The sequence below is a fragment of the Melopsittacus undulatus genome, chromosome 2 (assembly GCF_012275295.1).
Source record: "Melopsittacus undulatus isolate bMelUnd1 chromosome 2, bMelUnd1.mat.Z, whole genome shotgun sequence".
In the NCBI taxonomy this organism is placed as follows: Eukaryota; Metazoa; Chordata; class Aves; order Psittaciformes; family Psittaculidae; genus Melopsittacus; species Melopsittacus undulatus.
The window spans coordinates 16,977,219-17,094,332 of record NC_047528.1 but is presented as its reverse complement, the minus strand read 5'-3'; the positions used below and the strand labels follow the sequence as shown (position 1 = coordinate 17,094,332).

Genomic DNA, 117,114 nt, shown 5'->3' with positions numbered 1-117,114 from the left:
GCCAGGTGGGAGGGGAGTCCGGGAGGAAGGAGAGACAGGACACCTGACCCAGGCTAGTCAATGAGGTATTCCATACCATAGCACGTGATGCCCAGGATGCATACTGGGAAAGAGAAAGCTGGAGGGGGGAGCTCTGGAGAAAAATGGAGGAGGGAGCACATGGTGCTCGGCCAGGCAGGGTGGAGTGAGTTATGGGTCGGTGGCTGGTGGGGTGTTGTATTCTCTTCACTTGCTGTTTGCTGTATCATTATTATTTGTAGTAGTAAATGGCAGTAGGGGTTTTGTGTTATGCCTTAGCAATTAAAACGTTCTTATCTCAATCCGTGGGGGCTACATTCTTTGGATTCTCCTTCCTAACTCTCAGGGAGTTGGGGGACTTGGTTTAAACCACGACATTTTTTAGCGCCCAACGTGGGGCCCGAGGGATTGAGATAAGAACAGATCTGAGCGGATTTATGGTCTCTTGTCACAATGCTGATTTATTGGCTCTTAGAGGTTTTTCTCTGGATCTCGGTGTTTCGGGATTTTACCGGGTACTTGGTGTATGGATTGGATGTGTTTGTGTTTGTGTCGGAGGCTTGTAATACGGTGGGGCTCCGGCAGCAGGGGGGGATGGACGTGGCCGTGGACTTGAACTTGTACCAGGCCGTCCCTCTGCTCTTCGCCGTCCTTGTCCTTATCCTCGTCGTCGTCTGTGTGGAGCTGCGTGAAGCCGGGAAGGAGCGGCCCCGGGAGCTGCCGGCAGCTGAGGCTGCCAGGGAGAGCGGCACGGGGAGCCAAACGGCTGTGGCAGAGCAGCGGGAGCAGGCGGGGGAGGAGCGGAGCAGGGCGGTAGTTGAGCAGGGGGATCAGGCTGTGGGGAGGGTGAGTCCTGCGGCCGTTCCCGACCCTCCGACGGCCGAGAGTGTCCCCCGGAAGTCGCCCGCCGACTCCCAGCAGGATGCAGGAGACTACGCAGCACTTCCCAGCAAGGCAGAGGAGGAACCGAGTCCCGCCGCCGTTCTGAACCCCGCAGCATCCGAGAATATTCCCCGGAAGTCACCCGCCGAGCCCCAGCAGGATACAGGAGACCAGGCAGCACTTCCCAGCAAGGCAGAGGAGGAAGATCTGGACTCGGGAGAAAAGAAGCTGATAGTGGGAGAGCTGGCAAGCACGGCAGCTACATCAGCCCCAGTGACAAGTGCAGCAGCATCATCTGAGAGTTCTGACGGTTATGAATGGCTTTTGCGTGCCCTTGGGACCTGCCTGCTGATTGTGATGGTTTTCGGCATGGTGGCACACACACAGAGTGCGTTCCATCCACAACCATTTTGTCTGATCCCAAAAGTTAAGCAGAGTCAGGTTTGGGTCTTGTCTAAGTTTAGACAAGTACATAGGAGCACCAGGAGACTGTTCCCAAGGCTGGACAGTCATGAGTGGCAGGGCATGTGGGACAGTATAGCCGGGTATCTGATCCACTGGGCCCCTCCAGTGCTTTGGAAGCATTGGAGGTGGAAGGCAGCTGTATGGAGTCCCCAGCAGCAAGCTGTAGAACTGCTGAAGGGGACGGTGAATGATTTTGGTGGGCCCAGATACTTCAGGCTATCAGTCCAGAGATGCAACTTAGAGATGTCTCATGATCGAGGGGTGGACTTAAGAATGATGGTGTATTGAAAATGTGGGATCTGGGCATGACGTGAATGGTATGGAATAAGGGGTGGATAATGTCATGGTTTGAGCATGTTTTGAGGGTGTTTTTTGTTCAAGGTTTTTTTTTTCCAGCCAGGTGGGAGGGGAGTCCGGGAGGAAGGAGAGACAGGACACCTGACCCAGGCTAGTCAATGAGGTATTCCATACCATAGCACGTGATGCCCAGGATGCAACTGGGAAAGAGAAAGCTGGAGGGGGGAGCTCTGGAGAAAAATGGAGGAGGGAGCACATGGTGCTCGGCCAGGCAGGGTGGAGTGAGTTATGGGTCGGTGGCTGGTGGGGTGTTGTATTCTCTTCACTTGCTGTTTGCTGTATCATTATTATTTGTAGTAGTAAATGGCAGTAGGGGTTTTGTGTTATGCCTTAGCAATTAAAACGTTCTTATCTCAATCCGTGGGGGCTACATTCTTTGGATTCTCCTTCCTAACTCTCAGGGAGTTGGGGGACTTGGTTTAAACCACGACAGAAGGATATAAAAATATTAGAATATGCCCAAAGGAGGGCAACAAAGATGCCGAAGGGACTAGAGGGCATGACTTATGAGGAGGTGCTGAGGATAATAGGTTTGTTCAGCTTAGAGGAGACTGAGGGATGACCTCACTTCTGTCTACAACTTCCTCATGATGGGGATCAGAGAGTGAGGTACTGATCTCTGTGGTGTCTGGTGATAGGACGTATGGCTTAAAGCTGTGTCACGGTAAGTTCAGGTTGAATGTTAGAAGAAAGCTCTTCACTAAGAGGGTGATCAAGTACTGGAACAAGATCCCCAGGGAAGTGCTCATAGTCCCAAGCCTGTTGGTATTCAAGAAGACTTTTGACATTGTTCTTAGCTGTGTGGTTTAACTTGCAGGTTTGCCTTTTGTGGAGTCAGAAGTTGGACACAATGATCTTTGTGGTCACTTCCAATTAAGTAATTCTATGATTCTATGATTCTTTTGACACCCATCACTGGCAGCTTCACAAACATTAGACCATTTATCCCAATTTTTTACACAGAGAACTAAGGTACAATTATATTAGTGTCAAAAATATGTGTTATGTTTGCCTGTTTTGGATGTCTATGTCAAGGATAAAGCATTTACTTTTACACTTCATTTGGCAATTACATCTGGCATCAACTTTGCTTGCAGCTGAGAAGTCTCCAGAGCATGAGTCTGGGTATCTACAAGATGTATCTCTCTCATTGCCTACTCCAAATCTGAATTAAATGAGTTTCAGCCTCACTCAGAATTCATTGAAATGAGACAACGAGAGAATCAAGTTGTTCAGGAGATACGCTTCTGTCCAAACCACACAACCAACTTTTTCTTCTTGAAATCTTCTGCCTCAGTCACTGCATTGTGTAGCTTTTGTACTAGATGTGGAAAAGGTCATACAAACAACAGACCACTTGCTGACTTCATACTCTGAACACTAAGTGTCCTGTATACTAAGCGAAGGAATACCCTGTGGTAAAAATAGTATGTGATCTCATTAATAAAAAACTATATCATAGTATATACATTTTAGCAGCTTGAATTGAGTTTTCACGAGCACTTTGAGTTCAAGTGCTCTCTACTTTTTGAATGTTTTAGTCTCTGTAATCCTAACTCTCCAAATTACTCTTAGGAAGTAACTTCCTAAAAGGCAATCTAGAAAAACAGCCTCAATATTCTATATTGTTGAAGCAAATTTACATCCCTGGGGCTCATCCAAAAAGTTCAAAACTCAGGAGTTTATAGAACAACTTATGGCTACATAAGCTAATTACTACCTGCCCTGCAGCCTATGTTTTGATCTTTCAAGTCTTCTTTTCCTCACGTATGTCCAAAATTCTAGTCTGAAGATGCACATCCTGGTACATCTGAGGCTTATATTCTAGTCCCCTTTCTCTTTGAAACCTTGTTCCAGCTACATCCTTTCCTTATCTCAGTAATCATTTAATCCTCTCAAGCATATCTTCTCACATTTCTATATTCCAGCACCACTTCCTTGCTCTCAAGCTCTTGGCATTAGAGCAGCCTGTTCAGGAACAATTACACGTTTGCACCTCTGACTGGAGTGTGTCAGTATGGATGGAATCTAGGAATTTATCAATCACAAGCTAACTTGTGCTAACAGAGAATTTTCAAGCTCACAGGAATGTAGAAACATAAAAGTCAAACCAAAGATCTGTTTAGCCCAGGATCCCATCTCTCTCAGTGGCCAATGGTAGACATCTCAAGAACAGCAGAAGACAGCAATAGAGTGATACCTTCCCAAATATTCTCTCAGCTTCTAGCTTGTATCTTTGTGAATGTAGGTTAGGGAACAGAAGTCAGGAAGGAAACAGGTGGGAAACAAGTTGCATAGATTACCATGGATCATAGCTGTTAAACACATAGGTTTCAAGGTTTTTTTTTGGAGCAAGCAGGAGATACTTATGGATTTCTGTGGGCTGTGCCCCATGGCTTTTGATTAACATAGTTACCCTTATGTCTCATTTTAAAGATTAAGGATTTCAAGATAACCTAACATTGACCATATTATCAAAACAACCCCAACCAGCCCAACATCAATGGCATATTTTAGAGAAACTTTTGCTTTAACTTCTATTAAAAAAGTAAGAGATGAGAAGCCACTTTCCACTGTATACAGGAATAGCACATAACACAATGTGATCCAGTAAGACATTCATAAAATGTAATTTGGGGTTTTCCTGGTTTTCTGACTATAAACCAGTTAATTAATACAGTTAAGCTGTAAAGGCATGTCATTCACATAGAATGGTATAATCACTTAGTAAGAGAGTGTAAGGAACAAATAAGCATTTTAATATTTCTACATGCAAGTTCATCAGCAAGGAAGAAATTTTACCATCTTCAGGAGTCCAGGTGCTCTATCCTGAACAGTGCTAACTGTCACAGTGGAATATGATCCTTCAGCACTGTCTTGTAGGCAGGAGGACTACTATAATCCTTGAATGTATAAAGCACAAAATATTAAGAGATTGTAGCAAAGTTATATTACAACTGTATGTGGCAATGTTGTGGACCAGTACTGAAGTACATAATCCAAAACACAAAAAATGAAAAAACAAATGAGAAAATTAACAAGAATAACTAGGAGAGTGAAAAAAGGGACTTAAAATGTGGGTTTCATCTCACAAAACTGCACTACACTGTAGATGGTACAGGTTTTCTGCAGGTACTTCTCTCTCACCATTGTTTAGGGTAGCCTTGATGCTTACTTACTCTAAATGGCCAACTTTTAGGATGTCTGAAGAAAGCAAAGCAGTGAGAGATACCATTGTGTGAAGAAGCTGAGGTGACTTTAGCTCTGTACAAATCCTAACTTTATTTAAGATTTCTCCCATGGGAAGCCTATATTTGGTAGTACTAGAGCTCTTCTTTTATAGCCTAGATGTTGAAGTCAGACATAATAGAACAATAAAAAGGCACAGGCTGCACTGGAATTATTTATCAAGCTTTGGTATGGATTTTTCATCATTATAAATGTTTTAATCACAGTTACTTTTTTTTTTTTCCTCTCCCTAGAAATTATAATATACCTCATGTAGGAATTAATTTTGAGTAAGTCTTTTGTTCTATGATGATTAGGCAGCCAAGAGTCTACTCTAGAATTAATCAGGAGGGGGAATACAACAGCCCTTCCTGGCTTTTTGGTCAGTGAAGCCATCCTGGATATACTTATGTCATTAATAGGCCCAGGTAGTTTAACTAGAATCAAGGATCAGGAAAAAAAATGGAAAAATGTTCTGTGACACTTAAGCGACATGTGGTGTTATCAGTTTGTCAGAGGAAGACTGAAGAGTTTCATGTTACTATTTATTCAGATGTGATTATATATAAGTAGATGGTACATCAAGGAACTGGAGAGAGGAATTCAGAATGTCGAGCTGCTAGAGAAGTGTTACCATCATTTTCTTGTTCTTCTGCTATAAAAGAAAGATTAAATTGCTTTAATCTTTGGTATTGTATTCTCCACTAAATAGCTGTTTGTTGGTGGTTTGTTGGGTTTTTTTTGTTTGTTTGTAGGAATTATTCATTTTGGTAAGACATCTTCTAAAAGGTGATTAAATTCTAAAATAAGCATAGCAGGAAGAACTTGTGGTTTATTTATAAAGAACAGTTAATTGCGCAGTTATTCTTCCTGAATTGCATTGCATTTCTTAATTCTATGCAACAAATAGCAAGGGGCTTAATTTTCATCACATTTATCTAGATGCAACCTCAGAGAGATATTTTAAATTCATAATTACATTGTTGTCAACTTAAATATTTGCTAGAGAAAATAATCTGATTCAGTCATTTTTGTGTGGATTAGTGGCTGCACTCAGAATTTGTTGCAGTTCTATATCAAGTTTGTCACTGCTGGTAATATCATCATAACAGTAAATGTATAAATCCAAAATGATGCTTTCAGAATTAAAATTAAGCTATTTTTGTAGAAGCAGTGAGGTAAACGGGAATTTGGGCAGTACAAATGAAATTAAAAGCAAACCCCTCATGTGCATATTGTAAGATGTGCACTTTTATGGTAAACATTTCTCAGTATATGGAGTAAAAAGTCAGAAGTGTTTTAATTTTCTTTCTTTCACTTACTCAGAGGAGGGTTCAGAAGCTTCACAGAATTCCTACCTCTCCCAATTCCCTCAATTCTAGAATTTTAAAGCAAGTGCTTTGGGGGGATTTATCACTTTTAAATTTCAGACTGATCATGAATCATATAAATTAAAAAATATAAAGGTACTTAAGCATTTTCCTGTTTTAGTGTTTTCTTTTTCTAGTTTTCACTTAGAATTTGATGTATTGAATATTCCTGAGTATATACCAGTGGAGATATTGGTTGTCTTGTACATTTGGCATTGGCCCAGGGAACCATGATTACGCTTCTTTGCTATGGAATGAAGGAATCATACTATTTGATAAAAAGTGATTGAGAAATAGTCAACTGTGTTCATCATTAAAAAAACAAAAAAAAACAAACAACCAACTCCAGATAAAAGCAGAATTTGCTAACCTTTCAGAAAAAAATCACTATGAATTTTTCTGCATGGGACAGGACTTCTAAACACAGGGACTCAATAGTGCTTCAATATGGAACAAAGCTAATGCAATATATAGAATCATAGAATCACAGAGTAGTTAGGGTTGGAAAGGATCTTAAGTTCATTTAGTTCCAACCCCCCTGCCATGGGCAGGGACACCTCACACTAAACCATGGCACCCAAGGCTCTGTCCAACCTGGCCTTGAACACTGCCAGGGATGGAGCATTCACAACCTCCCTGAGCAACCCATTCCAGTACCTCACCACCCCTACAGTAAAGACCTTCTTCCTTATATCCAATCTAAACCTCCCCTGTTTAAGTTTTAACCCATTACCCCTTGTCCTGTCACTACAGTCCCTAATGAAGTGTCCCTGCCCAGCATCCCTATAGGCCCCCTTCAGTTACTGGAAGGCTGCTATGAGGTGGAGTGATTCAGAAGAGTTCAGCATGTGACACTATGCCACAACTCTTTTCAGAACATCAGACTAATACTTTGGTGCTTTTCAGGTACCACATGGAGAATGAATAATTAATTCCATTTCACATACTGTGCTGTATCTTTAGGTGCAAAAGATGTCTAAAATAGTCTTAAGTAAAGAACCAGAAATAGTGAAATTAGTTAAGGCCCATGAACAAGAATTCCCTGAACAGACCATAAGTGACAGTGGCTCAGTTCACATATGAAGAGTTCCAGCTGCTTTTCAAGGAAATGGTATCAAAGTGACACATCAGCTTCTTACCCTCCTGCCATGAATGGATGAGTGAAATGATTCATTCAGCTGTTTGAGAAAGCAATCTGTACTCCATTCCTGCACGGCATTAAGTTAGCTAGGCTCAAGCTAGTTAACAACACAATAATCTGTCTATGGAAAAACACTCTAGCACTACTGTTTATAGGACTTAATTTAAGACCTCACCAGGATGTCCTAATCCTTAATCTACAGAAGGATACTGAAAATAAATATTATGACTGAAGAGTCACAGCTAAAATCATCTGAGCAAACAGTTTTAATATTTAAAAAAAGAAAGATATTTCTGGGGCAATTTGGAAAGGTGCAGTAGTTAAAACAAAGACTGATCCTCTACTTCACTAGGCTGAAATCTCATAGAACTAATTAGGTTGTGCAGAAAACATGGAATGCTTAGACTGAAAGGAATCTCAGCTCACAGAATCATAGAATAGTTAGGATTGGAAAGGACCTCAAGATCATCTAGTTCCAATCCCCCTGCCATGGGCAGGGACACCTCACACTAAACCATATCATCCAAGGCTTCGTCCAAATTGGTCTTGAACACTGCCAGGGATGGAGCATTCACCACCTCCCTGGGCAACACATTCCAGTACCTCACCACCCTAACAGTAAAGAATTTCTTCCTTATATCCAGTCTAAACCTCTGCTGTTTAAGTTTCAACCCATTACCCCTTGTCCTGTCACTACAGTCCCTAATGAATAGTCCCTCACCAGCATCCCTATAGGCCCCCTTCAGATACTGGAAGGCTGCTATGAGGTCTCCACACAGCCTTCTCTTCTCCAGGCTGAACAGCCCCAATTTTCTCAACCTGTCTTCATATGGGAGGTGCTCCAGTCCCCTGATCATCCTCATTGCCCTCCTCTGGACTTGTTCTAACAGTACCATGTCCTTTTTACGTTGAGGACACCAGAACTGCACACAATACTCCAAGTGAGGTCTCATGAGAGCAGAGTAGAGGGGCAGGATCATCACTTTATCCCAGTGCAAAATGAATTATATCTTTGTCATTCCTGACTTGCTCTTTAAAACTTTAGTTAGCTTGTTTTTAAACAACCTCTACAACCTCTTGAATTTTATTCCAACACTTCAACACCTTAAACATTCAAAAGTTTTTCCTAACATCCAATGTGAATCTTTCTTCCATTTTCTGAACAAGTATACCCAAACTACATTCCTAATTTCTTTCAGACTGTATTTTCTACAGCTTTAGTTATCCTTTTGGTTTTCTCTGGATACCTGCTAGTCGATGCACAACTTTGCTGAGTGTCCAGAACTGAATACAGTATTACAGTTGAAAAGTCTCCAGTACTATATAATGTGGGACTATTTTCTATGTCTTGTAGACTGTATTCCTGTTTATCCACCCCACTGTCTTTTTGTAACATCATTGTATGTTGGCAATACACCAGGAGTCCCACATCCTTTTTTGTAGAACATTCAGCTGAGCACTTCATTGTTCTCCATTCTACATTTCATTATTTGTGCCCAAAGGTGGCACTGGAACAGGTTGCCTAGAAAAACTGTGGATGCCCCATCCACAGAAGTGTTGAAGACCAGGTTGGATGGGGCTTTGAGCAACCTGCTGTACAGGAGGAGGGTTGGAACTAGATGATCTTTAAGGTCCCTTCCAACCCATTCTATCAGTCCATGATCTTTCAGTTTTCCCTATTGAGTTATATGCTTTTTTTCCTCCAGGCGATTTCTTTGAATTACTCTTTGAATTCTAATCCTGACTAAACATAGTTAAAATCTCTCCCATGTTTTTGTGTCATCTGCAAAGTTGCACTTTCTATTTAACTACTCAGGTAACTTTTGAAACAGTGAACAATGCAGGACCCTGCCCCTACAGGATTCCAGTAAATACACTCTCTGCTCTTCCACTTGGATGCAAAACAATCAATAACAACTCTATTAGTACAGTTTTGCATTACTGCAGTTTGCATTGCTGCAGTTTCATCTAGCTCATGTTTCTACAGGATATTAGACTTTCTCATCGAGGAATATCAAAACCATTGCTGAAGTCAGCATTGAAAATATTGACTGGTTCTTTCTCTGTAAGACCCATTAACCTAACATAGAAAACAATAACTAACTTGCTTTGATTTGCTACTTTGTTTTTTTCTGATTCTCTGATTTCTCTTTTCTCTCTTTTTAAGTACCCTGTTTCCTCTTTTCTACTCTCTCATTACTTTTCACAGTTTGTCGAAGATGCTGCTAACTACTAAGTGCTTTAAGTATCCTATATTGAAGTTCCTCAGGTTCAGACATTTGAAAGTACACAATTGAAAGCATTTTCTTATCTGTTCTTTCTTATTCTGGGCTGAGTACTTACTCCTTTAACTGTAGCACTGTGCTACAATCTGATCAGGACTGATCATGGAGTGAAAGCTGATGCAGAAAAGGCATTAAACTCTATGACCTGCTAACTTTCTTGCATATTGATCAGTGGGCAAATTATTTTCTTGATATTTGTGTTACTGCTAATGTAGTTAAATATATATGTCCTATTCCTTGATAGTCTTAGCTCACTACCCCCTTTCTCTGTTTCCTTGTTATTTAAGAAGAATGAAAACCCCTTGGTTTAACCTGGTTGGCATCCTTGGACATTTACTGTGTTTCCTACACAATGAAACATTCACATGTGTGTTCATAAATTATTTCTTTCAGGCACTGACAGCTTGTGTCCGATTTCTGCTTGCTCTTTTTTTCCTATAGATCTTAAATTCCTATTTCTTAGTCTCTCCTCCTTAGGTGTTCTCCTAACTTTCCATTCCCAACCAGTTTCTTGGTTAAAAATGTATATTGTAGAAGCTTCCTTCAAGGTGCTTTCCCCTGCTGTATCAAAAAATTTTCATCAGATGATTGCATGTCTTTATTGCATAGTCTATGTCCCACTGTGTTATTTTCCTAACAAATAATAAGCCTAATTAAATATATAAATTACTATCAAAAAGTTGCTCTGGATTTACTTTCGCACAAGTAATTACAACTTTGGCTTTGCTGATCTGTAACAGGTTCCCACAGTGGTAACACCCATACATATTTTGTTTATTCTTTGTCCAAAGATCTTCAGCAGAAGATGTCCCTTCAGTGAGAGATGCAGATATACCATCTGCAGTTCACTGCAAAGGTAAGTCTTTGCTTATTTCATTATCTGTCCTTCTACAACAGGTTTTACTCCATTAATATTCCAGTTCCTCCTGAAATTTTTGATTAACTAATCTGATCATAACTTGAACAATGTATTAAGACTTAAAGATATTTTAAACACAGTCATTTAGAATAGTTGTATTTAAGTGGATTGGTGAGGCAAGGGGGTGTTCCTCTTATAAGCATAAGGTGAAGACTGAAGATTCATGAATGCATATACTAACTATAAAGGTGAAAGGCTTCTGGTTATTTTAAGATATTCTCATCATCCTGGAAGTTCCTATACTGCAGAGACTCAGAGGCTTCCCTACTCCTTTTTATTCTACAGTGTGTATCAGCAAGTTCTCAGCCTCAAAGACCTTTCTGACAAATCCCAAATCCATACATTTTTTTTAGCATTTTCTGGTAGCCCCTGAAGTAGACTATGGACTCAGGTATGGGCCAGACTGTTATCTACTCCCAGAACGGCCTCAGGGGATGACTCCTCTTAGGAACAATGAAGTGACTACAGGAATCCCTATCTCCCTGCAGAGAAAAATCAGGTGCAGGAAGAGGTATGCAGAGATAGTACTTGAAGTAGCCAAGATATGCATGTCTCAGTGTGAAAGAAGCCATCTGTGACTTCCTTTGTCTGTTCACAGAGTTCTTCACAATGTGGTATTTGCCACTCACACTTCTTACTTATGTAGGCTAGAAGATTAAACATCCTCAATCAATCCTACCTAATTTATGACTGCAGTATTTCCTCCACAACCAGTAAACTAGGAATTTGATTTTTAATTTTTAAATACAAGTCATAGATTTTTATTTAAGTACATTCTTCCAGGAGGTAGACAGCAGGCTCAGGGATATAATATCTATGCTTTAATCCTATCCTAAATAGTTAGCTATCAATGTCCTAGAGAAGCTCCAGAATGCATTATTCAGATCAAGTAGGTTTTCTATCATGTTATTTGGTAGGCTAAGAATGGGATAGTAAGATAGATATTGAATACGCAACTGTATTTTCAGAAATGAGACCTGATAGTTCCTAACAGGTAGCTGTTGATTGCTATTGCCCCAAATCAAACTATGTATTTAGAAAATGAAACATGAGCAGAAGATACTAGTTTTAGATCTCCATTAGAAAACCAACACATTTTTAAGGATCTATAATGTAACTGTACAATCAGTTTACAGCACACCAAAAAATGTCTCCTGCACAATGAAATTAAACAACGGACTTTCTATGTGACACATTCTATTGTGAGAATGAAAATTTACTTGAAACTGTCACTATTTAAGTGATTTCCACACTGTGCTAGCTCAGAAATATTGTTAATAATCTTTATGCAGTGCAGCTGGAATTGTGCTCAGGTGCTTTAATAAATAAAATAATAAATCCTGTAGTTGTTTTCTGAAGACATGCTTCTTCTGCTTGATTGATAGGAACAGACTATAAGGCCATAGTTTCACAAGGCTGTCAACCTCTTCTAGGATATCTAGTAGTATTGGATCAAAAACATTACAGCCACATGATGCAAAGTCCTGAGCTCATACAAACTCACCATGTAACTTCAAGTGTATGTAAAAAATTAGGTTAACTCAGCCCTAGAGGATGTACTATTGGATCAGGTATTATCTCACCAAGGTACTTTGGACTTCTTGCTGAATCAAGCATCTTTTGTCCTCCTATGACAGTATGAAAAAGGATAGCCACCATTAAAAGAGGCATAAACACTGTATGAAGTGTATCACACTGGTAGTGTGATGGAAATACAGTGCTGTATTCATTCTTGATCTAGATTAAATCTGTACTGAATGGTGATCCAGCATGTACAAATTTGGAACCAGATCCTGAGGCTTCTCCTGATCAGGAGAGGTATTCCACTAAATGTCCAGGATGCTTATTGCACTTATCATTCCATATAGTTTTACTTAATTACAAGCTCTGTTCAAGTAAAACATCCCACTCATTCTTTTTCCAGGAGTTTTAAGAGTGAAAGGCAAGGTAAGATAGAAATAGATCCTTTTGAGCTAGTAGATATTGAGATCCAGACTCTACAAGGTATTTGTCTATCAGATTATAGTAGTTATAGTTCTATGTAACTCAAATATTTTGGGTTAAAGCTATTTTAAAACACATGTCAATGTTGCACAGCACCAGGATTTTTTTTCTCTGTCATCTGGAATTCAGAGCTAGTCTGTCAAACTCTTCAAGTAAAACAAATTTAATAAAATAAAACAATAAAGGACTAAAGCCAGAATTTAGATGGAAGCTTAATTATGCTGACAACAGTTCTACAACTGTACCAGTACCATTTCTATAGGTAAGATTGAACTAATCAAGTTGCATATTTAACCTCAGTAAACCCCAATGTATTCTAGTGAAATAATAAACAGGAAATGGGGAGCCATGTCCCAGCTTCAACTGAGTATATGGAGATTTAATATTCTACCATTTAACAGTCAGTTAAGTAACCACAGTTATTTAATTCCATCAGGCTCTAGGAGGTGAGTAGAAATTTATCTGTAACAGTAACTGAGAATAAATGTGTAACTTTGAAAACCACATTGTCTGGAACACTAGGTATTTGGGATACTAGGTAGTATACGAGACTGTCTTTGTGGGTAGATAGCTTTGTGACTAGTTCTCAAGTGGATTCATGCAAACCTTTAAACTTGCTTTTAACCTGCTAAATAGAGACAAATGCAAAGGCAGGACACATACTCCCATAAAAATGTCATTTGGCAGCAGCTCTGGTTTCCAAGAGCAGCAGTTAAGTGGGCTGATGGATATTCTTCTTCATCATTATTTCACTGTGTCGCACAACTGACTGTGTAGTGATGATCTCTGAACCACCTTTCATTTTAATCCCTGTCATTCTACATCAAATAACTTTGCATATCAAGAAGACCTATGTAATCTGTGAAGGTTTCTTCACTGAGACTGCATTCAAACTTGATGTCTTTGCGCTATTCATCCATTCATTTAGGCTACCTGGAGAGCAAGTTTTGCAGTTCTCTCTTTCCACAAGTTCAGAAAAAGAAAAGTAGTTGCCTTTGATGGCTTTACTGAACTCTTTGTATAATATGAGCCTTTTCCTGACTTCTACAATGTGCTTTGTTTTCCTTTTTGTACTGTTTCTTCCTCAGATCCTCAAACATTTGTTGGAAGTAAGAGATTTATACCAGAATATGGCATATATATTTTTAATTCTTGATTAACCAAAACTTTTATCACACTCTCAAAACAATTTGCATCTGAGGATGCTGGGGTAGTCTTCCCTGAAGTGATTTTGAAATACACAAAGAATGGTTTATAACAGTAAACACAGTGCTTCTCACAGGCAGCTCTTCTCTAGGTTAAACATTTGCACTGTCTGGATGGACCTCACTCTGTGTTCACAGATTTATGTGTGTTTTTCAAATACAGTATCACCCATTTTGCACAGTATGGTCTTCTGAAAGTTCACTTGGCAAGGAACAGTTCTTGCTAAGTATAAAGTGTGAAATCTGGCAATAAAATTTTAAATTAAACGCAGCACTTTCCACCCTACATTCTGGCAACTGCTGTCTTTCTAAAAAGTAGCAATTTCTAACCAGTATTATGTGTAGTGGTGTAAGGGGGTGTAACTGAATGCTCATATTTCTGCATTGAGTAATACAAAATACTATTTAGTAAGTTATAAGATCTTATAATGCAATCTTCAGTACTGGTATTTTTTATATATAATTCCAATGGTATAATGATTTACGTAACGTAATGGTTTACATTGCATATCACTCAATATTTTCACTTAGTCCTACTGTCTCAATGACTTCATAAACATCTTAATACCTGTTCCAAACTATTTACATTTTAAGACAGTTCAGTTAAACTTTATTCAGTCTCTTAATGTACTAATTACTATTGGGCTTAAAATGAGTTTCATGACATCAATCTATATCTACTGTAAAATATATTGTAATTACTATTTTAAATTATATATAGAAAGTGTATAAAAGAGTGTATATTCACATAACATTTGATTAGACTTCAGAAAGAAGCAATTAGTTGAGGATATATATATCCTGAGGATATATATAAGGATATAGGAAAGCTAAGGCCCAACTGGAGCTAAACTTGGCAAGGGATGTTAACGATAACAGAAAGGGATTTTATAGGTATGTAGTGGCTAAAAAACAGACTAAGGACAATATAGGTCCCCTCCAGAAGCTTTTGGGAGAACAGGCTGCACAGGACTTGGAGAAGGCTGAGGTTCTGAATGGCTTCTTTGCCTCGGTCTTCACTGGCAAAGGCTCTGACTGCACTACCCAAGTCTTGGAAGGCGGACACGGGGACTGTGAAAACCTAGACCTTGGGCCCACTGTATGAGAGGATTTGGTTCGAGACCATCTTAAGAACCTGAATGTACACAAGTCCATGGGACCTGATGAAATCCATCCGCGGGTCCTGAAGGAGATGGCGAATGAAGTTGCAAAGCCACTGACCATCATATTTGAAAAATAATGGCAGTCAGGTGAAGTTCCTGACAACTGGAAAAATGGAAATATAACCCCTACTTTCAAGAAGGGGAAATGGATGACACAGGGAATTACAGACCAGTCAGTCTCACCTCTGTGCCTGGCAAAATCTGGGAGCAGATTCTCTTGGAAGTCATGCTGGGGCACATGAAAAACAACAAGGTGCTTGGTGACAGCCAGCATGGCTTCAATAGGGGGAAATCCTGCCTGACCAATTTGGTGGCCTTCTATGACGGGGCTACAAAAGTGATGGACAGGGGTGGAGCAGTTGACGTCATCTACCTGGACTTGGCAAAGCGTTTGACACTGTCCCACATGACATCCTTGTCTCTAAATTGGAGTGTCATCAATTTGATAGGTGGACCACTCGGTGGATAAAGAACTGGCTGGATGGTCGCATTCAAAGAGCTGTGGTCAACAGTTCAATGTCCAGCTGGAGACCAGTAACAAGTGGTGTCCCTCAGGGATCGGTGTTGGGACCGGTCTTGTTCAACATCTTTGTCAGTGACATTTGACAGTGGGATTGAGTGCACCCTCAGCAAATTTGCAGATGACACCAAGCTGTTGATATGCTAGAGGGAAGTAATGCCATTCAGAGGGACCTTGACACGCTTGTGAGGTGGGCTGATTCCAACCTCATGAAGTTTACCCATGCCAAGTGCAAGGTCCTACACCTGGGTTGGAGCAATCCCAGGCACAGCTACAGGTTGGGCAAAAAGGAAATTAATGGCAGTCCTGCGGAGAAGGACTTGGGGGTGTTAGTCAGTGTGAAAATGAACATGAGCCAGCAGTGTGCACTTACAGCCCCGAAAGCCAACCGTATTCTGGGCTGCATCAAAAGAAGTGTGACCAGCAGATCAAAGGAGGTGATCCTGCCCCTCTACTCTGCTCTCGTGAGACATCGCTTGGAGTGTTGTGTGCAGTTCTGGTGCCCTCAACGTAAAAAGGACATGGAAGTGTTAGAACAAGTCCAGAGGAGGGCCACAAGGATGATCAGGGGACTGGAGCACCTCCCATATGAAGACAGGCTGAGAAAGATGGGACTGTTCGGCCTGGAGAAGAGAAAGCTATGTGGAGACCTCATAGCAGCCTTCCAGTATCTGAAGGGGGCCTATAGGGATGGTGGTGAGGGACTATTCATTAGGGACTGTAGTGACAGGACAAGGGGTAATGGGTTGAAACTTAAACAGCAGAGGTTTAGACTGGATATAAGGAAGAAATTCTTTACTGTTAGGGTGGTGAGGTACTGGAATGTGTTGCCCAGGGAGGTGGTGAATGCTCCATCCCTGGCAGTGTTCAAGACCAATTTGGACGAAGCCTTGGATGATATGGTTTAGTGTGAGGTGTCCCTGCCCATGGCAGGGGGATTGGAACTAGATGATCTTGAGGTCCTTTCCAATCCTAACTATTCTATGAGTCTATATACACCTGATGGTGTGTGTGTCTATATATATATATATAAATATATATATACACACATACCTAAGGATATATATATACCTGAGGGTATATAACTACCCAAAACATTTCACTTAGCTTTCTAGCATACACACTTCTTTTCTCCTCTGCTCTCAGAATTACCTTCAAGCAATCTTAAAAAAAAAACCAACCCAATAGCATAAAGTTCTCATTCACTATTTGGATAAATATTTCTATAGAACATTTAATGTATTTCTTTTCAGGCTATTTAAAAAATCAGTTTGTTCTATAATAATTTTTAAAGATAGGTTGTATTTTTGTATCTATCACCCAATGTATCTATTCATCCAAATAGTCTCAATAGCTAAAAACTATTTAAGCGGTGAACATCTAGCACATCACAACTCATACTGTCTTTGGAACTTTAGAAATATGAATAGCTTGTATTATCTTCTACTTTTAAAATTGTGGTACAATTTATGCAAGTATTTTGACAAATAAGGCTACAAACACAAGCCATTCTGTTGGGTCACATTAGTAAGTGGAACCTAAAAACTAATAGCTGAAGGTCCAAACTGCAAGTGCCTTTATTGATTATAAACTTGATAATACGTTTTCCTTTGTAAGTTGTTCTGATGAGTTTCACTTTAAAAAAAGAATCAACAGGGTACTTCCAAGAGGTATCATTAAATTAATAAACCCAAATTACTTGCTTAATCCTTCCACCAGGCACCTGGCCTTACAGCCACCTCCACCACCTCTTCTTCAAAGCAACATACTCACAGCCACTGAGGTACCAGGTATGACAAGACAACCACGGATGGGTGAGTTTGCAACACCTCTGTTGAGGGTACGTTGAATGTTCCCTGTAATAAAAGTTAAATTGAAAAAGAAACAGATGACACTGCCTGCCAAATGTATTGGCCATTAGAGAAAGATCTTGTAAGAGTAAATACACGTTGTGACATCCCAGCCAAGACACCATGAAGGTAAGTGATAATCAGTCCTGTGGGCAGAGGGGATCCCATATGGGGAGGCAGCCCTCAGCCCTGATGTGTCCAGCCAGGAACAGATGTATCAGTGCAGAGTTAACTTCCTTACCATATATGTAAAACCAAACTAAACTTCTGAAGATTTGAGTGCTCTCTTCTTGAATATCGATGACTCTGTAGCCTAGAAGTTAAAACAGATTGTAGCTAAAGTTTTCTATTCTGTGTACAGACTTATTCTCCTAATTTTTGTCCTCCTATGGAAACAAGGCAGATGTTTACACTTCCTGCACTGTTGAGACCTACCGGGACCCCCAGAATAGCATCCCTGCAGTGTTAACTCGGGGCTGTTCTTTGTTGAGCATCATTTATTTTCCTGTATTCCCAAACGCAAAGGCTCACCCTCTGTGAAGGCTGCGGCCGCCAGGCACGCCACAACCAGTGCCCTCTTTAAAAATGGCGGACAGTGCACAGAGCTCTCAAGAGGAACGACACCGCCATCGCCCCCAGGGCTGCCATTTTGAGCGTGGCGGCGGCTTTGTGGCCAGCGTGGCGGACGGGCCTTCTGGGGCGGCCAGAGCCGTGAGGCGGTATGCTCAGCCACCGACAGAAACCGGCTGAGAAGTGGCTGAAAAAACCGCACCGGCCCCACTGGGAAGAATGGGAGGTGCTGACACTGTGGAAAAGATCAATTATTCATGAGGTTCCTCATAGACGGCGCTATGTGCCAGCCTCTGCTGAATGCTGTCTGCAGTTATAGGGGGGAAAAAGTAATAATTAAAAAAGAAATTTGATCATCAGTGCTAAATAAGCATTTTTAAAGACAGATAATCTATGGTAGGACAGTTACTAAAAGGATGGTAAGAGATTAGAGTAAGAAACATGCAATGCTATGCAAAGGTACATGGATGTAGACTAAAGGAGAGAATTACCATATACATAACAAAAAGTGTGTGTGTTTGTAGTACACAGAGTACTGCATGTAAGCAATTCACACTTCAAAAACCAAACTAGTCCCTTATAACAGTGCTGCTAGATCTATTGCCGTTTGCCTAGCCCAGCTCCATCTCCAAGCCCACTCTGCTGCCCACACTAATGGCACATCCAATTTTTGTGCTGATTGCAGCATATTTTCCTTTAACACTGTTAATCCTTCTGTTTTTTTATGGCAACGTTCACTGCTTTCTGGGGTGGCAGGTACTAGTGTACAGCCCATGCCAGAGATAGTAGCTTCAGTCCTCAGTGTATTTTGGTATTTTGAGTGTCTCCTTATCCTTCAAGTACTCTGTCTTCACCATCTCCCAGTAGCAGCAGAAACAGAGAAGTGAGGGTGATGTTGCCATACTGTTAGATGAAGACTTTTCATCCTTTCAGTGCACTTGGTCTGCTGGTTGATACCTGTTGGTTTCCTGCATTGGTCATGCACCTTCTTTATTCTTTCCTTCCACATCAGGGCAGATTACATTGCATTTGGTTCTCTGTCATTCATGTTCTAGACTTGGCCTTATCTGTGTTCTCCAGTTATATGCCTTTGGTTCTGGATTTTGTCCCTACTAGTGACCTGTATCTATGGCTTCCTCCAATGATTCATAATGACAATGCAGCTTGGAAAGATGACTTTTTACACTCTTCAGTGTAACAAAGTGATGGTTTGACTCACCGAATGCTTAATTGTGTGTAATAACGTCAGGTCTTTGTCTCTGATTATAGCAGAGAGTCTCCTTTGACTTATCTTCTTTTAATTCAAATGTCTTCATGTTTCTTTTGCTGTCTTATTGAATATAGAGAATCCATTCTCTAGTCAATCCAGTGGTTACCAAATCAAAGCTAATGCTTAGTCCCTGAAAGGATGCATCTTGATAGTTCAAAATGCCCTAACAGTGCTCCAGTTCCCTGCTTAGCTTTTGATATGCAGTTTTGCAGCTGTCTTTATGGACAATTTTGCCTGTTCTGAAATTCTGTTCAGTGCAAAATCATTTAAATTCTGCTGCAGTGCATGGTAGTACCTTGCCCAAGTGTGGCCACTAGCCAGGTTTAAGGCTTTACTGAAGCCTGACATGTCTTAGAAGGTGTGTGCACATGTCTGAGGAATCTTTACTCACTGTGTTTTGCATCCCATTACACACAGCATAGCATGTCAGGATGGGGCTAGTTTGAGAAAAAGTATCTCCAGTGTTCTGGTCACAGTTCTTCCTTGAGTATTCACTACATAAATCCATCTCCAAAAAGCTGAATTAGTGACTTTTTGTGACTTTATAGTTTCACTTTATTTTGACTATGTCCAAAGGAATTGGGCACAGGACTTTGAAAGTTCCAGGACCCTGGAATGTCACTGGGCTCCAGGTGCTTCTGCATCATCACTTTTTTTTCAAAGCTGAGGCTTTTTCCCATACACACTTTAACCAAGGCATTAATTCCTAGCCTGCAGGCATGTACCCTTAGCTATGCTAAAGCAAGTGTGTGTCCCACACTACAAAAACTGCTGGTTGTTGGTTTTGCATGTGGGCTGCTCTGTACAGCAGGATGCCACTTTGTGAGACATGAGGTGATCACATGAGCTGATTTGCAGAGGTGAAGTAGGAGTATCTGGCACCTGGGTTTTTTGGTGCTTTTATTTATTTTTTTAATTTATTTTATTTTTTATTTTTTTTCCAGTCCTGTTCCTACAAGCAGTACACTTGTCCTTTGCCTGGTAAAAAAAATGACCACAGTGTCCCAATTTGTCTCAGAACTGGAACACCTAATGAACATGTCTTGCTTTGGGGATTTGTCCTGATCACATTTTTGCCATAGGATAAGTGGGATTCTGTGTGTGATAATATGCCATTAATCTTTGGAATTTATACTTGAAGAGTTCCTTTTATTTGAGGATTCATAGTGTTTAAAAGTTAATTCATATTACATTACATTACCCTTGTGAGACAAGTAAACATTTCCTCCAGTGCAGAAATTGAGATATTAAGAGGATAAAGACTTTGTAGAATGTATATCCCATAGTACCTCTATAAAAATGGCCTTGTTTCTGAAGATAGTAAGTACTTACAGCTTCCACTGATTTTAGCATCTAGCTTTTGTCACCTGCTTTTTAAAAATACTGACTTAAATAAATGGGCCTGGGTCACAGAGTGATGTGTTACATGTGTTCACGTGAAGTATCTGCCTTGGCTTGGTCTGACATTCAAACAGAAACCCTACTGTAGTTCCCTTTACAGTCTTTAATATTAGGAAAAACATAACAGTCTTATCTAGAAGCTGGCAAGATGCAATGTTGTATATTAGATAAATTTCTATATGAGACAGTACAATTCCTAATGGATTTCTTCATTGCTGGGCAACAAAACAATCTTGCAATGATGCTACAGATTTAACTAGTGACTTGCAGCAACTGTCATACAGTGTAAATAGCGCCATAAGGACATGCAGGAGCAGTTTAATCTGCCCTATAACTAATAAATCACTGATGCAAGGAAGTGCTCAGGGAAATAGTTCCCTGCTACTGGGATTAAATGGGATCCCAACAGAAGTAGGATCTGGCTGGCTACGTGAGGGTTCTCTTTAAGTGTAAGAGGCTTTTTTTGAGACCAGGCTATCACTGCAAGGCTGCCTGACCTGCAGGCATGTAGAACAGTTCATTGTAGTTGTTGAATGAGCTAAACTGCCCTTTCATTTATTCTGGGATTAAAGCTTGCTCGAGGGATTAACTGGGGAGCCTGTGACCTTCTTTATTCTGTTCTGAAAAGAGATAAAATGGACTATATACTGGACTATTACATGGACTATAACTTTGGGGGGAAAAAGTGGGTCTATATTTAACGTTTTCACTAGGCTAAAAGTTTATGGTAATTTTACTATCACGATTCAGTGTGTTACATGCCTGCCTGGTAGCTGAGCTGCGTCCTTGCCAAGGTAACTTTACCTTAATCTCAAGAAGAGCTGGGAGTAAGAAATAATGTGCTCATGTCTCATTTACTCCAGTTCAGCCTACTATTTTAGCTCAAGTTCACTTTGATGAGCAGTGTACCAGAAAGCTGGCAAGACTTTGAAGAGAGATGGCTGCCACAGGGATAGAAAAATTTTAAACTGCAGCAAGATCTGCTAGGTTCCTCCTCAAATTTCTCAGATGTGGTTATTACAGAGACAAACTCTTTGTCATGATCACAGATGGATACCTCCAAATTCCATATATCAAAGGAAACAGTACTTTAGAGAGTGTTTCTTCCCTCCCCTCAGGGAAGATGAAGCTTATAACAGATGCTCTTTGAGACCAGGATGAAATGTGATACCACATTTACCAGTGCTTGTTTAAAAAACCCTTCACTTGCTCTTCTGCTCCTGTATTCTTTTAGCTGGATTAATTTGGTCATCCTGCAGCTGAGTAATGTGTTAAAAAAAAACCCTGCAGTAAGAAATAAGACAGGGACAGTAAGAAATGTCAAGGGAAAGAATGGAGCAGAGGTTCTGCATACCAGTGTAAGCGGTGCTGCCTGGCATAGCCACACTCACATGAATTCCCAGAGTTTTGTAAAACTAATAAAAATACATCAAACATTTGAAATCAGATCTGTGTGTGGTATAATTGTAGACATGCACCTGAATTAACAACTCTTGAATAGCAACTGTAGCAAGTTGAAAACAGCTTAATGCCACATTACATAACGTGAAATGAAACCATTTTCTGATATTGATTGTAATTTAGCAACTTTAAGATTACACAACTTGGTTTTGTTTTTTTTTTTTTTTTTCTTACAGTAAAACTGCGCACCTGCTACCTATATCTACTTTCTAGACAGGTCAGCATGGTTCTCTTAAACATTTGACATCAACTACCTGCCAAAGACAGTACAATGAAATAGTCTTCAAGGTTTCTATTATGGCAGTTCCTGAATTTCTGTGTGCTACAGTACAGACATAGAATCATAGAACAGAATCATAGAATAGTTAGGGTTGGAAAGGACCTTAAGATCATCTAGTTCCAAATCTCCTGCCATGGGCAGGGACACCTCACACTAAACCATATCACCCAAGGCTTCGTCCAACCTGGACTTGAACACTGCCAGGGATGCAGCATTCACAGCCTCCCTGGGCAGCCCATTCCAGTGCCTCACCACCCTAACAGTAAAGAATTTCTTCCTTATATCCAGTCCAAACCTCTGCTGTTTAAGTTTTAACCCATTACCCCTTGTCCTGTCACTACAGTCCCTAATGAATAGTCCCTCACCAGCATCCCTATAGGCCCCCTTCAGATACTGGAAGGCTGCTATGAGGTCTCCACACAGCCTTCTCTTCTCCAGGCTGAACAGCCCCAACTTTCTCAGCCTGTCTTCATATGGGAGGTGCTGCAGGCATCATCCTCGTGGCCCTCCTCTGGACTTGTTCCAACACTTCCATGTCCTTTTTATGTTGAGGGCACCAGAACTGCACACAATACTCCAAGTGAGGTCTTACGAGAGCGGAGCAGAGAGGCAGGATCACCTCCTTTGATCTGCTGGTCACACTTCTTTTGATGCAGCCCAGAATATGGTTGGCTTTCTGGGCTGTGAGTGCACAAGGAAGCCAGCTCATATTCATTTTCTCATCGACCATACCACATCCTACTTTAAAAATAATTAAATAAAAATCGAAATTAAAGATTTAAATAAGTCTCAAAACGATGTTTCAATTGACCCAGTTTGTTAATTGTTTAATAATTTTGATTAGGTAAAATTTTGAAGTTATTCAGTTTTCAGGTTGGTAAAATATTTTGACCTGTAGAAAATGCTTAAAGATTATAAATATTATTTCTTGTCTAGCTGTAAGAGTAATTGACAGATATGAGTGAAATCAAAGAGGTTTAGGTAAAAGTATTAGATAAACTACTGAAAATTGAGTCCACACATACCGAATTCTGTTTAAACTCCTTCCCTTGCCAAACACAAAAACAAATCCTACACCTGGAAAGCAAAAATACAGACTAAGGAGAAATGTCTCATACTTTTCTAGATCATAGTCTATTGCAAGAGTTCTTAAATTGTTCAGATTATAGAATATTTTCAGCCGCAGTGGCATTGTGGAAGAGTAAGTAAATTCACAGAGAAATAGCCTTATGCCCCAATCTGAGAGGAAAATCAAAAGAAGAAATTCCTGTACAAAGATAAATCAGGTAAGAATATTCACAAACAACATTCGCCTGATCAGAGAAGATACAAATAGTCAAGTGCAAGAAATATATTTCCCTACAGATTGTAAAAGAGATAATTTGGAGTAAAAGACAACCACCCATTGGCCATCTATCGCAGCCTACTGGGCATCAAGTGAATTGTCCCTCGAATCCTTTAAAAGCCAGAATTCTCTGTAGTGGCTCTTTAGTATTTTAAATTATCCTGTTAAAAGCCTTTAATGGAATAGGTAGATTTTTTCATCTCTTCCACAATGGGTGAATATTGATAAGTTATAAGTATTTGTAAATTTCACTTCAGGTTTTATGAGTTAAAACCAGTATTCTACTGCACTTGTTTTAGTAAGATGCTTAGCCTTAGCAGAGAATATCTGATTTGTATAACACAAACTCTTCCACTTATGTATTTCACAATGAAAATCTCTGCTTTAGAGGCAGGGTTAAATATGTGCTCTTTTGAATTTTGTCATACTAGTAGGTTTGCATGAAAAATATATGGCTACCAAAACTATATAGGTCACTTTAGTTCTATGGGTGCATGTTTAGGCAACCAAACTCTTAACAAGGGCTTAGTTATGCAACCCTGTAGGAGGCAATGATACATGGAATAAATATTTTAAGCCATGTACAATTACTTATATAGAATTATTTTTCAAGGTTTCTCTGTCTAGATTCTCTTACAAGAGTCAAGATGTCAGTATAATAACCTAGAACATTCTAGATATTGGAGCTTTTTGGGAATTGTGTGAATGGTATCTGTCAATGGAGTTTCAGAGGTCAAGGCTCTCTGATAAGGGAGAGGTAGACTGAAGAAGTTGAGTTTGGTGTTACATTTGAACTAGAAATCTCTATCTCTTAGATAGGTTTGGACCTGGTTTAGATAACATCAATAATGATTTTAAAATACAGTATTGTTGCCAAATAATTGTCGTACAAAAATATATTTTCTTAATTATCCTCAAATTCAAAAAGCATCACTATGGAGAGGTCATAAACAAAGAAACTCTTAGGTATGCTTGAAAGGGTTTCTTCACCCAATGACACTGCCCTGGTTTCCAGGTGATATCTAGGCATTCTTGTCCCCTGCTCTGGCAGGATACAAGCCTTCCTTGGTACCATAGCTTTCAGCCTCCACTGCTCATTCTAAACCAAAGATGACAAAAGGTGAAGTTCTGTAATGGCTGAAACTGAGACATCAACTCTGATGTCATTCGCCTTCTCCCTGCTGTTGGCCACTTACACACTGCTCACCCTTGTGTTGGATCAGCTGCTCATCAGACCCCTTTTTGAGCTGATTAAATTCACCAACCCAGAAGAAAATTAGTTCAGTAGAAAAGTGTAGTTTTCTGTTGGTTAGTGAGCTAACTGGATTATGGAAAGGTCTGCTGAGTAAGGAAGCCAGCACAGTGAGAGGGACACTTTACGGCCAAGGCTAAGAGGAAAGTAAGGAAGAAGCAGTAGAGGACAGAAGGGAGCATGTTTACCCATTTTGGTGACAATGAACTATTAGATCAGCTTAGTTGCTTGTGCACCCTATGTGCAGACTATGAATCTATCACTTTAATATGGGAAACAATTCACAGGAAATTCATTCAAACTTCAGCTTCTTTCTTGCCTGCTAATGCAGTGGAATGTCTTGCTCAAAATCAGTACAATAGAGAATTGAAAAGCACTGTCCACTAGAGAAGCAATAGAGAAGAAGAATAGAGAAGCAACATAGAAGCATTAAAAAGAATTGCCCACTATCTCCCAAAAAATCTTCACAAAAAGAAACTGAGATAGCCAGTGTTTGGAATTCCATTACCTCCATATCAGTGGTCCAATTGCCAGGCATGTCTCCTGTTTATCTAGAACTCAAGAATTAGATGTTAACAGCATCTTCAGCCTGTTTCACACATTTACTGTGATACTTATCTTTTGGACCAAAGGCTGTTTATCACATCTTGTTAGTGTGATGACACAGCCTTCTCCTGCTTCCTGAATCTACAGTCCAGATGTGGTAGGTTAGCACTTCCCCACTCCCTCTACACAAATTTACAATGTAGCAGAGGAGAGGTGTCAGCTCTGCATTAGGATCTGTGCTCTTTTAATAGTTTGTCCTCAACAGTTGGTAGCCTGCTCATCTTCCAACCTGTGCTCTTCCCTTACTCATGTGATCCCAACAACAAATTCTTCCTGCATCATGGTGGCACTAGTACTGAGGAAGAAAATACCTGATGGGTGTAGGGTTAAGTACTTTGAAGTCTCTAGCACTGTATTGATGGCATGGCTCAATTCAGAGTGATTGCACTGCAAAGATAGTTTCCCTGACCTTAGTGTGTGGTTATTTGGATGGCAGCTGCTGTGTAGAGGCCATAACCACAAAGAGACTCGTGGCAGATCATTTTCATGGTGTGGAAAAATGTAATGAAGAATAGCGGGTGGTTCTGTGATTTTGTAGTGCAGTTTTTATCAGCTCATATCAGTTTTAAAGCATCAGAGACTGGTTAGAGTTTGTTCACATGCCATGTGTAACATCAGGACTTTAGAGGAAGAGAGAGGCTTCCTGGGGCTAGAGAAAGACAAGTACACCCAATGAATACTGCAAATGAGAAGGCCTGTGGGTCTTGTGGGCTATTTTGGTTGGGCTAATTGTCCAGCTTGGTGGCAAACTGCAACTGCAAACTGAATGTGTGTTAAACTGCTTGGAAGAAAATTGCCTGAATAAAACATGTTTGTGGCACTACTTTCTTTCAGGGCTAGGAGCTCAGCCCTTGTGGGTCTCTTCCAGTCACTTTAACTGTTCTGCACAAACTGCTGCTTCTTCCCAACCTAATCCCAGGCTGTAACTGCCTGTCAGGAAGCCCTACTGTCTGATGTGCTGACAGTACACAAAAGGGTTGTTTGGAGATAAATTAAGGGCTGAATATATTTGGGGAATGCTTCCTTAAGGCTTTAACTTCCAGCCTGCCTTAGTAGTTAACAGTCACTCTCTTAAAGAACAGGCAAAGACAGTATGCCAAAAAATATTAAAAATTAAGTGTATTGTATGCATCGGTTATATCTGTGGGGAAAGTAATTTTGGAAAAGTTAGGTTAACTTTTGTCAAGCCTAAATGCCCATCTGACAAGTATACTTTCACAAATACATTCCCATATGTTTTCAGTCCTTGTTTCCTTGAGATCAATGTTGTTTTAAAGAACACTGACTTCTCATACTCAGTTAATAAAATAAAAAAATCTATACCAGGCATGTAGGTGAATGTATATTAGGTTAGGTTTTACAAATACTTTTATAAATGTGATTCATATACATTTCTCTCAATGTAAAAGCAATGACTCTGTCTTGTTGGATTATGCTAATATTGAGGAGACTAGAGAAAAGAACCTTGCCCACCAGGTTTAAAAATAGAAAATCTAAGTCATTCTGTCCATCTGGGACCAGAGAGATAATTTTATTGTAGGTTTTCCATCTTTATTTTCACTCGGTTTATTCTATTACATTCCAGTGATAATTCTAGTATTTGTCAGCAGATGGCACTGCAATGACATTATCTTGTTACCACTCTTAATGCCCAAGTAGTAGCATAATGAGGTCATCCTCCGACAATGACAAACTATGCATCACTGCTTCAGATTGCATTAAGCATCTCCTCCACACTGTGATGTCTATACAGTCAGGCTTGCTGGCACAACTATGACAGCTAGTGCTTTGAATACTCTTTGCCAATTTTACCTTGTAAGAAAAGCTCAGTAGTAGAGACCAAAACCTATTCCAAATTTAATTTGTCCAGACATTGCCATTAGTAATACTGCCAGCAAATGCTGTCTTTAATGTCAGGAGATGAAGAACAGTAGCAGCTCCAGCCTGTGTCAGATCCTGCACAGAGTTGTGCCTCAGTTCCCTGGCTTTGCATTTCTTAATAGGATCCCAGCCTCAGGCCATCAACCACTGCCTACATTCCCTTTTTCAGTGAGGAATTTCATGCTTTCCCATATTGCAATTCTCATCCCAAATGGAACATTCCACTCCATCCCCTAACTTAATGCTTGGTTCTAGTGCTTCCTGGCAATCTGTCATGATCTACCATTGTAGCTTGAGTTACAAGTACTGATCCTAACTGTGATTCGTTGCAGATTCTAGTGAGTAAAGGTAAATAAACCTGGGAGCCCAAAGATGCGTTGAGCAGTAAACTACAATTGCCTATGCTGAGAAGCTGACTTCAGCACTAATACAGCTGTCACCCTGGGAGTGCTGTTACCCAGGCAATCACTTTGAAGTTGCTCAAGGGTAAGCACAAATAGTTCGGGATTTTTATATGCAGATCAAGATGTGTACTTTTTACAAGTTTGATGCACAAAAAAGCTGTCATGACTTTCTTTTAGAGGTTTGCAGCCTCCCTGATTTTAAGCAGCATCCTGTTATTTGGTATGGAAGTAATACCGTGATACAGAAAATAACTAGAGCATTTGCTTCTGACTGTGTCTCATAGGGCACAAGGCTGGGTCATGTATGTTTTGGAAGTACACACAAATCTCTTGGTAGTGCTAGCACTTCAGCATACACCAAACAGAACCTTTCTCTGTAGCTGATAAAAATGAAAAATACTAGTGTCTTTCACAGTTCTGCTCCTCTTTTCTGCCACTAAAGTGTTCTTGTCCTTAAGAGAATAGTGATTGTACTACAGACAATCATGCATGTGCAGAATATTATATTTATGAATATTGTATTTAAAGACACCACCACTTGCAAGATCACTAATCCAAGGCTACATGAGTCAAAAAAGGGAGTCTAGTAACACATATGATGGTGGTATACTGCTAATACAAGAAGCTGTGATCTCTTTAAGGTCTTAAAATTAATTCCAGGCCAAACCAGACTTTGTTAGTACAAAATTAGGGTTGTCTGCTGTGGCCTTTTGAATGCCAAGTTTAATAAATTCAGGCTTCCAAAGAAAAACCTTCAATAATTACAGAGTAAAACCAAATCACTATGTGATCATAACTATTATTCCCCCAGTCTTATGAAATGGCTTTCATGTAGCTCAACTGCAAACAAAATATTAAATATAATACTACTAAACCTATGGAGAATGGCTGGAACAGTCTAGCAGAACTCTTACCATGATATGTTGCAATTATTAAGTGATAAAAATTTAAGTGCATGTTTATAACAGAAGGAAAATATTGGAACAAGAACTTCAAGGAGCCCATTTTGTCTCCTTTCAAAATGTTTGTTACCTGGTGTCAGTGGCAAGCTGTAGCAATCATCAAGCCACTAAGACTCCCAGCAGTTAGGTAGGAGATGAATTGTCTTGTGGTGTTCTGATGAATGGGTAAAATGTGAAATGATATATTGTAAATGGAGGTGAGGAAGTGATTTAGGATAGCAGATATTAGGGATTTTTGTACATTACCCTAAAATGTTTTACTATGGGGCATGTGCAAATAGCTTCTGCTCAACAAAGTTTAAAACCAGGGCAAGTATGTGCATTATAGTTATATTGTGGGTATAACTAACGAAGGTAAGCTATGGATGCGTAAGCATACAGAATATTTTATTTTCTTCATGTGAAATACGAATTCACTCCTCTAAACAAGATAACAAGGTTTTATTGAGGGACAAACTCAATAGCAAAAGCAAACAGCGCTAGGCGCATGTCTGTAGCCAGAGGTGCGAATGATTAGTATTTTTACAGGTTTATATACTTTTGCAATTCCATTAGTCACATACATATTTATAATTCCTGTGTATAGGCAGGGAACATTATAACTAAGTCCAGTAATTTATTATCAGAAGTCTCCTCCTCTTGGCGTCTGCACACCGCTCTTCAATGATTGTGGGCAGGGGTCTTCAAGATGAAGTTAGCAGTCTTCCTCACAGTGTACTTTTCACCTTTGGCACAGTTGAACGCCCCAGTAATCACACAACTAGCTAAAACCAGCCATATCTGTAATTATTCTGATAACTAGCAAACATTTAAAGCAGTGTGACCTTCCTGCAAAATTTATAGCAGGACGGGCAGACAAGGAGTATCCCAAGCTAGCAGATGTTTGGGAGGTTCTGCCTCTAAACTAACTGATAAATAGAAGGATGGTGTGAAATATCTCATTCATGTTTAGTGAGGTCACTAAATCTTGTTATCTCACCACAGACTTACAACACAAACGTTCTTTAAAACTAAAGATACTTTAGAGGACTAGTGTGAAACAATTAACTCACATTTAGTGGGGCCACTAAATTCCACAGGCTAACAACATAAACATTGTTCTCTTTCTACAACCTAAGTTAAGCTAAAAAGTACTTTATATTTTACAGGCACTAGCTTTTCTTATATCAAGCATGCAAACCCCCCCCTCTTCTCTTTACAGATTTTTCTATGTGACTCCGTTTTGCTCATCTTGTGTCTTTATCAAGCTTTGTTTTTGTTACTATAAACTTGTATAGTTATAACCACATAACCACACCTATAATTTGCAAAAGTCAATACATTTATGTGTTTATCACATTCAGGTATAGTAAGAATTTTCTCATTTCTGGAAGTTGGAATTTTATTGATCTCTTTTACTGGACTAATATTTACTACTGAGATGCTGCTACAACAAAGGTAAGAACAATATGGAATTTGTAAACACTCCTTGCTCTTCCTATTGATTTTTTTATAGTACACAGGAAATCATGGTTGTATATTTAAATGGTTGTAGCTTTTATTTCTAACCTGATTTAAACTGTGTCTGAAAATCATTGCAATTTTATTACACAGCACTGGCAATAAATTAACAAGCAGACTACTATTGATCTCCTTTTTCCCATCTACTGAGCTTTCACTCTATAGTGTATAGTCACATGATTTCTAACATATATTGCACTCCAGTTACACACTTGCCAGTTTAAAAAAGCTATTGTTTTGCTGTAAATTGGTTCATTTTTTTGTCTGTTGTTGAATCTTAAGTATTAAAATCATAGCTCTTGGACAGTTGAGGTGATTAAGCTTTAGGGGTTTCATACTGCTACTGTAGTACCTCTCTCGTGTTCCTGCATTGCCTGAATTCCTGCCTTTGCTGGGAGTAAATACCCCTCTGCTACCAGCTGTATTTTCTGATTTTCAGTGGTTTAAATCTGGGTTTAGTTTGATGCCTTACACCCAGGTGTGTGCTGAGAAAGGGATGGGCTGATTAATTAATGCTGTCTGGGAACTTACGTTTTCTTTATTCTGGTACAAGCTCAGAATTAGGACAAAAGGGACTGAGATCTTTCTTGTGCCTCAGATGGAAAAACAAGACAGAAAGACAGAGTAACTTAAAATACTCCCTGATGGACAAGGAAATCCCTGAGCAGTGGATTCACCCCTGTTGTAGAAATAACCTTTTCCTGAGAAACCAAGAGAGTGGGCTTTTTCAGTGTTTTACTTGTATTAACAAAACAATACAGTAAATTTCTCCTGAAGCCTTGCTCTATTGTCCAGAAGTTCCCCTGTGTGATGCAAAGCTACATGGGCACCTTAGGCCCTCAGTCTACTACGGCAATAAGAAACCAACCGATTATCCATTTTCCTCCCCCTCCTCCCCCCCCCCCACCCGAGGAAGGAGGGATTCTATGAGGCCTCAGGCAGACTGATGAGCTTTGTCTGAGAAACCATGTGGCAGTTGAATTGCTGTTGAAGCATAGAGATCAAAACAACGAACTGGGCATCTAGCAGGCAAGAAAAAGAGAAAACGTAATGCTGCAGATAAGACATGTGGTCCAACATACAAGAAGGGGTGCCCAAGGAAGGAAATGTATGACTTTGCACCTCTCAGAAGAAAGTCATCACCTTCATAGTGAAAGCTGTTGGCGTGTAAGAAATTGTTCTGTGAGCAGCAGATGTAACAAAGTCTCTCTCCACTCAGCTTTGTCTCCACACCTCGATGAACGATTTCCCCGTTCTGCCTGTAGGGCCTTCCTCCACTCCCGTGCCATGCCGCAGAGCTCGAGCTTTCACTTCCCCATCCGCCCTCCAGCAGCCGCCTCAGCCGACCAGGGACTCGCCAGGTCGCACCGCCTAGGGACGAACTGTGGCAAAACTTGCGGAACCCGAACACTTTCGAGACCTCTAATATAGTATAGCTGCGGGAGGGCCAAGCACCGAGGGAGTCGAGCTACCAGGGTGCAGCAGGGGATTTTCTGGGCGGGTTATCCGCTCAGGCAGTGCAGCTCACTGGTACGCGACAGATAGACCGATCTCTCTCGGCTTGAAGCAGGGCCGCCTCTATGCCGGAGCCAAAAGGGAACACCACCTGAACGACGCCTCTCGCCATGGGAAGCCACTACAGCCCCACAGCCGCACAGAACAACACATGCACACACCCCTCCCCACACCAGCAACGAGCCGTGGAGAGGAGAGCAACGCGCACGGTGGTGGGCGGGGCGTGCCTCAGGGACGTTACAACTCGCCGAGGTTGGCGGCGGCGCCATTTTGAACTGGCTGAGGGTCGGGGTCGGTGGTGGCTGGAGGAAGCTTTGCGTTCTCCGAGAAAGCCAGTGAAGAGGGAGCGAGTTCTGAATATGGCAGCGAATAGGAACTTGAAGCAAGTGCGGATCGAGAATAGCTCCCCAGCGGCGCCGCTGGGTATGGTGGGGGGCGGTGGTGGCGGCAGCGGCAACCTGAAGGGATTGCGGGGCCTAGAAACAGAGAGTGAGCCAGCGGCGGCCATGGCGCTAGTGCCGAGCAAAGAAGGTGGAGATGAAGAGCAGGAGGTTGGGTTCACCATCGATATTAAAAGCTTCCTCAAACCTGGCGAGAAGAGCTACACACAACGCTGCAGGCTGTTCGTGGGGAATCTGCCTACCGATATCACAGAGGAAGATTTCAAGCGCCTCTTTGAGCGCTATGGGGAGCCTAGCGAGGTCTTCATCAACCGGGACCGTGGCTTTGGCTTCATTCGCCTGGTGAGGATTCGCGCGAGCCCCTGTGGCTTCCCTGTAACCGAGGGGTTGCCTTTGCAAGTGGAAGAATTCTGCCCGTTATTCCCCTTCCTACACCCCTCAACCACTCCTCGCCTTCCCTTGGCGGGCGGCTTTTAAAAAAAGAAAAAAAAAATGCAAGTGTCCTTCATTCTCTTTCTGCTTGCTGCTAGAGCCGTTTCCTCGCTTCCTCTTCCTTCTCTCCCTCCCCTATTTGCCTCCGTATATCCAAGCTTGAGGCCTGTATTGTGAGCAGCCTTCCCAGCCCATCGCGTTCGGTCCCCACCTCACTGCGTGGTACCCGGCTGGTTTAAGGCCTCCTTCGCCGGTTACCGTTTACGTGCTGCTACGCGGATACTCACTCCTGCAGCCTGTGCTTCTCTAGTGAATGGAAGATGCGGCTGCGCGATCTGCTTTAGTCTTGTAATACCTGTATAAAGACTTTCCTAATTTAACTGGGAGAACTTACCATACTTTCGAACTAGGGAAAAGAAAAAAAAATCGTTCTTTATGCAGAAGCAAATTTCAGCCTGTACAGTTCATTATGAATGTAGGTTTTGTCTATGAAAACAGTTAATTTAAAAGACTGGACAGAACTGTTTCGAAATAACCACTGCTCGCGCATCATGAAATCAGAACATGTAATCTCAGAATTGCAAAGAAAGGGGACCTTGAGTTGTTTAAATTACTTGGTCCAGATAAGATTTTTTTAAGGGTAATAAAATGTTTAATTGCTGTGTGCAAGCATGCAGAAAAGTAATCGTGAAAAGCTTATGTTACTGTATTTAAGTGTCAGTTTAGTGTGCAAGATTAGTTTTCCTGTCTGCTGTGTCTAGAATGGACTGATTTACATAATTCTGGGAATAGCTTTAAAGTGTTTTGGGTGTCTACTTATGATTTTTCGGTATATTTTACTGGTTAGGATATTTCTTCTCCTTGGTCATCTGAAAGATAAGTGCTTGTGGAGTTCTGCCATACGTCTTTTGCACTAAGAATCCCCCATCCTGAAATAGTTTTCTGGAGGAAGTGTGATATATTTACATGTCGCTACTCACTTTTGCGTGTAATATAGGGTAGTTACAGCTTTTATAGACTCAGCTTTTCCGTTGTGTTTAGGGAATATGCTATTTTACAGCAGTTTAGTCAGTTGATTCGTGGAGAAAATGGGTAGGATCTAAAGAATAATTTAAATGTAAGGAGTTGCAAGTTCAAGCTATGTGCACATCTCATTTTGAAATGAGAAAAAAGGCAGTTACTGATGCAGACTGTATCTTGTATGTGGGCGCAGAAAACCTATAAATGTGAGAATAATGAATACATGAGCAAAGGTCATTTCATCATTTGTTGATGAAATTCGAAATTGGACATCCATTGAGAGTTCATCTGACAGTTTTAATAAGCAAGTGTGATATTTTTGTTCTTTAAAAACAAAACAAAAACCCAAACAAAAAACACCTTAGATCCTGTAATCTGATATTTAAAAATGTTGTTTTCTACTGTGTGGAGGCAGGGATGCAGAATATCAACATTTGAGTAAATATGAAAAATCAGCAGGCTTTCAACTCTACTGAAAGCCTTTACGGAACAGCATAAACGTATCCATCTTAATGAGAATTTAAGCCTAACACACTAATGTTAGAACAATTTGTGCTTATGATATGTATTTTTTTTTTCCTAAAGAATAAATCATAGGGACTTTTTTTAACATCAGTGGACAGCGACTCTGTCTTTCTCTTGGTGGGTGGGGGAAGTTGAATGACCCTGATGTTAGTTAAGGAAAAAAATCCCTACTTTTCGGATGTGGGGGATGGGTCACTGACACAAAAGCGTTATCTGTTTTTTTAGAAAATACTTGATGTATTTTATTTTCAATCTTGAAAAAGGAATCTAGGACACTGGCTGAAATAGCAAAGGCGGAACTTGACGGTACTATTTTGAAGAGCAGACCACTTCGAATTCGATTTGCTACACATGGAGCTGCCCTAACAGTCAAGAATCTGTCACCTGTGGTTTCTAATGAGCTGCTGGAACAAGCATTCTCTCAATTTGGGCCAGTGGAAAGAGCTGTTGTTGTAGTAGATGATCGTGGCAGAGCTACAGGAAAAGGTTTCGTAGAGTTTGCAGCAAAACCTCCAGCTCGAAAAGCTCTAGAAAGATGCAGTGATGGGGCATTCTTGCTAACGACGTAAGTTTACAGGCTTTTATTTGAATTTGTGTATTTCTGATGTGAAAGAAAACTGCATTCATAGCTATCCCCTGGTTCTTAATTTTAAATTATGAAAGCTGTGAGGTGAGAAATTAAGATGTTTTACATGAATATACTAAATGCACCTCTTCTGGGGTTTTTTTGTGGGTGGTTGTGTTTTTTTTTTTTGTAAGGAAAACCGTCTTTTGCTGCTTACTGTTTGTAAGACTTGTAATTATGATATGAGAGTCCGATTGCAAAGTTTTGCTTTTCCTCGATATACAGTATTATTTCTCTGTATACCAGGGCTTTTTCTGGTGAGGCTTATTTTCATTGATTGCACTCTTCCTAATCCCAGTAACTAGCTGCTAAACAGCACACTCACTATGTTGCTGATACTTCCATAAACTCAGGGAGGTGTTCCTGAATTTATTTCTATGTCAATAGTTTTATTTGTGGCTTGAAAGGCAGAAGTACACTGGTGTTTTTTTGTTGTTTTTTTTTTTTTCTTTTAAATAAATGAAGACTTAGATTGAAGTCTTAGATTATGCAGAAGTCTATGGCAGTGATTTCTGGGAAACGTTGTATTTCAAGGGCAAGCGAGCTTCCAATTTATAGCACTTTTCTTGCATCTCTTATTTCTGTGCATGCCAGAGAGAGTTGTTAACTGCTATGCTTTAACACATTCATTTGCGACATTTTTAACTGCTTTCTTAAAGATTGTGTGAAATGATATCCTCAGGATTTAAAAAAGAAAATATTTTCTGATTCTCATTTTGGAAAATAAAGCTGTAGTTTCACAGGATGGGAGCTTGCTGCCATCAAACTAGGGAACTTTTAGTTCATTTCCTTTTCTTGCCCTGGCTGTGCTGTTGATCTGTCAGCCACTTAGAATTCTTTGATACTTCCATAAGCCACTTGTGCTTGCTGAAACAACAGAAAAGTACTCAGCTGTTTTTGTCTTGTTAATTTTTGTATATGAAGGTGCTTGCTAACAAGGGTGCTGTCAGGTCCTGCAGAGGATAAGGGGGGGGGGGGAAATGTTGCCAGGATATCGCAGGTGGGGAGAGTGTCTGAAACTCCTTTCTCATAACCTCATAAATCTTCAGTGTGCCACTGAACTGTCCTGGTGGCTACATGGTAAATTCAGTCTGATATGCCTTTGCTCTTATCAGTAGGTGCCAGCAATCTGTTCTTATCCCCTGGGTTTTCTTGGCATTAGTATTTGTATAGAAGCAAGGTTAGCCAAACAAGGGAACTGATCTAGTTCGGAGTTACATGAATGCTATTCTTGGCATGAGAGATGGGGCAGGGAGAAAGAAGCTAGGGTATGAGGGATGGTATTCTTCTTTTACCAGCTGTATAGATTTCGTGGATTGAAATAACCATCTAACAGTGGCTTGGGTGAACAAAAAGGGCTTGATTTTTCCCTTCCTTAGATGGCTGATGTATACCCGATGGTGCAGTTGCTAAGACTTAGCATGAATCTGCTGCCATGATACTTTGATGTTTTGCTTCAGAATCTAAAACTTTACATTCTTAGCTGAAAGCTCTTTGCCTGATCAGAAGAAAATATTTAAATTCTAAATACGGTCTAAAAATGGTCTAAGTATGTCAAAGCTAGGCATTGGAAACGTTAAGAGATTCAAAATTCTTGTTTTACAGCATAACTCCTTAACACCGCAGTTGAGTTACATTTAAATAACAATTGCCAGCTGTTGCCATGCAGATAACATCAGGAAAAACAGTTGTTGACTTGTGTTCTGTGATTCCAGGTGTCATCTTTTTAATCTGCATGCTATGGCCAAAGTTTTCTTTCTCAGATGTTAATGTTATAAAAACATACTATTTTTTTTCTGCAAAAAGATCTTCAAAGTGAATTAAAGGAGTGGAACACAATAAATAAGCACTGGCATTTTGAAAATAGTGTCTTTAGTTCTTACTGTAGGTCATAAGCTATGCTCCCAAGACTGATGCAGAGATGTTTTACACAATTCAGGATCCTTACACTGCTGTCCTTGGCAGTACTGGTAATACTTGCCTCTGATTTCTACAGATAGTAAGAATTCAAGGAAGGTATTTTCATAGATAAATTAGGTTCTAATTTGTGAATGTATGATTGATCAAAGAATGGGTTTTAAGTAACTTAAACTGAAATACTTTTCTCATTGTTACTGAAATAATAATGCCAGTTTATCAGTCTGTTTTCAGTTGTAGAGGAACTTCGAAATGTCATTTTTAATATTCTGTGGAAATAAGAATAGGTTTTGTTGTTCTGTTCTGGGTTTGTTTGGTGCTTTCCCAACATGATCGTGGCCCATGCGTAGCCTCAGTGATGAAAACAAAAAGGTAGTTCCTTCCTAAATATCTTGTAGTTGTTTGTAGGTGGTTTTGAGATTTTATAAAAATCTTTACTTTGAAGCAAACAGAACTGCAGCAAGTAAATTGTGGTTTCTAGGCAGAAGAGCTGGTTTGGGGCATAGAAACAATCCTTTTAAAAGATCATTCTTAAAATCAGGATAAATTTAAATTCTGTGATTTAAGAATTTGGAAGACAAGAATTGCAGCTAACATATTAGCTTTCTGAAGTGTTTCCTCAAAATATTAAAATAACTAACTTCCTCATTTATGATTCGATTATTAAATTGAAAATGTCTTCCAGAACACCTCGACCTGTTGTTGTAGAACCAATGGAGCAATTTGATGATGAAGATGGACTTCCGGAGAAGCTAATGCAAAAAACACAACAGTATCACAAGTAAGTCGTGTTTAACTTTGTTTTGAAAATGTGATTAATGTATTTAGTTACCATGGTAAACAGATGCTAATTTCTAGTATTGAGTTTGTGTAGCGGGAAGTATGTTGTGCTGTTTTGCATCAAATGATTAAATAGGATTTTGTCAGTGTTTTCTAATAATTCAGACTTGTTGATTTAACATTCTGTGCATTTACTAAAGTAGATGTAATCCCAGCCTACACAGAAATCAGTTGGAGCTTGTCAGCAAAGCAGAAAGTCCTTTATGAATTAGGGCTGTGGTCTGATCGTCCAGAGATTTGTATACGCACAAATTTTCTGTTCTCTGAATAGCCCCTTAACTGTTTGTAGGGTCAGTGGAGCATAAATCCTGGCACTTTCCACAGTTTATCTAAAACTTTTGAGCATGGCATGAAGAAGTGAGTCTAGATCATTGGGTGACTAAACATCCATCTCATGATAATTTTTAATACTGAAGTTTGATTACCATTTAGAAGTTGTGTTGCTTGAAGGTAAAAAGCCTATTTGGTGAGGCTGTAGAATACCACTTAAAAATGGTTGTCACCATTCATTGCAATATTAACGTTAAAATGTGAAATAAAATGTTGGCACCTTTTAATGGTTAGAGATCCTGGCTAATACTCTGAGCTGTCTAGTAAGCTTTTTATAACTGGTTTTGTGAATTAACTGCTTGCTTTAGAACAACAGTTAATCTAGTGTTGCACCTTAGTATTTTATGCTGATGCAGACATGAATTTTTACCTTAAAACTACATAAATTGATCAGAACTTTATTTGGAAAATTCCAGCTGAATTAAGCTTTTTCCTGGTTTAGAATTTAGTCATCTGACAGGTTGATTTAAAGTCAGACCTACACTTGAGGTGACTGTTTATAGATTCTTTGGCTGTTGATCTAAATGTGTCCTTCTGTACATTTTAACTGCAAAATTTTTATTAGGGAAAGAGAACAGCCTCCACGTTTTGCTCAGCCTGGAACATTTGAGTTTGAGTATGCTTCACGGTGGAAGGCTCTTGATGAGATGGAAAAGCAACAGCGTGAACAGGTTGACAGGAACATTAGAGAAGCCAAAGAGAAACTAGAGGCAGAAATGGAAGCAGCTAGACATGAGCATCAGCTAATGCTGATGAGGCAAGGTAAAATCAGATAATCTACTAGTATTAATTTTGCTTTGTCACAGATTTTCTTTGTGTAGTATATGGAGCTGTATGTTAAACTTAGGTATTTTGTCAGATGCTCTTTTGTATTAAATGAATTGAACTGAAAAAAAATTGTATATCTCCTTACTCATATTCCTTGATGATTTGTAGAGATGGGTTAGGAAGCTGAGTAAGAGGTGATTGTCAAGGTCCGTTATTAAATTTATATAGTGTTAAGTAGTTTAAAGAAATTGAATGGTAGTTTCACACCTATCAGTAAAATTACATTTTTGGTGTTGCCAGATAGGACCAAGTATTGTTTATGGGCTATGTGCAGGAAAAAAAATGATAGCTCATACTTTTGGTTCTTCTGTGCATCTTGGGTATAATCTCAAATCTTCCAGTACCTAGTGCTATTCTTTTTCACTTTGAGACCCAGCTGAAAAGTCTGGTGTGTGCATAGTATTATATGTATGTAACAACTTAAAATAGCTCACAGTTGCCATGAATTTTAGTCATTCTTGAAATTTTCAGATCATATATCCCCTCTTTTGTAATTGTTTGGGCATCTTGCCTTCTGCTGGTGTTGTCAGGGAAGAAGTTTTCTGGGAATTGCTTTCAAGCCCTGCCTTTAAGAATGGAGCTGGATGAAGCTTGTGTTTCTTGGGCAGAGTAACAGAGCGAGTATCTGCTCTTTTGTTCTTGTTAACCTTCTACCCAAAGCCCATTTTTTTTCCTAAAATGCTGTGGACATGCAAGCACTGGTTTCCAGTTCAGGAATATGAACTACTACTTGATTTTTAGTTCCCTCTGTAGGATTGCTAAATTGCAAGACTTGAGTGATAAAGTTTAAATACATTGCAGATATATCAGGAAGGATCTCAAGGTTTGTTGCATGAGTGAAACACTGAAGATTTGTGGTATGAAGGGTTTTTTTTTTGTGTGTGTGTTTTTTTTTTAATCTTAATTTAAGGGAGGTCATGACTACTTAAAAAAATCTTGCCCCTAAGTGTTAGATCATAAGACAGGAATTAGCTTGATAGCCTGAATAAAAGTCCCATGTCATTTTGATGGATTTGAACTTGTAGTGGATGCAGTTCAAAACTTAAACCCAGGTAACTCATAAAAGCTGTCTGCTGTAATTATTTGGTTTTAATGCTTACTCTTAAGAAATGACATTTTTGTTGGTAGTATGACTTCCCTCTGTGGGAATGATTTATCTTATTTTTTTCTGCTGACTTGAATGTCATGTTGAAAAACTCAAGGAGTTGGATTAGTGTATTTACTAGGTTGGTGGCATTAAAGTACCTATATGCTTTGATATATTGAATGTCAACACAGTCCTTTAAAATCTCACTTAAAACATTGTCATAACTGGAGAAGAAATGAAAAGGAGGGATTTCTTTTTTCTTTTGTTATATAGTATTTTTAAATCTATGGCAACTTAAAGTTGGTCATGAGGAGAAAGCTTGGTTTTCTAAAACAGGCATGCTTGCTTTTAGTGTGGAAAAAAAAATCCTATGTAAAGATAAAATACAGGGCACAGTAAAATTAAAAACTGTTTTGAAATGCTAAATAGTTACTGCAGCACCTGAAATGGCAACTGTCAAGTTGCTTCTTGGTTTATTTTCCAAGCAAAAAATGTTTATTGGCTTGCATATTAAGGATAGTTACATCTTAGAGGTGGTGAATGTGGATGTTAATGTGATATAACAACAATGCCTATAATACACAGTACAGGACCTCTCCCTTTGAATTTGACACATTTTAAATTTTGTTCATAAGTTTGATACTGGAAAAGATGGTTCAGTGCTGAAAATACAGTCTGGGTATATTTAATGGTAGATAGAAAGTAGGAGATCCTGTGCCAGTGTATTAACCCAAGAAAAAGGGAAAGCTGCATGAATTTGAAAGTACAAAGAACCAGAAAGGAAATGTTTTTTTCCCACAGGGGGAAATATTGAGGATAGAATGGGTCAGTTCTTGATCTCAGTGATACCCTGAGACAGCCTAAAAGTTAATTTTAAAAGAACATAGTGCACTTACACTCTTAATAATCTAAAAGTTACTTGAAAACAAGCAAAACCACCACCATAAAAAATCAAAACAAAGAAAAAACCAACCCAAACAAAAAACACAAAACCAAAAAAACCCACAAACACACACAACCACCACTGAAGCAAACCTGCTTGTTGCACTTGTGTCAGAATAACAGTGGCAAAGCCTTCTGTGACAAGCACAGTTGGAATGAAGCTTCCCTTGGACTTTGTGATTTGAATGAATCTTCAATGTAATCATATTCTGTTGAAGTGTGAAATTCGTTAGTTTTGTAGAAGAGATTCAAAAAAGAAGCCTGCAAAATGTGCCTGAGAAAGGACTTCCAATGGCGCTAGGAGTGCTGTGAGAGTAATCTGATAGTCTTCATTAGTAGAAAAGCAAACAAATTCATGTCATTTTGATGAAATGTACTGGTCATTGTAGTTGTTTCGGGTATTAAAAGCTAAGTTATAATATGTAAGTAATAATATATGCTGATGGAAGTTTGAGGAAAGCAGTCTGCATAGCTATAAAAAGATGGTTTAATTAATACAGTGAAGAAATACATGGAGAAATGAATGAATAATTCAATTGAATAAAGGTATAAAATAGGTGGTATAGGTGAATGTTTCTCTTGGTATCTGTAAATAATGTCATGTGGCCAATATCCTATGAAGATAGAAAAGACAAGCAGCTGCTTTCTAACAAAAGGTACAATTAGTATTCATTAAATAAAACACATATTTCCAGGGTGAAGTCAGTAATGTGGCTGAGCAGAAACCAGTACAGAAAAAGTAATGGCTATTAATTACACACTGCTTTTTATGTGTATTCTAAGTGTTCTTGAATTTTGAAGAGGATACAGCTGTTCCTTTGTGGTAGTGCTAAAAGATTAGTCATTTATGAATTGCTCTCAGCAGTCATGTGACAAATCGGTGCAAGCTTGTATTACATGCACCTGAAGTTCATATAATTTCTTTCTGGTGCATGTCATACAGTGGTCTGCAGTAGGAAGTGGAGAGTGTAAGCCCATATATATTTACTAGTTTTCTTGTTAGTGTGAGTTTAATGGTACACAGCATTGTGAAAAAATTGATTTTTTTGCCCTAGATGTGAAACCAGAATGTAATTAAGAGATTTAAAGTTTTTCTCCTTTCCTTTGAGGACTTCAGATTTCTGTTTCTGCAACCTGTTTTGTAGGCTTTGCCAGTCCTATACCTTTTTGTGTGTTTTTTTCATATACTACTAGAATTAACTTTGTGGGAAAAAACTAGTTGAATGTCTTGAGAAATTGCTTTAAAATGGAATGTTAGAACTGTAATCTGACAGTGATAGCAATTTCTGTGTTTTGCCACATTGTTGATTGACAGCTTTTGTCTTTATTGCATTTTTAATCATGTTAGATCTCATGCGACGTCAAGAAGAATTGAGGCGTTTGGAAGAACTTCGAAATCAAGAACTTCAAAAACGCAAGCAGATCCAATTGAGGTATTTTGTCTTCTGTGCAGAGGTGTGGCATGCAGCTGCTGTAGGCTTGCATGAATTTAGATCCTCTAGCTTGTAGAGCTTGCTTTTGATATCAAATAAAAATGTTTCTCCTGCTAAAAAGCTACTTTTGGAAAGCATAGTACATGATGATTCTTTTAATGTTCTTGAAAAGTGATCACTTTGACTAATATAAAAGAACGGTTTCAAGTATTTCTGAAGTTTTTAATTTATTTCCGCTCTACTAGTTCTGTTGTAAATTTTTGAGCTTTATAAATAGTGACAACCTTGTGATTGAAGCATAGTTATAATAGATACAAACATGCTTCTGAGATTTATGGGCATGTGGAATAGTAGCATTGCAAATTTAAAGTCTGTAATGAGACTTTTTGGGGGTGTATTCACTTGATATGGAATATTAAGGGAACATAACATTCTGGTATGTTGCAAACGATTTTTTCTTCAGGATTGGTTCATACAAATACTCGCTTTCATGCCTCTGCTAAGGTTTAAGAAAATAGGCATAGTATCATCATGTTGATTGAGTTTACATTTTTTATGTTAAATATCACAAGAAATGTAGATGAGAAAAAAGACATGTATTTGCCAATATTCCAGTTAAAAAAGACAAACACTTCAATAGCATTCAAACCGATCAGGTGGAGTAGGCTAGTGCCTTACACTATCTTAAAAAAATAAATGTGCAGTTTTGTTTATATGGTTGATCTTATCTCCCGAGGCCGAGTACAAACCTGAACAGGTCAAGAGTCTAAGTTGACATAGTTTTTAAAAACTGTTCTAGACATGAGGAAGAACATCGACGTCGTGAAGAAGAGATGATGCGGCAGAGAGAACAGGAGGAATTACGACGACAGCAGGAGGGAGGATTCAAACCAAATTTCATGGACAATGTAAGTAAAATTCTATGGCAAGAGTGTGAATTGTTAAAAGAATTTGTAAAACTTGTTAAATTTTTATGTAGTAGCTATTGAGCTCCCACCTTCTTGTTTACTTTTTCCTTCAGTATTCCATTGTTCTCATGAGTGAAGTGCTACAAATTTAGTAATTATTTGTCCTACAAACTGGTAATATAACACTTCCTCACTTGAGTTCACATAATAATTTGCCTTTTTTATTTGAAAAAAGAATTTTTCCAGTAAAATAAATTATTTTTCTAGGTGGAAGTCACGGGAGTAAATGATGTTTCTATGAAGAGGTGCCCTAGTTTGACTGAAGGTTTAAATTTTAAACCAGTTCAGGCTTTTAAGCATAAACCAAAAAAAGTAATTCACACAAACTAACTTAAGAATAGTGTACTTCAGAAACAAAATGGGCAGTGTTAACTTGGTATGGAGCCTAAAATTGCTGTCTCCTAAGATTCTTCAATTGGATGAGTAAAACCTCAAAAGAGACCATTAGATGAGAAATGTGGAGGAAAAAAAACCCACAAAAATTGCCCTCTGCTATAACTTCTACATTATTTATATTAGCATTCTAGGTGTGTTCTGCTTCTGAAGCCTCACCTTGCAGAACTAGCAAAGTGGTGCTGTCAGAGGAGTGAGCTTCCAAATTTTCATGATCTGTTTTGGTCAAGGGTATGATTTTTTTAATCATTCCCCCCTCAACCAAAGCAGTTAAATGAACACAGAAGGTATGCTGTATGCTTTAGTTTCATATGAGAAGAATATCTTTTACTGTTACAGCTATTCTTAGTGAGGAAGCAATAAGTGATCCATGCAATGTTCTCTTATAACAGAGAGCATTGTAGATTGCAGGAGGGAATTTTGCTGCTCCCTTTCACAGGTACAGCTTCATACATAAAAATAAACTGTTGGTTTCTCAGCTACTTTCTAATTTTGTGTTTTATGAAAGAAATACCATCTTTAAATTCTATACCACAACATTTTCTGTAGAGTTGGATTATTTTCTGAGACAGCCTAAGAGTAGTTAAAAAATAAGAGATTTCCTGTTCTCAGCAGGACATCTCCTCCTTGTCCCCCCATTCTCTCCCTTAGTGTTCTTAGTAAAGGTGCGGGAGAGGAATCAAAATTGTTCCTTTGACATTACTAACAGCTATCAGTTGATTTTGCTGAAAACAATATCATTTATTTCTGTATGTGCTCACACTGTAAAAGAAAACTGCTTTCAGTATGTCTTCTCTTGGTGTGATGAAGATCAAAATTTGTCATGTCCTTCAGTGTGTTCCTACATAATTTTTAAACATATTTGGTGAAGTACCATGTAACAGTTGTCTGATGTAAATTACAAATAGCACTTAAGTGGTTGTGGTTTCTCTAGTACCAAATATGAAATTTCATTTCGCTGTAATATCTTCATGTAGCATCTTTTGGGGTGACCTGACTTTGTGACATTATAAGCTACCTGTCAGAAATCTGTGGTTGATCTGCAAGACCCTATGCTACTTGCTACAGAGAGCTGCGGAAAGAGGAAGTGAGGGAGCCAACCCACAGGCTTGAGATGGCAGTAACTCCCTCAGATGCTGTTGCTGTTAGGAGATCATGGCCTCTATTTTGCAGCTTTTGGTGCTGTTGAAAGCTAGATAATGTTGGCCACAGCAGTCTACTGGTTTTCTTCTTGCAGCTGTCTGGAGGTAATGTTACTTAGCCTCTGTGCTTGAATTACATGCCAGAGTTGGCCATCCTTGTGCTAACCTACATCTCTGATTGCTGAACTCCTTGTGAATAGAAACTTGATGGTGATAGGCACGGCAAAAATTCAGTTTAAGGGAAGAGGAATGATTCAAATGGAAAGCACTTCAAACAATATGTATAATTTTTGTGACTTACGTGGTGAAATTCTTTTGGGGAAGGGTGAAGGTGGAAGAATGTTTTGAGAGAATGTAGCTTTCCCACTGAGTTACATTACTGGAATTGTGTGTCACTCTGGAACTAATTAATACACTGCAAAAATACACAGATGTAGCTGTGCAGTGACAACTGTACCAAAATTGTTATAAGTTATATAAGGAAATACAGTAAAGGTGTTTTTTAATGTCACGTGAAGTTGAACTGTAAGTTTCCAATAGTCCTCAGGCTAATCCTTAGTGTTTTGGTCATGTGTTGACTCATATTTTACTTCTCACGTCCTTTGAACTTTCAAAGGGGAAGAATTGAAAACAAAATTGGAACTGATGTATTTACTTCCTTTAGCAACTGTTTCTAATAACGTCCGCTACGTAACTCCAGACATGGCCTATCAATTCATGTTAATTATAATTATATTTAGTTGTATAGTGTGAATGGGAATTGGGAAAGGCTTTGCATATTGCAGCAGAGAATTATAAACCACTTCTGGAAACTGCAAAATGAAACATAGTTATTTTTTCAATTTAGTAGAATTTCTCATACAACTATATGTTTTTTATTTGTTTTCAGTAATACTTGTTTACTGTGAACAGCCTCCATCTGTTAACTACTTCTAGTCTCAGATTACCATTGTACATACACTGAAAAGGGTTCAAAAGTTGCTTCTTGGTGAAAATTGCCTTTTTTTTTCTAATACTGGTGGATAGTTTTTACCATTTCAGGCCTCGATAAACTGTTCTGGCATAATCCGTATAACATGTGACAGTCTTCTGGCAACCATGTATTTAGAAGGAAAATAATAATTGTTTCTAATCCTTGTTTTTGTTTCTTAAAAGCTTTGCAAACTAGGCTTCCTTCACTTATCCTTTTTTACTGTTCAGTTTAAAAGAGGGACATAAATGGTAAGTGCAGCAACAACCAGAACTGGAACTTCTCATATAAGGCTGCAGGGCTTTCCTGTTTAAATTTTCTGCCTGTATCTTTTCTTGTTAAACTTTGATTTTCCAGTATAACTACTTCTGAAAAATGTATTTTAATAATTTAATGCAGTTACCATTTACTTGGTTTAGTTACAGTTGTTGATGTTTTCTGTGTGGGTGTTTCTCTTCCTGAAGCATTCTTGTTCATGGTGATCTTGTACATTAAAAATTTGATTGCACTGATTGCTAATCTAATGGACAGCCCAGTGATACCTGAGCAATTTATTAATCTAGTTGTGTGGTCTCTATTACATAAGTTATTCATAAACACTTTCATATGTGCTAGGGTTTTTCCCTTGCTTTGTAAAAGTCAGTTAGTTGAAATCTGCTGTTACGGCTCAATGTATATATATATATATTCTGATTTCACAGTGGCTTAACTAGGAAACTTATTTTCCTACAATGTTTTGTTGGTTTTTAGTTTGCGTACATACTACTTGCTGAAAGAGGAGCTTGCTAATGGGGAGTGGAAGCAATATTTTATTTTTAAGCTGCTCAAATACTAAAAATGTACTTCTGAGTGCTAGTAATACATTAATAATTCAAACTCTGCAGTGGTTACTGTGTAGTTGTGAATGGCTTACATAGGTTTACATTGTTAAATCTCAGAGCCTTTTTACCACATAATTCCAGCTTCAGGAAAGACTTTTATTCACCTGTATTGAATTTATCTATTCACTTTTATTCGCATACTTTATTATGGCACCAGTTTAGAAGAGTGAAAAGAGTGATTTGGATTTAGTTTATTAAAACAGTTTTCAATATTTTTCATGTATTCATAATGGTTTTCATTACCAAGATGTGTGAGTTTCAGTCTTTGTTTTATGGTGCACAGATTTAATTCTGTAGTAACACTGAAAATAGTGTCAGGTGGATATTTTATTTAATGAAACAGCAGCTGTGATACTGGCATGTAGCTTACAGCTCTTACTGATGGTGTAAAGAGGGAGTTGAGATCTTTGGATATCCTTGTCCTCTTACCTCCCAGGAAACCCCCCTTTTCAAGTGTAATTTGCATATATATGTAAGGAACTGTTCGTTATGAGTTCATCCATTTCAGCTTCTGAATGCTTAATGTTCTTTCATGTTTGACTTTATGAAGTACTTAACTTTTCTATCTCCTAATATTTTAAAGAACTATCTGTAGATGTTGTTCTGGTTTCCTTTAGTTTTTCTTACACAGAAGCACTGCTGCTGAAGTGGATAGTTGTGGAAGTATCAGCATAGTGACAGCCACAAAAGCAGTGGGAATTTCCTCAATAGCAGAGATTGCAGGATCAAAAGCTGTAAGACAGATGAGAACAAGGGACTGAAAAAGCATATCCCAAAACAACTGTGAGTTCATAACTTCAGGAATGCCAGAAACTTGATGTGGGGTGGGGTGGAGTTTTCCTGCCCCCAAACACCAAAACAAAACTGAAAACCCTAGACATGTTTATTCTGTCTTCTAAGAGTTTTGTCCTTTGGAGTACCTCATAAATTAGCTTCCCATTTCTTTATTTATGTGGAGCTTACTGAGGCATATTTTATTCCTCACATCTACATTCACTTGCAAGCTAAGTAATAGATGTTTTTGAAACGACTGTCAGATTTCTGTGGACTTACGTAATTCAGGAATAGTTTTTTGCACTTGAATTTAAGTGACTGGATTGATTTTTTTTTTTTGTTCTGTTTCATTTTCTTGTTCCATGATGCTCACAAGCCCTTGTTCTGTAAGAAGTTTGCATTCTCACTGAGTGCAGAATACCTTACTCAGAACTAAACTAAGCTAAGGCAGATTTTCAACAATAAATTAATAAACATTTCCAAGGATTTTTTCAAATTTGGTCTGCTTTCTAATACTAATAAAAGTTTATTTTAACTTGACAGCCTAGTCAGTGTAGTATGTAATGAAGCTGATTGTGGTGTAATTTTTTTGAGGTTATATGAATAAAGTTTCTGTTGCTTAATAAACTGCTATAAAGCTAAGCTGCTTTATTAAAGCTCTTCTGTAGAGCTTGGATAGGAGAGAGGAATTATCTCCTTATTGCAATCCAGCATGCATACGTGTGGAAGTAGTTCATGTTTGATGCTTTAAAAAGTCTTTTAAGGTAGAGCTAGCTTGCAGAATGGCAGAGCATCAAATGTAGAACTAAAAAAGAAAAATAACCCACAAAACCCACCTGACAGAATGTTCCTACTTTCTTGGCAGTGGCTTTACTTCAGTGATCAAGTTTCTTCCTATTTGTAAAGCAACATAACCTAAGCCTTTGAGCAAGCAGTTTATAAATACACAGTTTGTGGCTTTCTCGGTGGTCCTAGTTTGGCAGTAGCTCTAATGTTTTGTTTTGTTGTTTTTTTTTTTATTTTTGCAGGGTTGCAGTGGTATTTATCAGTAGCCACATACTTAAATCTTGGATTGCTTGTGTTCCTCAGTGTTCTAGATACTAAATTTTGTGCTTTAGGCAAGAATAGCAATTCCTTAATGGGTATTAAAATATTCACGTTGTATTTTCAGAAACTAAATTAATTATTTTTAGCCTTTAATTAAATTGCCACATACAAAAACTATTATAAGTGTCATATGTGCTTTTAGTACGAAAAGACATTGCATAAAAATCAATGCAGAACTTATGCTATCTCTTTGTAGCATATTATGTGTTTGTATATGTAAACCAAAACTTTGTGGAATAAGGTATTTTTGGATTGTAAATATTTATTACCATTTTAGGATTATGTTTTTATATGTATCAAGGATGCTACTTTGGGTAGTTTTTCACTAATAGAAAAAATAATCATGATAAATGTTATATTTATTTTCTAACTTTTATTTTGGTATGTGTGAACTGTGAGTATTTAGGGTAATGTGATGTTTTTCTTATGTTACAGATTTTTAGGAGTCTTTAATATTTTACTCTGCCATCATCTTCTAAATTTTTGCACAAAGTACTTTAGGACGTACTAATATTTCATGTGAACTTGCAAACATAATGAGTGACCATTCATAAGTAATTTTTATCCCTAGTGTGCTGTCAGACATGCATAAATCTCCAGTATGAATTCAGGTGTTGTGCTACTGCTTGTAAGCATTCCCACATTTCTTCTCTTTTACAGTAATTGATAAGGAATTTTTTGTCTGTGTTCCTTACATTATCTGTTTATTTGATAACTTAATTTTCTTCCAGTAAGACTGATAAAAAGGAAAAAGCACTTTTCAGATGCTTCATATGCAAGGGCAAAATGACATCAGTCTTTGCCTTAGTGTTTCAGGAGGCCTCAGACCTAGCAGATGCAGTTTTTGTTCACGTATTAATGGAAAGACTTAAAATGGTGTGCTTGTTTATACAATACTCTGCATACTTAGCTTCTCCCCTTTCATGGGTTTAACATGTAGTAATGAAAAAAATCTATTAAAGAGCAGATTTAACAAGTCTACATTCCATATTTTTAATACAATTTCTGAAAATTGTTACTGCTCCAAGTTAGAAAAAAATCTACTTGCCTAACTTAAGTTCCAAGTTCCTCAAATACTGAGTTTTTCTGGTTTTATCTTCTGACAAGTAAGAATGAGGCTTTTATAAATAATTTAGAAAAATCCTTTGCTAATGTGTTTGATAAATGCCCTACATGTTTTGAAGAAGCTAAAATTGATGTTTGCCTTAATAATTTTTGTTTTTTCTTCCTCAGCTACTGGAGTTGAGTTTGACTTGGAGTTTGTACCTGTATTTACCCAGTCTAAGAAGAAACTTAACTTTCAGTTTCAGTTGTCTACTTGGTACCCATTTTGAACTCACCCACCTGTCTAAATCCTGAGATCTGGTGGCATTGAGACTTGCAGCCAAAATAAGTTCCACTGCTTAGAAGAGCTTGTATTTACTCAGAGGGTCTATGTTTAAAGCAAGAGTAAAACATTAAAGCCTTAGTGTTTCAGGAGGCCTCAGACCTAGCAGATGCAGTTTTTACTTTATTAAACATTAAAACAGCAGTAAGTGTAGATTTCTGTAGAAACAGTATGTTTTGATGTGAGAAAATCTGTTAATGGATTTGTTGCTTAATGTGGGGAAAGCTTATTTATGGATCTGGTTTGTCTCTCAAGAGGCAGTGCCTTCTGAGTAGCTTTTTTTTCTTGGTGTGAGCAGTAAGCCTTTGACCTTTTGCTTCAGTAGCTCTCATGGAGTGGAAAATTTTAATAGTAATAATGCAGTAAACTGTGACATGGAAATTAACTTGTCTTAGTGAGCTTGCCTTTTGATATCAGGCTATATTCTGTTTTTTAATTTAAGTATTTAGGGTTTTTCTCATGAATATTTTGCAAGCCTGCTTTCTGTAGTGTAGCAATCGAGTAGGCTTGTCATAACCAGAAGTAGTGATTTTTTTGATTATTAACTTCTTACATGAGGAATATTTAATTTAAGTCTAAGCTTTCTGTCTTTTCATCAAATCTGACTTTGGGTGGCACTTTTCCAGAGATAGGCTTTATTGTTAGATGAAGTAGTATTTTCAATAAATAGGGTTTATTTGGGAAAAAAAGATGAAGCCAGGTTGGCCAGGAGGGCCTTAAGCAACCTGATGTAGTGGAAGGTGTTCTTCCCTGCCCTTGGAAGGGGGTTGAAACTATATGAACGTAAGGTATATTCCAACCCACACCATTCTATGGTTCCATGAGTTTCCGTAGAGCTGTTCTGTAACTGTTCAGATGGGGAGTTTAATATCTTGGTTAATAGAAACTAACATTTAAAGAGTCAAATATATTTAAGGTTTACCATTTAAAAATGGTTTTCCCAAACAGTATGATGGAATAGTTTGGGAAGGAAACTTCAAAAGTCACCTAGTCCAACCCCCCTGCAACAAGCAGGGAGATTTTGAAGTAGATCAAATTGCTCAGAGCCCTATCTCATCTGCCCTTTGAATGTTTCCAGGGATGGCGCATCTGCTGCCTCTGTGGGCAACCTCTTCCAGGGTTTCACCACCCTCACTGTAAAAAAGTTCTTCCTTATATCTAGTCTGAATCTTCCCTCTTAGTTTAAAACCATTACCTCTTGTCCTATCACAAGAGGCCCTACTAAAAGTTTGTTCCTATTTTTTTCCTGCAGTGGCTAGTGGCTCATTGATTTTGGGTTAGCATTGTATAGGATGAAAGAGTATTTGTATTAGTTTGGTTTTGTATGTGACATGAAGCTTACTGCTTCGAATAGTGTTGCTGAATGGAGTTTTATTGATACACTTGTGACAGGTTAGCGGGTAAGTGTCTCTTCTAAATATGTTAGTACAAAAGATGTGACAAAGGCAATGTAATGTCAAAATTAGGTTCTTCAGGCTTTGTTTCTTTTCTGTATATAGTGCTGATTTTATAATAATTTCAAAATTTATTTTCTTACAGAGTATTTGTTTTTATTTCCTTCCTCTCACATCCCACTGCCCTTTCTGAATTATTAAACTCTTGTTTGTTTATATGGTAGCTTATATGTTCTTTAGGTAAGAACCAGCTATTCTTGTTTGTCCCTCCTCATTGTGATGCCCAGTGTGTCCCTAACATGATTCTGACCCTTGGTTCTATAGTATGTTAAACCAGTAGTTTTTGTTAGATATCTTTTGATGAAAGCAGGTGCTGTAGCTTAAGAGTTACTGTGTGTGGACTTGGGTCAGGGGATTTAACTAGCAGTATTTTTTAATCCTTTTGGATTTGTTCAGATAACCAGTTTCTTAAACTTTGGATTAAAATACTAGATGCCTGGTACAATGTATATTGTTTTCCTCATTCAGAAGTCTGTTTAAAAGATCAGCATCTTTATTCAAGTCTGCCTCATCTTGCTCCAGTTTTACAGTAAATGGCCTCCAGGTTGTATGAAAGTACTAGCTGGAAAATTATGGAGCTGGCTTCATGCTAGGAAGCTTCGTTGATGTCTCTTTGTTCATGTTTTGTATGTTTAAGTGCAGTGTATGTGGGCAGATCAGAACTTTGTTGGGGAAATGTTAAACACTGAACTATTCTGATCATAAGCAATATTCATAACATGTATGAAAGAATGTGTATGTTTGTTAGATGTTTTTCCTACAGAACTTCTTTGTAGCAATGAAAAACTTTGGCTTTCAGCTTCCTTTCGTCAGATACTTGCATATTCTAATTATTTGGCAATTCAGGTCACTTACGGGATAGCAACTGTGGACTTCTATTTTTGTTAAAATTTAGTCAGCATATGTAGTATCTTACTTAGTGAGGAAAAATTGTTAATATAGAAGTCTGACAAAGTCATATTTAGTGCACTGTGACTAGTCCTGCTTTTCAAGTGTTTGAAGTTAATTTTGCAAATCTATATTATACTTTCTAACCAAGTAGTAGTTAGAATTTTGCATGAACACTTCATTGTATAGCTGGTTAATTTTTATTCCAAGTAAATATGCATGACTTCTATCTTGAATCTTGCAGTTGGGGAAGATTGTTTTGAATTGGTCCAGTGTTTACTCTGTTTTAATATTTACTTAGATTTGTTTCCTGTGAAAGAAAACAAAGAAGAACTTAGCATTTGGGAAATCTAAAATGCAGCATTCGTTTATAACATCCAATTTTCAGTTAAATCTTTTAGTCTGTTTCTGCATGATGGTACAGTTAGCCCAGGCTTTGTTACCAGTTAAACAGCCCTTCAACTCCATACCTGTCAGCGTGAATTATGGAGTGCATTTGAAACCAAATTATTCACAACTTGTTCTGTGGAAATAAGGTATCCTCCATGCTCCCGTGAATGCCTGTTCTGATGTTTAATTGTTATAATGCCATTTTTTAGCTAAAGTAAATCCAGAATAATTTGAAGCTGCAGTATAAAATGCCTCTGAAGATGTAAATATGTTGTGAATGTAATCATTATGTCTATAAATAGTGAACTTGGTGAGATGGTGGATATTGCTTTCAGAAAGTAGTTTTGTAGGTAAGTAAATAGTTAAATAACTTAAATTGATTGCAGATTAAAAAGAAGTGTATTACGTTCAGCTGCTGAACTCAGTTTAATTAATTTTAATGTCATTACTGTAATTCAAAAAACAATGGCTCTTGTCTCTAGCAGAATCCAGTTTGATGGCAGAATGCTGTAATGAGGGAGTTGCTATTAAGAGAGTTAATATATAGATACCTTTGGTTTTCTTTTTTATTTTTTTAAAGGATAGCCAGATCTGGTAAAGAAGTTACATTCTCTAAACATCTTTGTCTGTGAAAAATTGTTTCTGATTTTTACATTACAATATTTGAGAAGCAGATTGCATTAATAAGATTTTGTAGCTGCTATAGGTGGCAGTCTTTGAGTACTAATGTGTAGAATGAGATTTATGTCAGTGTTTCATAAAAATGTGTTGCAGTTTCTGGGATCCTCTAGTCTCCTTGATGCTCATAAATTTGAGGGATCTCCAGGTCATCTTTGGCGTTACCTCATTTAGATCAGCTTAGTAGCTCTCTCACATTCCACCCCCAAACCCGCAAAACCCATTAACTTGCATGTTTTGGAAGGTAGAAGCTAGTTTTACCTAAAAAAGAGAAAGATCTTAAATTGTCTTCCATCTTCTAAAGGTCAGAAATGGCTGCTATTAAAATATAAGTGAATTTGAGAGAATATGTAACTTTCCTTTTAAAAACAGCTTTTTCTAAATCTGTGGAAAGTGTTGTGTGTGCATTTTCTTGCACATAAAATTGCAATTCGTATCTACCTTTGCCAGTATTAATGTGTGTTATGCGATGCACTGAGAAGCTTTTCAATGCTTGTTTGTTCCCAAAACAGAAAGCATAGATGTAGTGCATAGAGGTTTTTTCCAAATACACTCCTATACTTTTGCTGTTAATTAGCTTTAAAAGAAATTCCCCTGTTACAATAGCATTGATACTTCCTTTGCAATCTTACTGAAATGAGGAAAGTAGGAAATGCAGCGGACTAAAATCTTTCTCTATAAGGGAAATCAGATTTTTTTTTAACAGCTGTAATTATCCGTGTTTTACTACCATTAGGAATGTTTTTTCCAACTTGTAGCATTTACTGGTATATATGTATCTGCATTTTTTAATGCAATGCTTATTGCTTTTTTTCCTAATGTGCTGGATTTTTTTAATGTTCAGGATTTTAATGGTGTAGCGTAGTTATTTCCATCTACTCTACTCAAGACTTGAGTCACCAAGGAGGAAATGAGCTTTAACTCTCTGCTTTTAGCCATGTTGGAATGTTTTTCTCAAAGATTGAGTCCTGTTGATGGTTATTAAACCTAGTGAAAATTCATTTAATTAGACTTTCTAATTAAAATAGGGCTTTGTAGTTTCCTGTATGCTACATGTTTTATAGCTACATTTACTGTAGTTACCTTGTTTAATGTATTTGCTTGTCTAATTTTGGGTGAGGTAAAAGCTTACTTTTTTTCCCCAAACTCCTGGGTTCATAGAATTCTTGAGTAGTTTCGGCTGGAAGAAATGTAGTATGATGCTCAGCTCAGAGGAGTGATTAGCTCTGGATTTAGGTTGCAGTGCATGTGACTGAATAAACTGAACTGGAATATTGTAACTTTTGGATCCTACAAGAAGATCTTGATGGATATACCAAAGAGGGAAGGGTGACAAGAGGGCTGGATGGAAGGCCTGTGTTGCTTCAACTCTGCAGGCAGTTTGACTTCTAGTGAGCTAATCATTGGAATTAAATAGAATATTCTTAGGAAATGAGAAATAATGCACAATCAGAAGTATCCCATAAATGCTAGTTTCTGCCTGCCAAGCTAGCAATTCTAACCACTTGTATGATTTGTCTTTAAAATACAGGTCTCTTACACAAAATTTCAGTATTGTGCAATGTTTAAAGCCTTATGCCAGTTTCTTCTCTATTCTCTGGAGAAGTCTTTGAAAATTTTCTTTTCTAGGAAGGACTTTATGAAATAAACCACTCTAGAAAGGAGTAATGAATTCTGTGAAGGGTTACAGAAATGTCATACCTGTTTTGAAAATGTTTGTTAGGAAATAGAATGCAGTTTCCATCTTAATGAAAACAGGTGAGCATCAGCAGCACTGTGAATTACATTTTACTCTAAACACACAATCTAGATAAAGTGCTAATTAAGTTACTGATTTTAATGTACAAGTTTAAGTTTATGGGTTAAGTGTACCTTTTCTGATTAGAGAATTTTTGATGCCGTGTCTCGGTGTTAATTTTGGTCACCATTCCTTAGCTGAAAGGTGAGTGAATAGTTCTGTGTTAACTGGGAAGCGAATTTTGTGTCCACAAACACTTTGAAGAAAACTCTGGTCTGTTATCTTCATATTTCTGTTGCTACTTTGCTTTTTGCTGGTCTAGAATATTGCATGACATATATATTCCATGCCATAATTTTCTTGAGAGTTTTTTACCAGGAATGTTGCATCATTTGGAGACATTTTTGTCAGGCTGCTGCAATTGCAAGGCCTGCTTCTGGAAGTACCAAATAGTACTGGTTTGTCAGTTAAAAAATACCAACTTTTATGGCTACTTGTATTTTTATTTTCAGTATGACAAGTGAATTGCATCTGATATACTCTCCTGAATTGGTTCTTAGTTTCATGGGTTTAGAGACTGAATTAAAAAAAAACCCTAATATATTTAGGAAACCCCCATATTTAAAAAAACCTCAACACCCAGCAGAATCATATTGGCAGTTCTCTGTATGCTTAGACTATTGATATCAATAGTGATTGAGGTGTAAGAACAGTGTACATTATATATCTCAGCTGCTCAAGAAATCTTGTTTCTAGTGCTTGTGAAAAAGGTACAATATAGATGTAATTTGAGAACTGTATTTAATGTTTTTATGTAGATTACTTTTTAGAGTTGATGTTAAAATGAATTGAAATTGTAAGGCAATCTAATTTTAATGTAATTAGCAAGTGTAATGCAATAATTGCCATCATAGCAGTTTTTCTAAAAGCAGAGTACTTGAATGAATCAGACCTTCTTGAGGGTTGTTTGCATTAGTGAGTTCTGAAGTATTTGACAAGAATCCTGGACCAGAATTAATTTGGAAAGCTTTCTTTTGATGTGTGTTAGACAATTAGCTTTTTACAAAAGAATCTTATTCTTTATTTGCTTCTGGTTTTTTTTGTTTGTTTGTGAGTTGGGTTTGGTTTTGTTTTTAATCTCTCAGAAGTTAAATTATACTTTGTTACACATTCTTTGTCTTATGGCTTTCTGTTTACCAATGTCTGTATCATCAATTTTTCTTGTTCTCTTTCAGTTTAAGTTGTTTTCCCAGGTACCAGGTGACTTCAGAGCTATTAATTGCCTCCCCATATTTCTCTAGTATGAGTTTAGTCCTCTCTTGCTGCACAGCTTACCCCTGTTATGGTTAGTTATGAATGCCTTCAGAGAAGGGACTGAAACCAGGCTGCTACTCAACAGAAGAATGGGCAGTCGCATATTGAGGAAAAAGAAGCACTGAGAAGATAATGCTATTGTTATCTTCTGCAAAGGGTTTGAGTATCAACCAGCATTGGTTCCACTACTCTGTCCTAACTGTTGGTATTCCTTCCTCTGTCATACTGTGGATAATACCCGTGGAGTAATTGACCTAACCTATCTGCAATAACTTGTTCATGCTCACATAATAGATAGCTATCTACGACATGATTGTGTCATGTCCTAGATAAGGGGGGATTGGACTGAATTTTTGTGGTCATCTGGACTCCTGCAAGTACAGGTTTTGGCAAATTATCTACAGACATGTTCTTATAGTTAATATGTCCAGCATTTAATTAATAATATATGATGTCAACTACCATTTGAAATTGAGTATTTTCTCTGTCAGGCAATATCTTATATTTGTTAATTCCATATTCCCTGTGCTGAAAATTCAAAGAACGTGATAAGTTGTGAATATGCAGCAGTAGGAATAATAGTAATTCTTGCAGGCACATTAATAGATAAAAGGCAGCAGAGACTGTAAGTTGCATTTGTGGATTGTGACTCTATAGCTGATTTTTTTTTGTATGGTAATGATTCAACACCAAAGTTAAAGCTACAAAATAGTGAATAATTACTTTGGGTTTTGTAAAAGGTTTGACTAGACTAAAAAAGTAAAAATTGCAGGTTTTACCCATCACTCTTGCTAAGCCTGCTGTTAATTGAAGATTGGTAACATTTCTGAATGAGAAAAGATCTGGTTTATTGCTTTTTCTAAAAAAGTGTATGTTGCAGCTTGCAAATGCTTCTATCCTTTGCAAAGAAAATGAGTTAAGTTCTAATAACTAGCACAGCTTTATAGCTCTCTACTCGAAATCCTTATCTAGCTGCTATTGTACTTAGCCCTGCCTTATATGGCACCTTTGATACTTAAAAAATGCTCAACAAACTCAGACTTACGGTTGAACCTGAGATGCATCTAGTAAGTTTTATGCAATAATTTAAAATAAGGTACTTTCTCTTGTTGAACAGTATCTCTTAGCTGTTTGTGGCCTGTCCTGTTTTCACATATGCATATGTATGCATGCACAGTCTCAGTGTAAACTAACACCCATGGTGTTTTTCTACTATGTTACACTAGGTTTTGACATTAGAGATGAAACACTACTTTTCATTCTGCGTCTTCGTGTCAGGGCTGAAGTAAAAGCGGACAATGTTGACAAAGTTGTATGCTGATTTTGTGACTTTACTCATTGGTATCAATTTGTGGGTATGATTGATCCTAATAGGGCTCTTGATTTTACTTAAAATGTCTGTTGGCATTAGTGTGAAGAGTCTGACAAAGTTAGTTGCATGTTCATTATTAAAGTTTTACCATGGCTTCTAGAGTCAGAAGAAGAATTCCTTCTTGGTGTTTATCAACAGCCTTTCATAGCTGGACCTTAAAACCTGGTTGTGTCTTTTGGTTACAAAGCCTTATTTTGCTTCACACTAAGCCATACTCTTTTGAAGATAATGTATAATCTTATTGTAAGTACATTTTCTAGGTAAATATTAGTTACCAGAAACAAAGTTACTGATCTGAACCTTACATCATTTATCGTATGAGAATTTCCCATACCAGGATATTTTACAAAGCTGTTGACTCTGTCAAATATTGGTGTCTGCTACTTTAATTGTGTGAAGATAGATACTTTAAGTGTGAGAACGTGACTGACTGAAAAGGAGTTAATGAAACTGTAAAAATACTGTAAATGTGTTTTTATTAATATTTCCATTTAAAGGTTGCTTATACCAAGACTTAAACAGTTGTCTAGTACATGGCATTATTTTCAAAGCACCTCTGAACTACTGATACTCTTAAATCATAAGTGCAGTGATTTTTCAGAATCAGATAACTTTTTTGGATATGCTTATTCTCAGCATACTTGTGTTCACTTGAGTGGAATATACTTTAACATTCTTCCAGAAAATTAGTGAGAATTTTCATATAAGTTTCATTCATTTTCATGTAGAACTGGGAATTTATTCCTATTTCATCCTTCTGATGCAAACTGTAATACTAAAATCCCTTGGAAATATTTGTGATAGTGTACTTTTCATTCCCCAAAGTAATGATTTTTGCTACTCTGGGTACTGCCTTTTCAGTATTGCTTCACAACAGGCCATGGTTCACTATAAGTAATGTCAGAACTATTTGTTGTTGGATGACTGAGCATCAAACAAATTTTGCATGTTACTTACCTGTTTAATACAAATACATGTTACAGAGTTGATGTTGATACTGCATTTTTATTCTGGTTTAGATGGTCAGTGTCTGAGCTAATCAACTCAACAAAAAATGTACTGCCACCAAGTTAAGTTAAAACTATTTGAACAAAGATATCTGTCAGATTGAATTTAAATACCATAATTTAACACATCAGAGTTTGGTTTCCAATCAGTAAAAGCATTTGTGAGTCATGAAACCAGACTGACTTACTATTGAACCATGGCCTATAGGTAATACTCTAATAAAAAAAAATTATTTGCAGTTAAAAGGTAAATATTATTTATGAAAAACATTGTGTGAAGATGGATTTCATTTGCAGTTGGTAACCCTTCAGGAGTATTAGACTGCTGTGTCTGATAAATGATACTTGTGGTATTTAACCTTTAACATTATGTAGAAAGGTACAGCATTGCTATATTGATCTTATTCCATTTCATCTTATAAAAACAGTGGAGTATAGTTAACTTTACTTGTTGTACATTTTTGTAATCAATGGAAACTTTTGAAACTTGAAATTTTTTATTTTCATGGAGTAAATAGGAATTTTGTAAGTTGTAAGAATGACAGGTTGACATGAAAACTATGTTTACTTTCAGAGAGAACAGGAAATGAGAATGGGTGATATGGGTCCTCGTGGAGCAATAAACATGGGAGGTAGGGATCTGAAGGAAAAAGGCTTCTGTAATGTAAAAATTCTTTTTCTTTGGGACTGTACATGTTACTCCAACACTACTATTTTAGTGACAAGTATTGGTAAAAAGGTGTAAACAGTATTAGGAAAAAAGAAAAAAACAGCACATACTTTGCATCCAGATAGCTGTTTTTCCCCCCCAAGGTGTATCTTCAAATACCTGTGGGAGAAAAATATGACGTGCAAGTTAAGAAACAAAAAGGCAAGGAAATGTGATATTCTAGAAAATACCTGATAGAAATTGAATGATCTGTTCAGAAAGTATTTGGCATTCTTTTGGTGGACAGCCTATTCAGAGAAGTTGGAACTGCAGTTGCATGCAATGAAATGATGCAGAGCTCAAAATTGGTAAGCTTTTGTTGATGTATCTGACAAAAGCTTAATGAATAACATGGTTGGTGTTCTACTAATCTATGCAGATCTGTATTTGCAAATATCCTCAGTTTGCCTTTGTGACTTAAAATATTGTCACTTCTAAAAACTTACTGTGGAGTCTAGAAAAGTACATTCTAAATTGGTGCTTGCTCTGTATATGCAGACTGAAATAGTATGGAATCTTGCTTATCCAGAATATCTGCTTTTAAACAAGAGTGAAACTTGGAATATTTATTTAAAAACCCAAATCTTACTAAACTGTGTTAACTGTCAATATATATTCCCTTGGAAACTTCCTGATGTTAATTTGGAATAAATTAAGATTATAATTTAAAGAAAAGTTAATACTATTCTTGTGTAATTTAAGTTTGCAAGTGCGTACAAAACTTGGTAAGTGTTGTTATTTGACCTTTTCAGTAACATGTCTTTATAGATGAGTGAATCTGGTCCAGATATTAGAATACATTATTTACTATTTCCTTGCATTTATTGAGACACATTTATCACTGCAGGCTTGCTTTTTTTTTTCTTAATGAAGATGAAGGGCTTTAAAAATAAAGGAAGAGTGGAGCTAACTATAAATAATAAGCTGGAGAATAAATTTGGACTAAGTTTTTTATTACAGTCTACTTGAAAATTCCATTTAATTAGGTGACTTTGTAAATATTGATGCTGAAGTCTAGATCTTTATTTGTCCACATCCACAAGATAGACATTTTACATACAGATTGTAAATATGCATTTGTATCAATCAGTTCAGACACTTTCTTGCAAGGTTTTAATGCTTAGGAGTGATTTTTATAGTTTTGCTTTGTAAGCTTTGTGCCATGATTTGATTTTAAACTTCATACAAATGCTCTTAGAAATAAATGTGTAGTTCCAAAAGAAGTCATAGTAACAGTGAACTACTATTTTAAAAAGGGAAAAATATCCCTGACAAATAGGTAAAAAGACAGTGTTTGTTTTGATAGTATCTGGATTTTAGGTTAGATTGTTGTAGAGGGTTTTTTTTCTCCAGCACATTAACCTCACCACTACAACCAAAAGACCTGACCCCAAAAATCTGCAGTAGACCTTTAACTAGTAGACCTTCAATTGTTAATCTTAGCATCCTTTCTCAACATTTCTGTTGAAATTATAACTTTATTTTTAACTGGCCTTTACCTGTGTTATCTGTGACCAGTGGGGAGCTGGACTATCTTCAGTAATGGAAATACCTTCAGTATAGTGCCATTACAAAGCAAATTACCCTTGTGACGGATTTAGTTGGTGTCGGGCTGACTTGTGCAGGATCAGTAATTTTTACATTAATTTTTGTGGCAAACAAGTTCTGAGAGAATCTGTGTGCCTTGGTGTAGCATTTAACTGGATTTATAATGCTAAATGCTGCTCATAAACTTCCATATGGAAAAAGAAAGGAATATTTTTAAATATGCCTGCATTGAGGAGGTTTGATTATGGCTTGTTGCCAGCTGTGCTAGACCTTGGCATGTGTGGTTCACATGGAGTGTACATTTTCAGCCCTTCAGATTGCAGAAGAAGACACCTATTTTGACATCTGTGCCATTGTGGCATGAGCACTGGTGACTGCTTTCTGTCGCTGAACCAGGTTCAGTGAATTAACTCGTAACATCAGTGTCCTGCCAAAAAGAACAGGCAATCAAGTGGCTAGCTCAGAGGGTCTTCTTTGGAGCTAGGAGAGCTTTGGAGGTATAGCTGAAGTGCCACTGTATCCTCTTGCTGACACCATGCGGGGCCCCACTCTCTCCTTGCATTGCACTCCCTAGTTGTACTGTCAGAGCTGACTCTGCCTGAAACTGGCTTAATACTGTAGAGGCTTGATAGATAAATAATCCTGGAAGCAAAATGGGTGTATTTGAGTGGTACAGAGGATAACCCCTTGTTACAGTTGAAGGATAAATGAGCACTACCTGTGTGTGGCCAGCTGGCTGAATTTAATTAGGCTGGAAAGCCAAGCCAGTGGCATGTAGTTGAGCACTGACTGCTTTTAGTTAATGGCACTACTACCAGCATGACACACTGCCATCATGATAGTCCTGCAGAGTACTTCTAGCCTCTGAAAACAAAGGATTAGCTATATATTGAAAATTTAAATGTCTCCTTTTCCTTCTGTATTTAGTCAGGGAATGAATGATGCTAAAAATCAGTTTAAGGGTATATTTAACCGTAAATCTCTTAAATTGTAGCAGTCTTCTACCTGCTACATTAACATGCTTGTGGGTAGGCCAGAAGCATCCGTCTTGTGTATACCTTTGTTTTGGCTGAGTGTCATAGAGAGAGGTCCTGGAGTTTCTCATTATTAAGATCAGATGAGTTCTGCATTTTAAAATTGCAGGATTTTTCTCTATTGCTTCTAATAATCTTGTTTAGCACTTTACATGTGCTAGTGTATTGCGTGGATTATTTTTGCTGAGGAGCTTGCAGTTGACATAATACATATGAGGTCAGCAATTTTAGCACCAATATCTTGGGTTCAGTGTTTTAACTGACTGCTGTGGTATTTGTACTCGGGGCAAGTAATAAAGATGTAGTTTTGCATAATTGGAGATAATAATACTCTGTCTGTGGTAAATGGCCTGCTTACAATGATTAACATTTATAAGTCTGTTACTAAAGTATAGTTGTGAAGAGAGGTGAGAGGGTGACTTTTGAAATAAAAATTAACAAGTGTATTAGACTAGCAACATGTCACATTTCTTGTTATTTTTGTATGTTGTCATGACTTAAAATGTAGGCTGGATTTGGAGGCATGTAATTTTCCATTATCAAATTTTGCATGCACAAAAACTTCTGTGCTAAGAAGGGTGGATTATTATCGGGGGCATGAGGAAACAACAGTGCAGCACCACTGATCTTGAAGTTGTTTGTATTTCTTACATCTTTAAGCAGATGTAAAGAATATATATAATGAGACTTTTTTCCCTGTTTTTTAACATGAGAAAATGCTGTGAAGGCGATTTTACATACTTGTTGAGTTTGATAATGGTTACTGGCAAGAATGGTGTTTCCTAGCACAGTGTTATCATATAGATGATCTCCTCAAAAGATGTTTTTAAGCTTTTTTTCCTGCCTCTTACTGTGAATCAGAATTTTGGAGGAGACTGTTGAGTACCATCTCTAGTGTTGCTTTTAGACCTTAGACTAATGTAATATATATATACAGTTACCGTAATACTAGCATATTATGTTATGATACCTAAAGAGCCAAGTTGCCTTATACAGCTGCCAGTTACTGCAAAATCACGTGAGATTTTTATTGTGGTGTGTATACTGCATATATATGCTATATGAACACTTCAGTTCCTGCACAGAAATCGTACAGCTATGTTTAGCTCTAAAGTTCAGGATTCTCAAATACGTGAGGCAGATTGTGCAGTGCAAAATATCAGAGATTAATGAAAATCTGTTTAAAAGCAGATGATTGAAATAAATGTACAGTCTCAAAGAATGTTTTTTTTGTATTATTTTCAAGTATTGGAAGTCTTGTACATTTGGCTTTTTAAATATTGTAAATTGTTTGTTTATGATTGTAAAATTCAGATAGGACAGCTCTAAGTATAGATTGTTTTGCATAGATGCGTTTAGCCCAGCACCTGCTGGTAACCAAGGCCCTCCTCCAATGATGGGTATGAATATGAACAACAGAGGAGCTTTACCTGGCCCTGCAATGGGTCCTGGTCCTTCCATGGGACCAGAAGGAGCTGCAAATATGGGAACACCAATGATGCCAGATAATGGAACAGTGGTAATGTATCACAAATTTAATTACTTTGAATAGCTGTCATGTCTCATGGCCAATTTTTGTTACCAAAGATATTTTCACACTGAGTAAGCACATGCTACACATTTTGAAACTGTTAAAAGCACTTGATAACACTTGTTCATACAAATGACTACAACAGAAAAGGAAATCTTTATTTGGTATTACTATGAAAATCCTACTTAGGAGCAAGGTGAATTCTTTGATCAGTAACCAGACTTTAAATTGAGGTTAGAATGTATAGCACACATGGGAGAATTTTGCCTGTATGACCTGCTAAGAAAAACTCATTTCTGTTAAATGAAGAAGGAACAACATATCAGAGTAATGTGTAAATTTAGGCATTGGCTGTTTCTGTGAAACTAAATTCAGTGTATTGGCTTGTTGGGGTTTTCTATGAACAGTTCAATGTCAGAAACTGTGTAGTGTGAAGATATCTTTGTTTAAACTGTTTAATTTCTTAAAGCAACTTTAGTGGGTTTTGAATATTCTTTCTAACACTGTTGAAAGCATGAGATTATGACAGTAATTATGCCACTTAGAAAATAAGTGTGCCAGCAGCTGTTAGGGATAACTGTCATATCAGTAGAGGAAAAACAGTAGCCAAGTAGCCAAGGGTGATAGGGAATGTCTTGTATACGTCTAGTATTTTTTATTAAGAGCAGATACGGCGTTGGGATGCAGTTAAAGCACTAGCCATTTTTGCTCTGTTATAGCCAGCACTTTTCCTAGCTGTAATGTCTTATGTAGAGAAACAACTGGATAATTTTTAATTTTTTTTTACACATCTTTCAGTATTATTCTGTAAATAGATATTGGGATGTTCTAGTGGTGGTGTGATATAAATGAGTATAAACAGCAATTGCATTATAGTTTTATTGGAACACAAGCATTTTGTAGCCATATTTTTATATATGCCTTTTCAGCAGTACCTGTCTGCAATTGAGTAATCTGTATAATGAAGTTTGGACAAATATCTTTGTTCCTTACAGGAAAATGATGTTTTGATTAAGCAAATCAAAAATATGTATTATTATGCATAATGAATCTGGTCTTTACCAGTTGAAGATCTCACTTCACATCATGAGTGAGCTCATTTTATCAGTTGTATAATTTCTTGTAGAGCAGTGGGGGGAGGGGAAGGGGGATGCTTTTCACAAAATACTGTTTTCAGAGATGCTTTTTCTGGAGACTGCTGTGCACTGGTCTCCTGGAACATTCTCTTGTGATTATACAGGCATGGAAAAAAGAGGTATAAGGAAAAGAAACATGTTATCTTAAATCATGGTATCAATCTCAAACTGTTGTTTTTCTACATAAAGTCATTCCAGGTATGGAAATGTAGGGAATATACTGACAACTCAAAGTGCATGTTTAAATTTTTTTTAATATAATTTTCTTCTGCATGCTACTGAAGGACAAATAAGATGTTTGGTTTGTGTTGGGTTTTTTGTTTTTGTTTGTTTTTTGTGGGATTTAGTTTGGTTTTGTTTGGGGGATTGATTTTTTGGTTGTTTGGGTGGGTTTTTTGTTTGTTTTCAGTTTAGACTTTAGGGCATCTTTAATTTGGGAGCAGGCCCCTAGTGAAAGGCACAGCCAAACAGTGTTTTTCCTGTTGTTGGCAAGACATTTTTAAGATCCCTTGAGGCCAGTCTACTAAGTAAGCACCGCAAGAGTTAACTTCAGTTTCCACTGAGGGAAATGGAGAATATACTTTGTAGACCAGAAATACAGTTTAATTTTTTAAATTTCAATTTTATGTTCTTCAAAAATCTTTTAGGGGAAAGTTGGAACAATCTTGGTTTTGTTCCATTTCAGTCTTTTGAAACAGTCTTTGAAAATAACATTTGAAGAATAGCTCTTCCTCCTGCACCCCCCTTTTTTTTTCTATAGGTAAACAATAGGTAAACCTCTGGAGAGAGGGGTCCTTGTTGGAAAGAGGATTTGACTTTTTTGTCCGCAAGCCAAATGGTAAAAATTATTAGGAGTATGTCATAAGCTCCTATTTGCTGAAGTTCAGCTCTGTCACTAACAAGCTGGCATGAGTTAAAGATAGTATTTTAAATAATTTTTAACCAGTGCTGCAGGTTTTAAGGTACTCTGGGGCAGTAGTAGATATTTATGCAGCTGTTGAACTTAACATTTTTAGTATTCAAAGTCAACTTAAATCATACAAGTATGATTTAAGTTGCATTTGTTTTTATATAGATATAACACTGTTTTAAAATTTTATATATATATATGAATTAGCAGATTCTAGAACTGTTGAGGTCTGTTACTATTACTGGAGTTAGACTTTCAGAAGAATTCTTCTCTGATGCAGGCATATAAAGTGCTAGTGTTGAATGTTCTTGTTGAACTCTGAATACCTCGGTAGTTAAGGTAGATCTCTGTACAAAAGGAATTTCTTCTGAAAGCATAACTGTCTTCAACCAGGTGAATGATGAATTATTTCAAGATGTGATTGTACCATATATTAGTGCTTTTAATGATTTGTTTGGTTAATGTTTTAAATTGTATCATGTGGGGTTCTGTTTTTAAACGCTTTTATAAATACTGAACTGTAAGTGCTCAGATGCATGTTTTCTGGTTTAGCTCTTAATTGCTATAGCCAAATACATGTGTGTAAGCACATATACCTTTCTTGATATTAGGCACAGAACAAAGGGAACTAAATGTTGATCATTAACTGGATTTTCATCTTGTATTTTGATACCTCAGATTAAGCTTTAGATACATATCAGTTTTTTAAAAAACTAAGCATAGTCCAGTTACGCACTTTGTCACTAGTTGTGTCAGTTTATTTGGACTGTGTTTTAAAAGTCTAATTGAAGATTCCTAAAGTGGCATACAAAAGGATGACTAGTATGGCTGGAAATACCCACAAGTATCTGGGTATGTATGTATTTGGGTTATATTGGTATTGAAAGAATAAACATGCAGTCTCTAGAAATACAAAAAAAAACAAAACCAAAAGCTGAGTGGGGTGAGTTTTGTTTTGGTTTTGTAGTTTGACTATGTTTCTGTGTCTGATGTATTTAAGGGGGAATCATTGTAGTTTGTATGAAAGGCAGAACAGGCCTCAGGTATACAATTACTGTTTGGTGTCTCCTCTGTTACATAGAGAATATGTATTGCTTCAGATGTGCTTGAAAGGATGAAGTTACATTTGACACCAGAGTTGGTCTTAAGTTTTTAACTTTTTAATTTACTTTACAAAGTTGGAGCGTAACATAAGCACTCTTTAATTTCCAGCTCTTTTTCCATAATAACTAATTGAATTGCTCCTTTCTTCCCTTTATATGTGATCCTGATTCTGCTGGACTATCTGCTGAACTTCATGACAACATCACTTGTGGTTTTTGTTGTAACTCACATTTGGCATGGTTCCAAATGGACTTGGTCTTAGCATAATGAGAGATTCCCTCAAGGAGGTCCATCACAGATGGGTTCACCTCTGGTTAGTAGAACGGGCTCTGAAACTCCTCAGCCGCCAATGAGTGGTGTAGGTGCCGTCAGTGGTGGACCTGGTGGCTTTGGTAGAGGAAACCCAGGGGGCAACTTTGAAGGACCTAACAAGCGTCGCAGATACTAAAACTTACTTCATTCCTTACTGTTTAGAATTCCAGTAAAACTATACAGTGATATGCCTTTATAATTTTAGCTGTTATCTGAAAACGGTTTTATTGTTATTGTAGTCTTTAAGAAAATCCCAACAGTTTCTTTTGTAAAACTTTTTTTGTATTCAGTTATAGGCTTTGTAGTATAGAGCAGAAATGATGCGGATCATTATGTAAGGCAATGTGTTTGTTAGCAAAATACAATGTGTGACTATGCTGTAAAATGTGCAGTTATCTGATTGCAATAAAATATAAAAATAACTTGAAAGGATTTTGGGAATGTTATTACTAATACGGGGCGAAAGTAATTTTATGCTTAATTATGAGTGGCATCATTTTCATTCTTAGGTAGTTTCTACTATGTATCAAAGTTCTATTCTTAATTAGTGAATCTGTTTAGCTGAACTGCATGTTGCAGTATGTACCATGAACAGTTTATAACACAACTGCTTTTGTTTGACGTTGAAGAGCATCAGATTTTATATGAAGTGTTTTCAAGGATACTGTGTCCTTGCGTCTCAGTCTCCCTTTGCAGACTTAGTCACAAGAAGCTTATCAATGGAGTATATCTGTTACCCCCATTACTAGAATAACTTAGGGGGGAGGGGGGGAACACTTCGGAAAAAGAATCTGTATGTATGTATATTTTATTCATAACAGTATGAATGAGTTTACCTAAACCATAGTTCTACAGAAGAAAAAACTGTTGTGACATCTGTGTGTTCTACTAATTGTTGATTGCCATTGCAAAGAAGGAGACATTTGTGCAAGCTGGTTTAAAGCCTTTCAATGTGTAACGCATCATTATAGGTATGTTTCCCCCAATTTGGTTTGAATAGAAATAAGTCTGTTACCAATGATTCACTGCTGTAATTAGGAGGCAAGTATGTGTTGTCCAGTTAAAATAATTGTTCACTTATAGTAGAGTAATATGCATTTAGAAGTGATTGCACATGAGTATTCTTGATATTTTACAGAATGATGAATTTGAGAAATACCCATTGCCAACATGTCTCAGGCTAGATTTGCTAGTTGAGTTTCAAGATAAAGCTGTCAGGAAGATTGTTATGATTCAGATTTTGTAAGTAATGGAAGGTGATGGAAAAGACCTATTGGTTCTATTCCTGTACTGGCAAGAGAGTAGGGATATTTTTGGTTACCCTTGCTTCTTTTTTCCTGTGTGCAGTAGTTGTGAGATTAGTTTTCTGTTTTTATCAGTTCACTCATGTTCATTCAGAAATAGAAATTACTAAAATTCATTTGCATGAATTCTGACACTAAACTGCTTAAAACTGATATGAGATAACCTGATGCTCTAGTATATTGAAATGGTATGTACATAGCTCAAAGCATGGGATGCAAGCAGCAGAAGGGCATGTGTGTGTTACTGCTTAATGACTATTGCAGTGGTGATCCTGGTGAATTGAATTGTGAGCAAATGGGTGACAGTAAAATTGTGGCATTGCTGGCATTTTGGAAGTACTGTTATTTAAATTGCCAGTGTTATATGGATTTAAGAGATTATTTTCATAAGGTTCAGGAGCTATCACCTCTGTAAGTCCTCACTTGTGACATCTGTAACTGCTAAGCTTTTTTGTCTAGCCTGTCTTTAATGTTGCCCTTTTTTGCTTGACTTGAGATATATGCCACACTTTACAGTTTGTAATGCAGTAGTAAGGTTTGAAGGCTAAAATACCCTTTTCCCTCTTTGATACATATGCCATGTTACACCACTTGTTTTTCCAAAACGATTCCAACCCTGCAACTGGTTTTACTTTTAACACACTTGTCCTAAAACTCTGTAATTGGAAAAATTGCCTTCCCCCACCCTGCATTAGATATAAACTAGTGTTTGTATATAGCAGCTTGGTAAGGTCTCTGCTTTGGTATACTGCATTCACTTGAAAATGCAGTTTACATTGGTGTCTAGTAAGGTGTTTAAATATTAGATTGCTTTTGTCCAAATTTTCTGCCCTTTTGAGGGGGGTTGAGAAAGTACAGAAGTGGGTGGTTCTAAACTGTCAGGCTGTAAGGGAACATGTTTGAAATGTAACTTGCAACTAGATTCAAGATGTTTCTTCAGTTTCTCAAAGGAAAAGGTTGTGGCATTCAGGCCTTTTGGCTAACTCCTACATATTTGTTAGATATGTACACTCTCATTCTTGTAATATGTTAGTATGCTTCAGAAGTACATTAAACATACCAGACCTTCAAGAAGTGGTTCATTCTTGCCTTGCTAGCCTTATGTTAAGTACATGTTGCATTTTTGCTAACATGTCTGTATTTGAAAGTTACTGTAGAGCTTAATTAATATTAGTGATTTTCATTCTGTAGTTGTGAACTACCCTGTAAAACTCTGACTTGGCTCTGCTGCATAGTAGCTGTAGGTTTGTTTGCTGTCCTTATTGCAGAAAATCACCTAGTCTCTTTAAATATCCATTAACCAAGCTTATAAGTCCTAAAGAATAAATACTGAAATATTGAATTTGGGCACACTTTCAAGATTCCCTGCAGAATGCCTTTTGTAGCTGATTACAGGCTGCCAAATTCTGCCCTTAATAAAAGCTTCCTTAGGGCTGCCTGGCCATATTGATTGTATACAGCTCAACTATAAAGGCAGTGACTTTTGTTTTGCCATAATTGGCAGTAACTGACTCTAGCTATGTGATAAACATATAATTTTGGTTAAGAAAGGAGTTTGTTTCTTAACATGGTATCTAGATGAAACCAGGAAGCATTTTTGCTTGAAGGTATGGATCATGTGCTGGAAGTGATTAATTTTTCTTGTTCCTCATCTGGCCAGTCAGTTCAGCTTTTTTTGTGCGTACAAATGTACTGAAGTTCTTAACTGTGGTCGCTTTGACTAAAAAGCCCAGTAGAGTTCTGACTTTCTGCTACATGTTGTGAGAAGACAAGTAAGCTTGGAAAGGATGTGACATTGCCGACTACAATTCACTTACTTTTGAAGGTGACTTTTGGTTGAACTTACTGAGATTTTTACATCACTCCTGAACTTTCCATCTAAACTGCTTGATTTTCATGTGAAATGCAATTTTAACACTTAAATATAGCAAAGCTTTACTATTACTTTCAAAGGGAGAATATGCTTTGAAGTGAGATGTTCAGCAAATGAGTGGTGTGCTCTGGTGGCATGAAGCTCAGTTTACTTAAGCATGTTGTAGGAGCTAAGCTTTTTGCAAACTTAATTTATATTTTTTTTGTATAAAAGGTTGTATTTTAATTTTTCCTTTCCCAGTGATAAGTCAAAATAAACTGTACTTGCACTACTAAAACATCAGGGAATGCTCCATAGCAGCTGGCGGAGTCAGTTTATATTGGACTGCAGTTGTGAAGGGATTCTCAGTCCCATTCCTGAGGCTTAAAGTGGTGTGTGTTCATAGATGACTTTACAGAACCTGCATCCAGCATCTCTTGTATATGGGGCCAAGACTGGAAACTTGAGAAAGCACACTTTTCAAATGCAATTCAGTTGTCTTCGCAGGAGCCTTGAATTTATTAATAAGGGTGTCGTGCTGTCATTAAGATGCAGAACCATCTTGGCAGTTGATGCTTTCAAATTTTGGGCTGTTAGCTCACTTACAGCATGAGGGAATATCACTCCAGTCTTCCCTGATTCTTGAATAGTGAGGGGAGAGTGAGTGTGGCCTATGAAAAATAGAGTTTGGACATTAGTGGCAGACATTGGAGTGAATTATCCCCTAAAATTTGCTTTCTTAAAAATTAATGAAATGCGAGGAGGAGTGACTTAAGAATTTGCAATATCTGATGTCAGGTATGATTTTATCCCACTGGATTGGCTTTTTGTTGCCCTTTGGGTTACGCTGTAGAACATACTTAGTAGGCCATCTCACCAGTTTGGCATTTTGCTGTTCCAAAGAAATGTGGTGCTGTTTTGGGGTTTTCCCAGATAAAATAGTTTGAAATTCATAGCTGTTGGTATTTCAGGTTTTTATGGCAATCCATGAAATAGTTGAGTTTATAAATATTAAGTTACCTGTGTCCAAAATGTAAGTTGTAGAATAGATAAACTGAATATTCAATTTTTGTTGAAACAATACTTCAAGTTATTTAAAATGTGTGGAAACAAACCCTCAATGTGTTAATTTTCAATGGGATAGATTTAATAGGTCTTTTCCATCTTGAACTTCCTTAAATTGAAACTTGGACGTATTCATATTAATGACCTCAGTCTGTCTTCTAAAAACAGGAAGGTTTCTTCAGAAGAGCATTTTAGAACAGCAGTTATTCCTTCCTCATTTGAAGAAACAATTCAGTTCAGCTTGGAGTTCACAAATAAGCATAGTATACTTACAGGTAAAACCATTTAAAAATGCTTTCATATAGTGATTATTTTATACCCACATCACATTAAAAGAAAAAAAAACCACACATCTTTATGTGAGTATGTAAATGTGGGTAAGAACTGACTGATTTGTATGGATTCCCCCAAATAGAGGACAAAATGCTCATAATGGGGTATGAGATTCAAAAGGAACTTAACTGTGTTACTGCATACACATGTTGATAAGATTTTTCCATTTGTTTTGGTGAATGGTTTGTCTAGAGCTTGTATTGTTCCTAGTTTTACTAGTGTGCTTTTATGTCTTAATTTCTGTAGAGTAAAGCCTAGTTGTATAACTGGATTGAATTTACATGCTAACTGTATGCGGGATGTGAAGTGCTTGACTTGAAAGAAGCGCAGTGAGAATAAAGATAATGTTCTTGCCTTGAATTTCTCAGTAAAAAAATGTGTAGAACCTTGAGAATAATTGTGAAGGGTCTTGTATGTAAATGGGAAAAAAGATGGGGGAGGGGGAATAAAGTAATAAAAATGGGAGATACATGGTTTACTTTTCTATCTCCAGTAGATTCACAAAAAATAAAGCTTGTTAAACATGAAAACCGTTAACTAATTTTTAATGGAAAATACAGAAGTACCAGTTACATGCATGTCTTGGATGTTTTAAACTTTGAGTTTAGTGGTGTGCAGATGGCCAAGGACAATAAAACCTGAAATGAATTAATATTCTAAAAATATTTTAATATTCATGGGTTGAAGGTGGGGGCAATGTAGTTGGATGTTTCTTCTACGGTGGTGTTATGAAATCGTTCTGTAGAACTTGATTTTTGTGACTGAATACAGCAACTATATACAGCATACACACCTCATGTTGTCGTAAGTACGAACCAGCTGATTTTAACATTGTTAGCCTTTCACCAAACCCGTGACAATCTGGTGTTGCGTTTGCATCTCATAGCCAGAGAAGCACCAAACAGAAATTGCTTAGTAATTGTGTGATAGGATTAAGGTATTTTCATTAGGTTTTCCCCTTTATTTTCACTATATTTATTTATATGAAAGGGTGAAAAAAATTATTCTCAGTGACTATTTGGGGGAAAAAAACCCCAAAAACCAAACCAAAACAAAAAACAACCTACAAAACACTCCTCCCCAAAAAGCCCCCCATTGCCAGCCCCTGCCAAGAAAAACAGATTTTCCTTCATTAGATAACCACATAAGCAGGGTAGAAAACCACAAATATGTAAGCAATTTGGAAGAGGAAACATAATAAATCTAAAAAGATGTAAACTCCACCATGATTTATTGTAACTTTCTTTACAGCTGTTTGCTCTTAGCATTTAGGCATTTTAATGTTTCTTAATGAATGGTTAAACTTTTTATTTGCTGTAAAAGGATTTATTTTGCAGTACTTTTACTAAGTTTTACATATTTTTATTTAGTGAAAATTGCAGGAAAGAACCCTGCATAAACCAGCTGTCACAGTACTGTAGAATGCAGCTGTGAACTGCTGGCAGGAGGTGGTCTTTCAAGCTGCTTACAAATTATTTAGTGTATGCTAATGGAAAACTAAATCTTTTTGTGTAAAATAATAATGCAGTACATGCATTGCTGCAGATAGGCATAGCCCTTTGCCTTCATTGCTGCTTGGTCGTGCTTCCTGCCTGCTTTGTGCCACCCTTGCATCTCTGTGCCCATGCAGTGAACAGGGTAAAAAAATCCCAGTGAAAATATGCTCATTTCATTGTGTAAGGAAAGAACACCAAGGAGTGGGCAGTACAGCAAGACTTTTCTTGGCTGTGTGGATTTAGGTTAATTTGGTTTGACTCTACATGCCATGTAGAGAATGTAGTTGCACATACCTTCTCATGAAGTGAGTTTGGATTACTTTTCAGTACTTTTTAGAAATACATAATTTAGAACAGAGAAGAACTGTGCTGACGGCTTTAAGATGTCTGAGTAGCACCGTTTTATACATTCTTAGTGATGACCCAAGAGGACAAGTATTTGAAGTAATGAAGAAAAACCCATACACTAAAATTTTGAGCCAAATTGTATGTGAGCTTGATCTGTCTGTTCACTTTCTGCAGTTGCCAAGAAGGTTGCATGCAAGCCAGTAAAATACAGAGAATAGTGTTCTTCACGATTTCTCCAGGAAAGATGATATACACAGTTGCATTAGAGAAGCAAGGCTGTTCAAGTGTACTTTTTCTTGGAAAAAAAATATGTACCACAATTACAAGATGGAAAATACTGTCTTTTAAAATGCTAACTTTCTCATTCTTTGATACAATAGCACTGCGTTGTTCCATATATTATGCTCCACTTTTAAGGGACAGAGCATATGAAAGGTAAGCTGCAGCTCCAGTTTTAATCATCTTTATGTCAAAAGCCTTTTCCAGAAGGAAAAAAATAAGAAAGAAACAGTAGTTCATCTGCAGTTTTGTCGTAATGTGGAACGTTGTGCTTCTAGAACTTCCAGCATTTTATCAGTAGCAGTTCCACATCTGACATTTTTGGAACCAGAGCTGTGCCAAATAATACAAATGAAGTTTCTGCCTTAGTTTGTGAAAAATGTAACTACTACTTTTAAAAACCTGAATGTTCAGATTTTTGAAAGGAAATGTATGAAATAATTGTCTTATACTGAATTACTGGTTTAAAAATTAAAAACATGTCACCTTGGCAGTTGGGATGGTTGTGCTTTTATACCCATTTTGGTGTATGCCTGTTTATCATTGCCATGTTATGCTTTGTATAGTTTTTGTTATACCACTTCATGCATGTTCCATATCATTCTTGCATCGTAGCTGTGTACAGTTTCATATTTCATTCACACTGCTGAATGTGAATGTCTGTAGAAGGGGGTACTAGAGCATTTGTTTGGTATTATGTAAACGGGGGGGGGGGGTGTTAGTTGCTAAGTTTGCTTTCTGTTTTGTGTTCGCTCTGCATGTCTAGTGCACCATATGCTTTTTCCATTGCAAATGGGGGAAAAAGTAGCAAGTTATGAAGATGTACTTCTTAGGAAAGTCAACGTAAGTCTGGGATACCTCTTACAGCTTCCAAAATGACAGCTGGCTCAGGAGAATAAAATCACTTTATATACATTCATGCATGATTACTTACAGATTTTTTTACCTGCTTATGGCCCACTTCAGTATTAATGGTGAAGTCAAAAAAATAGCTCAGTTTCCATGGATAATCTGGTTTAATCACAAGTATGTGTACAAGACAGTAAATTAATCACAAATGACTTGATGTTTGCTCTGCATAGTACTGTAACTCCCCAGCTTGTATTAAACGTAAAAAAAAAATAGTTTGAGTTTCATCATTTTTGAAGTGAAGCTTTAAAAATTATATTGACTATTGAAAGCCAGACCACAGAAGGGTGGTACGGGGGGATGTGTGGGAGGGGTGAAGGGAAATGCAGATCATGCTCTCCTGAGCTGCATTACGTTACTGGGCACACATTTTTTTAAATTGGAGCCACTGTGCAAAACGTTGTTATGAACACTTAATAAGAAATATCTTGTTTTAACCCAGTTACAAGTTTCAATTCATTGTTGGCATCTTAAAAATAGAATTGGTTAGGTTAGGCAGATGTACTTTACTGTGGATATTGGCATGTGTTATGAAATCATCAGAAATAGGATAATTTGAGTGATGCTAGTTATGGAAGACTGATAATACGTTGATCCTTTAAGCCTAGTTGGATAAAAGCCGATCTTTAGCATTATTCTTACCATATTGGAAATGAATCATTTCATGTATCTTTTTCTTCTTCCAGATAACCATAAACCTGAATTTCCCAAGTGTCTGATAGTTTTGGAAAAGACAGATTTTAAAACTGTGCCCAGAATCTTAGTATTACATTTATACTTCTGCTTTATTGCTGTAGTAGTGACAGAAGTACGCAGGGTTTGACAATCTTTGTCTAGATTTTTGAGGGATGATAAAGGATTGATTATTCTATGCTGCTTAATTATTGAGGCCTCAGGTAGGAAAACTGGTCATGTAGAATCTTCATACTAATGTAAAAAAATCAAAATTGTTTAAAAAAAAATCCAGTATCTTCAAAACTGCCAACTGTCAAGGAAGCTGAATGGTATATCTTTGAAAGAAGGTGGGAAAGCTTTATTTTGCTAGAGGTGTTACATATTTATGAAGTATTTGAACAGTAAACCTTTCACTGGTCTCATATTGAGGGCATTGTGACTCAACCCTAACTTTATAGGTGTTATGGTGACAATTCTGCAAGCTTCTGCAAAGCTTTAGAAGTTATGCGAGTAATAAGACATTCTGAATATAGGATTGGGTCAGATCATTCATCTTTGAAGACTCTCTAGCCTGTTCCTGGGTATCCTTACCTGTTCCATTTAGGACTTTGTTTCCTGTTCTGTATTCCAGGTTTTCTTTAACGTTTCCTGATGATGTGGAAGATACAGCTTTATCTGGGGGTTGTAATACCAAGCTTGATGGACGTGGGTTAAAGGAAACGATCATATGTCAGAGACACAGTAAAACCAAAAACCAGTTCTTCATATGATTTTGCAAGTCATTGCATACCTCTCCATATGTATTTTGCTAGTACATGAGTATCACATATATATTCTTAATCTGATGTGTTGCTGAAAAGATTTATGGCTCTTCCTGAGGGGAAGATAGAAAACTTTGGATTAATTTAATATTAAATTTTCTTTTGTATAAATTAGTTGACAATAATTGACAGAATACATGACAACTTAAAATAATAGATGGGTACCTTTTCTTGACTCACAGGTGTGAGGAGATAGTAATATGGAAAAGTAAAAGTGGATAAGTACTCTTCATGTATTTACAGATAGGGAAGGTAGTAATGTGGCAAAGAATGAAGATGTGGTTTGACCTCATCTTTCAGTCTCTCTTCTAAAAATCTGGAAGTTGCCATAGGATTAAAACCTCCCAATACGACTTGATAAACTTACCTAGATAAAAAGCATCTAAAATTCTTAAATGATCTTTCAGAGTTCTGCTATAAATGAAACTATTTCAATGTAAATGTGCAAATAATACTTTAGTAGGTTAAAGAAGTCTAAATGCCTGTGTTCCAATAAGATCAGGAGAAGAATAGTATTATTGGGGAGTTACTTATATTTTCTAATTTTTTTTTGTCTATATAACCTTAAAGGAACAGAGGTGGGACATTAATGACATGCAGGAAAAGGCTAAGTATATGAGTCAGATTGTGCTGGGAAAGAACTGCAGCTCAAATATGTAACTTAGCGTGCCAATAGAGGCTTCCAGTAGAGACCTTCTCCCAGGATTCGAGAGCTCCTGGTTAAACGTAATTGCTGGCAAAAACATGGTTCTGCACTAAGTGCAGGAAAATGGCATCTTTGCCTTGATTGTGACAAAAAAACTTCATTATCTTGCCACAGAGATCGATCTGAGTGGTTGAACACTGGGTACCTGAGGTTGCTTGTCTGCTGATAGAGTACATGTACCAGCTCCAGGACTGTCAGCCTTCCCAGGACTTGGAATATTATAGTGCCTTTAGTTGTTCTGGCAGTTGCTTTACCTGCCTCAGTTAATCAAGTTCCTTTATGGCTACAGAGGTGCTTTTCAAAGTCTTAATCTCTTCTCCTCACCTAATTTCAGTTGCACAGTGGTAGCTGCAGCAGTTGGGGTTTGAGGGTGGTCTGGTTGTAGAGCACTTAAATCAACATTTGCTCTTGCCAGCTACAGTGGTCTTACTTTACTCCTTTTCAGTTATTGTAGTGCGCTCCCAAACGTTAATTTTCTTGAATTACAGATGTGGTATTCTCAGCCAGGCACTGATCTGAGCAAATGCTTAAGAAATAGTATACACAAGTTTTCAAAAAATTCAAACTGGTTATACCCAGATTCCTTTGAATAATTCAAGATTTGTTATGGGAAGTGAATATTGGATGATTATTTCAGTCTGATTCCCTCATTTTGTAATAAAGAAGCAAAGACCTGGTTTTACCTCAATGTGCTGAGGTTCATCTTTAAGTTACTTGGATATCTGCATTTATTTTAGCTTGCACATGATGTAAAATAGAATCACTCAAAATTCATGCATAAATATACCCTGTCAGAGCATACTCAGCAATCACATAATGATCAGATGCAAAATTTTGCAGAACTCTGTGAAAGTAAGTTGGTGGAAGTTGTAAAATAAGATGGAAATGAAGTTAAGAGAAGGCGAGAACAAAGTTGAGCAGAATAGGAGAGCAGACTGAGATCTTTTTAAAATGGTATGTAAAAAGTAGTGAAAGAATCTGGTAACAGGTAACTGCTCTGTTAGCCATTCAAAGAAATTGATGTATCATTTACTATACAGAACTTCATTTTGAAATGTGGTCTTTGTTGGAGAAGCTGCTGCTTGCTTATACAGTTTCAAAGCATAGCAAATAATATTTATAGTGTGTTAAGAGTGTTTTTTCCTCATGTACATCAAAAGCCACAAACAGGTAACATAAATAACAACTTACATGTTGTAGTTTGTGTTCATAATCATGTTCTTATTAATGTGTTGATATTTACAAATTGTACACATGACATAATTTTGATAACTTACTATTAAATGCATATTTTTAATGTGAGAATTGTAGTATGACCTTATATCTTGAAATCTGAATGAAGTGCGAAAAATAGTGCCAACAGCTAGTCATTTTGATTTGAAATACTTCAGTCTTTAATGTGATGCCAAGTAATTGTATGTAAAATGATAACAAAAGGAAGTTCACTCTTTCGTGCCATGTGGTCTTGGTTTAGTCCTGTGCAAACATGGTTTCATCATTAGGCTTTTGTACTTAGTTCTCAAGAAAGTTGTCAAGTGGAGTGTCACATTTGAAGAGGGGGATAGGTGGTAGAAGAGTTAATTTTAGTAGTATTCCTAACACACACTGAGATGCCTGATAGTTAAATCTGTTACTCAAACTTGAAATTATTCCTAATATTGTACTTTTTGGTTCTCTTCGTTACATGTTAGCAGGTGCTTCCTTAGCTGTGCAGGTATAAGAGCTGAGGCTTAATGCTTTTTTAAATGTTGGATATTTACTTCGCTATTTCACTCCAGGTAGGAATAACAGGTTTATCTTGCAGGTAGTAGCCACTTTTTCTAAAAGAAGGAATGTAAAGTGGTACAGGAAAGTTGAGATAAATCTTGGTGCAGCATCAGCAATATGTCCAGTTGAGCAAGGAAAGTACAAAAAAGCGAAGTTTGAATCCCAGCTTGTCAGACAGCGAAGTTTGTACAACAGTAACAAGTAGAGAATCTGTGCTCTTTGGTTTTGTGCAATTCAGCTCACCACGTATTCTGCCTTAAAAATTCTCACGCATAACTTCTAGCCCAGGTCTGAATAATAACTGCTTAGACTGGGCAAGTGCATGCTTGGTTTCCTGCCAGGACTAGCTATGTCATACTGAAGCATCTGTAAGTGCCTTGATCTCTATAAAGCACAAGTTTTCATGAAAAATGGTACCTTTATTGAACATTGCTTTAGGTTTTGTTGTTGTTTTTTTTAAACAGGTAAGTATTTATGTCAGTGGACTGATGTGTGATAACATTTGCAGGATACCCTGCAGTTTATTAATGCTGTTCTGGTGTCTTTGTGCTGAAATAGCTTCCATTTTCTATGTATTTCAAATCTAATGTAAGATTTTTTTCCCCAACAAATATGGCTTTATTATGGTGGAAGGTAGAAGTTGGTATTAATATTGTCATGAAGTAATCAGAGCTAAAAATTGTCATCTAGCAGAGTTAGTACAGGAAGGAAATTGCTGGACTGCATGACAATCTTTTGACAAGACCAGAGGCAATGGTCAAACTGAAGCACAGGAGTCTCTGCTTGAACATCAGGAAACAAGTTTTTAACATGAGGGTGACCAACTACTGGCTCAGATTGGCCAGGGACGTTGTGGAGTCTCCATCCTTGGAGATACCAGAAGCTGTCTGGACATAGTCCTGGGTGATCCTGGCCATCAGCTATAAGTGGCCCTGCTTGAGCAGGTAGTTGGACCAGGTGATCTCTAGAGCCCCTTCCAACATTAACCCTTCCATTGTTCTGTTACATAAATAAAGCTTTAACTTTATTGAACTGTATATAAGTTAACGTTAAAGTTCTGTGATATGCTTAGGTATTTGAATGCTTCCTTGCTCAGTTTCATTTCAACATAGATGTATCTATTGTTTAGCGTTGTTAAATTTTACATTTTCAAATTAAGCACTTCAAAGATGAAAGCTCTTGGAGTGAATCTTGAGTTGTTGCTGTTTACAAGGACCATGTGACCACAGCTTGCCCTGCCCTTTCCCCCAGCACAGTTTTACGGCTTCAGAGATTTTAGTCCCACAAAGATAAGCAATTCAGCTGTCATTATTTTGGAAGAGGAGGTTAGGACACTGGCCTAACTTGGCATCTGCTTCAAAAATAACAGGTAAGGAATCCTACAGGAGGGAATGGGGAACATTGTGTAAAGTTGGGTAAAGCAGCATTGCTAACACCTCATAAATATATGCATGGTATATTATTTTCACAATTCCTTAGGAATGTTGGCTTGTTTTTTTCAATTGGACAAAGTTTGGATTATGCATAATATAAGGAAGTTTTCCTTGAAACTAGATTTCCCCTCTCGTTTTTAGAAGATCCAGAATATCCTCAAACTAGTTAGGTCATTACATTTCAACTATATATGCGTTTTTCTATAGTAGAAACTTAATGCTGATTTTAGTCTTAAAATTGTAAAATCTTGTAAAACTCTTGGGCTTTGCCAAAACACATTTTTGCTACTTTAAAACAATTTTTTAAAATACTTTGAAATCAGACTAAAAGGATATTGATGAAACTATGCTTACTTAAATGTGTCTAAAATTTTCTTTGTAGTTCTCTCAGATTGCATGGTTGTAAACTTCTTTGCACAGTGTACAGCGCAATGAGGTCTGGTGTCCTGGCTTTCTTTAAAGCACTAGAGAAATACTACTGCTTAACCTTTTGCTAGCTGTGCTGGTTTAACTATATCTCATTACAGCAGATTCTCTAAATTTGTTTCAAACTCAGTACATAAACAAGCCATATGTTTCTGTGGTACATGAATTCACTCAATTTCTAGAATTTGACAAATCAAGCTCATGAAATTTTAACTGACTTCTCTAACTCCCAATGCTGAGTGGTAGAGCAGTTTCACATGCTTTTCATCTGCCAGGTTTCTTAAGTTTTCTTTGTTAATTGGTGAAGTCACATCTATACATTGTCAATTCTAGATGAAAGAGGTGAGGGTTAAAGGTTAGTCCCTTGCTGCTTCAGTATTTTTGTACTACTTAGTTTTTCTACTATAGAAGGTTCAAGAACTTCACATCTGTGTAACAGGACATGTGAGTGCTGAGAAAATAATACTGTTAACTCGGATATTTTTCCAAGCTGGTTGGCATGAACAAAATTTATAGAAATGTGAGCATCTGAAGACATTGCTGCTGCATTAAAGACAGCAGCTGTAGAATGGATAATTAGGAAAATCGCTGATTAACCAGCTGTTCTGGTGTTCCAGACTCCTCGACATCGGAATGTTAGCAATGTAGGGGAGAGGGCTATATTCAAAAGTACAGGATTGAGTTGCTGTTTCATATAGGATTATTTTAATGACTTTGACTGCAGCCTCACAGCTCACAAAATTTGCAAAAATATATATTATGAAAATATAACACTTTATACTGTGCAGTAGAATCCATTAGTGATGTTAAGAAGTTAAAGACTTCATTCCCTTCTGCTGATCAAATCCAAAATTCTTTGAAGTGGTAGGAAATCTCTTTTTTTTGCCCCCAGAAATAGATCCTCATTTTGTATTAAATGCGCGGTCTTACATCTAGGAACATAACTTGTAAATAAGCAATTTTGATTAAATTTATGAAATACCAATTTCAGGGTCTTCAAATTCAGACCTTGCTTAAGATACAGAGGTACACAAAAATCCTTGTCCTTTCTGTGGTAGCTTGGAGGTTATCGCATGTAGCAGTTCCTCATTGAAAAGACAGTAGTGGAGAGTACTCTGTTAAAGCTGATTATGTGTTACTTGAGATAGGTTGTACTGAAGAGCTGTTTTTTCAGTTTTCTGTGATAATGGCTAAGTATATGCACAATATCACTCGGCTTGTGCATGACACGTATTCATCTCTGAATAGGCATGTTTATCATGCTGTTTGCCTTTTAGAATATTTCAGATTATTTTTTCTTGGCACCATACCCACTTTGAGCTTTAATTTAAAAAAAAGCTTTATCATATGAATGAAGATGATTCAGAGTCTATTGCTTTGAAAGGAACTGTCTACTGTGTTCCTGCTCACTCTTAGAAATCCCCTTTTTCAGCATGAGCTGCTAGGATGCGTTCAGGTCTAACAAAGTAATTAGTCATACACAGTAGGGTTTATATAGGGTCAAGAGGTTGGAAAGATCTTAATTTCTTGTGGAGAGACAATCATGGAGAAGTTGTTACTGGCTGGTTTTTGGGATTGTCTTCAAGAACATTGTAGATTTATTTGGCTACAGTTATGTCATTAGTATCTACTGGTTGCCAGAATTATGTCTCGCTGCTTTCTCTTCAGTAAATCTGTCTGGCCAAGAAAGAGAAGGTAACTGGAAACTAGATTGTGTTGGGCCTTTGGAGGTTTTAGCCTTGCTGGTTTTAGATGGGAGGAGTGGGAGGGAGAAGGAAAGCCTAATTGTTCAGGTCTTTTTTTTTTTTTTTATAATGCTAAAATACAGACTGACAGATGAGCAGTTTGTAATTGTCGCTTCCCTTTAAGAGAGGTACATGTTTCTCAATAGCTGAATTAATTTCCCCATGTGGAGGTTATGTCCCAGGAAATGGGTATTTGTCCAGATGACAACTCCAGCCTGGTTCCCACAGCTGACAGTCATCACCATGGCCCTTATTCCATTTCACCCGCTAAATTATTTAAATACTAGCACTTGAAAAATTACAGCTCTAGTTATAAAGAGTTAGAGGGCTGTGCTCTTCGTATGTGCTTTAGGAATAAAGTATGCATCTTGTGGAATGTCTGTTATGGATAGAGAACTTTCAAAATCAGATCTGTTGCAAGCTGCACGATGGGGGAAGGGGGATGTGGGATGAAAAGGAAGCAAATGGGGGAATTTATGAATTCACAGCACTTTTAATAGGACTCAGACATTAAAATAGTGCCAACTTTGAAATCGTATTTACTGTGAGCTGCTAGCCTCAGCCTTTTCCCAGCTGTATCTGATAAGGTAAATATTACCTTTATTGTAAATGTCTGTGGTTCTGTGTTGTAATTTGCATGTGTGTCACTCCTGAGTTGCTTTTTGGGCCTGTTCCTGGTGCAGAGCTAGCCTGAAAGGTTCAACCTGTGTGTGGCTTTCAAAAGTAATTCTTCTGTAACAAATACTTTACAGGGTGTGCTCAGCTTTCTGATCATCAAACAGGACCTCAAGATGTTGATAAATTATTTAAAGAAGTGTATCTGAGAGCATACAGAATTCTTAATCCCCTTGCACTACTGTAATCGGGTGCTTTCCAGGCAGTCTTCCTCTCTAGAGCCATTTTTTTATGGCTCCTTGGCTCTGCAACCTGTTTCTATGTCTAATTCCCCAGACTGACTAACGGATTATGTTAAACCTCTCAAACATTGAAGTACTGCCATGCTATTTTAAATCAGAGGTACTTTTGGAGAAGGGGTGATACAAATTGGGCGAGGGAGGAAGGAAGGTGTGTGTATGGGTGAGAGCTGTTTTGAAGCCTGAATGGCTGGGGCATGGAGCTGTTTGATTTTCAGACACTTTGGGTAATTATTTTTCGTGTAGACTCCAAAAAACATGCAGTTCAAGATGTTTAACCCTTATTAACAGTTATTATTTGGTCCTTTTTGAATATAATTACAGTAATGTGTGAATTAATAAATGCAATAGGAATAAAATTATACTCTGACTTGCTGTTTGTTCTTCCAACTGCACTTACTGCTAATGCAAGCAAATTATTCAATAACTTTTAAAATTACAAAATCTTAAACTTTTGCATCAGTTTTTAGTGCACTCAGTATTAAAACGTAATGAGACTTTTATGCACCTCTATTCTGAGATGTTCTAAAGTAGGACAACATTTTACTGCAGTTCAGTTGTATTATTTTCATATATAGCTTTGCCCTTTTAAATTATGCTTGTACCACAGCAGCCTGCGGAACAAGGAGGAGACTGTTCGTGCTTCCATGCCCTCAGTTACATTGAGAGCAGTTAGTCGTCAAGGTTCATCAATAACTGTGTTGTGTGCAGGGATCCTAATTATTGTAATGGCAATAATGTGAGGAGGATTAAAGGTCACTGTGGCCACATGCATTGACTGGCTAAAAGACAGTGTTGTGTTTGATATGTTTTAAAAACCCTCGAAAGCTGAATAACCTGGGGCTCTTTGGCACTTAATCTACTCCAAGCAGAAGTATGAAAATTTAGGAACTAGTGAATATTCTTGGAACAGCTGCTTTTTAACTGCTGAGGTAATAAAATTAAATGTAAAATCTGTTGTAGTAACAACTGAGTGCTAAGAATGGGTAGAGAATAAATGGTTTTATTTTTCTGGTAATGTGAAGTTTTATTTCCCTGTGTTACGGGTATTTGAAAAGAGAAGCTTCTATATTTATATATATAGTTTGAAATGTCACAGTTATTAACTGTCTTTTTTATTTTTTAGGTTACTGTTAAAATCTTAAAATGCAGATGAATGACTGGCTCATGCAGAATCCTGCTATCTTACACATACAACAGGAAATCTAAAGAAAGTTTTGTACAAGGTATGTATTAGAGTATTTGGCTTTATTCAGCAAGTACTGAAATTAGGAGCCCTCTTTTTAAGTTCATATTTGTGATACGATATGCAGTAATTCTGCTTTTACACTTCAAGTAATGCTTGCTTTCAGATAGTGTAATTCTCTACATAATTCCTGTCATACATTAGCATGTTTTTAAAGGACTCGAAATATATGTACACAGCCTCTATGAGACAGCTGCACCTCTGGTTAGCCATCATATTTCTTACATCTGAAGCCCATAGTGCCACATTAATATGATGCTGTGGCTGAGCTATTGGATATTATTGATGCATTGCATTCAGAATCCAGTTTGTATGGTCAGCATTGTAGTTTTTGAGTCTGAGCAGCCTTTGGGATTAAGCCAGTAGGCTTTGGTATGGAAGGCTGTGTCCATGTACTCTTTAAAGACTGAGATAGAGAGCTCAGTTTCCGTATGTACGAGTAGGTACATGCAGTAGTAGGTAGTACATACAGTACTACATACAGTACGAGTAGGTAGTATTACCTACAATGGGTGCTAAAAGCATCTCTGTGAGACTGACAGATGCTAAAGTTTTGAAGAGTAACTTGATTCTGTAGTTCCAATAGTTCTGTAATTCTAAAATATCAGTTGCTTTTCTGAAGTAAAAATAATTTTAAATGGTGGGATTCATCTGAGATGTGCAAGTTCTACTGATAAAGCTAGAGGCATTCGGGTTAGTTCTCTGTGTGTGTTTGGCCTAGTTAAATGTGTTCAGAGCTGCCACTATAGTTGTGTTAAATAAATAAATAAGTAAATAGAGAATTAGTTATATAAAGAAAAAGATATATTGAGGTATTTATCAATGACATGTGAAAAATGTCCCTGGCCATGGCAGAGAATCTTCAAAGGTCCCTTCCAACTCAAATGATTCTGTGATTCTATAGTAGTAGTCTATATCATTAATTACTAATTTATTTATTGCTAATGAGAGGGGTCCTTTTACTGATTTTTCAAGTCAGCTATTAAGTTTGGGAAGCAAGCAGTAAAACTTCAGAGAGTTGCATGGGAAGTATAAACACGATGGGGTCCTTTGTCATTCTGTAAAAAGCACGTGAAGAAATCTTTCTGCATTAACATATCTCAGACCGTACTGTGAGTTATAACTAATAATGAAAAATTGCCCATGTGGTGTTTGGTTTCCAAAACTGAAATAGTTCTAAAATTCCTAACCAAGACAGGCAGAATTCTATTATGCTCTCCACGCTGTTACTCTCTTCCTGCTATGCCTTCAGATGGAGAGTTGGAGCTCTGTTCCCCTCCGTACTCTTCAGGCCACCTCAGTTAATGCACTGTTTGCCAGGCAGACTGCTAGTTACCCTTGCTATTGGAAATCGCCGCTCCTCTGAGCTGTGCAGTGCTAACTCCCATCTTACCTTTGTAGCTGAAGCTGGGGATGCCTTTCACAGAATCCCAGAATGACTGAGGTTGGAAGGGTACTATGAAGATTGTATAATCCAGCCCTCTGCCCAAAGCAGCATGTCAGGTAGAGCAGAGTGCCCTGAACTATGTCCATTTGGGTTTGGTTTCCAAGGAATGGAGACTCCACCACCTCTCTGGGCAACCTGTACCAGTGCTTGGTCACTGCCACGGTTTAACCCCAGCCAGCAGCTCAGCACCACATGGTTGCTTGCTCACTCAGCCCTGCTGGGATGGGTGAGAGAATCAGAAGAGTAAAAGTGGGTTGAGATAAAGACAGTTTAACAGGTAAAGCAAAAGCCACACATGCGAGCAAAGCAAAACCGGGAATTCATTGACCACTTCCCATTGGCAGGCATCTCCAGGAAAGCAGAGCTCTGTCACGTGAAACCATTGCTTGGGGAGACAAATAACATTACTCTAAAGGTCCCCTCATTCTTCTTCCCCCAGCTTTTATTGATGAGCATGACCCCATATGGTCTAGAATATCACTTTGATAAGTTGGGGTCAGCTGTCCCAGCTGTGTCCCCTCCCAGCTCCTTGTATACCGCAGCCTGCTGCTGGTGGGGTGATGTGCGGAACAGAAAAGGCCTTGTCTCTGTGTAAGCTCTGCTGAGCAATAACTAAAACATCCCTGTATTGTGTTGCTCAGAGTCACCGTTTAGTGGTGGACAGTGTAAACTTTACAGTTGGAGTCAGTCTTAAAAGGTCTTTTTCAACATAAAAAAATGTTACTATTCTGTGTATTATCAGCACTGTTTTAATCCCAAATCCAAAACACAGCCCTGTAGTTGCTACTGTGAAGAAATCTAGTTCTATCGCAGCCACAGCCAGCACAGTCACCTTCATAGTACAAGTTCCTTGATGTTCACAGGGAACCTCCTGTGTTCTGGTTTGTGCCTGTTGCCTCTGGTCCTGTCTCTGGGCACCACTGGGAAGACTCTGTCATCTTTATACCCTCTAATTAGAAGTTTATAAATATTTTATTTGTAAGACTTCTGCCCCTCCTTTTCTAGGCTGAATAGTCACAGCTCTTTCAGCCTTTTTAGAACATGAAGGATGTTCCAGTCCCTCAGTTGCCTTCCATTCCCTGAACTCAATCCACTATGTCCATGTCTCTGGTATTGGCAGGCCAACACACAACACTTCCGATGTCTCACTAGTGCTGAATTGAGGGGAAGAATCATCTCTTTCCATGTGCTGTCAACTTGCTTTGTAATGCAGTACAGGATGCTATGGACCTTCTTTGTGGCCAGGTCACAGTCTTTGCTCATGGTGGTTGCTGGACTTGGTGCTTAACAGGACCCCCACCCCCATCCTTATCTGCCAAGCTGCTTTCCAGCCACTTGGCCCCAGCCTGTCCCAGTGCCTTGGGATGTTCCTCCCCAGCTGCAGGATTTGGTATTTCCTTTTGATGAGCTTTATGAGGTTCTTTTGGCCTGTATCTCCAGGTTCTGTGGATGGTGACATGGCTCTCTAGCACATCAGCCACTCCTCCCAGTTTGCTGTCACCTGCAAAGTTGCTGAGGTACACTGTCCCATGGTCCAGGTCCTAAACGAAGGTGTTGAAAAGGTCTGGCCTCTCTACTGATTCCTGGGGTACTCTACTGGCCTCCAACTGCACTTCATGTCTTTGATCACAATGTTCTGGGCCTGGCTCTTCAGCCACTCTTCAGTCCTACCTCATTGTCCACTTACTGGCCTGTACTTTATCTGCTAGTCAATGAAGATGCTGTGTCAGACAGTGTCAAAAACCACCCTGAAGTCAAGGTAGACAATATGCACTGCTCTTCTCATGTTGCAGGTTATCTTAAGTTTTACTGAATCTGTGTATTATGTGTTTTTTTGTGAAACAGCTATGGGAACATCTTTATTTAAGAAGTTAGCCTTTTTGTTAGCATAGGTTGCTGTGCAGCTTGAAATCTGACTGCATTGCTTGAGGTCTCTGTTCTCTGTAACATGTTAGCTTCAGTCCTTACTCTCTAGACTGCAACCAAAGCACCTAGGATCTGTTGTACATAGGATGAGTTATTTGGCAACCTGGCAAGGTAGGTATCTAACCAGCCAACTTGGCAACAAAATAAGATTAGGATGTGCTATAGATGAACTATCCTCATTATACTTATTATACTACTAAAAACCACACCCACAAAAGACCCTTGTCCGGGTGAAGGCCCTTCCTCTGCGCAAACATAATAACAGAAGACATAATAATGTTGAAATGACACAGCAGATACTGCAATTATGTGCAAATCACTAACCTGTCATTGTAACTGGGAGTGTACTACCTTGTAATTTTTGTGTATAAATGTAACAACGAAATTGGCATGGGGTGTGCTTGATTTGTGGAAATCCCACCTAGCACCCAGCACTGCAGTAAAGAAGTTCCTGCTTCTTAATGCTACATCGGCATTAAGGAGGTTTATTCTCCCGACTTCTGGTGACACTCATAGCCACTGAACTGGTCACCTCATCACAGAGGCTGTCAGGTTAGTATTCTTTAGGGCTTGCAAATGATACTGTTCCTTTGTAAATCCATGGTGACTGCTCCCAGTTACCTTCTTTTCTTTCTTGGTCTGGAAATGACTCCAGTAGTTGATCCATCACCTTCACAGGGCCTGCAGTTCCATGGGTGCCTCACTGGGTACCAGTGACATCAGTTTTCCCGTTGTCTCAGTTGCTGTGGCCTTTCGGCAGTGCCAGCATTCGGCTCCCTCAGCACTGCTGTGTGCCCCTCCCTTGGCCTAGCTTGTGACGTGTGATCAGTTGTGTTCCCTAACTCGGACCCTGTTACCTGTCTGACACTGGGGAGGGCTGAGGAGGTGGGAAAACTGATGTGTGCTTTGTTCTGTGGTTTTGTCTTGCGCTTAACTAAGGAGATCTCTGTTGTTTTTGTAGTGAAATCACAATTAATATTAAAATTATCCCCCAGTAATATACAACATAAAAATTATCCGCCAGCAATGTGTAATATACACCAGGCTACAGAAATAAGCCACAAGGATTTACTCACAGAATCTAGAAATGACAAGGTCTCTCATTTCGCATTTAACACAGTTAAAACTCATTATCAGAAAAGTAGTAATAACAATAAAAACACTTGATTAGTATTTTCTGACTCAGAAGAGATTGTGCTGATGTTTTTTCTCGACCATGAAGCTGTTGGGAATTGAGCCTTGTTTGTCCTTAGGTCTCAGACTGCCCCAGCCCAGGAGCCATGTGGGAGCCCCAGTGCTTGGCAGGTTTCCCGGGTGCCTCAGAATTTTTCTGTCCTCAACTTAGTTTCCTTCCTGTGAAGGAAGAGCGGATGGCCAAGGCTCCCTGGAGATACAAGTGTTCCTTTGACTGACTAAATAATGACTCCTTGTCTCTGTGGAGTGATAAAATCCTTTCTTTCTCCTTCCCCATTATTCCTTTGTGTTTGTGCTTCAGATTGCAGTGTGAACCTGGCTGACAGAGCCTGATGGCCTCATTACATTGCATTAAAAACTGAGGGAAGATTAGATTAAAAATATGAGTGGATTGCATAGATTTTTTTTTTGGCAAACAGTGAACGAGCTGCAGAACATGGGGAGAATGAGGCAAATTAGGCACGTGAACTAAGTCACACCTGCTCAGTCTGATCTTCCTTAGCTTGTTGCTGGGCAGGATTTGTGGAGGTGAGAGTGTGCCTTGGTGTGCTGCTCTGTTCCCTCTCCAGCTCTGAAATCGATCAGCATCCAGTTCTGTTCTACAGAAAATGTGCTGGGCTACAACCTCCTTCATGATGAATCCAAACTGTGCTGTTGGGCTGCTGCAGAGTGCTGGAGAATTCCAGGTAACCTCTTGGGAAGTCTGTCTGGGAAGGTCTTAGCATTTCCCAGCTCTTTACATTGCAGTATTTCCTACTGCATTGCTCTGTAGTTCGCTTTTTGAGTTGTGTGCTTTGCTGTCCTCTAAAGTATGTGCTCAAGGAAGTTCTCACTTCATTGTCTCCTGTATGATTCTATGAAAGTTGTTCTTTGCTTCAGTGTGAATGGCTGATGGTAATACATACTCTGAACTGAGGCTGTCTTTCTGCTGTGCCAAAGTGGTGCAAAATGCTGCCCTTCAGATTAGGATTACAGGGACAATCAGGGTGAGAATATTACCATGTTGTTGCTCAACCGAGCACCTGACAGTGATTGTGATGAAATCATAGAATCATAGAATAGTTACGGTTGGAAAGGACCTTAAGATCATCCAGTTCCAACCCTCCTGCCATGGGCAGGGACACCTCACACTAAACCATATCACACAAGGCTTCATCCAACCTGGCCTTGAACACTGCCAGGGATGAAGCATTCACCACCTCCCTGGGCAACACATTCCAGTACCTCACCACCCTAACAGTAAAGAATTTCTTCCTTATATCCCATCTAAACTTCCCCTGTTTAAATTTTTATCCAATACGCCTTGTCCTGTCACTACAGTCCCTAATGAATAGTCCCCAGCATACCTGTAGGCCCCCTTTCAGACACTGGAAGGCTGCTATGAGGTCTCCGCACAGCCTTCTCCAGGCTGAACAGCGCCAACTTTCTCAGCCGGTCTTCATATGGGAGGTGCTCCAGTCCCCTGATCATCCTCATGGCCCTCCTCTGGACTTGTTCCAACAGTTCCATGTCCTTTTTATGTTGAGGGCACCAGAACTGCACACAATACTCCAAGTGAGGTCTGACGAGAGCAGAGTAGAGGGGCAGGATCACCTCCTTTGACCTGCTGGTCACGCTCCTTTTGATGCAGCCCAGGATACGGTTGGCTTTCTGGGCTGTGAGTGCACACTGCTGGCTCATGTTCATTTTCACATTGACTAACACCCCCAAGTCATTCTCCGCAGGACTACCATGAATTTCCTTTTTGCCCAACCTGTAGCTGTGCCTGGGATTGCCCTGACCCAGGTGTAGGACCTTGCACTTGGCATGGGTAAACTTTATGAGGTTGACATCAGCCCACCTCACAAGCATGTCAAGGTCCCTCTCAATGGCATTCCTTCCCTCCAGCGTATCAACAGAACCACACAGCTTGGTGTCATCGGCAAACTTGCTGAGGGCACACTCAATCCCACTGTCCATGTCAGTGACAAAGATATTAAACAAGACTGGTCCCAACACTGATCCCTGAGGGACACCACTCGTTACTGGTCTCCAGCCGGACACTGAACCGTTGACCACAACTCTTTGAGTGCGACCATCCAACCAGTTCTTTATCCACCGAGTGGTCCACCTATCAAATTGATGACACTCCAATTTAGAGACAAGGATGTCATGTGGGACAGTGTCTAACACTTTGCACAAGTCCAGGTAGATGACGTCAACTGCTCCACCCCTGTCCATCACTTTTGTAGCCCCGTCATAGATTGCCACCAAATTGGTCAGGCAGGATTTCCCCTTAGTGGAGCCATGCTGGCTGTCACCAAGCACCTTGTTGTTTTTCATGTGCCCTAGCATGCCTTCCAGGAGAATCTGCTCCCAGATTTTGCCAGGCACAGAGGTGAGACTGACTGGTCTGTAATTCCCTGGGTCATCCATTTTCCCCTTCTTGAAAATGGGGGTTATATTTCCCTTTTTCCAGTCATCAGGAACTTCAACTGTCTGCCATGATTTTTCAAATATGATGGCCAGTGGCTTTGCAACTTCATTCGCCAGCTCCTTCAGGACCCGCGGATGGATTTCATCAGGTCCCATGGACTTGTGTACATTCAGGTTCTTAAGCTGGTCTCGAACCAGATCCTCTCGTACAGTGGACCCAAGGTCTAGGTTTTCACAGTCCCTGCATCTGCCTTCCAAGACTTGGGTGCTGTGGTCAGAGCCTTTATCAGTGAAGATTGAGGCAAAGAAGCCATTCAGAACCTCAGCCTTCTCCAAGTCCTGTGTAGCCAGTTCTCTCGAAAGTTTCCGGAGGGGGCCTACGTTGTCCTTAGTCTGTTTTTTAGCTGCTACATACCTATAAAATCCCTTCCTATTATCTTTAACATCCCTTGCCAAGTTTAGCTCCAGTTGGGCCTTAGCTTTCCTAACTTGGTCCCTAACTACCGTGACAACATCCTTGTATTCATCCCAGGTCACCTGTCCTTGCTTCCACCTTTTATAAGCCTCTTTTTTTCTTGTGAATTTTTCTCAGCAGCTCCTTATCCATTCAAGGAGGTCTCCTGGCCCTCCTGCTGCACTTCCTTCTAGTTGGGATGCAACACTCCTGAGCTTGTAGCAGGTGATCCTTGAATATTAACCAAGAGTCTTGGGCCCCCCTGCCCTCTAGGGCTGTATCTCATGGAGCCTTGCTAAGGAGGTTCCTGAAGAGGCCAAAGTCTGCTCTCTTGAAGTCCAGGGCAGTGAGCTTGCTGCATGCTCTTCTCACTGTCCTGAGGACCTCGAATTCGACCATCTCGTGATCACTGCATCCAAGACTTCCCTGGAGTTTCACATTTCAAATGAGCCCTTCCCTGTTGGTGAGCATGAGGTCAAGCAGGGCACCTCTCCTTGTTGGCTCCTCTATTGCTTGCAGAAGGAAGTTGTCTTCCACACAATCAAGAAACCTCCTGGATTGTTTGTGCCGGGCCGTACCGTCACCCCAACAGATGTCAGGGTGGTTGAAGTCCCCCATGAGAACAAGGGCCTGCGAGTGTGAGGCTTTTCCTATTTGTCTGTAGGGTTCTTCATCCACAGATTCCTCTTGATCAGGCAGTCTGTAACATATCCCCACAGTAATGTGTCCCGTCACCGATTTCCCCTTAACCCTGACCCACAGACTTTCTGTTAACTGATCACTTGTCCCCAGAGTTCCATAATCTCCAGCCTATCCCTGACATAAAGGGCAACTCCCCCTCCCCTCCTACTGGGCCTGTGTTTTCTGAAAAGCCTGTAACCTTCCATTCCAACACTCCATTCAGAGGAGCCGTCCCACCATGTTTCTGTGATGCCTATTATATCATAGCCCTGTAGATGTGCCCATATCTCTAATTCCTCTTGTTTATTCCCCATGCTATGGGCATTTGTATAGAGGCATCTGATCCGAGCTCCAGATGAAGCTGGCTCATTGGCTGGAGCAGCTAGAATATTACTACATTGCTCAGAGTATTTATTATAGGTGCTGGCAACTGACTGTGTGTGTTGGGATGGAATGATGCTCCCCTCCCCCAGCACAACTAGTTTAAATCATCCTTTATTTATCAGTTTCTTTGTAGTATTTTTGTGCTTTACATGTGGTTCTCTCCCACCCTGTTGCTCTCTTTGCTCTTGGGCACCAGAATAGTGTTGTTACTATTAAATACATAGCACCTAGCTGAACAGTGGAGTGGGACAAATTGATAGCTGTCATTCAAGCTGTATTCTTTTTGCTTGTAGATGGGTCTGCCCTGTAAGGACTGGGCCATGGCACAGTTTGAAAGGATGGGAGGATTCATGTGGAATGTGTGCCACCTACACCTGGGACTAGGAAAGACACATAAGAACCTGCAAAGGGCATCTGCCTGCAGGATTTAATATGCTTATTCCTGGATGAGCCAGATGAGCCAACACATTCCAGGTATGTGATGTTGCTGTCCCCCACCAAGGTGGAGGTCTCCACAGTGCAAAGCAAAGTTGAGTTTTTATTAGTAAAGCTGATGTTGGCCAACTTCGGTGTGTTCCTGAAGTCATGACTCCCTTTCTAACTAGACCGTACCAAAAGCAGACTGTCTTTCCAGAAATACTAGTGCTGGGAAATGGTGTTGATAAAAAGGTTAAAGTTTGCATATACTACAAGAGGAATCGAGTAAATGATACATTAAACGACTGCTCCTTGTTTAAAGCACTAAAATGTGACAAAAAATAGGAAAGTGGTGGCTCTAGTTAAGAATGTGGATTGTTTGGGTTGCAGTACCGTTTAAAAGAGCATAGGAACTATTTGTTACCTGAGCCAGCAACAGCTGGAAAGGACTGGAAGGCAGTGTTAACTGATGGGGAGGTGAGGGCTGCACTGTCCATGTGAAAGTCATGATAAAAATGCCTGCTGCCTTAATGTAGTCCACTAAAAAGATGAAAACCCAAAACCATCAATGAAATGAATGAAAAATGAATTTTGATACAGTGAGAGTTTAACATTGCACTGTAACATTCATGGTTTCTATATCTATTATAAAACTGATTCAAATTAAACAGTGACTAATAGGGTGTTTATTTTCTATTTCCTGCAATCAACAGGTAGTGAACACAGACCCAGGGCCTGACAGAAACCTCACCAAGTTCAGAAAAGGCAGATGTAAGGTCTGCAGAGGGCACTGCATTAACCAGTGCTGTGATGCACTCTGGGCAGACAAGCTTTCCTCTCTGTTCAGTGTTCTGGGACTGCGGCTGGAGTGCTGTGACCGGTTCTGGGTTCCTGACCACCAGACATGTGGGAACAGTCACCATGATGGTCAGGAGGTTAAGCCCAGGAGCCATAGGGTTTGTTATCTGGAGCTCAGGCCAGGAGATCATCTTGCATCAGCTATCTAATGGAAGGGGGGTAGAGAAGATGGAGCCAGGCTCACCTTAGCAGTGCACAGTAGTGAGGAAATTGTGTATAATTATTGGTGTATCCCAACATTGTATCACACCAGTAATAAAACCTGTGCAATCAGTAATGTCTTGCTGCAGTTAATTGGTTTTCCCACAATGTAGAACCACTGGGAGTTCCTGGTAATCCCTTTTGTTTCAGGGAGGAAGGATACAGGGAGCCAGTCTGGGGTCTGGGAGATGATGTTTGTTGTTGGGTTTAGGGGTCTCGTTCCTGCTTTCACAGAAAAACAATTCCTGTAAGACTGTATGTCTGGATGTAACAGATCCAGGAAACCAGGGGAAACCTCAGATGGTTGCCCAGGTCCTGTGCAAACTCTTCAGACAGGATGTCTGAACCAGCTTGGTAAAGTTTGTTGTGGTTTAAGCCCAGCCTCAGAACCACACAGCTGCTCTCTCACTCCCTGCTTTCTCCTGGAGGGATGGGGGGGAGAATGGGAAAAAAGAATGTAACTCCCATGGGTTGAAGTAAGACCAGTCTTAATCTTTTGTCCACCAAAACCTTGTTCTTAGCAACTGAATAAAATCATAGAATCAGACAAAAACCAGCTTCAAACATATTTTCATATGTTTTTTATGCATCTTCAGCAGGGATTTGGAGTTTATATTACCAGCTACAAGAGGAAGATGGCTACACAATCCATCCCTTAATAAAAGCATCATGAACCCAAATTTTATTTCCATGTCCTGTAGAACTCCTCCCCCTCTCTCAAATGCCTCAAGAAAAACATAAAAATCCCCAAACACAAACTAACTCCCTAAGTCATCAGGCATTGAGAAACTAATTGCTATGTCAGCTCCTGGACCATGACTCTATTTTTAGACACTGTTATACAGTCTGACCTAAACAACATCTATGTAATGTGGACATTAGTTCCTAAACCTTTGATCCAGCTTTACCACAGTGGTCACGCAAATGCCAGCTCCCCTTACATGTACACCAAGGAGTGACCATGGAAGGGGGAACCATACACATGGGCACCATCACCTCAGTGTAAGGGAACACTCATGCATTATCCCCTCACCCTGTTCATCGTCCAGGGATACACACAACAACTAAAAAGATGTAGAGCCACCAGTATTCCCTGGTGGTGGCAGGGTCAGTCCCAAGCCTCACCCTGCGCTTTTCACACTACACAGAATGAGGTATCAGGTATTTCAGAGGTGGAGGTACCAACTCTGTTAAACCCCTGACTTGGTCCCATCCCATCACCCCATAAGACACGGAACCGTTCTAAACCAGAACAACACAGGTGGTTGTAGGTGGTGCTGCTATTTGGGCTTTCTATAGCTCAATGCAGTATTTCACGGAACTGAAGCAGTGTGCTTTGGTACCCGCTCACTTGGCATCTCTTACATATAAAAGGCTAAAAAGCTTTTAAGAACATAAAATGAAAAACTGATTAACTAAACTTTGTACAGTCACAGTTTTTAAAAGAATACTTAATACATCGGCACCATTTTGATGGTGAGCACTCAAATACATTAAGAGTTTATCCACAGTGGTTTCTCCAATATTATAGGCACATAGTGGCATGTAAACTACACATGGCAACCAGACCAGCAAAGGCACAATCTGGTTTTATTTTTCTGTTATACTTTTCAAGATGGTTAATTTACAAAGAAAAATATTCTGTACTTCATGCAGCAGTATTACATTTGTATTTTATAGCACAGGACCGGTACAGAACTGCTGTCATTTAAATAATAATAATAATAATAATTTTTAAAAAATAGCAGCTCTTTGCACTAAGGAACTGGACTTCTGCTTTAAAGGACAATACATTTTCTCATCTGGCAAGCTGAGAACATCTGAAATTCTCAGCCTCCATCAAGCACTGCCTGCACACTGAAAGGACTTTTAAGTTCTCAGGTTTGCTATTTTTACCTTGTATTTATTTTCCCATACATCCAAGAATGTCAAAGTCAGAAGTAAAACTACCAGTCGCTCCTCTAACACAAAAGTAGTTTTAAAACACTGGTGTAAGTAGAAATCCAGCTGTGCTCCTTCTGTAGTTGGGTCTATCCCAGTGCCATTGCTGGTGCCTGCAGACCTCACTATGTATTCAGAGGGAATCACTCTAAGCGGAACTGCTTTCTTGGTAGACAGTAGCAGGAACTGTTCCAAACCAGCCCTCAGCAATTCAAAGTTAAATGTAACGCAACAACTTAAAAATGTAAGTTCTGCACATGGCTCCAGGACTATGACAGTTCTGTGCATTGTACATAGAAACGTCAGAGTAAGTAGAAAACATTAGTTTACAAATGGAAAATATCTATTAAAAAAGACATTTCACATAGTTACCTTAAATAGTTCTTATATGCACCGTTCCACATTGTGGAAAAGCTGAAATATGCAGTCTGGACTCAGCAAGTTAAAGAAAACCAGAATTCCATGTATTGGCACAAATACTTACATCTACATCTGTACAAAGTAAAAAAAGCCGACAGCCCTGTCCCACCAGTGCCTCAGATTCAGCTTCTCTCCGACACACACTTTCCTACATGGCTGCCAGCGAGGGACAGCGAGATGGGAACGCAGTCTTAGGAGCATGGTGCCAAAAAGTTCCAAACTGCTCTGTCAGTCTCTAAACAGAGGCATCAGAAGTACATCCAAAACAACATCCATCCCCTCAACACACTCACAGCTGTGAGGTCACTGCAGCTGCACTCTGTATGCTCCAATCAGCAGCTTTACCTGGGAGAGCAAAGAAAGGTTTCATTTAAAGGTCATCCACACAAACTACTGTGGTTAAACACTGCTACTATGAGAACAGCATGAGAAAAGGTGTAAAACTGCTAGTGACTGAGGAAGGGAAGAAAAAGGAGTTTACAACCTACTAAGACCAGTTTGTAGCAGCCCTACAGAAATATGAATGACTTTTAAAGGACTCCAGTGAAATAAGGCTGCATTAGGTGGTGTTTGAACAAGTGAACCCCGAATCTGATCTACACACACACACACTTCCATCTGAACAAAAGTTCAATTTCTCCTCCTTTTTTAAAATAAAAATTTAGAAATGTACAATAAAACACTTAAGTGTACATGTTTTAAATATGAAGATCTAGAAACTTGACTGATGTGTCTTCCAAGGATAAAAGAAATGCTACCAGAACGGGGTCTATTACTCATCATACAACATGTAGTGGGACTGCTGCCCAAACCACCTGGAAAATACAATGGACTACACAGCCTACTTAAAAGCAGACTGCACATCCTAGTAAGTACTTCCAAGTTCTCCCAAACACACAAACAAAAATATTTGCATGCAAAAAATTAATGACTAACAGACAGATGGAGTGTTAGTCAATTCACAATATAGATGGGGAAAATGTTCAGCTGTAACACTGCTTTATCTTGGTGCTTGAATTATTTTGTCTGCAGCATGAAAACATTCCATTGTGACAATGGATGCCCTTGGCAACTTTCCTAAGTTCTGGAAATGTCACAGGATGGAACTGTAACTGATGGGAACCGGGATGAGGAAAGTCTTTAACTAAATTTGCAACATACAACTAGAAGCATTTAGACTATGGAAGAGTTACGTACAAGTTAACATGCACATTTGAGACTGCTTTGTACCTTGGCAGTAGGAGCGTCTGCCAACCGTATAAAAAGCTTGTTAAGGCCTGCAATGGGGCTGAAGGAATAAATAAAGTGACTGTCCTGAAAGGAAAAAGAATATGGACAAGGTTAATGGCAGGATACGCCTGAAAGCGCTATGTGAGCAGACCAATACAACATGACATTTTCAGTATGCATTTTTGGTAAAGTTGGGCATTCTACAAAGAACCTTTGGTGCAGCCACAGAGAGAGCAAGAGGATTTGAGAATTGTGCAAGAATGCATTTAGTAGATTAAAAAAAAAACTAAATAAACAACACATTAGAAATATAAGGTAGACTGTTACATATTTTAAGAACTTACTCAGGTCAAAAAGTTGAGAAGTTAAACAGTTTTAAACCAACACTTGCCATCTCAAACTCTCCATTCTGAAGCCACAGAACCATGCAAGGGTTGAGGCTGGAGTAGATATCTCAACATCATCTGGTTCAGCCCCCCTGCTCAAGTAGGGCTGCCTAGAAACAGGCTGCCCAGCATTATGTCCCTGCTTTTCAAGTCATAAATTTCTATGGACTCTAGCACATGCAAGGTTTGTAGTTCTCTCCATATACAAAGAAGAATTAAGTTTCATTAACAAAAACCATTATCAAGATAATAAATGCTTAAATCACAATACTTGAAGTCCAAATTAAGGCACTAGGATTTTCCAGGATGCTCCATGAAGACTTTTAGAAAGCAGCTTTATAGTTAGTCAATTATATGAAAAGACTTACCAAAAATACAGGGAGCTGGAATTTGTCATTTAAAACCACAGCTTGTACACTGCACGGTCCACAGAGCCGAGCAACGACTTCTTTACCGAAGAAATTTGAATGGAAAACAAAGAGAAGAATTCCAGATCCTAAAAGGGAAGGCAATTCAGTCACGTGAATTAGAAATAAGATCTTTTATTCAGAACAACTGCATACACTGCACCTTTGAAGACAGATACAAATATAAACATTATAGCATATATATTAAGCCCCAACAGAGTATCCAAGCAACATCCAGAAGTCCCATCTCCCAGGCCAGTGTATCCCAGCACAGAATACAACTAACTTGGTCCTTAAGTTAAGTCCTTTGGCAACAGAAATAATGTTACATGGCTGTTTGAAAGGAAAGCAAAATGGGTACAGCAATTTCTGGTAAGGTTCATCTCTGTGGGTTTAGGTCTACCTAAGGAGAGTTACGGAATTTCATCTGGTTTGGATTCTCTCTTCTGTTGGCAGGGACAACCGAGCCCAGCCCATTTTAGATCTTTATGAACTGTGCTGAAATTCAATCAACAACAACCTTCAATACCCACAGATGCCTCATTTTAATACATAAACTGATGTAAGTTTTTTTAATTCTATACCTCTAATCAAGAGCTGGAAGACTTGTGTTGCAACTCTCAGCAGCCAGAAAACTGGGATGACAAAACCGCTTTCAACCTTGCTTTAAGCAGTCACAGTAATGTAGCATTTCAAGAAAAATTAAAAAGTAGACATTGCCCCAGTACACTCAAAAGGTGAATAAAAATGACTCAGATAAGCTAAGCATCAGAGATTAGTAGCTGGATTCCTGAAAGAATGAGGAAACATTCCTAAGTATCTCTGGAATTACATTCCCAGCCTTTTCAAAGGGTCTGTGGGCAAGACAAAGTTGACTGATGCTGGCTTCTTTTTGGTAGTATTTTTAGACTGTGTTTGCATCCTATATGCTGTGCCTATACTCCAAGATTCCAGTCTGTTAGATACTGTCTACAAAACAAGATTATCCACTATGAGGTTTTCCAAGTACACTCTTGGATTAAGATTGTTCAAAAATATGAAGTTAAACCAGTCCTTTCCTGCAACACCTGCACTGAGCTAACATCACCCTCACAAAGCTAAGGTAACCCAGGAACAGGAGAAAGCAGCTGTGTTTGTGTGATAAAAAAACCTCTTAAACAAAAAGATACAAACTCCACCCCCAGTACATCAAAACATCCCTGCTCTCCCCACACTCCATAATCGGAGCATCCTTAACACAACGTACTGCAATAAGTCACACACAAATAATTTCACAGAACAGTTGCTTTAAAACAAAAGACAGTTTCCTAACACACCCTTCCACCCGTTTTTTAAAAACCAACCAACCAACCCAGCACACCAGCACCCTCCTACCTTCTGGCACATTCTGTGGGGGTTTGTAGTTAAAATCTGTAGAGAAGTCTGGCCCTTCACACAGCCGATGACACGCAATTGGGAAGACTGGCTCCAGCAAAACAAGACGAGCTTCAAAATAATCCCTGATGGTATCTTCTGCTACTCTTGAGAGCCTAAAAGACCGAACAAGTGAGGCCTGTGCTTCACACAGTAAAATTACTTTTGAGAGTCAGTGAGAGCCAATTGGAAAAAAAAAAAAAAAAAAAAAGATTCCAGATCACATTTTGGAATCCTGATTTTCAGGACTGAATGCCTTCCTCACTACCATGTATGCACAGATGAACCCCAGGTCCCAACACTTTGTTAACAGAACATTTTATCAGTAATCTGTTTGTGGAATTCATCCATCAAACAGGTTCACAAACAAAGGCTGACACAAAGGCACTGCAGCAGGTTAAAAACAATTCGAATTAGCCACATATTTTGAAGACTGTTTATGCAGATGTTCCCAAACACTAGTATGTACCTGCTGGCTGAACACAAACAGCCACTTCCCTGTATGTCTCATTTATCAACCTCACTGCGAGTACAACATAGAACTAAACAAGTCAGTCACTGGCAATACTATGGAGAAAAATGCAGTTCCCAGTAAAACTTCCCTAATCAAGTGAAAAAGTAATGACACTACCATTAAATATGGTAGGTTTGGGCTTTTTTAGGTTGGGAGAGGTGTAACTTAAAGTGAGCAGCCTAGCTTGCAAAGAGGCCATGTGAACCAACAGTATTTGGCACCTTTACAAGCAGGTTACTGAGTAACTCTCTTCAGAGAGCTGTTTTGACACAAATGGGTTTTAAACACTTTTGCAAGGCAAAGGTCCCAACTCTCAGCTTTTCCAGCTGTATTCAGACCCTGCTCCCCTCCATGCTAGCTGAGATTACCACCTGCACAATCTAAATTGTGCCTCATCGGAAAGAAACCACAAGAATCCCCATACCAAAGCAAGCCCAGAAGCCCACACAGCCTAGTTTCCAGACAAAGCTACATTAAAAACTGGAAATTAAGCAGTTGGCTTTTCTTGGTACACTGTCCTAGTTTTCAGCAATCTGTCTTAGAGGCATCCAAAACTCAAGACTGCAGCCAAACTGCACTTAATCCCTTCTAAAATCCTATGCATTTGTAACCATGGCATTCTGCAACATGATCCACATTTTTTCTGTGCAAAAATATTCCTCCATATCAAACCTATCAGTAAATCATTTAACAGGATGGCTAGCAGAACCTGCCTCACAGCTTTGGATTATTTTCTGTTGTTGCTTTCTGATTTGATTTTATATTTTGACCTTTTATTCTGCCCCAGGGTGTTGTGTACCTCCTCTGTCAGTCTATCCTCATAAAAGCTACTCCAGATTTCTGATCATCTTTTACTTCCACTTTTTGCTTCATCTGGCTTTGAAACAAGGTAACTGGAATGGCATGTGCTATAAGGCATTTTGACACCACGGATTTACATTTTGTTTTCAGCTCCACTACTACCCTATTACCTTCTTTTTGACTGACAAGCAGAACTGAACCCGTATTCTCAGGTAGTAAGGCTAGAAGCTTCCTCAACTGGCAAGAGCTATGACAGTGACTAATTATTAGGTATTATGCTTCTAGCACTTTTTTTTCCCATTTAACCTGCTGTAAGAAGAAAACATTCCTTATACCTTCTATCTCCCCAGGACATTCAAAGCAATGACTTACAGTACCTCAAATAAGCTTTACAGTGCATTGAAACTACTGGCATCACAATACTTTCCTCCCAGTATAAAACTGGATCAGAACATATTAGTTCAGCAAAACTCAGTAGCACAACAGCTATCTGAAAACCAGTCACTCCTGGTGTACCCAACATCAGTACTGGTCCGGTCCTGTGTGACATCTTCATGTACGACCTGGATGATGAGGCAGTGTACCCTCAGCAGCTTTGCAGATGACACCAAACTGAGGAATGGCTGGTACACTATAGGGTCATTCTGCCATCCAGAGGGACCTCAACAGGCTGGAGAAATGGGTTGACATGAACCTCATGCAGTTCAACAAACAAGTACAAAGTCCTGTACATGGGGAGGAACATTCCCAGGCACTGGGCCATGCTGGGAGTTACCCAGCTGGAAAGCAGCTTGGCAGGAAAGGACCTGGTGGACACCATGCTGAACATGAGCCAGCAACACGCTCTTGCTGCAAAGGCAAATGGTATCCTAGGCTGCATTAGGCGAAGTATTGCCAGTAGGTCAAGGGAGGTGATCACTGGTGAGATCACAGCTGGAATGCTGTGTCCAGTTCCTCCTCACTACGAGAGATACATGGATATACTGAAGAAAGCCCAGTGATGGACCACAAAGATGTTGATGGGACAAGAGCATCTGATAGGAGGGAGGCTGGGAGAACTGTGACTGCTGAGCCTGGAGAAAAGAAGTCTCAGGGAGATCTTATCAATGTGTATGTATTAATAAACACCTGAAGTGATGGGACAAAGAGTACAGAGCCGGGCTCTTTTCAGTGATGCCCAAAGGGCAGTGGGCACAAACTAGAACATGGGAAGTTTCCTCTGAACATTGCAAGACACATTTTTACTGTGAGGGTGATGAAGCAATGACACATACTGCCTGGAATGATTATGAGGACCCCATCCTTGGAGATACTCAAACACCACCTGGACAGGGTCCTGGTCAGCCAGCTCTAGGTGGCCCTGCTTTATGTCTGTCTTCATCTAGCATCCCTGTTCATCAGCTCTGAATATTTTTCATGACCAGATGACATGAGCACATCACATACCACACACACTGCACTGCTCTTCAGTATTCTGTTGCACAGTGAAGATTTTTACTTTCATCATTTACTGCCATGAAAGCTTTACCCCTGGCACTCCAGTTCACCACTGGCTTTTAAGGGTCCAACAACAACCTAACTATCTGCACTAACTCTCCATGGTATTTCTGTAAGGTGTTCTTTTGTTTGAAAGTGTTTTATTTGGCATGCCCTAATAGAAGTTTACATTCAACAGTCCAGTGCTTATACACTTCTTAGATTCCTTAAACTAGAAATACAGCAATCTGGAAAACTTTCTCTTCTACCAATTCTCTTTCTCTTTTCCCCCTTTCCATTTCTTTATTCTGTGTCTAAGCAAGCATCTGCTAATTCTGTTAGCTCACATCATCTTAATTTCACATGATTTATTTATTAGTTTTCTGCCCAAATCAGATCAGTTTTCTTTCCTAAAATCTCCCACTCTTCCCAGGACTTAAACTAAAATTATGACATGCCCAGAACTGCAAACTTCACCAGAACAAACTTCAAAGTACAGTTTACTCACGTTTCCAAATGACTCTTGAGCTGCTCATACACCAGTAGGTTATTGCACTGTTTAGCAAAATGCAGCGCACTGTTCTGGTGCTTTGACAAAATGTTACAGTCCGCTCCGCTTTCAATCATAAGCCGCACTATGTCTGAATTTCCTCTTTTACAAGCCTGTGCAGAAAGCGAGAAGATGGAAGCATGGACAACAATGACAAATCCCTCATTAGAACAGAGTGTAGCACTGACGTAAACAGAACAGCAGGAATGAATTAAAATTCAAAATTAGGAACAATTCAGAAAACATAGAAGCAGCAACACTCAGAATTATCAAGTGGGCTTAACTGGAATAAAAATAGATTAAAGTACAATTTTGTGACAACACCCAACCTTCTAGAGTTCAGTAACTGCAAACTTCCTCACAATTGTTTACCTGAATAAATGGGTTTCTGCAGTAGTATTCAGAACAACTAAAGAAACACTTCAAAGTGTCTGTTTCTAGGAAGCTCAGTTCAAATGGTACTTCAGGGGTGCAGAAAATTAATACAACTTGACCCGAATTGTTACTTAGTTATGTTAGACAGTCACTGTGATTAACAAGAATGTCAGGGCATGTCAAGCAAAGACTTGACAGAAGTACAGGAAAGTCTGAAGACAGCTCTACTTTGAAGAATGCAACATGTTCTTGGTCATTTATTTTCAAACACTTCACTCAGACAAATTAGGAAAAGGCACAGGAGGTTTAAACTACTATCTTCATGTGGCCTATCCAAAGTTAACTTCTGCAATTTGTCTCAGCTCTGAACTTTGATCTGTGCCTTCAAACCATAATCTTCCATAAATAAACCAACGCACCAACCCCTCATACAAAAAACAACAAAAATCACACACCACCTCAGAGAAAGGAATGGAGTGCCAAGGTTTCCTCCCCACCCTCTTTTTAAAAGTATGATCCAGTTTCTGAGGTTAAATAACAGTGACCTGGTAAACACATTTATGTTTATCCCCACATAGCTAAACTTGTTCCAGTAAGTCACTGGCAATGAAGACCTTTGTATCTGCACAGCGAAACAAATACCCAGACTGTCACTGTAGGCTGCCAATTAGAAAGTATGTACAGCTGTGCAGCAAATTACTTAATAAAACCTTTAAAAACAAGAAAAGTCAAAGCTGAGGTTCATGGAGGCAGCCAAATTATGAAGCTATTTTAGACTGATGTGGCTGAGAAAACCACAAGAGTGTTATTTTCTTCACAGAAAATGTGAATTCCTCACACTTGTTCATCCTTGCAGAGGACAGAAGAGAAACAATACTACATTGTTGGAGAGAAAAGCTTTTGTAAGCTTTTCTGCAAACAAACTGCCTTGAACAGCCTATGTATAAACACAGCAAGTTTATCAGGAAGGGGAACTTGGTGAAATTATTTGGTATACATAAAAATACTAAGAGGAGCACAGACTGTTTTAAGGGTCTTAGAATTCTCTCATTACAAAACATAAATAAATAAATTATCTCCTTTGTGATGGGAAGGAGACTGCAAACACATTTTATTTCTGGCCTGCAATGTAATGATAAAGGTCAATCACAGCAACATCTAAGTGAAAGACTCCCTTTCTGGAACTTTCCTGCTGACAACCAGATTATCTCAGTTTTAAGACCACATCTGCATGGAATTCAATGATGAGCTACATTTAGCACAGCATTTGCACATTGTTTAGATATAACAATACATTAAAATAATGTATGAAACACTGCCTAGAGTAACTAAGGGTAGTATTTGTATTTCAAATATAGTACATGTTCCCTAAACTAACTACAACTATGCTTTGACGTTTTACTAGTTTGCCAAAAGTATTTACTATTAAATCATGTCAGGACAAACACTGAACTTACCTTCATTAAAGCAGTTTCACCACTGCTCTGCTTCATGTTCACAAACGCCCCAGCTTCCAGCAGAATAGCTACTGTTGTTAGAAAATTCTGGAAAAAACCCAAACAAGACCCCCATACAAAAGACAGGTAAATACAAAATATTCTGGTTTTGTTTCATAACATAAAATGACATTTATTTAAAATCCATCAGGAAAATCCAAAGCATGATTCTGTGACACAACTACCAATGTCCTCTTGCATGGCTAATAAGCAATTAAGACTCAGGCAAGTAAACAGCCATGAGTACTTACAATTCATACTTTTTCCTAAATCCTTCAACAGTGACCACCTAGGCAGAAAACACTGGCATCAAGCTCCTTCTTGGCCTTTTATCTACTGCACATGGGAAAATACATGACCCAGCTTCAACAAAAGAGCACCCCCATAAAAGATCCTCTAACTTACTAGCTGGTCCTTAGTTTGAGAAGAGCTTGCCACTGTCTCCATCTCCCAGCTCACAAATAGTAAGCCCTATTTATTCAGAGATTTGCTTCTCAAAGTCTCCCAGGTTTGGATTCCAGGCAGCCAGAGATCATAGCTACCAATTCCAATTCAAGAACTTCAGCCCCATGACAAATTCAGAGATATCCTTTGCCTCTACATTTCCTCTCAGTAACCTTGTGATATTCTCTACCCAGGGTAGGGTTTGTGATCAGAATTAGTTTACACTACAGTAGCCACAGCTGCTGACATTATGCAGTTAAGGTCACCCTGCTATATCCTGCTAAATACATTTTAGGCACCAAAGGAAAAAAAGTGTACCGCTTTTAAACTGAAGTAAAAGAGCCAAGAACTACAAATACAACAATAACAAAGGCAACCTTTTCAGCTGCGTGTATCAATGCAGTTGTTCCATTTTTCTGTCTCCCATTAACTTTAGCTCCTTTCCTGATTAGGACTCGGAGAAGGTCATCATGCCCACCAGCAGCAGCAAGCATTACCAGAGTCATTCCACTTGGGTCCTGCAACAAGAATCATTGCATGAAAAATTCTAAAAATCAATTACTTTAAGATAAATCAAAGCTGCAAGACAAAAATTGCAAGTGTGTCAACAGATTTCACAAAGAATCTCCTCCCTGGCAGAATTCACACATACACAGCTGCCAGATACTGGCAGACTATCACCTCCCACTTTTCCAGTCCACAGGCCTCGCACCTTGAGCTCTGTAATTTGTAAAACCCACAACAGAATAAGAAAGTAAAACCAGAATGAGCCAAGAAGAAATGCAGCAGGGTATTTGAGGGTAGGAAGACAGCAAGACAGTGGAAAAGAAAACCAGCAGCCACTGGAGACAAAACATAATGGCTCAACTCAGCTGCTATTTGAACTTTTGGGTTTTATCAGTGCAAGTATGAAGAGAGTTCTATGAGTGGTCAGTCTCCTCACTCATTCTTGCATTTTCCCCATCAGACACTACAATTCAAAGAACATATTTCCTTCAGCAGCTCATGTGGCATCTTTTCTACTAGGCCACAGAAAACTTAGCATAATATGTAGTTCTCAAAATGCTATGTAATGCAACTTCAAAAAGTCACAAGTTGAAAATACTGGTATCAGAGATTTTTATCTTAAAAAAATGGAACTATGGTGCTATTTAACAGGAAAAATAGATCCTGGGGGGGACACACATGGACGACACCAAAAAAATCCCAACCAAACTGTAAGAACACAGCTGATACAGAGCTGGCAGAAAACTAATTATTAATGGAATGAAGTCATCCCAGTCTGTCACATAGAACATTCAAATTTTTTCATGTATAGGTGTTTTACATAGTTTAGCCACTTGATCTCAAGGTGAGATAGAAATCTGCTACTAGCAAGAGGAGAAAACTTTTCAAACAATCAAAATTCATACTCTTCCCTCCCATACCCCTCCAATACTTTCATTGAAGAAAAATTACCTCTTGATCCAGATTATATTCCTCATTTGAGGAAAGTGCCATCTTTACTGTCATATAATCTCCACTTTTAACAGCATCCCTCAGGAGAGCTAGAAAGTAAATTTAATGCAGTTATAAGACAGTTCACTGTGAAACCATAATTAAGATATGCCCCTTCCTCCCAGCAACTACTCACTATTTGATATCGGTTTTGTTGACACATGATTCTCATCTTCTCCATCAAGATGCTTTTGAAAGTCTTCTAGTGTCAGCCATTCTAACTGCATGTCCATACCCAAACTCAAGACCTGTTGCTTGACATCTATGATGCATTCAATTTTATGGAAGAAAAAATGTGAAATAAGTGATTAGCAACTTAGAAACTCCCAAACCATTCTTTGCTTGCCATTGCTTCAATGATCAGCAGCATAACAAACTACTACTTTTCATTCAAACAGACTCTGGAAGTCAGCATGGAATGGTTCCAAACAATGAAGGCTGTATTACAAGCAGACATAAAATGCTTTTACTTGAAACAAACTGTTTAGTTGTTCTAATAGATTCTGTTGAAGTGGTTTAAGAGATGGTGAACACTCCACTACTGCAATAGTAGAAATACACTGGAAACACACCAAGAAGTTATCAGCGAGTTTCAAAAGAAACATCATTTCAGCCCCCTGCAGAGACAAGGATTGGAGCGCTAAAAAATGCAAGCAGGAATGGAGGAAAATATTAATTGCCAGTGCTCAACTTTCCCCTGCATTCATTTCTACTGCTCACCAGAGTTCTCCATTTGACACACATCTCGATCACCGCCTGCAGCAATGTAAGTCCATGTGTCTGTTTCATCTCTTATGCTCCTCCTTTCCTTGTACACCTTGCTGTCTTTTGATTTTAATTCTTCTATGAGTTTATATTCTAGCGAAGATTCTTCTCTTTTGCAGTTATTCTCAGAATAGTCACTTTTTTCTTCTGAAGCTACATTAAAAAAGTCAAATGCACTTTTGATGTCTTTTAAGTCTATAATATTAAGACAGTTACCAAGAGTGACCACTTGAGCCACTAAAGACTATTACATAACAAAGTTTAAGGGAGTGACCAGAGTCCCTTTAGAAAACTGCCGTTCTCTTTCCATAAGTTAATCCCTGCTGAAGTGTAGGAGCAAGCTTAACAACAAGCCAAAAAATCAGGGACAGTAAGTTCACCTCCAGCTACCCTGGCAAGTCTGAGTTCTGACTGCTTTCAAACCAGTACCATCTTCATTTAAAAAAATGTAGTTTAGAATTATGCATAAATCACTACTTTTAAAATATAGTTCAGTCTCTGCGATGAACAGATGAAGGACATGTGCTGTATAAGGAACAACAATTAATCATTCTGTTTGCTACTACTTTTCTTATACATTGTGAACATCTATGCTACTTTCAGCAAAAGATGTTTACCTAGCAACAGCTATTTGAAGCATCATAGCTCCTATTCCATTCATGATCACCAAAGGTGGAGTTTCCTAGTTTTCCTCAGTTAATCCTTACCAGAGTAGTGAGGGAATCCTGAATAAAATCACCCAGAATTTTACTGAGATCAAGAGTGGTAACATTAATACTCCATTATGCTATGATGAACAGAAATATAACCTAGACACTTTCCTTCATGTATCAAATCATCCAGTCTGGTGATATTTTAAGGGTTGTATAACATAACTCATCATTGTGTCTAAAGCAAGAGGCAAGAAATTTAGGAGCCTCTATTAGTTTTTCTAAACATAGAAAGTATGTATTCATAGTATCATCAGAACATTTCTGTAAATACACAATAGTTGCATGAATTCCTCTAAAAAAAGATCAGTTACATGCCACAGAAGCAGTTAACTGTATTAAATGAAAAAGGGAAAAATCTTGACTTGTCTACAAAGCCTTAGAGATTTCTATACGTTTCCATGTTTCTTTCATACATTAAAGTATATACAGCATTCTCATAAAGCATATATTGAAAAAGCTGTTAAAAAGCAGACTTCTGCTTCCTAAAATAAAAGCAGAAATTCTTGTTTCTGGTACGTGTTTCAAAACCATACTATAACCATATATATAACCATATGGTTTCAAAACCATAACTACAACTGTAAGAAATAAGAGAATGTCCTGAAGGGTCTCTCCCTTCTCTCTTTTAACCAGTTAGCACTTACTTTTTAGGCCCCTTTGTTCTTTTCTGCTCTTTTCTTCTTTTTCAGGCTCTTTTTGAAGTTTTTCTTTTGTTTCAGTTTTCTTTACTTCTTTCTCCTGATATTATGAACAAAGATCAAATTAAAGCAGTAAAGAAAAAACAGAAAATAAACTCCTTTCACCACTCCAGTAATCCAATATATTTATAATTAATACTACTGAAACCTGTATGTAAGACATGAGGACACTCCTAAAAAAAGAAACAGGTGAGTCAGGAGTTAAGTCTGTGAAGGATTATTCCATTAAGAGAAAAGGTTATTTCCAAAATAAAGCAACCTCGCTGAAAAAAGCAAAGAAGCAGAATGCCTTCCTTGATACCTTGCAGCATGATCTTCCATGGAACACAACCATAAGAAAGGTACACAGACAACATACTCGAGAGTGCTGGCTGAAGAGCCATAAGGAAACCAACTTCCATCTGCTGTTTATTTCTTCATATTTGGGGTGACAGGATTTTATACTACTGGTAAATAAAATTCCAAAGATCTGATTATCATATCTGATGCCTCTCTTATGAATGCTATAGGCTCAAACTATGAGAAAATACTGGAGTAATAAAGGGCCACACCATTTCAGTTATTTAACTTTTAAAAACTGGGCTATGCCTCATAGTAAACACTTAACCTTGTTTACCAAAGCTTTTACCACTAAGCTCCTGCAAAACCACTGTTTTATATAGCTCTACTGTGAGATTATACCACATAATTCTCTATTTCAAAATCAATTTCTTTATGTTTAAGATTGCTGTATGAATGGAGTAGATCATCTAAAGCACAGGACCACTGTTGAACCTACAGAAGAAACTTGCTGCCATGGAATTATGGCCTCAAAAGAAACAGGGTAAGATTCAAGGTTTTCTGGATGCAATCCTGTTATGAATCAGAAAGTGGTTTCTTGGGCAAAGATTTATGAACTGCAAAATGTATAAGAACAGTCTGAAGAAGGTGAAAGAAATTACACTCTCCGAAACATTAAAAAAACTTGGGGGGTGGGTTAGGTTGTTTGGTGTTTTTTTTTTTACCGTTACCATCCTCATTTCTTAAAACACTACTGTGTTAAATAAAGAAAAATAAAGATTGCAGTATTGGCTTAGCTCATTTCTTAGAACAGGTAATTAACATGAAACCAAGCATTTTCTGTAAGCACCTCAGGAACTTTAACAAAATAAGCCAGCCGCACAATTACCTAGGAGACTTGTACTTAGAAGCAATTTCAGCATTTCAGTTCTCAGGGAGGTGCTAATGCACATAAGGTATAAAGGAGTTGCTGGCTTCTAAGTTCAACCAATTGTTTGGTTTAGTTCAGAAGCACACTTTATTGTGCGATATTGGATGAATAGTTGCTCAACACTGAATATCTTACTATACAAGTAGAAAAAAGTCAAACTGAGGCACCTGTTCGAGGTGGGGGGAGCAAAGCTAAAAATGACAGCATGTTTTGGAAGAACAGTTAATTGCATCCTAAGTAAATACACATAACAAATGGGAGAAATTCATACTTTCACATTTAAAGACACCCTACCCTCCGCAAGTAGTCCCTCCTTGATAGTATTCAGAATCCAAGAATTTTTCAGTCACTCCTATACATTGTGCAGTAGGCCTTTCTTTAGCTTCATCAAGCTCATTAACTTTCTAATCTGTATATTTTTCTTTGCCATCAAAAACAGTAGCCTTTTGAAATATATGTACCTCAAAAATGTTTGACTTAACCCTCAGCCCTGTCCCCCTCCACTCAAAGCCTTAACATCGCTTACCTCCACAGCTGGATCAGTGGACTTGCATCCCCTTTCATCAGGACTCAATTTTAAACCCTTCTGCACTGGTGAAGGAGCAGGTGATACTTTTTCCAACTCTTCTATTTTTACTTTTTCTTGACCTTTTTGCTTTTTGAGCATATTTTTGTTCCCTAAACAGCTATCCTGAGTTTCCACTTTTTTACCTTCTTCTTTACAATCTTCAGCTTTCAGAATTATTTTCTTTTTAATTTTAACCTTATCATCAATACTATCATCTTCAATACTTGCTGATCCATCAAGATGCGCATCAGCAATGGAATCCTTTTCAGCAATTTCTTGTTCCGATCTCTCTTCTCCACTTACAACTTTTTGCTTCTCATCTTTATTTTCAGAATTTAAGTCTGAATTTTCATTATCAGTTCCTTGAGAAAATACATCATCTAGAATACCTGATTCTGAGCCAAACTGAACATCTCCATCCTTCTCCTTCTGTGACTTTTTATTTTCTTTAAAATCTTCTTTAGAGTTTATCTTTAAATCTTTAACCTCTCCCTTCTTTTTCTTTACTTCTTTAGTATCTTCCTTCCTTTGTTTCTTTGGGTCCTTTGAATCCTCCTTGGTTTCTGAAGTCCTTTTTTTTGGTTTTGAATCTAAAACCAAAGTATCTGAGGAGTTTTCACATTCTGTTCTGGGTTTTTCTTTGAGTTTTGCAGACTTAGACATTTTCTTCTTCAGGTCACCTGAACTCTGATCCTCTCCATCTTTTGACTTCTTCTTTTTCTTCTTTGGTGAAACATCACCTTTTGTTTCACCTTGCCAGTCACTGTCAGAGTCTGCTTCAAATACATCATCATTTAGACACAGTTTCTGAAAGTGAAAAAAAAGGAAAATATTTCTTTCCCCATTAAACTGTGTAACTTTGGTGTAACCTATACAAAAATGGTAGTGGCAATGCTTGGTAAATAAGCTTTGAAACACTTTAACCTTTTTATCACTGCCAACATCATTCCTCATTGCCAAATTGTAAAGTTTGTAAATACAGTTCTAGCTCACTTACTTAAATTACATTACTAACTGCTTAGATGAGAATCAATATATACACAATTCAAGTAAACCAATGGGACATCCAACAACTAGATTCCAAAACAGAACTAAATTTGAGCTGTTTTACAAACATTATTAATTTGATTTTGTAAAATTTACCTATAGGTTTCCCAGAAATAGAGCACCAGTTTAAAAAAACAAAATCCAAACTTATGCTTCATTTTCTAATTGATGCAGTTAAAAGGGAAAAAAAACAAATACCACCACCTTGCAATTACTTTTTCTGTATTCATATCTCATTGAATTAAATGGTTAACATGCAAAAATTCATCACTGTGCTACACAAAGCAGGAGGGTGAAATGAGCAGCACCCAGCTTCAGTGACAATATGCATGCTGATACAGAAAGGGGGTTGTTTATGTTGTCAAAAACAAACTAAAATGATCACACATCATGTATACAATCCTATTAAAAACCGAAATAGATTTTAGACGGATTTTGAGTCTACAAGCAAACTTGCTGATTAACAAAAAAAAACCCATCCCTAACTAGAGAGCATCAACAATATTCAGTTTCATATGACATACAACACTTTGATAGAAGAGATTCTTTTTAAATCTTCTTAATTCCACATCCCAAATGTCTTCCCTTTTCCCTCCTGCCATCACCAGAACCTAGATAGGGAATACAACTTCAGTGTAAGATACTGGAAGGTAAAACATACCTGTATGTCTTTTTTAACAGGTTTAGACTTATTGTCCACAATTTTTTTTCTGAATTCAAGCAGCACTTCCTTGCAGTCTTCCAAATGAACCTCTGGTTCCCAGGTATCATCATCAGAGGTATATCCTTTCCACCGTACTTTGTAGAGAATTTTGCCCTGTAAGAAAAAACCCAAAGCAATGTTTAATACAACACTGCACAGGACTGCACCATATGCTCAACCCCTGGTGTTGCACGTTCATTGCATATTCATTTTGTGTATATAGAAATGAATGAGAGTTCAACCCAATGGTGACATAAGAATTCCCAAAATTACTTCCATCTGCATCACATACTGAACTAAGTAGTCTGCAAAATGCTTCAGTAGGTGGGAGCAGTTTTATCCAAAATATTTGAAATATCTAAAACTTGTTCAGAACCACAGTTACAATCATAAATTTTATTATCATTTTACTGAAATGGATTTTCTGGACATTAAGAAACTTTTTTAAAAAAAGTTCAGTATTTCTCCTGTAAAAGTTTCAACCTTGAATTTCATTGCTGAAGAAGTTGATATAAAAGATTCATAACACATTAACATCATTCACCTAGTTTTATATTGAAATTTATAACTTACATTAGATTTGTAATCAATACCGCTCTTGATAAACTGAAATATCAACAACTGGTGGAGGGGAAGACCAAACAGCAATGAGATCAAGGATCAAGTTAAACTTCTACAAAATCCAAGCATGTGCATCTCAGTGGAGTTAATTACAAAGATTTTGGTAAAAGATAACGTACAAATGCCCTAGACCAATTATTTCAACAGTATTCAACTCCACCACGGGATGAAATTGCACCTTTTAGTCTCTAGCTTCTTTTTTTCACTGGATTAGAAAGTCATTTACCTATTAAAAAAAATAAGGCAAAAAAAAAAAGTTTCCCACCAAATTATCTCTTGCCTTTTCCCTAAATAAAGTAGCATGAATCCTTGGATTTCTCAAGATGGACTACTTTTCTTACTGAATGGCCTCCTGCATCAAGCTTAACTGAAAAGCAGAGATATACCAAACAAAAATCAATGCTGTCACCTTCAGTAATTAAACCTGCCATCCTGTTAAACATATCTATGAAAAAAGCTAGCACGAAATCTAAGGAAATCCATTATCCATATAAAAAAAAGCTAACGATGAACACAATGCAACACAGCCATTCCTGAACTTATTTACAAAAAAAAATAAATTATTCGTAAATGTACTAAGTAAAGCACCTCTAGAGAGGAAAACAGCAGTATCTCTTTCTTTCAAAAACAGGCTGAAAATGTTCTGAAAGATCCTATAGTGCTAACCACGCCTGGAAAAGGAAAGCTTTGAAAGAACTGACATTGGACACTTATTATTAAATGTATTTATATCCAAAAATTTACATGTTTTGCCTGAGCATTATTAACCTTTGACCAAATGTCATATATGCCATTAAACTTCAGCAATCAACTCTACTTACAATCTTCTATTTACTTCACAAACAGATAAATAGCCTATATTCAGATACACTGGTATAATACCACCTCTTTTGTAATTTAGCTTAACCATATACACCTGATTCACAAATTACCTTTCAAAATCATGTTCATATCTCTCTTTCTTGTAATGGGGTTACTCATGAAATAAACTACTAGTAATTTTCTTAATACAGTCACAGAATAATTTAGGTTATAAGGAATCTCTGGAACTAACAAGTAAAATGCCCTGCTCAAAGCAGGACCAACTAGATCAGGCTGCTTAGAAATTTTCCCTGTCTATTGGTATTTCCCTGTGTTCCAGCTTATGTACTCAGGATGCATCTCAGCACTGCCGAGAAGAAAGGAAGAAGTATCTCCCTCGATCTGCTGGCCACACTCCTGGATGCTGTTGGCCCTCCTGCTGCAAGAAAGGCTGACTCATGTTCATCTTGACCGTGGGGACTCACGGTTCCTTTCCTACAGATCTGCTTCCTAGCCAGCTGGCCTCTCAGCTGCCTGGTAGTACCGGGTTATGCCAGTTCAGATGCAAGACTTCAGTAAGCTGCAGAGTTACTGTTACACCCTTGTAAGTCAGGTACAAAATGAGTTAGAAGTCCTTCTTTAATTAAATGGGACAGCTGGATTAAAATAACTGTAAGACTAGGTGCTGGGTAAATGATGTTTTCTTTAGTAGGCCATGTTAACATTTAATTTATCAGTAGGACTAACTCCCCAAGCCAATCCATCCCAGGAGTGCTTTCTCTCATGCTGCCACTATTACCAGCTCCAGCAACATCAGGACTGCAAATGAAGAGACCTTCTCTGCTCAGTGCTCTCCAGCTTGCTCCTGCAACTGAGACACATAAACACACTGCCCAGCCTGTGCTGTTCAGCTGTACATGCTGTGCTGGACAGTGGCTAACTGTGTATCTGCTTGGACTTTGGATCAGACTTGGGAACCTGCAAGCTGGGAAACACTAGTCTAAAGCCAACTACATAAAATATGTTTCACTGAACGTAACACACAGTTTTTTCAGATGCTTTGGAAGATCTGGGAGCAGGTATATGTCCTCTCCTGTGTTTCTGAAACACAGGGGCACAGCCCCCAAAGAGCAACGGAAAGGTCAACCATACTACAAAGCTACAACCAACACAGACTAGGTAAGGCACACGTATACAGTGCAAGGCACATACATACAGTAAAGCTGATAGCACTGATCCAGCCTGGAAGCCTCAAGTGCATACAGCTCAGAATCTGCTGCAGAATGGGAATGTAGTGTGGAATGGTTTGATGACACACCCCCTCCAGATATTAGGTTCCACTGCAGGGGACAGGGGTAGGGAAGTCCTCTTGCTTTCATACCTGACTTACCATTTTGACCAACACTTCATAGAGACAAAGCTGTAAGTCCTGTATTACCTCAAAAACATGACATTCTTAAGCCATTAAGATGCTTTAGCCAAGATACAACCTAACCCTAAAAGCAAAGATCACTACAGCTATTTTAATTGGAGGAAGTATCTCTTATTTTAAGAGGCCTTTACACATTCTGTGAGTAAACAGTTTCACTAAATATACACTGAAACCACATGCAAGTTCCACAATATATTAAAGCCTGCCAATCTCTGCGCATGCACACCTTACACTAAAACACTACTGCAGTTCAGGCGTAAGAGCAAAGCGCAGTTTAACAATATAGGCAAAAAAAAAAACCCAAAACAATTTACCAAAGCTACTCCAGAGCTAGTCGCTTTAGTCAAAGCTGTAAGGCACAAAAAGCTTCCTTGCAAACTTATGCACAACGTGGCTTAAGTTACAGTTACAATGGAACTGCCATTGTTTTTGCACGGTTTTCACGTAAGTATACCAGGCTCGTGTGGTGAAGCCTGCCCGCACAGCTGCCTGTGCCGGCGCTGCCCGCTCCGCCTGCGCGCCCGGCAGCGAGGGGAGCGCGGAGCACGCCAGGCGCACCGGGGCTCGTCCTGCTGCAGACGCATGGGTAGCAACCGCTCCCGCCTCCCGTGCGCCTCCTCGGGGAGCGCGGCAAAACGCGGCCCCAGGGCAGGCGGCGGCCCTGCTGACAGGCGGCGGCACGGCGCACTTACCCCTTCGGTCTTCATATCTAAGATCTTCTCCACCTCGAACACATCCACGTCCTCTCCGTCCTCGTCCTCCTCCTCTTCCTCGCTCTCCCCACCGACCGCTGCCACCGCGCCCACCGCCTTGCCAGCTCGGCTGCGGTCTTGCTCCCTGTCCTCCTCATCCTCCGCCGCAGCGGCCGTCTCCTCCTCTTCCTCCGCCCCCTTCAGCCTGGCCGCCGCCGCCGCCTCAGCCCCGCTCCCAGCCGCCGCCGCCATCTTGGGCCGAATTTCAAAAGACAACGGTGTAAAGCGGGTACGCCACCCTGTACCGCGCGAGGAGGGGGGGAAGCGGCTGCCGTATCCAATCGGCGCCCGGGCAGCCCGTGACGTAAGAGGCGGGGCCAAGCCAGGCGGCCTTCGTGACCTCCGCGGGGCGGCCGGGGGTGGCATCGGCGGGAGGCCCCGGCGGGGTCCGGGTGAGGGCGGGGCGGTCCCTGGCTAGTAGGCGTGGACTCCCTCAGGGCCCGCCGTGAGGTGGTGGCGATGGCAGCGCGGGTTCCGCCTGCCCCAGGGCTCCCTGTCCTGTAGCCCGGTGCACGCCGCCGAGCTTGGCGGCGGGAGCGAGGAGAGCGGTGCCGTTCCTCCCTGCCCGCCGCTGCTG

At 38.7% G+C, this 117,114-nt stretch overlaps 2 protein-coding genes across 5 annotated transcripts; one reads left to right on the top strand and one right to left on the bottom strand.

Moving 5' to 3' along the window:
• The first annotated feature begins 31,876 nt into the window (after positions 1-31,876).
• Positions 31,877-94,353, top strand: PSPC1 (paraspeckle component 1). 4 transcript variants are annotated; one of them, XR_004080656.2, is made up of 10 exons: positions 31,877-32,597; positions 34,496-34,797; positions 37,460-37,555; positions 38,510-38,706; positions 42,150-42,234; positions 43,034-43,142; positions 84,181-84,280; positions 89,473-89,553; positions 93,095-93,275; positions 93,932-94,353. XR_004080656.2 is itself a non-coding variant. In XM_005149745.3 (9 exons), the coding sequence occupies exons 1-9, from the start codon at positions 31,965-31,967 to the stop codon at positions 67,115-67,117; spliced, it is 1,836 nt and encodes a 611-aa protein (XP_005149802.2). In that variant the 5' UTR covers positions 31,887-31,964; the 3' UTR covers positions 67,118-67,413. The 4 variants fall into 4 exon arrangements, 1 of the variants encoding a protein (XP_005149802.2); XR_004080655.2 differs by having other exon boundaries at positions 89,437-89,553; XR_004080657.2 differs by lacking the exon at positions 89,473-89,553.
• Positions 94,354-94,845: 492 nt separating this feature from the next.
• On the bottom strand, positions 94,846-116,639 carry MPHOSPH8 (M-phase phosphoprotein 8). Its single transcript, XM_034074076.1, has 13 exons — positions 116,478-116,639; positions 112,890-113,045; positions 111,140-111,988; positions 109,350-109,443; positions 107,364-107,489; positions 107,189-107,277; positions 106,108-106,248; positions 105,248-105,334; positions 103,374-103,528; positions 100,036-100,190; positions 98,623-98,750; positions 97,869-97,952; positions 94,846-96,983 (listed from the first exon to the last, which is right to left on the bottom strand). The coding sequence occupies exons 1-13, from the start codon at positions 116,490-116,492 to the stop codon at positions 96,942-96,944; spliced, it is 2,121 nt and encodes a 706-aa protein (XP_033929967.1). The 5' UTR covers positions 116,493-116,639; the 3' UTR covers positions 94,846-96,941.
• Positions 116,640-117,114: the final 475 nt, after the last annotated feature.

What these genes read in the sequence shown, in the direction of transcription:
- MPHOSPH8 (XM_034074076.1), bottom strand. An exon ending in CTGTTAAAAAAGACATACAG is followed by an intron (nt 111,989 to 112,889) that starts GTATGTTTTACC and finishes TTTCACTTTCAG; the next exon opens with AAACTGTGTCTAAATGATGA. An exon ending in GTGAAACTGCTTTAATGAAG is followed by an intron (nt 103,529 to 105,247) that starts GTAAGTTCAGTG and finishes CTTTCTGCACAG; the next exon opens with GCTTGTAAAAGAGGAAATTC.
- PSPC1 (XM_005149745.3), top strand. Translation starts at nt 31,965, where the DNA reads ATGGGAAGCCACTACAGCCCCACAGCCGCACAGAACAACACATGCACA. An exon ending in AAAACACAACAGTATCACAA is followed by an intron (nt 37,556 to 38,509) that starts GTAAGTCGTGTT and finishes AATTTTTATTAG; the next exon opens with GGAAAGAGAACAGCCTCCAC. An exon ending in TGCCAGATAATGGAACAGTG is followed by an intron (nt 63,508 to 66,931) that starts GTAATGTATCAC and finishes ACTTGGTCTTAG; the next exon opens with CATAATGAGAGATTCCCTCA.